Source organism: Equus quagga, chromosome 5, assembly GCF_021613505.1.
Source record: "Equus quagga isolate Etosha38 chromosome 5, UCLA_HA_Equagga_1.0, whole genome shotgun sequence".
NCBI classification, from domain to species: Eukaryota; Metazoa; Chordata; class Mammalia; order Perissodactyla; family Equidae; genus Equus; species Equus quagga.
The window spans coordinates 99,741,145-99,885,323 of NC_060271.1; the positions used below are offsets into that span (position 1 = coordinate 99,741,145).

General features: G+C 40.6%; 2 protein-coding genes and 1 non-coding gene across 3 annotated transcripts; 1 reads left to right on the plus strand and 2 right to left on the minus strand.

Annotated features, from left to right (window-relative positions):
* Window positions 1-19,428: 19,428 nt before the first annotated feature.
* Window positions 19,429-94,824, minus strand: MSH2 (mutS homolog 2). Its single transcript, XM_046663248.1, has 16 exons — window positions 94,554-94,824; window positions 86,336-86,490; window positions 82,470-82,748; window positions 81,476-81,622; window positions 78,786-78,935; window positions 77,894-78,027; window positions 68,333-68,532; window positions 56,317-56,426; window positions 35,708-35,831; window positions 33,382-33,532; window positions 31,114-31,211; window positions 26,796-27,041; window positions 25,515-25,719; window positions 24,048-24,295; window positions 21,557-21,732; window positions 19,429-19,738 (listed from the first exon to the last, which is right to left on the minus strand). Exons 1-16 carry the CDS (start codon window positions 94,762-94,764, stop codon window positions 19,568-19,570), a joined length of 2,805 nt encoding a protein of 934 aa, XP_046519204.1. The 5' UTR covers window positions 94,765-94,824; the 3' UTR covers window positions 19,429-19,567.
* Window positions 78,411-78,515, plus strand: LOC124240515 (U6 spliceosomal RNA). Its single transcript, XR_006888905.1, has one exon. It is a non-coding gene; the product is annotated as a U6 spliceosomal RNA (small nuclear RNA).
* Window positions 94,825-104,487: 9,663 nt separating the features above from the next.
* Window positions 104,488-116,632, minus strand: EPCAM (epithelial cell adhesion molecule). Its single transcript, XM_046663195.1, has 9 exons — window positions 116,303-116,632; window positions 113,967-114,074; window positions 113,442-113,682; window positions 112,532-112,597; window positions 111,360-111,423; window positions 109,919-110,020; window positions 108,438-108,638; window positions 106,061-106,105; window positions 104,488-104,955 (listed from the first exon to the last, which is right to left on the minus strand). Exons 1-9 carry the CDS (start codon window positions 116,367-116,369, stop codon window positions 104,914-104,916), a joined length of 936 nt encoding a protein of 311 aa, XP_046519151.1. The 5' UTR covers window positions 116,370-116,632; the 3' UTR covers window positions 104,488-104,913.
* Between the last annotated feature and the right edge of the window lie 27,547 nt (window positions 116,633-144,179).

Consider the following 144,179-nt stretch of genomic DNA (forward strand, 5'->3'; position numbering starts at 1 on the left):
CAGCCCCTAATTGTATCCCCAAGAGCGGACCCGGTTGTCCCTTTTCCCTATATCCCTCTTGCTCAAGGAGCCAGGGACAATCTGGATCAAAAGACACTCATGTGGCACTACCCAGTGTCACGCCAAAAGTGCCTCTCCCCTCAGAAGTGCCTTGAGTCTTTACAACCTCACGGCGAGTTTCTTCTCCACTTTATCCTCTCCCTGGTAGATGGGAGTGGGTGCTCTCTGTCTTCCATCTTGGAGATGTGTTCCAGAAACGAGGCTCAAATAGATGCCAGTACTGCCAGGCCCTGCCAGAGCTGTCAGGTAAGCAAATGAGCCTCCCACAGGGATGCAAGTAAAATGGGGTTATAATAATCCACGCTCAAAAGATGACATATCTGAAGAAACAATGCCTACTATTGAAGGCCATATGAATAGAAATGAGGAGGATTACTATTCTTTCTCCAACAAAAACTTTTTCCTTCACAACATGACTCAAAGTGTACATAACCAAGGAGAAAGGAGATATTGTGATTTCCATGTAAAGTACCATGCAAATAAATGACTGATGACAGAACCCTTGCAGTTTACGGCAAGGCTAAAGGCAGAAATAGTAGCCTTGCTGGTACCTTGAGGAGGTGAGAGGGGGCTATTTGTGAGGGCGTGGGGAGGGCACAAAGGTCTCTGAGGAGCTCAGAAGCCCAGCCTCAAAGAGGACAGAGCGAGCAGTCATGGCAGCTTGTTCCACCAGGGCTGGGCCTGCCAACAGGAGCCTCACCTCACAAGGTGCCTAGACAAGGCTTCTGTGAGGGACAGGCCCACGGCCTGGGTGGTAGGGGGTGAGGCTTTGGAACCAGGATGCTCCAGCAGGACAGACCACAATCATGCTGGAGCAGCCACACCAAGAATTCAGTCTCCAGAACTGAACCCACAGTCTGGGCTCCCAAACCCCTATGCCCACTGGCTCCCGGGCCCTGTCTCCTCTGATAGTGACATCAGCTTGAGGTCAGGCCTGGCAAACATCACTCTTGGGCAGCCCCCAGCTCCCACAATGAGGCCTCATCTCATCTCCTTGTCCTCTGAGGCCTGTCCATTCAGGTGACACCTGCTCTCAGCTCTTACGCTCTGGAATAAGCATTGAGTAGGGTGTAGTCTGCTGTCTGTGGGGAGGCAAGGCTGGGGGACATGGGAGAGGAGAAGGGCTGAGATGGGTAGGGCCAGCTGGCCTTGGCCTGGGCCCCACCTGTCCCAGCACACAGTGTTCTAGGGCAGCTCTGATGAGGGCTTGGCCACACCTGTCCTCTGACTCCTTTCGAAGCAAGGAGGGGAATGGGCTTATGGAGCCGATACTTGAGTCGCACAAGCCTTGGGGAGGCCAGCTCTTGCCCTAGCCCCAGCTGCTGACCCTCAGTCATGCCTGAGCCTTTTCCGCTTTAATCTACTTGAATCCAGCATCCACAAGCTTTCTGAGTCAATGCTTCTGAGTAAACAATATCACAAAAATCAACTTTTTGGTGTCTACTTGGTGCTGGGTTGACTTTTAGAGTGTGGGGGGGTTTTGATTCAGACTGACCTGAATGAGGGTCCCATTAAGCAAATTCCTTAATGTCACTGAGCATCAGTTTCAGCGTCTTGGAATGGGAAAATAATCTACCTTACTGCATTGGAGGATTAACTGAAATGACGGCTATGAAGTGCCAGACACAGGGTCTAACAGAGACAGTGAATGAATATCAGTTCCCCTCCTTCTCTCCCCTCATCAATCCACAAGTTCTACTTTTCCTGTGCCAACCTATCAGGGGCCATCCTTCTATCCATCCAACCATTGATCCATTCATTGATCGATCCACCCACTCATCCATCCATCCAAGTATTTATGTTACATCATTCATTGAGCACCTTCTATGCACAAGCCGCTGCAAGTTTTCCACAGAAGTAGATATAGGAACATACAATCTAGAAGCACAAATTAAATACTAAGATCACTTGGGCCGACCTGGTGGCGCAGCCACTAAGTTCGCATGTTCTGCTTCTCAGCTGTCCGGGGGTCGCTGGTTCAGATCTCAGTTGCGGACATGGCACTGCTTGGCCAAAGCCATGCTGTGGTAGGCATCCCACGTATAAAGTATAGGAAGATGGGCATGGATGCTAGCTCAGGGCCAGTCTTCCTCAGCAAAAAGAGGAGGATTGGCAGTAGTTAGCTCAAGGCTAATCTTCCTAAAAAAAAACTAAGATCTGGATATAAATAACTTGGCAGAAGGTGAAAAGTGTCATAAGGGAGATACAGAGAAAGTGATGGGAGATTAAACACTCCCAGTGGCCTCTCTTCAAGCTGCAACAGAAGGCAATTGCCTGGATTACATTTTATTTAGTAAAACATTTCTCTTTCTCTAGTGGAGATCAGCAGGACATTTTTCCCTTTTACACAAAGAAGCAGCCTCAAATTCTAATTATCCTAACCTGGGCGATGGCTTTGTCTTGCCTCTCATTTTGCTGTCTTCAGCTCTTAGTTGCTCCACTGAGGACAATGTATAGAGCCCAGATCCCTTCCAAGATTTTAATTGGACCGTCCCTGAGGAATTCTGAAACCCACAAAATGAGCCAAATGAGGAGATGATGGATACGTTAAAGACAGCTTGCTCGGGCCGGACACTCCCTACACAGCCGCATGGAGGTGAGTCAGTAAGCAAGGGCTTTGCAGCATCAGCAGCCAACCTCCAACCCCTCAAAGACCTCTCCCCACCACTCCCTAGGAAAACGCCCAGTAAACAGCGTGGAGCTGCATTTCTCAGCCGACGAAAAAGGAAAATCTCACAAATTTTGTTGCCACAGTGAGAAAAAAGGACCCATCAACATGATGAATGAAACATCCCATAATCTCCACAGGCCACTACTCACCCCTGCAGGAGGAATTTGACTGCAAGACTCCTATAAAGATGTTGCCGAGAAAATGCTGCTGATGGCTGCCAGCTGAGTTGTTGAGTGTTGTGGCTTTAAAGACGGAAGACCCAGCCGGGCCCTGTACCAGCCGTGTGAGTTTGAGCAAGGCCCTTCAACTCTCTGACTCTGCATTCACTAGACGGTAAGCGAGGGAATCACCGCCTCGCCTGCCTCAGCCGGCTTGTGTGATGGTAGGCGGCAGGGTGGCCAACCAGTCCTTCCGTCACTCATTAGTGTGGGTGACTCAGTGACCTTGGGCAGGTAACCTCCCTTTCCTGGTCCTGCACTTCTGCGTCTGTATAGAGGACAGGTGTGCGTGTGGATTAAATGAGATTACGTGTGCAGAGCATGGCACAGACGAGGTGCTCAGTAGATTTTAGTTGCATCCCCTAGACCTTTGCTGTCAACACTCTGCAGAGTTGCCCTCAGCCTAGGACGGGAGGCCCAGGGTCTCCTGGATCCCCAAGCTAAGGCCAACCATGCAGGGCCCACCTCCTAGACTAACACCTCTGATGCCTTAGACTGCTTTCCACTTGGAAACCAATCCAGGCTCAGCAGCTTCTGGCTCCTGAAAAACGATCCTCCAGATTCTCATTTCACCACATGGCCAGCCACAGATTCACGCTCCAATTCAGCATGACTTTACAAGACTCTAGAATCATTTCCCAGCTCTGGCCTTTGCGACTCAGGGATTTTAGCTCCTTATGCCTCAGCACAAAGAGGCATCCTGGCACATACAGGGCCTGGTGGGAATTAGAGTGAGGCGCCCTTCTGAGCAGACAAGGCCTGGGCCAGGGCACACGGTAGAGTGAAGGCTGGCTGCCGGCATGCAAGGCACAGCGTGCCCCCTAGCCCTGCTTCTGTTCCTTCCACCTCCCCTTCCCACTTCTCCGCTTCCTCTTTGCCACCACCATCATAGCAGCAGCTGACACTTAGTGAGGGCTTGCTAGGACCCAGACAAGCTCAGCTTTTCACATGTCGTATCTCTTCTAATCCTCACGAGTCTCCTATGAAGAAGTGTGTGGACATGTGCTGTTTTCCTCAGCCCAGCATCCCTTCTTCACTTCTTTGGACTACAGTATTCCCCATTGCCTCCGGGGAGCCTCTCCTCCGCCATCCCACACGGTTCTGGCAAGGCTGCTCTAGTGGCCTTTGCCTCAGGTCAAGGCAACTGGATTCTCTCCTGGGACGTTATACATGGACCCTGAAGAGAGAGGCCCTCTTCCTTCTGGATGGATAGCTGTAAGGATTTGACCCTGTTGCTGTCTGTCAGTAGCCGTGTCCCCTGTCACAGGAAGGAACTCAAGGACGAGGCCAACACTCAAACAGACCAGGATGAGAGAGGGAGGGCAAGGCCATGCCACTTTGCTACCGCTCCAGTTTCTGGACCCAGCTGGGCCTGAGATCAGCAGTCCCTACCCCAGAAAGCTCTTTTTGTCTAAGTTAGTGTGGGTTAGCTTTCTCTTACCTGAAAGCAAAAGTGTTCTGATTATTAGTAGACAGGTAAATTAGATAGATTCTATTATTATCCTCATTGTACAGAGGGGGAAAATAAAGTTAAATGGTTGATGTCTAGAGGCAGAGCAGGGACTGTTGCACTAAAAGAGTTTATTCTGCTAGAATGCTCAGTGTGGCCATACGCCGGATGCTGTACAAGAGAACTCTGTAGAAGGGGTGATGCTTCTCTTACAAGCAACACTCTAGGAAAGAGGCGCAGTCACATGTTACTGATACAACCCACTTTAATCAAATCCGTCTATACTAAGCCATATTTATGGTCTGACGATGCTGCAAAACAACTCTCATCAGAGTTGCCTTAAATAGTGGATGTTCTTGGTGCATTTGCAACCTGAATAACTCACAGAAGCATGAGTCTCCTATGTCTCTTTTGAGGCCCATTAGGAGTCGGTTGTCATGAGTTTTCATTCTGGCTCAGTCAGTGCATGAATCATCCGGGGACCCTTTGGTCACAAGCAACAGAAACTGCACTCAAACTAGCTTAGCCAAAAGGGAATTGGTTGGCTTGGTGACTCAGAATCCCATGGGTGGAGCTGGCCACAGAGGGCCCCGGCACTCCAGTAACGTGGTAAGCTCACTTTTGCACCATCTCCCACCAACATGCAATAGCTCTCCTCTCTCTGTAGGTTGACTCAATTTTTTCCTTCTGCTGCGGCTCCCTATGATGGCTGGGAGGGGTGGGGGAAGATGAGGGGAGATGAAAGGCATGCCCACAGACAGTTCCAGGCAAGCAACATCCCAATTTAACAATCTTGGAGGAAGGAGAGCTTGCCTGCTTCCCAAAATCTGTGTATAAACTCTGGTGGTACAGCTTGGCTCCTTGGCCCACCTCAGTGGCCAGGACAGTGAGCCCTTTGACTGGCAGCCCCTTCAGAACTGCACAGAGGGGCTTCACCAAGAAAGGTAGGGAGGGGATGTGAGCAGACACAACATCAGCTATCACTTCACTGTCACAGCGGATTCGAGTTGGCAGAAGGCTTAGTGGTGGTCATCCAGTCCAACCTCCCCCAGACACTAGGGATGGGGGCACACAGGTGTTTACCAGCGACACTCCTGGCAATTCTACTTCATGCCACCTCTGTGGCCGTGGGTCTTTGGGTCACATTTAAATCAAGCGTTTGAACTTGATGGGGTGGTCTGAAGACTCTCCCACCTCTGATCATCCAAGGACTGTCACAGGTACATGAAGTGAAGCTCTCCTGGGAAAGGGACCCCTGCCATAGCTTGAGCCCCAACTGTGCAGGAGCTGGTGCTAAAGTAGCTAAAGTGGGGGCTGGCCAAAAGCAGGCAGGCAAAAGGGCTGAAGCCAGGACAGGCAGAGGCCAGTCTGAGCGGAGCAAAGATCAGGAAGCAGCTGGGCCTGGGCATAATTGGAAGGTCAGATGCTCATGGGTGAGAAAGGACTGGCATCAGACTATTCAAAGTGGTGAGAGTCTTCCAGGAACTCAGGCCTTAGGCTGCCTGGACTATTGGGGAGAATATGAGGCCAGGATGGCAGAGATCTGGAAGCTCCAGGAGAGGAACCAGAGAGTGTGAAAGCTACAAGTGGAGTGAAAGCAGCTCAGCTTCAGGCCAAGGAGGTTGGGCCTTTTCTTACTTGGCTGTTGGGCTGCCAGGGTCCAGGTGGGGTGTGAGAGGGAACGTCTTAAAGCTAATAAGAGGCTGACACCCCAGGGCTCCCAGGAGATGGGGCCCTCTCTGAGCTGTCACCTGGGACCTCTGGAGACCACAGCATCTGGGCAGGAGCCACCATGGACCTCGCTCCAGGGAAGATTGTGATGCCACCTCAAGCTCAGCCAGTGTCCCTGGCCATGCAGATGGAATTGCTCCCTAACCCCCGAGAGGCTCAGAGGAAGGGCTGCCTTTGGAACACATGAGGCCAGTTGAACAAACAGGAGCCTACTTCACATAGGGAGGAACCAAGAGACAGACGCGGATTGATTCCAAGCGGTCTGAGAGAGAATGTCATTCAGAGAGCCACAAATATCTACTGGGAAAAGTCAAGAAAGTAGAATTGGCCTCAAAAAACCCTATGAGGTGACCCTGGGCCTCTGTCAGCAAGATTCTGGGAAGGAAGGAATCTGACCAATGGCCGTGTGAGGCCTGCACCGGCCATTCCTCCCCCGGAGTCAGCTCTCTGGTGAGGTGTCCTTGAAGCATGATTTCTGCCCCAAAGGGAGTACAGTCCTTACAGCATTGCCCTTTAGAAATATGCCACGACTCCTAGGAAAAAGAAATCATCTTTTCTTCCATCTCATATATTTTCTGGCTTGTCAGTTCTCACTCCAAGGGAAAAACTGGTGGGAGACGGGGAGAGGAAAGGATCATCTTCATAAGCATTAGGGTCTTCTAAAAGTCTGCAAACAAGGTACAAGCACAGTAATTACCACTTAGATCTGGTGCTTAAAAAATCAGTTCAGGTTCATTATTTCCAGCTAAGTTATCAACCCCAAGAGGAGTGGAGGAGAGAAACAATTTCCGAATACATAAAAATTTATTATCCATTTCTCTTTCTCTTAATGACCCTGTGTGATGAGGCTCTGCCTGGAAATCAGGTTTGATTGAGACGCTCTGTGGTCAGAGGAGGTGCCCGAGGGTCAGGAGGCCCACCCTCCAGGCCAGGTCTGCCACCAACCAGCCATGAGACCTGGGGCACGTCACCCCCTCTGCATTCTGGCTTCAACTCTCTACCAGCCTGTTCTGTGGAGAACCATTTTGTTCCAGCCATGCCAATGTTCAAGGGTTCCACTACCCTTCACGAGAGTCCAGAGGGAGAAGCATATAGGTTGGGGCACATTGAGGGTACCTGCTCAAAGGTGTGGGTAGTCCAGGTGCCCAGGGCTCACTCTGTGCACAAGGGTTTCCTGAGAACCTGGTCCACGCCTATTGTGCTCAGAACTGTGGGCAAGACAGGCACAGTCCCGAGTTTTTAGCTTAGTTGGATTTGGTGGAAGCAGTGATTACAGAACAGAGTGCAGTCCAAAGAAGCTATTGTGTGGGAAAGAGAAGGAAAGAACAGAAGCCAAACGGTGCTTTGAGAAGAAATAAATAGTAAAGACAGGTGGGGCTTCAAAGATGCTGAGCAAGAGAGGAAACATTGTCATCTCAAAGCATTTACTAAGCTCCAAGTTAAAAATCTCTTGCCATTCCAAAAACACACTTTTCAAAATGGATTTTGCTCAACTGCCCCTATGAGGTAGAGAGGACAGCTAAACACTCCATTTCCCGGGCTCCCTCAGTGTGGACACTCAACTCAATTCTGGCCAAGAAGATGCAAGCGGAAGCAATGTGTACAACATCCATGTATCCTCAAAGCCAAGAGGAGCATCCTTGCATGGCCCTCCTTCCTGCTCCCTGAAATGCCAGTGCATTGCCTGGAGCCCCAGCAGTCATCTTGGGCAGTCACAAGGGGACCTTGGAAAGAGAAGCCGTGGACAGTGGAGAAACAAGCTCAAAGAATCCAGGGTCCCTGATGCTCATGGAGCCGGCTTACCTAGACTTCCTACCTCCAGATTTCTTTTACATGGAAGAAAAATAACTTCTATCCTAATCTACTCATATAAGATGATCTTATCGAGTGTCCACACACTGAGGACACATCATCTCTACACCCCAGTTTCCTCATTTATAAAATGGGATATAGTAGTATTTACTTAATAGGTTCTTGAGAATAAACAGTGCCAGACACATAGCACTATAAAAGTGTTGGTTATTATTATGTCTTATTTAAGCTACTATTTTCTTAACAACTTTATATGAAATGTAATTTACATACCATACAGCTTGCCCACTTAAAGTGTACATTTCAGTGGTTTCTAGCATATTTTCAGAGTTTTGCAATTATCACCTTGCTCTAATTATAGAACATTTTTACCACCCCTCAAAGAAACCTTGTATCCGTTAACAGTCACTCCTCATTTCCCCTCCTCCTCCCTAAGCCTCGGTATGTTTTATTTTTAATAGTAAATTCTTTTTAATCACAACTTTGAGGTGCTTGAAGACATTTTGTGATATTAGATACTCCTTGATTTAAGATAGACAGATTTTTCCTTTAGATTTATACTGAGAATTTAGATTGTCCCCAAGAGAAGGACCTTATATTATAATGCAATTTATTTGGGGTGAGAGTATGACATTGTGTTTGTTGGATTTTTCTTAAGGTGTCAACATGCAAAGTAAATAATATCACGATTTTTCTTTTTCCTGTTACCTTGCAAATATTTTTCGTTTCTTTCTTTTTTTCTAAATTACTTTATTGAGGGCTGGCCCTGTGGCAGAGTGGTGAATTTCATGCACTCTGCTTCGGCGGCCTGGGGTTTCGCTGGTCCAGATCCCTGGCGCAGACGTGGCACCGCTCATCAGGCCATGCTGAGGCAGCGTCCTATATAGCACAGCCAGAAGGGCCTACAACTAGAATATACAACTATGTACTGGGGGGCATTGGGGAGAAGAAGAAGGGGGAAAAAAAAAAAAGATCGGCAACAAGTGTTTTTTAATTATTTTATGATTTTTTAAAATTATTTTATGGAGGTAATATGGCTTACAACATTGTGTAAATTTCAGGTGTACGTTACTATATTTCAGTTTCTATATAGACTGCGTCGTGTTCACCAGCAGTCCAGTTTTCATCCATCACCATACATATGTGCCCCTTTACCCCTTTTGCTCTCCCCTCAGCTTCCCCTCTGGTAACCACTAAAGTGTTCCACATGTGAGTAAAATCATACGGTGTTTGTCTTTCTCTGACTTATTTCACTTAGCATAATATCCTCAAAGTCCATCCATGTTGTCACAAATGGCATGATTCTGTCTTTTTTATGGCTGAATAGTATTCCATTGTACATATATACCACATCTTTATTCAACCATCAGTCGATGGGCACTGGGTTGCTTCCACTTCTTGGCTATTGTGAATAATGCTGCAATGAGCATAGGGGTGCATATATCTTTTTGAATTATTGATTTCATGTTTTTTGGATAAATACCCAGTAGTGGAATAGCTGGATCATTTGGTATTTCTCTTTTTAATTTTTTGAGAAATCTTCATGCTGTTTTCCATAGTGGCTGCACCGGTTTGCATTCCCACCAGCAGTGATGAGGGTTTCCTTTTCTCCACATCCTCTCCAACACTTGTTATTTCTTGTCTTGTTAATTACAGCCATTCGGACAGGTGTGAGGTGATATCTCATTGTAGTTTTGATTTGCATTTCCCTAATAATTAGTGATGTTGCACATCTTTTCATGTGCCTGTTGACCATATGTACATCTTCATTGGAAAAATGAATATCAGACATTGAAAAAATGGCTCTTCATGTCCTCTACCCATTTTTTGATTAAGTTGTTCGTTTTTGTTGTTGTTGAGTTCTTTATATATTTTGGAAATTAACCCCTCATTGGATATACAATTTGAAAATATGTTCTCCCAGTTGGTGTGTTGTCTTTTTGTTTTGTGGATGGTTTCCTTTGCCATGCAGAAGCTTTTTAGTCTGATGTAGTCCAATTTTTTTTCTTTCTTTCTTTTTTTTTTTGTGAGGAAGATTGGCTCTGAGCTAACATCTCTTGCCAATCTTCCTCTTTTTTCTTGAGGAAGATTGTCACTGAGCTAACATCTATTCCAATCTTCCTCTATTTTGTATGTGGCACACTGTCTTAGCATGGCTTGATGAGTGGTAGGTCCATGATCAGTATCCGAACCTAAGAACTCTGGGATGCAGAAGCAGAGCATGCAAACTTAACCACTGTGCCACCAGGCTGACCCCAATTGTTATTTTTTCTTTTGTTTCCCTTGCCTGAGTATACATGGTATTCAAAAAGATACTGCTAAGGCCAATGTCAAAGAGTGTACTGCCTATATTTTCTTCTAAGAGTTTTATGGTTTCAGATCTTACGTTCAAGTCTTTAATCCATTTTGAGTTAATTTTTGTGCTTGGTGTAAGATAATGGTCTACTTTCATTCTTTTGCATGTGTCTGTCCATTTTTCCCAACACCGTTTATTGAAGAGATTTTCCTTTCTCCATTGTGTGTTCTTGGCTCCTTTGTCAAGGACTAGCTGTCCTTAGATATGTGCTTTTATTTCTGGGCTCTCAATTCTGTTCCATTGATCTGTGTGTCTGTTTTTCTGCCAGTACCACGATGTTTTGATTATAGCTTTGTAGTATATTTTGAATTCAGGGAGTGTGATACCTCCAACTTTGTTCTTTTTTCTCGGGATTGTTTTGGCTATTCAGGGTCTTTTGTTGTTCTACATAGATTTTAGGATTCTTTGTTGTATTTCCATGAGAAATGTCATTGGAATTCTGATTGGGGTTGCACTGAACCTGTAGATGGCTTTAGGTAATATGGACATTTTAAATATGTTTATTCTTCTGACCCAAGAGCATGGAATATCTTTCCATTTCTTTACATTTTCTTCAATTTCTTTCAGTAATGTCTTATAGTTTTCAGTGTATAAGTGTTTTACCTCCGTGGTTAAATCTATTCCTAGGTATTTTATTCTTTTTGTTGCAATTGTAAATGAGATTTTGTTTTTGGTTTCTCTTTCTGCTAGTTCATTGTTAGTGTATAGAAATGCAACTGATTTTTGTATGTTAATTTTGTACCCTGCGCCTTTACTGTATTCATTGATTCTTTCTTTTTTTTTTTTTAAGATTTCATTATTCCTTTTTCCACCCAAGTCCCCCCAGTACATAGTTGTATATATTTTAGTTGTGGGTCCTTCTTGTTGTGGCACGTGGGACACCGTCTCATCGTGGCTTGATGAGCAGTGCCATGTCCACACCCAGGATTCAAACCGGTGAAACCCTGGGCCGCCAAAGCAAAGTGCATGAACTTAACCACTTGGCCACGGGGCCGGCCCTCATTGATTATTTCTAATAGTTTTTTGGTGGATTCTTTAGGGTTTCTATAGAGAGAATCATGTCATCCTCAAATAGTGACAGTTTTACTTCTTCCTTTCCAATTTGGGTCCCTTTTATTATATGACTATTTAAATAAACTTTTAGACAGTTTTCTTATTCTGTATTCATTTTCAATTTAATTGATTTTTATCAAAGCAATAAATATAGTTTAAAAAAATCAAATTGTAGCATCACAAAATTTATAATAAAAAATAGCAGCCCCCTTCTCAGTGCTGCCCTGTCCACCGTTCCAGAGGTAACCACTGTCAGGTCTCTTAGAATCCTCTAGCATTTATCTCCATATTTTTAAATAAAATGCTTATACTGTGATTTCTTTATTTTCCAATTTTAGACATTATCTTACAGATAGAGTAGCAGATTTACTCTTATACCCTTCCCCCATCCCAAATACAGTTGGTTTTTTAACTATTTTTCTTAAATCACTTGTTGATGTTTGAATTGTTATGACTAAATAAGTAAAATTCACCATTGTGGGGGGCAATATACTTTTTTTACTTTTTTAAATATCATGATATTTACTTTTTTTTTAAATAAAGCTTCGGCATTCCTGGAGTTAATGATTCCACACCCCCTTTCTTCCCAATCACTTTTTCTTTGTAGCTATTATTAATTCAACCTCAGGCTCCTCCCACTGCACTCAAACACAGCAGGTCCATTCCTTCTATTTTCACCCTGTGTCCATCCTCCCTGGGAGCCCCGTCCTCCACCTGGCTGCTCTTTTCAATCCTGAAAGCTGCTTTTACTTAAGTTTCCTCGAGTCCACTCTCCCCCAAACCTAGACTTAAGCTCGTGGAGCTGAAAGAGGCCGGGAAGTGCTGCTTTGGTCTAACCACCTTGCCTTTCCTTTCTCAGGTAAGCATGGGTCCTCCCCCATTCTATCTGCTTGGGACACATTGGGTCTTTTTTCTCCGTGTCTGATTTTAGTGAGGGGGCCACCAAAAAGGTTTGAGGGAAAGTATCATCAATGAGTATTTCTAAGCCTATACTTGGAAGCTAAGATCACAGCTAACAATAAAAAATAAAGCAGCAGGGGCCAGCCCGGTGGCATAGTGGTTAAGTTCTCACTCTCAGCTTCAGTGGTCCACGGTTCACTGGTTCGGATTGCGGGTGTGGACCTATGCACCACTTCTCAAGCCATGCTGTGGCAGGCGTCCCACATAAAATAGAGGAGGATGGGCACAGATGTTAGCTCAGGGCCAGTCTTCCTCAGCAAAAAGAGGAGGATTGGCAGCAGATGTTAGCTCAAGGCTAATCTTCCTCAAAAAAATAAAAATAAAAAAATAAAGCAGCAAAGTGCTCTACTGCTGATTAGAGAATTATGAGCTAGATTATTAACATGAACTTAAATGGGACCACCTCATGGGGGCCCATTTGGAAGCTAGCATAGGCTAACTCAACCAAGGCTGGAGCTCGTTTTCAGTATGTATGGGAAAATCATTTCATATACTCATGAAATATTAGAGACCACCCCAGAGGACACAAACTGGTGGCCCTTGGACAAAATCAGACCTGCAGATATATTTTCTCGGCCAGCAGTGTTTTTAAACTTTTGAATGCTTTTAGGTTGGGGTATTCACCTTAACCCCACTATTCTCTGCATCCGAACCTGCCTGGCCCTGAAGGAGTGGCACTTGAGAACTCTGATAATCCAACCCCCTTAAATTACAGAAGAGGGGAAAAACCCAAGGAGGGGCAGTTTCAAGTCACACAGCTGAGTGGCAAAGCGAGGACTGACCTGACTCCACAGCCTTCCAGATACAGCACATCGCCACTCACTTCAACTCCACCTCATGTCCTGCCCTGCACGGCCTCAGTGATCAGTTTACTCACTAAGCACATATTCAGAGCTGAGTGATGGAGAGAACCTCAGCGTTATTCCCCATAGGCTGGATAAAACATTCTTGGCTTAAGATCGAACAAACATAACCTCCAAGTCAAGCAGTCAGAACGTTTGAGCGCACCAGCTTCGGTATCTTGCTCCAAACACTGCTGACATTTTTATTTGGTCTCCCCATCATACAAGCTTCTGGCTGGTCAACTCTCTTCTCATCTAAACATGATTCTTTGTCCACACAGGGTACAACGCAATCACTTATTTAGACATCAGCATTTGGTGGCTGGTGAACTTCTGAAAGAAAGCAGCTTCCTAGCTACTCAGGTTCCTTTGGGTTAACAAGCCTGGACAGCAGCTTCACACTAGCCATGAACCAGCATGGCCTCAGGTGGATGCCTCTTGCTGTGTCCATGGCAACCAAGAGAGAAGCCGTCCACAGGCGTGCCAGCTTCCACACCAGAATTAGAAATACTTAACACCTGTACCACACCTTGCTCCGTTTTCCTTAACTCCTGTTGCATTGCCTACACCAATTTTGACACTAAATAATATTTAGAAAGATTAAATTTGTTACACGTGTACATCTCAGATTCCTAACTATATTTTAAGCCTCTAAATTTGGAAAGAAAAAAAAGTACAGATTTTGGAGACACATTGCTGGGTTTCAAATCCCAGCTCTGCCACTTACTGGCTGTGTGATAGGCAAGGTACGGATCCTCTGGGTCCAGGTGTTCTCATCTGTGAAGCGCAGGTAATGGAAGTGCCTAACTTTTAGGACTAAGAGGAAGCCTTTTGAGGAGCCCAGCAGAGTACTTTGCCCTTTTCAGATACTCACAAAGTATGTGATGTTGCCAAATTGTTCATCCATATTGTAATCTTAAGGATTCAGGGCGGAAAGTCATTTCCATGATTGATTTGGCTGAGCCAGACAACGTTGAGCAATAAACATCACATTAGAATTGATAATATATATGAAGTCCTGATCGTTACATGAAGAAAAAAATGGATAAAATACATCTTGCTGGATAGACAACGCATATTAAAACTTCAGATCAGTGGCCGAACTGAAAATAGTTGCATTATCTTAATTAGATTTAACTGTACTTAATTTGGTTTTAAGCTATCTCCATTCAAGATTATTCATAAAATTAAAGTGAGTGCTAATTATAACTGATAAGTGTCAACAAAATTCTAGGAAATAAACCCAGTAGTAATAGTGGGATAATACAGTTAATTGCTATGGCTGTGTTTACTCATTGATTCTGAACACCAAGGAATTCATTGCCATTGTTCTTTTGTTAGAATAAGAAATTGTCCACTGACAGAACTTTCCTTCCCTCTAAATTTAACCGCTTAAGGGAGTTTATAATTTCTCTTTCCCTCTTCGAGGTGAACCAAAGGCAGCAGCAGTGTGCTCTTCTAGTCGCCAAGTCTAGAAATAAGATCAGGGCAGTCCAGCGAAGGCTGCCCAACATCCCGCCATCAACATATCGTTCATGCCACTGCTGAATTTCCTACATAGCTATATGAAAGATGTGTGTGGGCACTTCTGTTTGGACAAACCACAAGCCAAACTGAAAATATGCTAATATACATTGAATTTGGACCATGTTCTGGATGTTGTCTGACACCATGAAACACTGTGCTTCCAGAGAGGTGGGGAAGTGGCTGTGTCGAAGGTAAGGTGAGGGCTCCCCATTTCCCTCCTCAGAGAACAGGAGGCATTGCTGCCAGCAACGAGACCTTGTCTACAAGGGGCTACTTAATCTGCGATACCCTAGCACTACACCAGAATGTTCACAGACATCTGAAAACTAGCCAAATAGGTAAATTCTGAAGCAGAACAGTAAGAGAGAACATCAGCTCTATCTATCAAGGAAAGTGGAGGGGGGAGAACATTAGGCAGAAAACTTATTTTAATTTGGATCCTCTTCCAGATTTAGTTTAAAAATGTATGTATTACTCTGGGCATTTTCATCATCGTCCCCAGCCACACCCTATCTCCTTACCTCAAATACACTGAACCTAGGAAAGCAATAATAGAGATTTCCTTTGTGTATGAAAATTCTTTACTCATTTGTTCTTCCCCATAAGCTGATTAACATTGTTTAATATATTTCAGACCAGGGACTGGTTTTTCTTCTGACTGTTCTGCACACCATTTTAATCAACAGAATGTAGCTAACAAGCTTAAAGAGCCGCTCAATACTGCATCAGCAGCTCATACCATATGCTGTGGGTGAAAACATACTTCCCAAAAAAGCTAAATGCAGAAAGACCAAGGATAGAAGATGCATTTAATACTCAAGAAGTCTAACAGGATGTGCTTAGTATGTGGAACATTGAGATTTTAAGGGGAAAAAGTTTTTCTTTAAATATATCTATCCTAAAACATCTTTCTTCTGTTCAGCTACAGTTTTTACCCTGAAAACACTATTTTAAGGAAGAAAATCAAATTAATTACAAAAACAATTGCATCTTGGATGGATTCTTACTGCTTTTAAAAAATGCAAAAAATCCTGTCTTTTCTCAGAAACGTGGTTTTGTGGCCAACAGATTTCATCATAACAATATAGTTGAGTACTAAATTTGGGGTAATATTTATATATTTGGCTTTATTCTGGTATTACCCAAGTTCGAGTGCAGAAAGAAAGCCAAACCACATTACGATTAAAATTTTAGAATGCAACTGTCTTTTGATAGATGAGAAATTAGTTGATCGTTTGCTTTACATCCACCATTCCAAAAGGAAGCAGACTCTAATTGAAGCCCTGGTTGCTTTATTAGCATATTCATGTAATAAGCAAAGCTTAAGTCTGAAACATCTTAAACAGGTCTATTATGTGTTTTTTCATTGTTGAAAACATCTTAGAACTAAACACTGTCTCTTTTAGAGAAATGAAAGCAGCCTGATTTATCACAGCTTGATAGACTGCGTTTTCTTGCAATTGACATCCCCTCCTCCCACGTCTTGTAGCCCTAACAACTAAAACCATGGACTGATTTCCATTTTGGATGTGCTTTTGTGCAGCCTTCTAAAAACATTCTTTCATAGCTAACCAGGGGATGAAGTATTTCACTGGAATTTTAAAATTGCTTTTTTTCTTCTTTTTCTCCCAAAGCCCCCCAGTACATAGTTGTGTATTCTAGTTGTAGGTCCTTCTAATTCTGCTATGTGGGATGCCACCTCAGCATGGCTTGATGTGTGGTGCCATGTTCACGCCCAGGATCTGAACCGGTGAAGCCTGGGGACGCTGAAGCGGAGCGCAGGAACTTAACCACTTGGCCGGTCCCTAAAATTGCTTTTCGAATGATATAAAAAAGTCTTCCACTTATAAGTGACTAAATTATTTTGTTAACCAATAAAATTGCCACATTCATAAATTTTTCCTTTTTAAGTTTGCCTTCTTCCCAAGCTTTTGGCATCCAGAAAAGGAAAACTGATGTAACTCACTCTAAATTATCAATGATGATGAAAAAAGAGCATGGTAAATTAAGATGAGCACTTTAAGGGGCTCACTGGACTTAACTTTTCATTTGTTCTCGTATCAAACTTTAAATGCTTAAAACATAATTGCATAGTTCAACAATAATTATAAAGCAAGTACCTGCATAACCACCACTCAGGTCAAAACACAGAATGCTCCAGAAGCCCCCTCCCCATCAGCATGCCCATGCCCCTAGTCAACCACTCTCCTGACTTGCACGTTCACCTTGTTATTTTCCTTTATGGTCTCACCTCCTATGAATGCACCATGAAACAGTATTTCACTTGTTCTTCAACTTCAGGCGAATAGGAAAAAACTATCATTCTTTATCTGTCATTCCTTTTGCTTATTAAGAGTCCATCTGTTAGTTTGTGTAGCTGTAGTTCCATTTTCATACCTGGGCTGTTTCCACTTTCCAATTTGGGTCTATCACAAACATTCCTATATGCACATTGTGTACAAGCATCTCAAGAGTACACACCTAAGAATCGCTGGGTCACGTGCATGTTTTCAACTTTACTAGATTATTCCCACCAGCAGTGTTGTCCCACATCCTCACCAACAGTTGGCATTGTCACACTTTAAACGATTTTTAATCTGGTAAGGGTGGAGTGGGGGGTGGGGTGGGTGGGAGGAATAACCCAGCATGGTTTTCATTTTCATTTTTCTGACTGGTGATTAAAGACCTTTACAAGTGTATGGACCATTTAGATTTCCGACTGGGTAAAGTGCCTGAACTTTTTTTAAAACAAGTTTTATCGAGATATAATTCACATACCAGACGATGAACCCATTCAAAGTGTATGAGTCGTTTTCAGTATATTCAGATATGGGCAACCATTGCCAATTTTAGGACATTTACATCTCAGAAAAAAACCCAGTACCCTTTAGCTCTCACCTCCCTAGCCACCAACCCCTATGCAACTGCTAACCTACTGTTTCTACAGCTTTCCTTATACTGGACTGTCTTATGAATGGAATCACAAAATACATAGGGTCTCATGACTGGCTTCACTACTGTTTCCAAGGTTCATCAAAGTTGTAGCATCTGTCAGTCTTTCATTCCTTTTACGGCTGAATAATATTCTACTGTATGGATATCCCTCATTTTGTATATCCATTCATTCATCCATTGATGGACATTTGGGTTGTTTCCACTTTTTGGCTATTATGAGTGATCCTGCTATAAACACTTGTGTACAAGTTTTTGTGCGAACATCTTTCTCTTGGATATATACCTAGGAACGGAAATGCTGGGATATATGGTAACTGTTTGAGGAAATGCCAGCCTGTGTTCCAAAACCAACTGCATCATTTTACATTTCCACAAGTAGCGTATGAGAGTTCCAATTTCTTCACATCCTCATCAATACTTCTGTTTTAAAATTGAAGTAACATTGGTTTATGACATCATATAAACTTCAGGAGTGCATCATTCTGTTTCGCCTTCTGTATAGACGACATCATGTTCATGAAGTCTAGTTGTCATCACCACGTAAATCTCCCACCCTACCCGTTTCACTCTCCCCTCCGGTAACCAACAATCTATTCTCTGTATCTGTGTTTACCTTCCACATGAATGAAATCATAGAATATGTGACTTTCTCCACCTGAGTTATTTCGCTTAGCATAATTTTAGCTATCCTAACAGGTGTGAAGTGGTAGCTCACTAGGGTTTTAATATGCATTTTCCTGAGGACATCCTGCGTCTTTTCTTGTGCTTATTGGCCATTTCCATATCTTCCTTGGAAAACTATCTATTCATATCCTTTGTCTTTTAACTGGGTTGTCTTTTTAGTGATTTTATAGTTCTTTATATATTGTGGATATAATATCCTTCCATGTTTTATGTGGTAGCGATATCTTCTCCCATTATGAATCTAATCTTTCCACTTTGTGATGTCTTTTGATGAAAAGAAGTTCTTAATTTCAGTAAAGCTAAGTGTGTCAAACTTTATGTTGTTTGTGACTTAAGAAATTTTTTCCAACACTATTTTGTATTTCCCAAATATTCATAAAAATATTTTCTTACACTATTTTCTATGGAACTATACGCAACTAAACAATAAAAGCTTGGTAGTTTTGCCGTGTGCATTTAGGCCAAAAATCCACTGAAGTTAATTTTTATATATGACATGGAGTAGGGATCCAATTTCATTTTGTTCCTGTATGGATACTCCATCATCCCGTCACCATTTATTGAAAACACTGTGTTTCCCCGCCCCCATTTTCAGTAGGACCAGCCACTAACTCTTAACATCTCCATCTCTTTCCTTTAATAAAAGAAGGAGACCAGTCAGGGTTCCCTATCTGAAAAGATTTTGTTAAAATCCAGATCTCAAGCCTCACCACGGCCTGGGGGTGGGAGAATGGCAGACGGGGTGGAGAGTCACATGAGGGCCCTAGATTTATAACAAGTTTCTTGGCTAATGAGCATGCAGCCAAGCTGGCTCCTGCCACCAGATGGACACTCTGGACAATCACTGGTAACAATTTCCACGGTTCCTTCCAGCTTTAAGATCCTCTACTTTTACAAAGCCTCTGGACTACTTGTCTCTTCCCTACCATTTGGGAATAAACATGTGTAGAAGACCTATTACAAAAAGAATACAATGCATATCAAATTCCATAAACTACATAATTTTATTTATAAAATTCAACGTATTGCCTACTATTGCCCATGTCCATTTAAGTATTCCTCATTTTTCAAAATAAAGATCTTTGAAAATGTACTCAAGTAGAACAAAGTATTACTAAATATTTTATTAAGTTGATATCCATGGGCATCAATTGCCAACACTATGAAAAAAGGTTAATATAAAACAATACAAAAGTATTACAGACAATAGCTTATCAAGATTATCTTCACTCCATTGATGTGATTTTCTCATGCCGTAACCTTTATTCGTGAGATGATTTCATTTACAAAACTATTATTCTTTGCTATCACCTCAGCTTTCAGCTGTTTTAACTTTATTGTGATGTTTTCTTCTGACATTTCAGTAAAGGGCACTTGCTTCACCTTGGATAGAAACTCTTGAATAATTTTTTCACCTTGCTGAAAGACAAGTGAACATTCATTAGTCTTTAAAATGTCTTTTCTAAAAGTCACGTTACATAGTAATGAATTGTTTCACTAAATTTCTATCCAAACATACCACCCACTATATATAGAATATATAGCAAAGCACTCGGTTGACCGTATTTCCTCATAGCAAATCATTACAAGGATATTTAGTGTATTTTCAGCTGCTAATGACAAAGGGGCCGAATACTTTAGTAGTTCCCAAATCCCTCAGCTTTTATTCTTCTGGGAAAAAAAGAACTCAAAGTTTACAAACACTGTAAAGCATAAACAGTCTCTGAAAATTTAATACTCATACATATGCACAGGATGTTTCTTTTTATTTTACTGCCCAGTTATTGCCATTCTAGAGAATATGGTTCTGACTTGCCAAGTGTGACCTGTGGCTAAAGTCCACAACCCACATTCCTCATCCATAAAATGGGGATAATATTACCAACCTCACAGGGCTGTTGTAAAAACTGCAGAGAATTCATATGTGTAAAGTGCTTGGAGCAGTGCCTGGCAAAGGGTAGGCACTATGTAAATATTTATTATTGCAAATGAAGCAGAACTAGAAAGTCTGCTTTTCACACAGGGAGCTAGTTGGTAGTAAGTACCTTAAAGGTGAAAGGTAGATAGCCAAATGATAAGATACAGAAGAAATACTTCTCTATTAAATAACAAGTGTACTTTTTTTCAAATAAAGATAAAATCTAGACTGAGTAACACTGATAGTTATGATTGTCTCCCTTAGCTTAAAATTTTAGCAAAATACAATGTAATTAACATTATCAGAAGTACATGGCTTCTGTTCTAACTGGAAACCAGAGATTCCATAAAAGAGCCTATCCACTCCCAGACTAGTGACTGCTGCGGTGCTCATACCAAGACCACTCATATTCAGGAGGGCAATTTCCACACTTAAAAGCTATTAACAAGTTAGAATACATTTCTCCTGCTTGTACAGGTACCACAGATAAAAGAATACCTTTTAAGCTCAAAAACCAAACATATCATCTATTATTGGTTTAATAATCATCTCTCCTTTGAGTAAGAACAACAACAAAAACTCACTGGGTAATAGCTAAAAATGTGATAAGAAGTTATTGCAATGTATACCACAGTAAATGCTGCCAGGACCCCACAGTGAATTATGATTCTTTTATTTTCATTATTATAGAGAACTAATACTCTTTTAAGTTTTAAAAAACACATTGGGCATATGCTTATATCTTTCTGTGTGAACATCTAAACCTCACCCTCACCCAGAGAAGGCCCAACTCAGGATCCACTTCTCCCATGAGAATTGAAACATCCTGCTCACAAGGAGCTTTCCTGAGTAAACATTTGTCATATGCCATTTTATTCTCTATGACATATTCATTATTCTTGTTTCCCCAAATAGATTCTAAACAACTGGAGAAGAGAAACTATATTCCTTTGGTAACATCTTAACGATGCACCAAGTAAATACACAATTTAACAACTTGATCTATTCGTTTATGAATTAAAGATGTGCTTGGACATCTCTAACTCTTTTGAATTACTTATTTTAAACCTAGACTAATATTCTTATCCTCCTCCTTTTTACTGGTACTTGAACTGCTATCTTTCATCATGCAAATGTACGTAGTGCAGAAATCAAAATGATACAGATGGAGTTCTTGCCATGCAAAGAAATGTAAGTGAAAGCCATAATGAATAATCAATCAACAAACATTAGATCACATAGGGAAGAAACTCACCTTGGTGACCTGCTATATGTAACATCACAGAGATTAAATAAACTACAAAAACAATCTGACACACCTCTCTTTCCAGATAGCACCTCTTTGCTGCTGGTTCCATTTCATCATATTCTTGTGACTCTCCAATATTCTGAAACTCCTCTAGTTCCAGGGCTTTTTGTTTAGCACACTCTATTACATGCCTAGGGAAATTAGCAAGCTCTGCAACGTGAATCCCAAAACTTTGATCACAGATACCTACAAGAAATTTGGAGGGTGTGAGAGGCAGCATAGGAAGAGACGGCAGTTATGTAAATGGGACTTTATACTTCTCACCTTGTCATTAGGAAACTTAATTTTGTATTATTTCAAATACATTAGCCAAATGTTTCAGAGCAACTTAAAGGAATTTTAATTAAGCCTCCAGTGAGAAGTGATTATGACTTGGCACACAGTGCTGCATTTTATCTTTGACAAATGTAGTAGAAATCATAAAAATAGCAGAGGAAAAGCTTGACAGATAATCCTCAAAGGCCTGGACAAATATCTGAATCTGCAGAAAAATTAATCAACTCAGTATCTCTCTCAGGTTTTCTCATTTCATAAGGGAAGAACTAAAGTACTAAGAAAAAAAGAGATCAACGTAAAAGTGTCACTAATTAGGAGGAACATTTAATTCAAAATATACTGACATTATTAGTGAATGAATGGTCTATCGTCCTATCCTCCGGATCTGCCTACATCATTTTCTAGAGATGGCGACTCTGGAAAATTGGCCAAATATATTTAAATATTTACAATACTTTTCTTAGAAAAGTTACTTACCATTCTTACATAATCTCATTCTGATTCTAAATTACTGAAAACAAATGATAATGGAATTTGACTCAAATCACTAGTAAATTTAGAGACTAGGTAGCTTATCTTCATCCCCATTTGCAGAAAATAAACTGATTTAAGATATTTCTTCCCGAAGTTTAATACAAATGATGCTCGCAGTTATTATGGAACTTTCATTTTGCCTCACTTATTTATCAACTATATATGGCCTAGTTATATATCTCATGCATTCTGGAGCTGGATACTTGCACAACTAAGAGAAACAAGTAAAAACAAAATAGAAAAAATATTCAATAAACATCCACAGTGAAGGATGAATTTATTCCTATCTTCTCCATACTTCATCTGGTCTTTTTTATATTCTGAACCCATTTCTATATCACACAAAATACAAATAATGATTTAAAGGCAAAACCTTAACTTTGTGCTAAATGCCAGGTCCAACTAAAAGTATCTATATTCTGTATCAGTAACAACAATAATGTAAACATAGCAAAGCAAAAGGATTCCCACTGAAGCACAAGTAACAAAGGATAAAAAGAAACAAAAAAGGGGCCGGCCCTAGGGCCGAGTGGTAGACTTCACAGGCTCCCCTTTGGCAGCCCAGGGTTTCGCTGGTTTGGATCCTGGGTACGGACCTAGCACAGCTCATCAAGCCATGCTGAGGCGGCGTCCCACATAACACAACCAGAAGCACATACAACTAGAATATACAACTATGTACTGGGGGGCTTTGGGGAGAAGAAGGAAAAAAAAACCTCATTTATGTGCAACCAACTGATGAAGAAAAATGTGTTCATGGAAAATCAGAAAGCCATCTAAAAAAATTTCTTCTGATAATTAGTGAAATGTTTAAGTAATAAACACTTTATAGTACATTAATTTCATCAAGTCAGTAATCTGATTAGCTGCAAGAACCACAAATGACAAACTTTCCTGAAAGAATAAAATGCTAACAAGTCAGTCATTTCTCATGTGTTAACTACTAACAATTTCAAGATTTCTGGAAACACCAACTTAAATGAACCTGTTTATATAACACACCCTTAAAAATAATACAGTCAAGATAATTACAATATGTAATTTGTTATTTATTTTATTTTTTAAATTTTTATTTATTTATTTATTTTTTTGAGGAAGATTAGCCCTGAGCTAACTACTGCCAATCCTCCCTTTTTGCTGAGGAAGACTGGCCCTGAGCTAACATCCATGCCCATCTTCCTCTACTTTATATGTGGGACGTCTGCCACAGCATGGCTTTTGCCAAGCAGTGCCATGTCCGCACCCGGGATCTGAACCAGTGAAGCCCGGGCTGGCGAGAAGCGGAACGTGCGAACTTAATCGCTGCGCCACCAGGCCGGCCCCAAGTAATTTTTAAACTAACAGCTAGAGCCTTGAAACTTCAAAAACTTATTGTTACTATTGAGTAGCTAATTTGACGGGAAAACACACTGCCATGGGAGGCAGTACAAAATCCCTCTGTAATGATGGTCAAAAGTACAGATTATTCTTTCTGCAACAGTTTCAGAATGAGTGGTCCTACTACAAGACACAGAAATACAGATAACATTTCATGTCCCTGCCCTTAAACTGAATTAAGAGGTAAATGTGTTCTGTAAAAACACCAATAATACATACTAACTTAGAGTAAGGCGATCACTGCCGATTTCAATAGTAGTGAGTTTCCCACTGTCACACTCTGAACGTATAGGGCACCAGTGGTACACACGTACCTTTCTTCACCTGATACAGCATGGTTAAGGTCTCTTCAGTAGTTAATGCTGTGACATGTAGATTATTAACAGTTGGTATTTGATTGGCCAAGGCAGTAAGTTCATGAAAATGGGTTGCAAACATGCAAAAAGCACCGATCTTGGTTGCAATGTACTCTGATATAGCCCATGCCAACCCAAATCCATCGTAGGTGGAGGTTCCTCTTCCCAGTTCATCTATGATTATTAAAGAATCTTTGGTAGCAGACCTGAAACACATAATTACATGAAAATTTCCCATAATATGTGGTAACGCAAAAAACACAATTAAGACAATACAACGGGCAAGATGTGCTGCAACGTAACAGATTGTCTTAATATACAAAAAAATTCAGCAAAGTCAATAAAAAGCACTGAAACTTCAGTAGAAAAATGGGCATGGACATGAACAACTGATGGAAGAGGAAACAAATGGTAAATATTTTTTAGATTACCAATCTTACTAAAAGTAACCAAAGAATTTCCAAAGAAAGTGGCTATCATTCATTTCTCGCCAATCAAATCAGCTAGGAATTTTAAAAAATAGTACCACATGAAGATGGGACAAAGGTGTGATGCTACAGACACTCGTATACACGGCTGGTGGTCATATAAACTTGTGAGCCTGCCACACCCCTACCAATACAAGATATTAGGATTCTTTCTTTTCTCATCTTTAACCAAATACAAAGAGGAATTTTTTTTTTTAATTAGAGAATTTGACAGTTCTTCATGAGCCTATTGGTCATTTACTTCTTTTTCTGTGACTTGCCATTGACACCTTTGCTTATTTCTTTAATTTTTTAAGTTATGAATATTAACTTGTTGACTAATTACTACACGGAACATTTGTATTGCTTTTATAATTCCCCACAAACAATAATCAACACATAATTTACTAAGGATCTACTATATGCATAATACTTTAGAAGACACCAAGAAACAGAAGGCATAGCCTCCATGCCTTCAAAGAAGCTCCTAAAAAGTGGAATAAAAACAAGACATTTCAGTAACCTCTAAAATAAAAACCTAATAAATTAAAGACACGTCAAAGAGTTCAGAGAAGCACTCATGACCTTAGGCTTAAATGAAACGGAAACCATCAGAAAGGTAGAATTTCCATCATTAGAGCCTCTAAAGATTAGAAAGGATTGGGGTAAAGGGCAAGGAAGGACCATTCCAGGTAGTGTGAACTGTGTAAGCAAAAGCCAGGTAGCCGGGGAGATTTATAAGGTGAACAACTAGCAGAAACCGTCAGGTAACTTTAAAAATCAAAGAAGCTTTCCATAACTATCACCAGTCACCCTTTCAAGATAATATAAAATATATAAAGTCCACAGGAAAACTATTAAACTAGATAAAAGTTCTCCTATGTTCTATTGATGAATCTGCAAATGTACCTCTCACAGGACAGGGACATTCAGTGCCATTAACAGGAAATGCACTCACCTGAGAATAGAAGCAGTTTCTAACATTTCAGCCATGAATGTGGAGACTCCTTTCAACTGACTGTCACCAGCACCCACCCGGGCCAAGATGCAGTCCACAATGGTCACTTCTGCCGACTCACATGGCACAAAGCACCCAATTTGGGCCATGAGAACTATCACCCCCGTTTGGCGAATATATGTTGATTTACCTCCCATATTGGGGCCTATCAAATAAAGTATATCAAAAAGCAAGATTATTCATTTATTTCTGCTACTAATACATCAACTGCTAGTCCTAAATTGGACATTGGCGACTAATCACCTCAGTCATACGACACGGTATACAAGAAGCAGAATCATAGGCTGCCCAAAGATGCGGACAGTTACTGCCCCCTCTACTATAATGCTGTTTTCTCTCCAGACAAACCTACAGTGCCCCCTTCACCAAAAGGACCCATGAAAAATATACCTCACCTATAATTTGACTGTGCTCTAGAAAGACCATACATTTTCCCACAGTTCACAGAGCTGCCTGCAGGCTAATTTTATGATATCCAAAAAAGTAGTACAGGCCTAATTGATAACTAAACTGATTAAAACAATGGCACTATTAGTGAAAGGATCAGTATGGTCAAATCCTTTAAATCACTTCAACTCCACACTAAAGCCCTAAGACACGATCTTACTCTTGGAAAATGTACAATTTACTTTAGCTTATATAAACAACTTGAAAATGCCTTTGGGGAAACAGAATACAGTCATCATTTCCCAAAAACATTTGCCCAAAGATTCCTACACCACCCCTATTTTTGTTTTGTAGAATCTGGTTAAGATCTCTCAAAACACGTTAGTTTGAGATACTGTATATCAGTCTAGAAGCAAGTCTACTTTTGTCGAGTTTCAAATATAGTGCCATGTCTTTCAAAGAAGTGCTACCCTAAGCTGAGGTCATTCCAGAAGCCAATTCTGTTTGACCTTCAATGACCCCACTATTGAAAGGTCTGGCTCAAAGGTAAACTTTGAGGATGTAGGGATGTTCATTTTTAAATGCACTGAAACCCTGGAACAAGTTTCATATAAATACAATATTCTCTCACAAGCTTCCTCCCCCCTCCCAAATCTTCCCCCTAATCTAAATGTGAATATATTACTAACTAGTACAAATAACATGTTCTTTTTCTAAGGTCAAGGACTAGGATTTTCTTCATCAATTTTAAATATATCTCCACTCTGACATTAAAAGAAGGGAAACATTACCCCCAAAAGCCTATAAACTAGGTTTTGTGGGGGTTTTTTTTACCAGTAATGATGTGGAACATCTGTTTATCTTTTTCAAAGTGAACGTCATTAGGAATGAATGCAACTTCATCTTGAACTTCAACACAAGCATGTCTGGATGCTCTCAGTGTAATTCTTCCTTGTCCTTTCTCCAAAATGACTGGTCGCACATACGGAACAGGTGCTCCATTTGACACATGAGCAAAGCTGACAACAGCATCTAGCTGAGCCAGCACATCGTTGAGCGTCTGCATTGGTTCTACATAGCCTAGATAAAAACAGAAGATGGACACAGGAGTGAACCACAAAAAAATACACAGCAACAGCTAGAAGAATGAATGTAAACCCCCCCATGTGGGGATTCAAAATCTATTTCCTAACTTATATACTTCAAAAAAAAATTAGGGGCTGGCCTGGTGGTGCAGTGGTTAAGTGTGCACGCTCTGCTTCAGCAGCCCAGGGTTCACCAGTTCGGATCCCGGGTGTGGACATGGCAACGCTTGGCACGCTGTGCTGTGGTAGGAAGTTAGCTCAGGGCCAGTCTTCCTCAGCAAAAAGAGGAGGATTGGCAGCAGATGTTAGCTCAGGGCTAATCTCCCTCAAAAAAAATCTAACAGAAGTTTGCCATAACTAAACTTGAAAGGAACACCTAAAACTCAACATGAGGCTAAAATGTGTTGCTACATCTTCCCCTACTATGAACAGATTTCAAAAATAGAAAAAGTGTGATGCCTTCCCTTACCAAAACCCATTAAAATATAAAAGCACACAGCTGCTTATAAAGAAATGAGGTAGAGGTTTAAAAGAACCCAAAACCTAAAAAGGAAAAGCTTTCATAATATATTGATACGGTAAGAAAAGAAGGGTGCAGTAATATTTGAGGCACACCTGCACTTTTAACACACACCTTCTTCTAAATTTTAAGAGGCTGAAACCAGGATGGCATTTAACAATTATCATAAGAAACATGCAAACACCAGGTAGCAAGATATACTGTGACTGTCAAGGCCCGTGCTTGTACCACCTGACCATGAGACTGTTAGTTGAGCTCTTCTTTTTTTTCCAACACTACCACATGCAGTTGAATTTTAGCATAAATTTAGATCCATAATTGTCACTTAAAATACTTTGAACAAGATTCTACTCTGCTAGAGTATTAAAACTAGAAGCTATTATGTACATTAAAAAGTCCCTGACACATGCTGGGCAAAGCACGTTTCAGCAATAAAAATGGTGAAAATTTTCAGAATAGATTATAAAATGTTAATAAGTTGGAGGGGTTGGTGTAACAGACCCACATGTCATGTAGCACTATCACGCGGACATCAATGTGTCAAAAGCTTCAACTTAAGGGACATTCAAGAGAATGGTGTTTAATTTTAGGGAAAAAAATTATGAGTTTAATCAAATGGCAGCAAATTTGACTTATCTTTGATTCCCTTGTTCCCCATAAAAGTGATAGTTTTGAGGGGTTGGCCCCGTGGCCGAGTGGTTAAGTTCGCGCGCTCCGCTACAGGCAGCCCAGCGTTTCGTTGGTTCGAATCCTGGGCGCAGAGATGGCACTGCTTATCAAACCACGCTGAGGCAGCGTCCCACATGCCACAACTAGAAGGACCCACAATGAAGAATATATACAACTATGTACTGGGGGGCTTTGGGGAGAAAAAGGAAAAAATAAAATCTTTTTAAAAAAAAAAAGTGATAGTTTTGAAAATAAAAATTAACTTATGAATGGCTGAATACAAATAATTCTCTTACTGTTTTACCACTTTTAAATTTATTCCTGTTTTACGTTATATCTATTTTTTAAAAAAAGGGAAAAAATGAGCTCACACTACCTTATCATGTAGCAACACAAGTCTGTTGCTGTATCAAGGAATCTGTATTAAGAACACATGGAATTAGGGGCTGGCACGGTGGCACAATGGTTATGTGCGCACGTTCGGTGGCCCGGGGTTTGCCGGTTCGGATCCCGGGTGCAGACATGGCACCACTTGGCACGCCATGCTGTGGCAGGCATCCCACATATAAAGTAGAGGAAGATGGGAACGGGTGTTAGCTCAGGGCCAGTCTTCCTCAGCGAAAAGAGGAGTGGCAGCAGTTACCTCAGTGCTAATCTTCCTCCAAACAAACAAACAAACAAAAGAACACATGGATTGACACATTTCTTACCAGCTACTTCAAAGCTGCCTTCAGGACAGTCTCAGTTCAGTTCATCTAAGTAAAGCCCACACTGTAATGCATGTAGTCAAGTATTTAAAGATACTTCTAACAAAAGGAGTTTCTAAACAAGCTACTGCCATGAATTGTCTGGTGGTCCTATCTTAAACATTAGTGGAGTACTTACTAAAATTTCTTTAAAACTCATAAAATTTCTAACCTAAGAATAGGTTTATAATAAAAAAGAAACCCAAAGCCTCTTAATTAAAAGTCTATACTTGGTATCTCACATCATCTGATTCTCAACAGCGTCACCTTCTCTAATTTAACACCAAGAAAGAAAACTACAAAGACGATCCATTACATTTTTAAACATTAAAATCCAGCAGCTTTAACCTAGTAGGTGCTTAATGAATATTAGTTAACAGTATTTTTTGAGGAAAACTCACAGTTTGAATATATAGTGTTTATGGGTTCTTAAAAATGTAATCTAGGTTCAGGAACATAATTCAAGTAGAAAATTATCATGCTACAGTTATGATACCACCAAGCAAAAATGTAATCTTCACAAATTTCATTCATCAACACCAATACATAATGCGTATTAAAACCCTTTAACTTTTGTTTCTTTCTGATTTACTATGAAAATTCATAATAGTAAAACAATTTACAGAATTATACATGCATAAGTTTTAAATGATTGTTTTACCCCTAAATAATTCAGCATGTATATCCTGAGAACAAGGACATCCTCCTACTTAATCACAATACACACCCAAGAAATGTGACACAGATATCATATTATCTCATATTAACTTTGCCAATTCCAATAGTGTCCTTTATAGCTATTCCCTAACTCCAACCCTTAGTCCTGGATCCAGTCAAGGACTGTCTACTGCATTTGACTGTCCTGTCTCTTTAAGTATCCTTTAATCTAGAACAGATTCCTTTTTTGCTTCTATGACGCTGACATTTTCAAAGAGTTTAGCCATAAAAAGAATGTCCCACAATCTAAATTTATCTATATACACAAGACACTGGGGCCCGCCCCATGGCCGAGTGGTTAAGTTTGCGCGCTCTGGTTCAGTGGCCCAGGGTTTCACTGGTTTGGATCCTGGGAGTGGACACGGCACCACTCATCAAGCCATGCTGAGGTGGCGTCCCACATGCCACAACTAGAAGGACCCACAACTAAAAATATACAACTATGTACCAGGGGGCTTTGGAGAGAAGAAGAAAAATAAAATAAAATCTTTAATATACACAAGACAACAGGCAAAGCCTTCCAGCTTCACACATCACCCACACTAAACATACATTCACTCATGCTAAGGGCGATACTACAGTGCCAAGTCACCTGTCCCTTCAATAACAGGATAATCATCCCAAACAGTGCCTCGAGAATGGACTCTGAAAATGTATAAAATGGCACAGAGAACTCAAAAAGGCCTGCCTCATGTGTAATTTCTATTTTCTTTTCAGTGCTGTTTATTTCCATAACCAAGAGTATGATGGGGCCGGCCCGGTGGCCAAGTGGTTAAGTTTGCAAACTCCACTTCGGCTGCCCAGGGTTCGCATCCTGGGCGCGGACATGGCACCGTTCATTAGGCCATGTCGAAGTGGCATCCCACATGCCACAACTAGAAGGATCCACAACTAAAAAAATATACAACTACGTACTAGGGGGATTTGGGGAGAAAAAAGCAGGGAAAAAAAAGAAGATTGGCAACAGTTGTTAGCTCAGGTGTCAATCTTTAAAAAAAAAAAAGAGTATGAGTCCATAGATCATCTAAGGTATTATCCTTGGACAATCCTACCATATTATCCTACAATTGGATAATCCTATAAAATTATCCTACAATTGCCTTGTAGCCTTTGGTGTCTCTTTGCCTTGTTATAACTACAGTAAGTTTAGCGCTTTTCTGTACATCTTTATTTTTTAGGGTATTCCCATTCCTCAGCCTGCACTAGCATATCTTTCTATGTACAAGAGCAATTTCCAGTTACTTTTCCTACCACAATACAGCATGCATTCTTTTATAAGTAGCCTAACACAATAAATAGTCACTGTATCTAACAGTTTTTTGAAAAACCACTCTTCAAACATCCTGATGTTTTTTCTGTTACCAAAAACCAGGTCATATTCAGAATATTTAATGTATTGGTTCTATTAAATTTACCTGAAGAAATATTGACAATTTCTTTAACAATGGCATCCTGGGCTTCCTCATATTCAGTTTTATTTTTGGTATACTCTTCATTGAGAGAAGTCAATTTACTGCAAATCAAGATAATGGTATTATTAAAAATATTAAAACATCTACTGGAGGTAATATGCACTACATAACTATACATCCAGAGTATGTAGGCTATAAAACATCAAAACAATAAATAAAGTGGAAACATCAGAAAACTGGCAACTCGTTAGGGGCAGATGTGGCTGGAATTCAGCATACTAACATTTATGCTGTTTGGAAGAGCCTGCTGGCACAATTCTTGCTATAACAATTATTCCCTTGAGTAAAATTCTGATCTGTGACCTTTTCTAAAATATTTAAGTGGAATAAGTTTTCATCCTTACTTAAGATAGAGGCCATTACCCCTTTTAACACAAACACACATACAAAACACATCAAACATGGTTTCTTACTATAGTATAACTGTTTTGATAGTGAAAGTTATCAAAGTAAGGAAAACGTCTGAAAACTAAATCTTACTGAGTAATTTAAAGGGAAAATGAAAATTATAGGTTGAAACAAGAAAGATGAGAATAAAGAAAAAAATATTCACTGGTATCAAAGGAAAAGAAGGAAATTTTAAAAAAGGACAAGATGAGGGATCATAGAGGAAAGGGGGAAGTACTTACCAGAAGGAAAAGGGCATCAGTCAACCAAGGCAATAACTGTGCACTTGACGGATTAGCCAATGGCATAATACACATGCGCAGCTCAAGAATGGTATATGGGCAAGCAGCACAAAAAGACTAGTATGAAACAGGCAAATGGAAAGAATGAAAGGAATAAAAGCAAGAGGCAAAGCCAGTATGAAAGTGAGACTGCTACGTGAAGGGAAGAGACGCGGGAGACAAAAGCAGATGGGCAGAGACCAAATTGTGCAGGTCATGATAAAGACTTTACACCTTTCTAGATAACAGATAGACATCAGAGGTTTTTACGAAGCAGAATTATACGATTACAGGGTCAGAAACATAGCAAGCATTCAATTTACTGACAAAAATGAATGAATGAATGAATTTTTCACAACTTATGGAATCACTGTGGTCATTCAGTTCAATCTCTTTTATATATGTTACAACTAATCAATCGGTGATTTGAAGATGATTACAATACCCCCCAAATTCGGTCTTATCTAGGCCAACAAATGTATTTATTTCTAGAATCAGGGATGTAGTGTGGTGGGAACAACTGCTACTAAATGTGGCAACAGAGGATCTGGGTTTGACTACCTAGTGTAGGTTTGAGTACCTAGTGTTACTAGCTGTTTGATCCTGGGCAACTGGAGTTTCAGCTTCTTCATCTAAAAGATGAGAGAAATATACTTGTCCTATTTATTTCAGAGAGTTGTCATGAAGAATAAACTAAACAGACTGAATGTTTTCATCACTGGGGTGTCTGAACACCTAGAATAATGTCCGCACATAACAGATACTCAAAATACTTGATAAGTAAATGGATAAAGGGGATCGTAAAAAGCCACCTGTAAGGTACTGGGAATATTTGGGAGGGGTGGGAGTAAGGCCAGCCACAATTCTAGTACAGTACAGGAGCAAGGACAAATTCCCCCTCCCCTGCACCACCATATCACAGAAAATTTATTTTAAAATAATTCTATTTTCACCTATGAATAATTTGTCTGAGGAACTTCCTAACATCAGCAAGGGAAAAGGCAGAAAAAATTGGTTAAGATCTTTTTCAGCATGAAATATGATTAAAAAAAAAGTTGTAGGGGGCCGGCCCCATGGCCGAGTGGTTAAGTTTGCACATTCCACTTCGGTGGCCCAGGGTTTTGCTGGTTCAGATCCTGGGCGTGGACATGGCACCGCTCATCAGGCCACGCTGAGGCAGCATCCCACATGCCACAACTAGAAGGACCCACAACTAAAATATAAAAATATACAGCTAAATTACACAACTATGTACCAGGGGGCTTTGGGAGAAAAAAGAAAAAAAAAACTGGTGAGAGTGATACATGAAAGAATCATCTCAAAAACAGACCCAAAGTGCGACTTCAGCCAAAGAGGAAGAGACGGATTATTTAACAAGCGGTGTTGGGATACCTGAATAGCCTCTTGTAAAAAAAATAAAGCTTCAACCTTACCTTATGTCTTATCAATTAACAATAAATAAGGCAAAACTTCTTTATCATAGAACATTCACATTTCATCACAGAATAATTTACTTCCATGGAACTACTGCAGGCTTACAAACCTGTTGGTAAATTTAACACCATTCTTCTGGATATCTACTGTACTGAAGTTTTTATTGTTACGAAGGACTTTTTCTTCCTTACATGTTACACGAAAGTAATATCCAAATTGTGTGCTGGAATCCAGTTTAATCTGTTTCCCAGGATCTAAGCCTTCATGATTAAGAAAAAAGAAAATGTATGTCATGGATATCTGCAGCCATTTTTCAAGGTAAATGTTCAAAATAATTAAATCTAAAAAGTGAAAAACATACTTTTATTACATGACAGCATGCTGGAAATTATCATCATCGTCTAACTAGAAAAGATTCAAATCCTACTTCACTTCACTCAAAAACTGCATGAATTAAGGATTATCTATAAAATCCTTAAACTTCCTTATTAATAGTTTCTGGTATGGAAGCGTGATCTGGGTAAACCCATCCACCCAAGGCTGCAGAGCACCAGCAGCAGGCAACACACTCTGTTCTGATGCTGGATGAATAAGATATGGCCCCTGCCTTCAAGGAGTTCTGCATGAGAGTTCTTTAGTTAATGAAAGGATTTCTGTGGAACTAATACAGAGTATAATTAAAGTAGACAAAATACTTTCCAAACAAAAACTTGAGACTGACAGTGAAACTAGAAAAAACTAGGACATATATTTTCTGTTAAGTGTAGGAAACTTCACAAAACAGGCAATGATTGATCAGCTAGATTTTATGCACCTAAGATTTTTGAGTTTTTAAAAGTCTGTCGGGGCTGGCCCCATGGCCTAGTGGTTAAGTTCGCGCGCTTCGCTGCAGGTGGCCCAGTGTTTCGTTGGTTCGAATCCTGGGTGCAGACACGGCACTGCTCATCAAACCACGCTGAGGCAGCGTCCCACATGCCACAACTAGATGGATCCACAATGGAGAATATACAACTATGTACTGGGGGGCTTTGGGGAGAAAAAGGAAAAAATAAAATCTTTAAAAGTCTGTCTGCTCCTCATGATCTCATCCATCAGTATGATCTTTAGACAGCAAACTAGAAGACAGTGATAGTACCTACAAATTTATTTGCTAAAGCATGGCTACTGAATGTCAGTAACAGCAAACAACTAAAGACAGACCTCACTTGTCTGGTGAGGAAAGGGACTGTGTAGAGAGAAGGTAGAGAGTATGAAATGAGGAGGGTAAATTTTAATCTCCTTTAAGGCAAAGATTCTTAAATCTACGATCCAGTCCACATATGGACTCTCCATGGACACGATTTGCAAATTTTTTTGTATATGTAGGTATGGGCATATTTCTGGGAAGAGGATCCATAAATTTCATCAGATTCTCCAAAAGTTTAAGTAATACTGCTCTGAGGCATCTTCTGATATGCTAAGATTTATTCATTCAACACACATGTGAGACAGTCAGAACGAAAAGGTTTACTAATTCAGAACAAAACAGTATGAACACTGTGAGACTAATGAGACAATTAATAATCTAGTATGGAATGTAGACGTTAAAAAAAAAAAAAAAAGATGGGGCTGCCCTGGTGGTGTAGTGGTTAAGTTTGTGCACTCCACTTCGGGGGCCCGGGGTGCACAGGTTCAGATCCCAGGCACAGACCTACACACAGCTCATCAAGCCATGTTGTGGCAGTGTCCCATATACAAAACAGAGGAAGACTGGCAACAGAGGTTAGCTCAGGACCAATCAAAAAAAAAACAAAGTTGACATTAATGAAGTGCATGGGAACCCCAAAGCCAAATCAATTCATTATTCCTAGTAGAATTAGAATTACAGAGGAAGCGACATTTAAAATAGGTCTTATAGGGGCCAGCCCGGAGGCATAGTGGTTAAGTTTGTGCGCTCCACGTCTGCAGCCTGGGGTTCACCAGTTCAGATCCTGGGCACAGACCTACACACCACTCATCAAGCCATGCTGTGGTGGCATCCCACATAGAAGAACTAGAAGGACTTACAACTAGGATACACAACTATGTACTGGGGCTTTGGGGAGGAAGAAAAAAAAAGAGGAAGACTGGCAACACACCCAAAAAAACCCACCAAGTCTTATAAAGACATGATGCAAGGGTCTACTGGGTGATTTGTCTGGCAGGAACGTGGGGTCATCCTAGGGTTGGGGGAGTTAGTAAGAGATGATGCATCTAGAAAGGGAGGCAAAGTTCCAAATGTAAAGCATCCTGTATGTCAACTTTAAGTGCCCGTAATTTTATGCTGTAGAAAGGGGGCTGACACTTGAAACAAGGAGCTGGCATGATCAACTGTGTCTTCTAGGAAAAGCACGTCTGGCACCAGTGTGAGTACTATGTAGACATAATTAGTCAAACTTCCAGAAGCCCATTCTTACCGAGATCTCTAGCTGCACTTATTAATGTTGACTGCATCTTCTTTTCTAAATCATCCATTATTTCTCTTAATTCACTCAGATTAGGATCAAATGAAGGTTTTACAAGGAATTCATGGTTTTCCACCTATAGACAGAGGAAAGAGTAGCTAAGGTTTATAAACAATGGGTAAAGATGGAAATCATGAACCAAGTATTTTCTTTTACTTATTTAATTCAAATTTCACTAATGTTTTGAGTTAAATGATTCACTACCCATAAGTTACTCAGTCACAACTACAAGGAGTTTATTTTATTATTTATTTAGTATTTATTAAAAGACGTAAAGTTCTGTTTAATAGGAGCTTAGAGCTCTAGACGTACAAAAACTGTTCATGAGGGGCTGGCCCTGTGGCCTAGTGGTTAAGTTCAGCATGCAGACCTACACCACTTGGCAGCAGCCATGCTGTGGTGGCAACCCACATACAAAATAGAGGAAGACTGACACAGATGTTTGCTCAGGGTGAATCTTTCTCAGCTAAAAAAAATAATAATAATTGTTCATATGAAATAGACATAGTGCTCTGCATATGTCACTAACAGTATTCATTATTTTTATTTACCTTTTTTCCTAAATAATGTTCAAAACATTTTTTTTTAAACATTATTAAAGAATATTCAGTCTTCAAAGCCTGTAACGGAATGTGTAGTTTTCACCCAAACCAAGAACCCATCTTAGGAATCTCAAAAAGTTAGCTCTAAAAAAAAAAAACTATAGTATTTTATTTCTTCAAAGTGAAAGTTCATCAAAATTTCATCATTTAAAAACATACTATTAAGTACTTTGTTCCCCTAAATTCTTACCTGTTATAACCAGCAAGAAATCATAATAAAAAATAGATCTCACTTATAAAGGTAAAAATATACACAAAATATTTAAAAACAAGTCTTAATTATATAGGGCTTTTATAAAGATAATTGCTTATTGGAAGATTTAAAAGAATTGATAAGTGAAGAGGCAAACAATGAAAAGAGAAAACTAAATCAAATATTAAGATCTACTCATTCCCAGTGACTATCCAAGAGGACTCTTTTTCAAACAAGTAAAATTTAAACAAATTATGAAAGAATATTTTTAAAAAAGAATGAAGCCTATCCTCATAGACATTAAGAACTATTTAAAAAATTATATACAGAAGTGTAATATGAGAGTCAGTTTTCTAAAACAAGGAGAATTTTAAAAATTCAGTAAGTGGGATTGATATAAATTCCTCCCAATTACTATCCACTTAATCAGAGTGAACCTTCTTCACATAACAAAAGTGAACACCACAAGAATAAGGAATTAAAGTCAAATTACAGAAAGATAGCAAAAAAAAAAAAATTTATCAAATAACTTTCTCAACTTAAAACAACAAAATAAAAGATAGATTTAATTATATATTAAAATTTAAAATTTTGAATAAACCTAATTTTTAAGAAGACAAAAAATTTGTAAAACTAGCTTTGCAAACTGTAAAAATATAAAGGTTAATATTTTCTTTTATAAAGGCACTTGTTTGCATGTATGAGAAAACCATCAAAGTCATTAAATGGATAAATATAAAAACATAAAACTCACAAATGAGAAAATAAGTAGTAAATGAACCCATAGGAAAATGCTAAAGCTCCATAATAATAAAAGATATGAATATTTAAGCAACCTTAAGATATTATTCTACAGGTATTTTTTTTCCTTAAGGAAAAAAACCCCACCAACAAATATTAATGAGACTACAGTGAAATTAGTACACTCATTCATTTCTGGTGAGAATCTAAGTTATTACAACCTTTAAAAAAGTAAAAAGCAATCTGCCCTAAGACTCAGATATCTGTTATACTCTTTGACACAACAATTCTACTCCAAGGAATTCAATCTAAGGAAAGAATGCAACAGAAGCAGAACACCACAGGATGAATAAAATCTCTGCAGATTTATCTGTTACAGCAAAACCACAATGGTACATCAACAGAATATTACACAGTTATTTAAACAGACAATGAAGACGATCTAGAAACAAGGACCAAGACTGACGACACTTACAGGGAAAAGAGAATGCTACAATGCTGGTTGACACTGCTCTAGAACATGCCTCTCCCAACGAACTTAGGAGAAGCGAGGCAGAGCCAGGCCAAGTTCCTATCCTCACCCACCTTGCAGAAACCCACTGGTGAGCCAACAAACCCTGAGAATTCTCACTAATAATCCCAAAATCTGGAGAGAAGAAAGATGAATGAGTATCATTACATTTTCCTTCCATGGATGGGGGAATACAGTTTTGAAAGAGGTGCTGGGCAAAGGCCGGCCCCGTGGCCGAGTGGTTAAGTTCGCGCGCTCCGCTGCAGGCGGCCTAGTGTTTCGTCAGTTCGAATCCTGGGCGCGGACACGGCACTGCGCATTAGACCATGCTGAGGCGGCATCCCACGTGCCACAACTAGAAGGACCCACAACTAAGAATATACAACTGTGTACTGGGGGGCTTTGGGGAGAAAAAGGAAAAAAAAAATCTTAAAAAAAAAAATTAAAATCTTTAAAAAAAAACACAAAACCCTGATGGGCTGGCTAAGTAACATATTAGAGCTGAAGAGATACTCAGTGAATTAGAACATGTGAAGCAATCACAAACAGAGCAGCAGAGACACATGGCAGAAAAAGAATGTGAAAGTCTAACACATGTCCAATCATAGTTGGAGAAAAAGAATGAAGGAACAAACTCATTGATAATTTTCCAGAACCGAGAAAAGATATAAATTATGCAATTAAGAAAACACAGCAAATCTAAATAGGAAAAATAAAAAGAAATCCGCTTTTGGACACAGTAAGAGAAGGAATCAGTATCTGGAACCAAGACTTCTAAGTATCAATAACAATGCAAGTAAGTCAAAGGACAGCCCAATACAATCTCATAGAAATGAACGAAACTAACAGTCAACCTGGGATTGTACACCCAGATAAAAATATCCTTGAAGATCAAGGGTGAAATATAGACATTTCAAACAAACAAAACCTGAATAACACTTTAATTGGTGAACATGATGTAATCTATAGATAAATTGAAATATAGTGATGTACACTCAAAATTTCTATGTTATAAATCAATGATACCACAACAAAACAAACAAAACACCTAACAGACCCCCAAAATAAAGAATAGCCAGAAAGAAGGAACGAATAGCAAAGGAACTGGTAAGCACTGACTGTACAGAACGGAAACCTGAGAGGTAAAAACCTAAAACACCAGCCAATAAGGAGGAAATGTAATCTGATCTTAGTTATCCTAAGATCCTAATATTTTGGGATAAGTGAGAAGATGCTGATAGGCTTTTGACTTTGATGAGTTAAGTATACACATTTTTTTTTTAATTTGTTAAAAATTTCCAAACTAGCACACGTTTGATAGGATGGGGCAGAGGCAAAGAGACAGGCAAAAATCAATACAAAAGACAGACAGACAGAATGGGTAAGAGCAACCAGAAAGAACAGGAATCACAAAACAATCTGGAAGAAATAAAGCCAAACTGCCACTTAAAAAAAGAGATCAAATTAAATTTAAAAATAAATAAAATCCAGCTATAAGATTTTTGACCTAAACCATAAAGACTCACAAAGGATAGAAAAAGATATACCATGTAAAAAACTAAAAAGGACTCTGGCACAACTCTCTTACTATCAGATAAATAAATCTAAGGAAAAAAGCATTACTAAGACAGTATCCCTAAAGAATGACAAAGCTTCAATTCCGCCACAAAGAAACAACAGCACTGTGCCTTAAAAACATATGAAGCAAAAATGGATCGAACCACATGGAGAAATCCACATTTCTCTCACTCAGGAGATCAAAAATCAGCAAGCATACAGACAGTGAGAACAAAACAACTAAAGCTTTATCTAATGGACATAAGAGAGCACACATGACCCTCAGTATATGGAGAACTTTTATTAGACTGACACAAACCATGCTTGGAAATTTAAAAAATTATTTCTAAACAAATGACAAACCGAAAAACAAATGATAATGGGAATAAAATACTTAAGTAAGAAATTGTACATCTCAAAACTTATGGGATGCATTCAGCTAAGGCAACATATAGAAGGAAAAGTGCAATCTTAAATGCTTACTGAAAAAGACAAGGCCGGAAAAATAGTGAACATTCAAGAGGTTGAAGAAAGACCAAAAACAGATTAAACACAGACACACACACACACATATATGTATGTGTGTGTATATATATATATATAGAAGAACTGAAATTATTGAAATAGAAAGTAAAGATACAAAAGAAGATTTAAAAAGTAAGGAGTTGATCTCTAAGAAACAGACAAACTATGGACAGGAAGAAGTGTCAGGGGATACACAAACAAATTGCATTAAAAATAAACAGGTGCTATATCTGCAAATGCCACAGTGCTTTTAAAAAGAATAAGTAACCAGTAGGAACAACTTTTGGCAACTGAAAAACTTAGAAAGAAATATATATTTCCTAGAAATGGTATAGCATCCAGAATATATATACAACTCGACAACAAAAAGCAACCCAATTTAAAAATGAGCAAAGGATCTGGGGCCAGCCCCGTGGCCAAGTGGTTAAGTTCGCATGCTCCAATTCTGTGGCCCAGGGTTTCACTAGTTCAGATCCTGGGCACAGACATGTCACCACTCATCAAGCCATGCTGAGGTGGCATCCCACATGCCATAACTAGAAGGACCCACAACTAAAAATATACAGCTGTGTACTGGGGGGCTTTGAGGAGAAAAAGGAAAAATAAAATCTTAAAAAAAAAAAATGATCAAAGGATCTGAAATAGACATTTCTCCAAAGAAGACACATAAATGGTCAACAAACATATGAAAGGATGCTCAATGTCATTAGCCACCAGGGAAATACAAATCAAAAACACAATGAAATACTACTCGACATCCACTAGGATGGCTATTAAAAAACAAAAAAGCCCACAAAAAAAACAAGTATTAGCAACAATGCAGAGAAATCAGAATCCTCATATACTGCTGGTGGGAATATTAAATGGTGTAGACACTTCGAAGAAGTTTAGCGATTCCTCAAGAAGTTAAACGTAAAACTACCATACGACCCAGTAATTCCACTCCTATGCATATACCTAAAAGAACTGAAAACAGGGGCTGGCCCCATGGCCGATTGGTTAAGTTTCCATGCTCTGCTTCGGTGGCCCAGGGTTCCACCAGTTCTGATCCTGGGTGCAAACCTAGCACCGCTCATCAAGCCATGCTGAGGTGGCGTCCCACATGCAACTAGACGGACCTGCTACTAGAATATACAACTGCGTCCTGGGGAAGCTTTGGGTAGAAGAAGAAGAAGAAAAAAGAAAAAGAAAAAAAAGATTGGCAACAGACGTTAGTTCAGATATCAATCTTTAAAAAAAGAGAATTGAAAACAGGTACTTAAACAAACACTTGTACATGACTGTGCACAGGAGCACTATTCTGACAGCCAAAAGACAGAAACAACCTATTAAGCACATCAAGTGAAAGGATAAACAAATTGTGGTATATCCTTACAATGGAATATCATTGAGCCATAAAAGGGAACGAAGCACTGATACATATTGCAATGTGGATGAATTTTGAACACACTATGCTAAGTGAAAGAAGCTAGTCACAAAAGGCCACGTATTATGTGATTCCATTTATGAGAAATGTCCAGAATTAGCAATTCCATAGAGACAAAAAGTAGATTAGTGGTTGCCAGCATCTGGGAAAACAGGGCAAAGGGAGTGACTGCTAATGGATATGGGTTTTCTTTTGCTGGTAACGAAAATATTTTGGAATTAGATAGCAGTGGTGGTTGCACAACACAGTGAATGTTCTAAACACCAGTGAATAGTACACTTTAAAATGGTGAATTTTATGTAAATTCACTTCAATAAAAACTGATAACCATTGGAAAGGAAAAAAAAGGGAAAGATACATATAATGTTCATAAATAGAAAGACTCAATGTTGTAATGTTGATTCTCCCCTAAGTTAATCCTTAAATTAAATGCAATTTCAATCAAATACTGATAAGACAATATTATTTATAAAGCTTAGAAATAAAAATAGTACATATTATAGTAATGAAACATTAAAATGATAATAAGCACCAATTTCAGGACAGCATGTATTTCTGTGGAGTGATGTGTGCAAAGAGGACTTTATAGTGAGTATACAAGTATTGATTATATTGGTAATTGTATGACAATCATTTTATAATCAAACTATTAAATACATCACAAAGAAGAAAAGGAAGTGGAAAAACTCATGGGGAAAAGTATGTAGAAAGAAAGAAGGGAGAAAGAAGGATAAAGCGTGGAAAGAGGGAAGGAAAGAAGAAGGGCTAATGGCTTGGGGGCCAGACAGAGGAAAGGGGAAGATGAAAGTAGGAAGCATAAGAGGGGAGGGCAAAGGAGTGAAGGAAACGAATGAGAATGAAGAATTCTTCAGGCATCCAGGCAGAAAGAGGAAATCACCTGGAATGTAGGGAGGGGAGGAAGAGAGGGTAGTGGTAAATCCAAGTGGTAACAGACATTTCATGAACATTCAATGTCAGAAGACAGCTGCATCAGCCTCAAAAATCAGGAAGGGTGTAAATATAATAATCAAGATTTGTTTGAGAATAAAGCTAAAAGACAGAAACTCTTATCAAGCATGAAATAATTCAAGGACTATAATATCTATCAACCTTTGTTTAAAAAAATACCCAAAACACCTGATGAACAAATCCAGCCAAATAAAGGTGGAATCAAAAATTTTAAACCCAGCAATGAAGAAGCCATGGTAAAAAGACTGATGGCAGGCACTGAATTCATTTACATTTGAGCATGAACATTACACAATCCTGGACACTGGAATCAAGGCTACAGACGTATTGTGCATATTTTAGACCTGGACAGTATAAAAATACAACCATTAAAAATGAAGAGGTATGACAGGTAGAAGCACACGAAAGACTGGTAAGTGCTCAACTTTCACAGCAAGGAACTAATATTGTCCAAAATTGAAACATGTCACTCAAAGATATCTCCAATAGCTCCATATTTTTCTAATTTTGTTTCTTCAACCTATCTTTTAGATTATTTTCCTCTCCTGTGGTGAAAAATCATTCATTTGCAGTTCAACAGCTCCTTCCATGATTTTTTTTCTGTTAGAATGAAAAACATTATGTTGAATCCTTTTAAAAGTAAGGTCTATAGTATGAGCTCCTTTCTCTAATTTCTCTATGCATCTGTCTGCATATTACCAGAAAAAGATCATTAGCTGTCTCTCAATGGGGGCACTACTGGCATTCTGAGTGGGACAATACTTTGTTGTAAGGGACTAAAACACAAAGTTCAACACCTCTCTTCAAAACCCTCAATACTGCCCATAGTAGAGAGCAGACTGAAACCAGTGGACAGTCAGCCATTAATGATCAGGTAGCTGGTAACTAAAGTTTTTAGGCAGTTATCAATTGTAGCTTTTAATTGCTCACCCACCCATCGTTAGCTGTGCTGCTTAGGCAATATATTATCTGATTCCCACTAGGTTCCTCATAGGTAGCTTCCCTGACATTTGGGTCACCATGGTTACAATGCTTGAGTTGTTTGTCAGGAACTAAGAGTCTACCCCTGTCCAGTTCAGGCAGGTTGAGAGCACCAACCCACCAACTGGGCCCGCGGAGGTGTCTGACAGATGAACTCCTGACATCAGGGAGCCAAAAACTCCACCTTTAGATCATGGTAACACCACCACTTTGTCAACAGGAGTCCTGTGAAGAGCCATGAATCTTGATTACACTTGTGCAGATGATCACTTACCTCGCTTCTCTCCTCCAATCATCTATTCCCACACTTCAGACTACCTCGCCCCTTGATCCCATAAATATCCCTAGTCCCCATTTGTTGGGGAGGCAGATTTGAGATTTGTTCTCCCATCTCCTTGTTTGCCTGCCTTGTGAACAAACCCTTTCTCTGCTGCAAACTCGTCATCTTGATGACTGGCTTTCCGTGCAACACAAAATGAACCTGGTTCGGTAGCAAGACTAAATGTTAAAACAGTTATTTCTGGGCAGTAGATGTGGGGGATGTTTTAAATTTTCATCTCTCTACCTCTCCGCGTTGTTTGAATGCTTTATATAGGTTATCAGTTTTACGACAGTGTTTTGTTTTTTAAAGGATAACTATAAGCAAAAGTGTTGATGTGTTTTGAGACTTAATAATTCCAGCTGGGAGAATATGAATGCTTCCTTTTTTTGTGTTTCTTTTTCGTTTCCAAGAAGAAAAACTTTAAAGCATTCATATACACTATCTTTACCACTTACATATACTCATACAATAATGACATACTTGTGTCAGTGATGCGGGCTCGGTGAGTTGAGGAGTCAAAAGAAAGATTTCTTGGACTCTCAAGGTCTGGCAACATTGCTCTTTTATTCAGAGAATAGCGCGGAGTAGCATGGGGACGGGACCCATGGGCAGTAAGAGCTGCAATGTGTTGAGGGTTAGAGCTAAATTTATAAGGCATAGATATGTGAGTTATTTCCTTACAAGACAAAGGAAAGATCATGAAAAAAGTCGTTAAAATAGTATCAGTGCAGGTGGAGTCTGGTTATTGGGTGGTCCTATAACTTTAGACAGAAATCAGATCAGATTAAGTCAGGACATCCCATGCTTCCCGAGGATGATATAGATCAGTCTGTAGGGCAGGACGCCCTGGGCTTCTCCCTGGGGCAGGGGCAACCTTGATCCTCATCATCAGGATTGTGCAACTATGGCTTTATAAAAATTATTTTAATTTTTTCTCAGTATTTCCAGTACAATCTATCTAGAGTTACTTTTCCAATAACAGATGAAATATCAATAATAATTATCTGTGAAAACTAATATTCAAGGATAAAGTGGTTCAAATACTGTATAGAAAGGTTTAAAAATTTAATACATCAAATGGAATCACCCAATCTAACTGAAATTGCTTACTTTTTTGTGAAAAACCATTGCCTTTTTTGAACCTTGTTTTGGGATGGTTTTGATCTACACTTTCTTGAAAAATACAAAATCTTTCTGTAATACTTGTGGAAAGCAGCCACAAAAACATCTGAAGCATTAAGTACAAGCTACGCTTAGGGAAAAAAAGAAAATTAACACAACCACTCATGTCAATGACTGCTCCCTTTCATCACACAGTGCACAGCTGGAAAACACAAGCGAAGCTTTCAGAAATCATACATGAAACGACTGATGTCCTCTTGAGATTTTCTTAAAGTGGTTCTGAGTCATCTAATTTAAATGCCTAAAGTCATTACAAACATCGACAATGAAAATGAAGGGTTGAATTCTCCTTATAACCTGAGACCAGTTTAAAGGTTTATGACCGAGAATAAAGAAGATATTATACTCGGTCAACTCCCTAGGGAACCTAGAACAGGTTTTAACTAGGAACTGGATTTATCTGGAAGACAGTATCATGCTATAAAGCACAAACGCCTATAGTTAAGGACAGCATCTGCTGATCTAAACAACAGTTACTCCCCTCCCTCCTCCTTCTCCCTTCCCAGGAGTGCTCTTCATGTATTTCCAACTAGAGGAATAACCCACCCTTGGGTGCCTTAGGCCAATTATCACATTCTACTTCCCTGGCCATGATCACTGCTTAAATGGTCCCATCAAGGCAAACTGCAGGACTCTTACTTACAATGTTACAGGAATTGCTACTGGTACCTAGGGCCAAAAGAGGAACCAGCTTTAGGCTGAAATTAAAATCACAAAAGATAGACGAAATCAAGCAATTAGATATTTTAGAACCTACAACTAGGATATACAACTAGGATATACAACTACGTAGTGGGGGGCTTTGGGGGGGGAAGGAAGATGGGCAAAAGATGTTAGCTCAGGGCCAATCTTCCTCACCAAAAAAAAAAAAAAAGAGGAAAGAAACAAAGAAAGAAAAGGAAAGAAGAAAAAAGAAAGAAAGAAATTAGGTCCTTTGGATGGCATCAATGAGCAGCTGGATCAAGGAACTCTAAATAAAGCCTGGTGTATCTCTCAACTTTTATTTCATGAGCCATAAGTGTACTGTTTTAGGTTAACTGCAAAACAGAGTCCTAACTGATACTAAGTTTAACCTCAAATAGTCTATAAAGAAGGGAAAAAAAAAAAGGAAACCCACAACTCACTGGCATAGTACTAACATTGAAGGGGTCCAGAATACGCCACTGTGGAATAAAAATTATTTCGAGATGAAAGCATTTGATAATAGACTTTGTTTCTGAACTCTTATCTGCCTAAAAGCAGAGCCTCTCAAAAGAACTCAATTATCATACACCCCTCCCAGGGAGTTTGGAAACCAGGAAAGACAAAACTATCCCATCTCTCCCATCTAGTCTCCAAAGGGCTCATTTACCTACTTTCCCTAAGTGCCCTTTCTCTCCCTCCCCTTCCTCTACTAAAATGGTATAGAAGCCTTAAACTCCAACAGCCTCTTTGAGTCACATTTTTCTGTGACCTCAAAAATCCTTTTTTTTTTTTTTTAAAAACCCACAGGCCAGGGTTTTGTTAATGATCAGGTTGCCAATCTTTTTTATTTCTTCTTCTTCTCCCCACAGCCCCCCAGTACAGAGTTTTATATTCTAGTTGTAGATCCTTCTGGTTGTGCTATGTGCGTTGCCGCCTCAGCATGGCCTGATGAATGGAGGAGGTCCACGCACAGGACCTGAACCCAAGAACCCAGGCCACTGAAGCGGAGCCCGTGCAACTCTAACCATTCAGCCACGGGACCAGACCCGTTTGTTCTCTTACCAATCTTTTTTGAAACAAGGTAATTTTTTTTTTTTTTTTTTTTTTGCAGGGGAAGATTCGCCCTAAGCTAACATCTGCTGCCAATCTTCCTCCTTTTTCCCCCACAAAGCCCCAGTACATAGCTGTGTATAGTTGTAAGTTCTTCAGTCTCTCCTATGTGAGCTGCCACCACAGCATGGCTACTGATAGACGAGCGGTGTGGTTCTGCACCTAGGAACTGAACCTGGGTCTCCTAAGCAGAGTGCATTTAACTTCAACCACTAGGCCTTCAGGGCTGGTTCTAACCTGTTTTTTGTCAGTCTAAATTGCAGGCCTCCAAACACTAGCCTAACAGAGTAGGAAAAAAATTCTACTTTCACGCATGTGCTCTGATTCAGTGGTCTGGGTTTGCAGGTTTGGATGCCTGGAATGAACCTACTCCACTCACCAGCCAGCATCCCACATACAAAGTGGAGGAGGATTGGCACGGATGTTAGCTCAGGGACAATCATCCTCAAGCAAAAAAAAAAGGGGGGGGGGAAAGGGAGGGGAGACTGGCAAATATGCTAGTTCAGGGCCAATCTTCCTCACCAAAAAAGAGAAGTGGGGGCCAGCCCCATGGCTGAATGGTTAAGTTCATGCACTCCACTTCTGTAGCCCAGGGTTTCAGCAGTTCAGATCCAGGGCATGGACCTAGTGCCACTCATCAAGCCATGATTGAGGTGGCGTCCCACATAGCATAACCAGAAGGACCTACAACTAGAATATACAACTATGTACTACACGTCTTTGGGGAGAGAAAAAAAGAAAAAAAAAAGATTGGCAACAGGGGCCTGGCCCAGCGGCGCAGTGGTTAAGTGTGCACGCTCTGCTTTGGCAGCCCAGGGTTCGCCAGTTTGGATCTCGGGTGCAGACATGGCACTGCTTGGCACACCATGCTGTGGTAGGCCTCCCACATATAAAGTAGAGGAAGATGGGCACAGATGTTAGCTCAGGGCCAGTCTGCCTCAGCAAAAAGAGGAGGATTGGCGGCAGATGTAAGCTCAGGGCTCACCTTCCTCAAAAAAAAAAACCCCAAAGATTGGCAACAGATGTTAGCTCGGGGTGAATCTCTTCCTTAGCAAAAAAAAAAAAAAAAATGAGAGAGAGAGAGAGAAGTTCTACTTTCAGATTAAGAAATTGGGGCTTGTCTTATCTAAAGTGATAGCAATGAAATTAAGACAAATGACCTCTTCTTTTCTAGTCTATATCCATATAATTGCACTGTTTATCTTCCTCAAATCCACACCTTTCATAGACACTTATAAAATCTTACATCACACTAATCCCAAAGCATCATTCAACACTTAACACTTACTACTATTTTACAGTCACAGTAAACATTCCTTAACCCACAATAGGGTAAATTAGCGTAATGGAATTGGAGGAAGCACACTAGGCTGTTAACACCACTCATCCGAAAAGAGGGATGAACTACCAAGGATGATCACCTTTGCCTCCATGCTTTTTTGAAACACTTTGTTTCACTTGTTCTAATATTATGTGTTACATAAGCAGAAAAGCATCAAATAAAGAAAAACTTAAAAACTTATATTCTGGTATTTTAAATATTTTGAAAAACTACTCATAAGCACATTAGTTGAAAACTACAAACAAGAGCCCATTAAATCACTAATGGTACATCATTTGTGAGGATATGTTTTTGGCTTGTTTGCTGTCAAACAGATAAAACATCCCAAGGGTTGGATCTATACAGTCAAAATACTGCACGACAGGGAGAGAGGGAGGGAGGGAGGGAGGGAAAGGAAGGAAGGAAATAAAAACGCATAATATAAAATAGAAGTATACAAGATTTCATCCTGCTGTATTTTGTAATTATCATAGAAGTGGCTAATATCCTATACATCATGAAAATAAACTGTTTATTATAGGAAGACAGTCCAAAAGTAGGAGAGGAGAAGAGGGTGGTTCTAAAAGGCAGGACTTGGGCACCTTTCGGGCAGGTGTGAATGTATGATTGTGACAGCCCAGAGCGCTGCAGGGGGATCTTTGATACAGCATCTGTACACCGATACAGGAGATACCAATTTTAAGAACCTCTTAAACATTCTCAACTATACAAACGAATTTTTGTCCAAATAATGTCCAATGATTGCCCAAAGGTACAGCATTTCAGGTAGGCTACAAATTACTGGAAAGAAATCACACAGTCACTCTCCCTTTGAGAGAGTACTGCACTCCTAATTTACTAAACAAGCCGTTCTCAAAGTGGGGTCCCCAGACAAGCAGCATCATTTGGGTACATGTTAGGAATTAAAATTCGCCATCCCCACCCCATACCTGAAGAATATGATTTCAGGGATGGAGCCTACCAAGCGATTCTGACACATACTTAGTTTGAGACCCACAATATTAAAGCAAAGAGATAGTAAGTCAGAAGAATAAAGATGGCCACAACTACAACATTTCAGCCGAGCTTTGCCTGGCCTGTGGCTTCCTTCAGGTGTGTACTGCCGTGGTGACAATTCTTGCCATCGCACCTCCCTATTACGTTAGTCAGAGCTTTTGTTAACCATCAAGAAGTACACCTTTATGCTTTCATTTAAAGCAATGTTTACAAATATCCAACTCTGCCCAATCACAGGTAAGACCACAGCCTCAGCTGCACGGGGTGGCGATGGTTTCAGTGTCCAGATGTCTCAATAGCATTTCTGCCTTCCATTAACCTAAAAGTTATGCATCTAAAATCATTCCATTAATAGCAACATTACAGAGGGAACAAGAGCTAAAATGTAAATTTTCCTAAGCAAGGGGTGAACAATGCAAGGTTTTTGGTTACTTAACTTAGAAGTAAATGGAAAAGATCGCCCCATCACTGACAAAATATTACCAGAAAAGTGAAGCATTTAAACCTACACACACACACACACACACTCATGTTCTTCTAAAATCCAAAGAGCAGAATACATGGGATTTAACTTCCTTTAGCCGCAGTTAATGATCCGGTAAAAACAAAATAAATCAACATCACCTAGGGCAAATGTTAACTCAAACAAATCCAGTCACGAGGAATGCAAAGGATCCAATAATCAGCAAACAAAACTATTACCTTAACGTGAATAATGTGAGCACATATTCCCTGCAAGATCATTTTTAACAGTAAATTTAGTGTAGAAAAGGAAGAAGGGGGTGGAGCAAAATGGCGGGGTGAGCTGACCCGGGATTCTCTCCCCTCCAAAATACAACAAAGGATTGGAAAAACTGAATTTCAGAGAATAAAAATAATGCCAACACGTTAGAGACCTACAATACCAAGAAGGCGGAGATCATACACCCTACTTACAGCCTCAGAGGCGCTGGAACGTGTAGGAGAGAACATCGCTCCCTCCCCTAGAGTCTGTGATCGCTGCGGGTCGGGAAGGAGCGGAGGAGGGGCCGCGCGACGGGGGATCATCCAGGACTCCTGCCGCTGGTTCAGTGGAGACCCGCTGACGGGGGGAAAGCTTGCGTCCACGGGGACCCTACAAATCAAGGGCCTTGGGAGACCAGAGAACAGAACTGATCTGAACGCAGACCGGCGCGTGGGAGTAACAGCCCCTCCCCCCTAACAAAGCCAGTGGGCGCAGCCATCTTGCCCCAAGGCGGAGAGCTAACACGCCGCTCTCGACCCCCATCTAGTGGCGAGAGGCTGTAACTGCAACCGAATTCTACCAAAAAAACCGCTCCTCTACCATCCAGCAATTTATAAAAGCCCCAGACCAGAAGGAAAACAATAAAAACACAGAATTAAGTCCTGAGGACTTGGAATTAGGTAAACGAAGTGATAATGAGTTCAGAGCAGCTATAATCAAAAAACTCAATGAGGTAGAGAGAAAGATAGAGAAACAAGCCAATGAGTTCTGGAGTTACTTCACAAAAGAAATTGAAATCATAAAGAAGAATCAAACAGAATTACTAGAGATGAAAAACACAATGGACCAGATAAAACAGAATACGGATTCCCTGAATGCCCGTGTAGACACCATAGAAGAGGAAATTAACATAACTGAAGATAGACAGGCTGAATGGCTCCAGACAGAGGAAGAAAGGGAACTAAGAATTTAAAAAAATGAGGAAAACCTCCGAGAGATAATGGATTCAATGAGGATTAAGATCATAAGGATCATAGGAATTCCCGAGAACGTGGAAAAGGAAAATGGAGCAGAAAATGTGCTTAACGAAATTATTGAAGAGAACTTCCCAAATCTAGGGATTGATGGAGAAATGTGTGTAGAGGAGGGTTTTAGATCTAGATTTGTCAATGTAAAAAGACCTACTGCAAGGCACGTAGTAGTAAAATTGGCAAAAAGGAAAGACAAGGAAAGAATACTGAGGGAAGTAAGAAAAAAAAAGAGAAAAACCTATAAAGGAGCCCCTATCAGACTGTCAGCGGATTTCTCTACAGAAACAAGCTAGGAGAGAATGGAGTGACATATTCAAAGCTTTACAAGATAAAAATCTTCAGCCAAGAATACTCTATCCAGCAAGAATTTCCTTCAGATATGAGGGAGAAATTAAATCTTTTCCAGACAAACAAAAGTTAAGGGAATTTGTCACTAAAAGCCCTCCATTACAAGAAATCCTCAAGAAGGCTCTCATACCTGAAAAAAGAAAAAAGGGAGAAAGGGGACACAATCCACAGACTAGGGAGACCGATGGATAGAACCAGAACAGGATAGCAAATATTCAACTATAGCATTAGGGTAAAGGTAAGGAAACTACCAAAGCAAGGACGATCTTAGCACTCTAACTACAAATTCATAAGACGAGTTGGAATGAGAAATGAAAATAATTATTTAGGAGGGGAAGAGCAAAGGGTCTAAATCAGTATTGGTCAAGTAAGTAAGAGACCACCAGAGAATAGACTATATTATACACGAGATACTAAATACAAACTTCAAGGTAGACACTAAAATAAAGTACAGAACAGAGTCACAAATCATAAATAAGGAAAAATCTAACAAACCCAGCATAACAAATTGCAGTATTAAATGGGCAGTCTAAAGCAAAGAGGAAAAGAAACACAGGAAAACAAGATAATGAGCGACAGATTGACAGCATTAAGTCCACATGCATCAATAATCACTCTCAATGTAAACAGATTGAACTCTCCAATAAAAAGACAGAGTGGCAAAATGGATTAAAGAACAAGATCCAACAATTTGTTGCCTCCAGGAAACACACCTCAGCCCCAAGGACAAACACAGACTCAGGGTGAAGGGGTGGAGGACAATACTTCAAGCTAATAGCAAGGAAAGAAGGGCAGGTGTTGCAATTCTTATATCAGACCAAGTGGATTTCAAAATAAGACAGGTAAAGAGAGACACAGAAGGACAATATATAATGATCAAAGGGATACTTCATCAAGAAGAAATAACACTTATAAATATCTATGCACCCAACACAGGAGCACCAAGAGTCATAAAGCAACTATTAACAGACCTAAAGGAAGATGTTAAAAACAACTCAATAATAGTAGGGGACCTCAACACACCACTCACATCAATGGACAGATCATCCAGACAGAAAATCAACAAAGAAATAGTGGAGCTAAATGAAAAACTTAAACAATTGGACTTAATAGACATATATGGATCACTTCACCCTGAAAGAGCTGAATACACTTTCTTCTCAAGTGCACATGGAACATTCTCTAGGATAGACCATATGTTGGGAAACAAGGCAAGCCTCTACAAATTTAAAAAAATTGAAATAATAACAAGCATCTTCTCTGATCATAGTGCTATAAGGCTAGAAATTAATTACAAGAAAAAAGCTGAGAAAGGCACAAAGATGTGGAGACTAAACAACACACTACTGAACAAGCAATGGATCATTGAAGAAATTAAAGAAGAAATAAAAAAATACCTGGAAACAAATGAAAATGATAGCATGCCATACCAACTCATATGGGATACAGCAAAAGCTGTATTAAGAGGAAAATTCATCGCAATACAGGCACATCTTAACAACAAGAAAAATCCCAAATAAGCAACCTTAAAGTACACCTAACTGAACTAGAGAAAAAAGAACAAATGAAGCCCAAAGTCAGCAGGAGAGAAATAATAAAAATCAGAGCAGAAATAAATACTATTGAAACGAAAAAGGCAGTAGAAAGGATCTTTGAGAAGATAAATAAAATTGACAAACCACTAGCCGGACTTACAAAGAAAAAAAGGGAGAAAGCTCAAATAAACAAAATCAGAAATTAGCGAGGAGAAATAAGACTCTGCAGAAATACAACAGATTATAAGAGAATACTACAAAAAACTATATGCCAACAGAATGGATAACCTAGAGGAAATGGATAAATTCTTGGACTCCTACAATCTCCCAAAGCTCACTCAAGAAGAGGCAGACAATTTGAACAGACCAATCACAAGGAAAGAGATTGAAACAGCAATCAAAAGCATCCCAAAGAATAAAACCCCATGACCAGATGGCTTTCCTGGGGAATTCTACCAAACTTTCAGAGAGGATTTAATACCTATCCTTTTCAAGCTATTCCAAAAAATTAGGGAAGATGGAACACTTCCTAACACATTCTATGAGGCCAACATCACGCTGATACCAAAACCTGACAAGGACACCACGGAAAAAGAGAACTACAGGCCAATATCACTGATGAACATAGGTGCAAAAATTCTAAACAAAATTTTGGCAACCAGAATTCAGCAATTCATCAAAAGGATCATACATCAGGATCAGGTGGGATTCATACCAGGGACACAGGGATGGTTCAACATCCACAAATCAATCAACGTGATACACCACATCAACAAACTGAGGAATAAAAACCACATGATCATCTCAATAGATGCAGAGAAGGCATTTGACAAGATCCAACAGCCATTTATGATAAAAACTCTGAACAAAATGGGCATAGAAGGAAACTACCTAAACATAATAAAGGCCATATACAACAAACCCATAGCCAACATCATACTCAATGGGCAAAAACTGAACCCCATCCCCCGGAAAACAGGAACGAGATGAGGATGCCCTCTATCACCACTCTTATTTAACATAGTACTGGAGGTCCTGGCCAGAGCAATCAGGCAAGAAAAAGGAATAAAAGGAATCCAAATAGGGAGGGAAGAAGTGAAACTCTCGCTGTTTGCAGACGACATGATCTTATATGTAGAAAACCCCAAAGAATCTATTGGAAAACTGTTAGAAGTAATCAACAACTACAGCAAAGTTGCAGGGTATAAAATTAACGTGCATAAATCAGTGGCATTTCTATACTCCAGTAATAAACCAACAGAAAAAGAACTCAAGAACACAATACCATTCACAATCACAACAAAAAGAATAAAATACCTTGGGGTAAATTTAACTAAGGAAGTGAAGGACCTATATAATGAAAATTACAAGGCCTTTCTGAGAGAATTGGATGACGACATAAGGAGATGGAAAGACATTCCATGTACATGGATTGGAAGAATAAACATAGTTAAAATGTCCGTTCTACCTAAAGCAATCTACAGATTCAACGTCATCCCAATCAGAATCCCAATGACATTCTTTACAGAATTAGAACAAAGAATCCTAAAATGCATATGGGGCAACAAAAGACCCCGAATTGCTAAAGCAATCCTGAGAAAAAAGAACACAACAGAGGCATCACAATCCCTGACTTCAAAACATACTACAAAGCTACAGTAATCAAAACAGCATGGTACTGGTACAAAAACAGGTGCACAGATCAATGGAACAGAATTGAAAGCCCAGAAATAAAACCACACATCTATGGACAGCTTATCTTTGACAAAGGAGCTGAGGGCATACAATGGAGAAAAGAAAGTCTTTTCAACAAATGGTGCTGGGAAAACTGGAGAGCCACATGCAAAAGATTGAAAATTGACCATTCTTTTTCACCATTCACCAAAACAAACTCAAAATGGATCAAAGACCTAAAGGTGAGACCTGAAACCATAAGGCTTCTAGAAGAAAACGTAGGCAGTACACTCTTTGACATCAGTATTAAAAGGATGTTTTCGGACACCATGTCTTCTCAGAGAAGGGAAACAATAGAAAGAATAAACAAATGGGACTTCATCAGACTAAAGAGCTTCTTCAAGGCAAATGAAAACAGGATTGAAACAAAAAAACAACCCACTAACTGGGAAAAAATATTTGCAAGTCATATATCTGACAAAGGCTTAATATCCATAATATATAAAGAACTCTCACAACTCAACAACAAAAAATCAAACAACCCAATCAAAAAATGGGCTGGAGACATGAACAGACATTTCTCCAAAGAAGATATACTGATGGCCAATAGGCACATGAAAAGATGCTCATCATCGCTGATCATCAGGGAAATGCAAATCAAAACTACACTAAGATATCACCTTACACCCATTAGAATGACAAAAATATCTAAAACTCATAGCAACAAATGTTGGGGAGAGGTTGCGGAGAAAAAGGAACCCTCATACACTGCTGGTGGGAATGCAAACTGGTGCAGCCACTATGGAAAACAGTATGGAGATTCCTCAAAAAATTAAAAATAGAACTACCATACGATCCAGCCATCCCACTACTGGGTATTTATGCAAAGAGCTTGAAGTCAGCAATCCCAAAAGTCCTATGCACCCCAATGTTCACTGCAGCACTGTTTACAATAGCTAAGACGTGGAAGCAACCTAAGTGCCCAGCAGCAGACGAATGGATAAAGAAGATGTGGTACATATATACAATGGAATACTACTCAGCTGTAAAACAGAACAAAATCATTCCATTTGCAATAACATGGATGGACCTTGAGGGAATTATGTTAAGTGAAATAAGCCAGTGAGAGAAGGATAATCTGTGTATGACTCCACTCATATGAGGAATTTAAAATTATGGACTAAGAACAGTTTAGTGGATACCAGGGGAAAGGTGGGGTGGGGGGTGGGCACAAAGGGTGAAGTGGTGCACCTACAACATGCCTGACAAACATTAATATACAACTGAAATTTCACAAGATTGTAACCTATCATTAACTCAATAAAAAAAAAAAATTTAGTGTAGAAAAATTCCAAATCATTTTTAAAGTAACACAACTTAAAAACACTACATTCAATGGCCCCATATTAAATTTGTTCTATAAACAAACTTTTAACAATCACAAAAGAAAAATTTTACCGTTTTTAAAGTTGTGTTTTCAAATCCATGTTCATTATAAGGCTATTTTCAACTATTCCAGAAACTATTCCCACTTCATATTTATATGTAAATTACCGCTTAAAATTGTTAAAAGACCTGAGGATATAGATCACTTAAACCCTAAGTGTTCTCAACTAACAAGAGAGTTGGAACAAAACAGTATTACAGTCATGGTTAACTTTTTGTTGTATCAACAACTATTTAGGAGACACCCACATACTCTAACCTCCCTCTCAAAGACCCTCCCTACGTGGGAAATAAACAAGAGGAGTCTTCTCTTGTGCTCAATGTCTACTTCTTTTTTCATTTCTAGTGACTATAATTTTCCTTCTCTCTTAAAATTACACAAAACTCAGCTTGCATATGTGCAATCTTTTATTTATGAGATTTCCTTTAACCAGGTCAGTATGCCCGTTCATTTCCTGTTAATCTTTCTTAATTTTCATCCACTGAAATTGTTATTAAAAAAAAAAAAAGGGCTTCCCCATCTATCACTTAATCTTACATCTGCTGTCTCAAAGGTGCCTCACAAAAGTGCCAAAATTAAATACTAAAAAGAGAAATCTGAGTTTTCTGATGTGCCTTTGCTTTTCAAAAATATTCTCCTGCTTAAAGAGTATATTGCATACCTGATCCATATCTAAAGTTGTTTCTATCATTTCCTGAAACTTGGAGAAATCAGAACGAAGATCAATAAGAGGCGTCACAAAAACTGCCAACAACAATGTCTGGTGTTTCCCTAAAAGAAAGCAAAAAGAAAAATAAATGAAAAAGTCCTATTTTTAAAAATACAAGACTAGAGATCATAAAAATTCTGCTGTGATAACAAGCATCATTTGATCCAATAAGCACAAATGGTGTGGCAGGTTTCCCAAGTTACTATTTACTCAGGTATTTTAATTCAAAATGTGGTTAGCACTTAATTTATTTTATAGAAAGGGAGATGATCTGGCATCCAAAGCTTCCTCACAAACCACGCCGCTCCTGCCTGTCATAAGGAGTACTAGAGATACAGAAATGTGATATTAATTATGACTAAACGAACTGCCTTTCTCTGTAGATTTAATAACCCAAAGTCAAAGTCATTAAAATAAAATAGGTACCTCTAACTTACCTCATAGCCCTACTTTCCATGAATCATAGTGTTCCAGAGGTACCGAATCAAGCCGAGGATTTACAGTGGAATTTTGCTTGATGCTATTTAAGAGTACATGCTGGGGAATTACATGAGGAGGAGTAAGTGAGGCTATAGAGCGCCTAGTGTGAAAAGCACGAATGGAGACCTGGGTGCCAATCCCAGCTCTGCTACCTACTGGCTTTGTGATCTGGAGCACGCTACTCTCAGCCCCCTTTTCCTTGTCTATTACAATGGGAGTGATAACAATAGCTACCCAGAAGATGAATAAATGAGATAACGATACACAACACTTAGTATAGAGCATGACACTTAACATAAGCTAGCAACAGTTAACCATGTATTACTATTGGTTCTAACATAAGGATTTTTTTTCTGATCTCCAATAAATTCCCTTGGAAAAATTCTGCAAGTGATCTCTAGCACTCTGCATTTCACTCCAAAGCAACAGTTCCCAACCTTTTCCAGAAACGTCAGTAGCTCTCGGTTGAAAAAATGATGAAAGATTCCAACTATGAAGTCAGCAAAACTGTTATAAGAATTCATGTTTTATTAATCACAACAGCATCTACATATATTTAGAAAATAGTACACACGCGAAACATTATTCAGACAGTCTATAAACAACGCTTTGCTCACATGATGTCTGTTGTGCTACAACGCCTGGTTCTTTATTCCACATCAGCTCACATGCTATTGGTAAATCCAGAGACGGCAGGAAAACGCAGAGGTGGCGTTGGTTCACCATTATTTTTCCCCCCAACCCATTAATGTTTTTTTTTTTTTATTAATGTTATGATAGATTACAACCTTGTGAGATTTCAGTCGTACATTTTTGTTAGTCATGTTGTGGGTACACCACTTCCCCCTTTGTGCCCTCCCCGCACCCCCCCTTTTCCCTGGTAACCACTGATCAGATCTCCTTATCAATATACTAACTTCCACCTATGAGTAGAGTCATATAGAGTTCGTCTTTCTCTGACTGGCTTATTTCGCTTAACATAATACCCTCGAGGTCCATCCACGTTGCTGTGAATGGGCCAATTTTGTCTTTTTTTATGGCTGAGTAGTATTCCATTGTGTATATATACTACATCTTCTTTATCCAATCATCAGTTTCTGGGCATGTAGGTTGGTTCCACGTCTTGGCTATTGTAAATAATGCTGCGATGAACATAGGGGTGCAACAGACTCTTGAGATTTCTAATTTCAGGTTCTTAGGATAGATACCCAGTAATGGGATGGCTGGGTCATAGGGTACTTCTATTTTTAACTTTTTGAGAAATCTCCATACTGTTTTCCATAGTGGCTGTACCAGTTTGCATTCCCACCAACAGTGTATGAGGGTTCCTTTTTCTCCACAACCTCTCCAACATTTGTCGCTCTTGGTTTTGGATGTTTTTGCCAATCTAACGGGTGTAAGGTGATATCTTAGTGTAGCTTTAATTTGCATTTCCCTGATGATTAGCGATGATGAACATCTTTTCATGTGTCTATTGGCCATATTCATATCTTCTTTTGAGAAATGTCTGTTCATGTCCTCTGCCCATTTGTTGATCGGGTTGTTTGTTTTTTTGTTGTTAAGCAGTGTGAGTTCTTTGTATATTATGGAGATTAACCCTTTGTCGGATAAGTGGCTTGTAAATATTTTTTCCCAATTAGTGAGCTGTTTTTTTGTTTCAACCCTGTTTTCCCTTGCCTTGAAGAAGCTCTTTAGTCTGAAGAAGTCCCATTTGTTTATTATTTCTATTGTTTCCCTCAACTGAGGAGTTATAGTGTCCAAAAAGATTCTTTTGAAACTGATGTCAAAGAGCGTACTGCCTATATTCTCTTCCAAAAGACTTACTGTCTCAGGCCTAATCTTTAGGTCTTTGATCCATTTTGAGTTTATTTTGGTGTGTGCTGAAAAAGAATGGTCAATTTTCAATCTTTTGCATGTGGCTCTCCAGTTTTCCCAGCACCATTTGTTGAAGAGACTTTCTTTTCTCCATTGTAGGCCCTCTGCGCCTTTGTCGAAGATTAGCTGTCCATAGATGTGTGGTTTTATCTCTGGGCTTTCAATTCTGTTCCATTGATCTGTGGACCTGTTTTTGTACCAGTACCATGCTGCTTTGATCACTGTAGCTTTGTAGTATGTTTTGAAATCGGGGATTGTGATTCCGCCGGCTTTGTTTTTCTTGCTCAGGATTGCTTTAGCAATTCGCGGTCTTTTGTTGCCCCATATGAATTTTAGGGTTGTTTGTTCAATTTCTGTGAAGAATGTTCTTGGGATTCTGATTGGGATAGCATTGAATCTGTAGATTGCTTTAGGTAGTATGGACATTTTAACTATGTTTATTCTTCCAATCCATGTGCATGGAATGTCTTTCCATCTCTTTATGTCATCGTCAATTTCTTTCAAGAAAGTCTTGTAGTTTTCATTGTATAGATCCTTCACTTCCTTGGTTAAGTTTATCCCAAGGTATTTTATTCTTTTTGTTGCGATTGTGAATGGGATTGAGTTCTTGAGTTCTTTTTCTGTTAGTTCATTGTTAGTGTATAGAAATGTTACTGATTTATGCACGTTAATTTTATACCCTGCTACTTTGCTGTAGTTGTTGATTATTTCTAATAGTTTTTCTATGGATTCTTTGGGGTTTTCTATATATAAGATCATGTCGTCTGCAAACAGCGAGAGTTTTACTTCTTCGTTACCTATTTGGATTCCTTTTATTTCTTTTTCCTGCCGAATTGCTCTGGCCAGCACCTCCAGTATTATGTTGAATAGGAGTGGTGAAAGTGGGCACCCTTGTCTTGTTCCTGACCTCAGAGGGATGGCTTTCAGTTTTTGTCCATTGAGTATGATGTTGGCTGTGGGTCTGTTATATATGGCCTTTATTATGTTGAGGTACTTTCCTTCTATACCCATTTTATCCAGCCCATTAATGTTTTGAAGTGATCACGGGCAAGCTCTCACATAATTAAAGAGTAAGCTTAGCAATATATGAAGACCTCAGAGTAGTTGGCTTAATGACCATTGTACTTTCCACTACGTTAAGATGTGTAGAAAAGCTGAGTATAGACAAGGGTGCAAAAATATTTGCCCATATTAAAACAAGTTTTTTTTGACTGAACTCTATACCCTGGTTCAGAATTTTAACTTTGATGAAACTGACCATTTATTAGAAGGAAATGCCCTCAAAGAGCATCTCAAAGGAGAAAACAAGAGCCCCAGACTTTAAGGCTGCAAAGAATCACCTGATGTTTGGTGCTACACGCAAATGCAATGGAGATTTATGTAGGCTACTATTTCTTTTTCAAAGATTTTATTTTTTTTTCGTTTTTCTCCCCAAAGTCCCCCGGTACAAAGTTGTGTATTTTTAGTTGTGGGTCTTTCTAGTTGTGGCATGTGGGAGGCCACCTCAGCATGGCTTGATGAGCGGTGCCATGTCCGTGCCCAGGATCCGAACCAGCAAAACCCTGGGCCGCCACAGCGGAGTGCGTGAACTTAACCACTCAGCCACGGGGCCAGCCCCCTAGGCTACTATTATTATTAAAGTTTGTTAATGCTTTTGTTAGTAATTGTTTAAAAAGTTTCATATACTTTGACGTCTACTTTAACCTTATTTTCTCTATATGCTCTGTTATGTTTCTAGCACATGACTCTGAAGAAGGTAAGGTTTTCCAAGAATACTCACATGGTATTATTACAGAAATAGCTAAATAAATTTGAGAAGCTATCATCCTTAACATGTCCTCTAGCCTCTCAAACACACAGGCCCAGCTTTCTGCAGCTCTTCTCAAATTCAATAAAGCCCCTTCTGCACTCACCTGCTCCCTATCCTGTAAGCTTTCACTAGCATCTTAACTTCCTTCCCCTATTTGTAATTTGTACTGAGTCCCAGTTGCCAATTTCCAACTGGGCTTTTTTTTTTTCCCCCCAATTGATTATGGCTTTTAATTAAAAATAATTATTTAAAGTCATTAAATAATTTTTGTAAATACTCCAGATTCATTGTCAGCCCCTAAAGATTCATTTATAACTCCTTGAAGATTTTATTTTCAAAAGTGCTGTGTGTGCTTCATAAACTGCTGCAAGGTTTAGGTCAATAAGCTTAAGTACCTACATTTCTATAACAACTTAAAGCATAATTTAATCACCATTAAATGTTTCATCATCACTTACTACGATAAAAATTACAACCAATTTCAGGATAAACTGAAAGCCCATTAAGCCCATCAAGCGTTACGTGGTTCATTAAAATATACTCCTGGAATGCTGCCCAGGCCAGCTTCTAAATGCAAACCTTAACCGGTGTATCAACACTAATTCTGAGACTTATTTTCTCCATCTTACCTATGTTCATGCCACTTACTCACAGACTGAGAGAAATACTAAGGTCTTTAGTGAATTTAGACAGGTTAATTTGCAAATGGCAAAAACTGCTTTGGTGTGTCCATTAGCAAAAAATAAAAATGTTGCACTTTCTTGATATGTCACTGCAGAATTTTTTTTATAAAATTCTATTTTTGGAGGATGCAATGTACCAAATGGTGACAAGTTAATAATACTGTATTGTATATTTGAAAGTTGCTAAGAGAGTAAATCTTAAAAGTTCTCATTACAAGAAAAAAAATTCCTATCTGTATAGGTGATGGATGTTAACTAGACTTACTGCAGTGATCATTTCACAAAATATACAATTATTGAATCATTATGTTGTACACTTGAAACTAATATGTTATATGTCAACTATACCTCAGGTTTTAAAAGTTATATTCTGGGGCCTGCCCAGTGGCACAGTGGTTGAGTTTGCACATTCCGCTTTGGTGGCCCCGGGTTCGCTGGTTCAGATGCCGGGTGCAGACCTACGCTTGCTGTGGCAGGCGTCCCACATATAAAGTAGAGGAAGATGGGCACAGATGTTAGTTCAGGGCCAGTCTTCCTCAACAAAAAGAGGAGGATTGGTGGCAGATGTTAGCTCAGGGCTCATCTTCCTCAAATCAATTAATTAATTAAATTAAATAAATGCAGACCAGAAGGGTAAAGTCTAGAAGGATACAAAAAAAACTAAGTGGTTACTCTGCTAGAGTTAAACTGGGTGTTGACATTTACATTATTACTTTTGTTATTATATGGAAAAAATGCATAGCGTGGCCCAGAAATTCTAGTTTTAGGAATCTAATAACAGGAAAAAAACAAAATCAAAACACCAGAGAGGTAGATAGACTTTGAAAGTTTCAATTTCCTGGAACCTTAAAATAATAATAGATGTTAGCTAAATATAAATTGTAGGGGACGGACCAGTGGCACAGCGGTTAAGTGCACACATTCCGCTTTGGTGGCCCAGGGTTCACCAGTTCAGATCCCAGGTGCGGACATGGCACCGCTTGGCACACCATGCTGTGGCAGGCATCCCACACATAAAGTAGAGGAAGATGAGCATGGATGTTAGCTCAGGGCCAGTCTTCCTCAGCGAAAAGAGGAGGATTAGCAGCAGTTAGCTCAGGGCTGATCTTCCTCAAAATAAATAAATAAATAGTAAAGAATGATTAATAGTATTTAACATTTAAAATGTCAAACAATGGAGGTTATGGCAACTGACAATTAGTACTACATACATGTTTACCTCACCAATATATTCTATTACACTTTTGCATACAGCCAGTTCTGTTAAAATACAAGATAAGCATCCCTAAAAATGACAGCACTATGTAAAATTGTGCAAGAAAAACCATAGTTTATGAGAAAAATGGGGTTAGGGCTCAATACTCAGAAACTTCATCACATTAAAAAAAAAAGATAGGAACCTAATAAAAGCAGTTGCACAGTTTTACATATGTGAAACTAAACAGTCAAGAAATATGTAAATACTATAAACAATGTACTTTACTTTGAAAAAGACCTAAGGTTTGCTTGTGGAGGTGGACTTCTGAAGGGCTAGGACTTGTGAATTATTACGAAATGATGAGAAGTGTCTAAAATGGGATGCAAAATTCTAACACGAGATGTGAATGACGGTGGTGCATAACGTACACTGTGAACTGAGGTCACTGGCAGACATCTGAGGTGCACGTGTGTGCCTGTGTCTATAGACATTTTGTGTACTTCTACAGTGCTCAGTTCAGCTGGATGGAGTTTTCTGCTTTCACCTACTGTTTCCTTCGGACAAAATGGTACATAAGCAATGCAAAATTCACATTCTGTTCAAACTGTTCCATAATATATCAACCACAGTGGAACAAATCTACGTTTTTTTGTTTCTTTGGTTTTTTATTAAAGATTTTATTTTTTCCCTTTTCTCCCCAAAGCCCCCCAGTACATAGGTGTATATTCTTAGTTGTGGGTCCTTCTAGTTGTAGCATGTGGGATGCCGCCTCAGCATGGCTTGATGAGCAGTGCCATGTCCACACCCAAGATTTGAACTGGTGAAACCCTGGGTCACCACAGTGGAGTGTACAAACTTAAGCACTCAGCCATGGGGCCAGCCCAAATCTATGCTTTTAAAACAAGTGTTATAGCAGAATCGACCATATAATTTTGCTTAAAGACTGAAACAACATGTATCAATATATTAATAATGATTCTCCCTGGACACTATGATAATTACCTATAATTTATGTTGCTTTTATAAACTGTGACATGAAATTTAAAGAAAATATTTCCAGGGCCGGCCTGGTGGTACACATTCCGCTTCTCAGCAGCCCAGGGTTCATCGGTTCAGATCCTGGGTGTGGACATGGCACTGCTTGGCACGCCATGCTGTGGTAGGCGTCCCACATGTAAAGTAGAGGAAGATGGGCATGGATGTTAGCTCAGGGCCAGGCTTCCTCAGCAAAAAAGAGGAGGACTGGCAGTAGTTAGCTCAGGGCTAATCTTCTTCAAAAAAATAAAAAGAAAAAAAGAAAAAAGAAAGAAAATGTTTCCAAAATACAAAATTCAACCAAATCTTATTTAGTAGTTTCAAAGGCTAAGTTTAAAAAGTGCTAAATTAGTAAAGCAGATTCCTTTCCAGAAATACCAAATCAATTGCTTCTTTTTTTTTTTGAGGAAGATTAGCCCTGAGCTAACATCCGTGCCCATCTTCCTCTGCTTTATATGTGGGATGCCTGCCACAGCATGGCTTGCCAAGCGGTGCCATGTCTGCACCCGGGATCCGAACCGGAGAACCCCAGGCCACCAACGGAACAAGTGAACTTAACCGCTGTGCCACCAGGCCAGTCCAAATTAATTGCTTTTATGTTCTTATCTTCCATTTAGAAGGAAACTAAGCAATCAAGTAAAAAATGTGATTATTTATTAGACTAACTTACTATGTTATTTAGGGTTAAAAAAGCAATGGAGATAAGTGCAGGTACTATAGAAATCAGAGAAAGAAACCACTAGTCTGTGTGAGAAGGTCAGAGAAGGCTTTGCAGAAAGAGTGACATCTGAGCTCAATCCTGGAAATATCAGTAGGGGTTCATCACATGAACAAGGTAGGAAAGGACATTTAAGAGGGGAAAAACAAGCACAAAAGCATAGAAGGGCACAGCATGTCTGGAGATGAACTCCTGCACAGGTGAGGGAGTGTAGAGGAAGCTGAACAGGGAAGCAGCGGCCAGATCATTCAAAGGAAGAGGGCTTTTTCCTGTAGGTTATGGGAAGCAATTACTGTGTTCTGAACTGAAGGGGAACAAATGACATGATCAGATGTGCTATGAAAGATGACTTGGGGTTTACTGAGGAGTATGCACAGACCAGGGGAGGGAAATTAGCAAATGTGAGATATTTAAGAAGTATATTGAACAGAAACAAATGATTAATTGGATATGGGGAGAGCGAAGGGTTAACCTTCTCAGTATGATAGCTGTTACAACAAAATTAATCAATAAAACAACCTCGATACTTAGTGGAGTTGTTTTAAGCACTATCAGAAATTTGTCCTAAATGCAGAATACTATTATTTTAGGTTGTATCTCAACTTTTTCATTTTAAGAGAAATGAGGAATAAGGGAGGCCAGGTGTATTTTTCAAATAGTTATATCTGACAGGAGAAAGATAATTTAGAGCAGAGCATTTATCACTTGATGCAAATCTACTTTCTATACTGTTGCTGCCCTCTGCTGTCTCTGAATTTACTTTATCTTCTTTTTTGTTTCAGGAATAACACTAAGATATCATTTAATCTAAAGTTACCAAAAACCAAAAATATCCCAAGATGTCAGGAGAACACACTCAATTTCTAGCAGTACACTAATATACTAAAAAAAACTTTTAAGTCATGATTTTGCTTTCAAAGATAGGGCATTTTGGTTTATTTCCCTCATAAATTAGCCCCACTCTTGGCTTTCTCCATGAAATCTGTAGGTTAAGGAGCTGTGCTGAACTCCACAAAATGCCATTCTGCTGTTTCTTTAAAAACTTGAGACGTTAGTTAGGTTCACAATAACCAGGGCATACCTAGTCTCCAATGTTCCATGTTACAGAAAGAAAAGAACACAGCTCTTAGCACAAGACCTGGAACAGTCTTTCTCCTCCAACATTTTCTAGGCCAAGTGACATCAAATACCTAACCAGACATCAGTTACCAAGTAGACAATGTGCAGCACTTGATTTAGACTCTCTCTCACAGGTCTATATAACTTAAGTGTTACACCAAAAAAATAAAGAATTACTGACTTGTTGCAAAAGTCTCATCAAATACATTATTAGGCTACACATTTGCAGGGGGGTTGAGGAAGAGAGTCAAGCTACTCTCAACCAGAGTTCCTACCTTCCATGCTCATCCCAGGGAATGAGAAAGACTACCCAAAAAATGTACAGAGCAGTATTACTTATCTTTTTTTTCAGGGGTAGGGTGGGGGGTGGAGTGGGTTTACATATGCTTTTGATATCCAATGAAAATTACAGATTCTTTCCCCAGAAAAAAATATACATATATATAAAATTTTGCATAAAATTTCAGGACACTTCCAAGACTTTATTCAAGAATCCCAGTTTTAAAGTTCCTGGTATTTAGTGAAAAGATGGACAAAAATAGAACTCTGGGGGGTGGGGTCGCGGGCACTTAAGAGAAAGGTAAAAAATAGAAGGATACAATCCAGCAATTCTACTTCTGGGTATATATTCCAAGGAAATGAAATCACTATCTTGAAGAGATTATCTGCACTCCCACGTTCACTGCAGCATTATTTATAACAGCCAAGAAATGGAAACAACCCAAGTGTCCACCAATGGATGTATGGATAAAGAAGATGTGAGAGAGAGATATATATGTACATATATATAATAGAGCATTATTCAGCCATAAAAAAGAAGGAAATTCTAACATTTGTGACAACATGGATGAACCTTGAGGCCTTTATGCTAAGTGAAGTAAGTCAGAGAAGACAGATACACAAAGAAGTGAGTATGATCTCACTTAGATATGGAATCTAATAAGACCAAACTTATAGAAACAGAACAGACTGGTGACTGCCAAGGATGGGGGTTTGGGGGTGAGAGAAATGCACGAAGGTGGTCAAAAGGTACAAAGCTTCAGTTACAAGATAAATAAGCTCTGGGAATATAATGTGCAGTATAACGACTATAGTTAAAAATACTGTATGTATATTTGAAAGCTGCTAAGAGAGGAGATCTAAAAGTTCTCACAAGAAAAAAAATTTGTGCCTATGTATGGTGATAGATGTTAACTAGACTTACCGTGGTGATCATTTCAAGATATATACAAATATTAAGTCACTACGCTATACTCCTTAAATGAATACAATGTTTACATCAATTACATCTCAATAAAATGGGAAGGAAAAAAAAAACCTGTCAAACTCAGCAGTGAAACCTGGGAAGATAAGGACTGGACCATGTTCCCTGGATTTAGCAACAAGTCAGTCACTTAGTAAATGCCCTGTGAGTACTGTGGTCAGGGCTGGAAGCCAGCCAAGTGAATGAAAGATAGAAATGGAGGCTTTCAGAAACTTGCCTGGGAATGGAAAGAGGCAGAGAGATATGGGTGACACAAGAAGATGACACAGGGACAAGGATATCTTTTTTAAAAAAACAGGATAGATATGAATTATTTTTAAAATACTTTGTGGTAAAGAGCCATTAGAGAGATTAAAGGGAAGTGAGAGATAAGAAGTAAAGAGGTGGGGCCAGCCCGCGTGGCTTAGTGGTTAAGTGCAGTGCACTCCACTTTGGCACCCTGGGTTCCGTTCCCAGGCACAGACCTACACCACACATCAGCAGCCAAGATGTGGTGGCAACTCACGTACAAAATAGAGGAAGACTGGCACAGATGTTAGCTCAGGGCAAATCTTCCCCAGCAAAAAACAACTATGCTTATCAGGGGCTGGCGGCTGGCCCAGTGGCATAGTGGTTAAGTTCACATGCTCCGCTTCAGTGGCCCAGGGTTCACAGGTTTGGATCCTGGGCGCAGACCTAGCACCGCTTGTCAAGCCATGCTATAGCGGCATCCCACACAAAATAGAGGAAGATTGGCACGTCTAACTCAGTGACAATCTTCCTCAAGTAAAAAGAGGAAGATTGGCAACAGATGATACTCAGAGCCAAGCTTCCTCAAAAATACAAAACAAAACAAAACAAACACCTATACTTGTCAGGGCAAGTTGATTTTATCCACCAATACTATATTAATTAACTTCATTGCTAATTAGCTTATATGTGACTTCACTCACTTTATTCTGGTAACTTCAACTGTTAGAGAGGACCAAGATGCTTTGTCTTAACTTTCTTTCACAGGTGTGCCATAGAGGTTAACCACTAGGCCTGGAATTTGCCTATGCTGTGTCCTTTAAGTTCCTGCAAGGTAATGACCCCTGGTCAAGGCAGGAAACATACTAATTGTGCTGTTTGTAATCAAGGGTCTGAGGATATTCAGGAAGGTCTGTTCAGCCTGTCAGCATTGTTTACTGGGATTGAGGATTTGTACCTGGTCTCAGGGAGGCTTCCCAGAGGGCACTGCTATAGAAGCTAGTAACAGAACAGGAATGTGCCCAGGAGGCCAGCAAAACATAAAAAAGCCCAGCCAAGACTCCATTTTAGGCTCCTTGGTTCCAAGGTGCTCTGCACACATTGGTGGTCCCTGATCCAAGAGAGAAAGAACACCTCACTACAGACCTTTCAAAAGGAAGGACAATAGGAACCTGCACCTGACCTCTCTGCCCCTGTGCCGTGACAGCCTTTCCCTGTGATGCATATCCTGACTTTAGTGCTGCTGCTAGACTGTGTCCTTTTTCTGTAATAAACTGTACATTTGTAGGCACTGTCATTCTGGGTCCTGTGAGTCTTCTTTAGCAACTGAACCCTGTTCAACTGCTGCTGTTAGTGCAACAGGCCTATTAATAAACCCAGAAACCCTAACATTCATTTCTAAAAAGCAAAACTTCTAAGTTGTCTCATGATTCCTGGCTTCTGTTTTTTAGTAACAAAGCTGTTATTAGGAAAACTTACAGAGTATGTCACCAAAACCAACTGTTAGCACATTTGCTAACTATGTTCAGAGTGAAGGAAAACAAAATCATTCTGTTACCTTCATATTTTTCCAGAGCCTGTATAACATTAGGGAGCTGATTTATACCCTGATAGAGTCGATAGCAATCTTGTAAGTTTGCTGCTTGTCTTTGAAATTTCTTGGCAAGTCGGTTAAGATCTGGGAATCGACGAAGTAAATCTTCTTGTAAACTTTGTCTCAATTCTGCATCTTCTACAAAAGCTTCCACTAAATTTAATCTGAAACAAATTATACTATAATTAATCTTAAATATTTCTGCATAAAATTAAAACTTGTCAAACAGGTACATGAGTCTCAACTAAATGAACTAAAAAGTTCCATGTAAGAAGCTTGAATCTATCCTGAAATGTTAGCTTTTTATAGAGGATAAAAAGCTCTATAGCATTGTGATGTAAGCAGTTTCTGATTAGTTAATAACCAAATTAATGTTAAGTGGTATTATAAGATACTGATATATATCCAATTTTGTTTGACTTTCACCAAATTGAATAGAAGAATTTCATTACTGGGACATTGTTGTTAACAAAGACATTATTGCACACGTAAATAATGATCTTTAATGAAACAGAATTACAATTCAAGAATGTTGCCAAATCCAATACTTATTCTATCAGAAGGTCTTATAAATTTTCAAAATGCATCCTAAAACTAGCTCATGACAGCACAAAGCCAAAAATTTGTAACTGAAATAAGTTTATTGCTTCCCAAAGTTACTAAGTACAATCTTAGCTTGTGTCAAGAACTATAAAATATGCAGTGCATATTGCTTTTACCATTTATTGGAATGAGTGGCTTTCCATTTTTTTCACTGTAACCCACAGCAAGAAATAACTTTTTACATCAAGAGCCAGCACACGCACACATAGACATTGTAGTAAGCATATTATGCCACCTCAAAACACGCCACTTTGGCAGAAGGAATATTTTGAGAAGACAACTGAGGAGCAGCAGAAAAAACTAAAGCTCTCTGCCTTCTCCCTATTTGCATTAAAGCAGGACCTTAACTTACAAAGGTGTCCGGCATCCTTCTTTACTAGGAAGAACAAAAGTTAACCACTCCAGACAACTTTAGACCTTTATCAGCTTGGAGATGGTACCAGAGGAATCTACATAACAAACTTTACTAGCTAGCCTTTATCTACCATTAGTTTCCCAAATATCTGCCTTCCCACAATTTGCAGCCCTAGGAACTCAAAGTCTTTTTCCTTTGTCTTGTCATTCTCTAAAATTATTGCTCCTTTGCTAAGATGCTAAGTAAGCCCAAATTCTAACCAACCCTGGAATTACTCATCTCTGAGTGTTCCCAGGTGTAAGCATGAGCTTCTTTTGTTAGCTCTTGTTAATGTCTTTTGTCAGTTCAGTTTACAGGGTCCCAGCCAGATAATTTAAAAGGGTAATAGGCAAAAGAAATTTTCCTCCCCTATAAAATATAATTAAAATAGATGTCAGAAAACAACACTTACTCTTACTATATGTGATGCACTCTTATTTTTCTATTGTATTTAACTTTTCAAAAATGCTGGTTTATTACTCATTACACTAATTTCACAACCCACTACGGGGGTCACAACTTGCAGTCTGAAAACCAATGTTGTAGATGTTATTGAAATAATAGCTGGAAGGTAAATTTTAAGAATCAAAGGTAGGGAAAATTACCATGGGCACAGCAAATGGTCCAAGATTCAGAAGGCTATCAGATGAGCAATCCTTCTTATATTTGTAAACTATATGAGCAGTAATTAACCATCAAATTACACAGGAAAAGAGAACAGAAATAAATTTGCTTCCTAAATCTCTTAACTATTCACCAGTCTCTCCATCAGCATTTATGATTCCTACATCATCAAAATGTTCATCCGTCATGTTACATGACGGAAAAAACATGCTGCCCCCAGAGTAATCACATAACCACCATTTATTATTTAAGGTAGGATTTCCCAACCTTGGCAACACACATTTAGGGTACATAATTCTTTGTTGTAAGGGGCTGTTCTGTGATGGTTAACAGCATCCCTGCCTTCTATCCACTACTCTCTCTCCAGTGTGATGACCAAAAATGTTTCTAGACACTGCCAAATGTCCTTTGGAGGGAAACAGTGCCCCAGGTTGAGAACCACTGGTTTAAAGGCAGTTGAATAAAAATTCACTTTTAAAAGATGAAAATAAAGAGAAAAATAATTAAAACTTTATAGAATGTCAAGAGAATATCTAGGCAGCTGGCAGTAGATGTACTTGTTATGGCAAATGCCAAATCAGTGGGAAAAATAATCTGCTACCAAACTTGTATTATGAACCAGCCACCGGGGCTATAAACAAACATCGAGCATAATTTAGGCACTTACTGACCCAGAAAAGACTTCTATGGCATGTACCAGATGTAAAAAGCAAAACAAAAATGAGCAATGGATGCAGCCAAGTCACACAGTCCATTAAAGCAAACTGGGGCCTTCCTAGCTAAGCCTCCGGTTCTACTTGGGCTTCTCCAAGTTTGGTCCAAGATGACCAGCATCAAATTACTTGGAGGTGGATAATGATACAGAATTCCCGGGGGGTGGGGTCCAGCTGTGAAATTTCAAGGAGCTTCTCCAGAGATTCTTATGCACACAACAATGTGAGAAAAAGTCTGAATCCAAACAATCATAAGAAATCCCTGAATTCTCATGATAATGAGGGGAGAGAGGCATAAGGGTTGAAGAGAGGATGAAAGAAACCTGATGCTGGCTGATGCCGATGGTTACCCCCTCATCTTTCTTTTTCTCTTCTTTCCCTAAAAACCTAAATTCTTACGTCACTCTCAGGTAAATAGCAGGAATCCATAGAGAAGTTATTTCTGATCAAGAATCTTCCTATGCTTCTTCCCTGTTCCAAGCATCTTATCAGTTTCCTCTCAAACTGAGCAGAGAATGAATCACAGGTATCAACACTGTTCAAGGGTATAAAGTTCCAATAAGAGAATTAAGAAGTGAAACAGCAAGGGAAGGAAAAAGCTTTTACAACACACAGCACGAGGTAATATACACACAGCCCCCTCAGTCTTTGGTCCAGTTAACATTAAAAGCTTAATAAACTGCTAGTTTCACAAGCCTATTCAGTATGCCATTTCAGAAATAATTACAGTGTCAATTTATGTTCTGGCTAACAGAAAATTTTTTTAAAAGGCTGCTCTGCTGTTTCCATGACAATGCCACTTTTACATCACAATTTTAGAAGTACCGAAGTTCCTGTTGGCATAACATACTATACCTGCCAATCCTACTCAATAAAATTACTCGGCTATATGCAATTGATATATTAATTTGCGCAATGACTAGAATACAAGATAATTTGGGGAAGTTAGTGTCTAAAATTCCAACAGAATCAATCATGGAATTACTCACAAAATTTTTGGTATTCTTAAAAATCAACATTCTGTCCTTTCTTTAAAACTAGCGTTTTGGGGCTGGCCCCGTGGCCTAGTGGTTAAGTTTGGCGCACTCTGCTTCAGTGGCCCAGGTTCGCAGGTTCGGATCCCAGGTGCAGACCTACACTACTCGTCAGCCATGCTGTGGCAGCAACCCACATATAAAATACAGGAAGACTGGCACAGATGCTAGCTCAGGGCTAATCTTCCTCAAGCAAAAAAAGAGGAAGATTGGCAACAGATGTTAGTTCAGGGCTAATCTTCCTCAGGGGGAAAAAAACCTAGCATTTCTGATCTCTCAATGTAGGAACTGTTGATTGAAATTTTATGACAGCATATTTATACAGCTGAGAATAAATCTGTTACCTAAAGAATAGCAATTACAAGTTTTTGAGTCTCTTCTTTGTATGTTCTTCACATGGTTTAACGCAGTCAGAAGCATTCATTTGATATAATAAGTAGCAGATATTCTGCTAGGCCTGAGAAGATAAAAAAAGAGTATGGCAAGATATAAAAGAGAGAAACATACTGGGGAGGGGAGAGGAGGCAACGGCAGAGACTGGAAGGGAGAACAGTAGAGGGTGCACTGGAAGAAAACTCAAGCAGAGAAGGGACAGGAAAAACTTTAACCAGTAAGACGGAAGGTTGGTTTTGGAAAGGAAAAAGCATTTCTTCTTCTCAGAAAGAGCCAGGAAGTAAAACACTGAAAATACAGATACATTTTGAGATTGTAAGGATTAAAGAGGAGATCATCTGCATAGAAGCAGAGGGAGCTGAAGGCTTTCAGGGAAAGTAAAAAATCTGGGGGCCAGCCGGGTTGGCCTAGTGGTTAAGTTTGGCACACTCTGCTTCAGCAGCCCAGGTTTGGTTCCCAGGCACCGACCTACACCACTCTTCTGTCAGTGGCCATTCTGTAGCAGCAGCTCACATACAAAAAGGAGATTGGCAGGAGCCGGTCCCGTGGCCGAGTGGTTAAGTTCACGCGCTCCGCTGCAGGCGGCCCAGTGTTTTGTTGGTTCGAATCCTGGGCGAGGACGTGGCACTGCTCATCGAGCCACGCTGAGGCGGCATCCCACATGCCACAACTAGAAGGACTCACAACTAAGAATATACAGCTATGTACTGGGGGGCTTTGGGGAGAAAAAGGAAAAAAAAAAAAAAAGGAGATTGGCAACAGATGTTAGCTAAGGGTGAATCTTCCTCAGCTAAAAACAGACAAAAACGTAGCCGCCTTTCCAGAGCAGGCTAGATGGGAAGGCAAATGAAATTCAAAGGGGCTAGTAGATCAGCCCAGAGACCACAATAAAGGGATCTCCAGGGACCAGCCCTGTGGCTGAGTGGTTAAGTTCATGCACTCCGCTGTGGCAGCCCAGGGTTTCACCAGTTCGAGTCCTGGGCACGGACATGGCACTGCTCATCAGGCCATGCTGAGGCGGTATCCCATATGCCACAACTAGAAGGACCCACAACTAAGAATATACAGCTATGAACCGGGGGGCTTTGGGGAGAAAAAGGAAAAAAATAAAATCTTAAAAAAAAAAAAAGGATCTCTACTAAACATTTTAGAAGTAGAGAAGACAGTGGTGGGAAAGCAGTGGAATGGAAGCCCTCCTGTTCTTCCTCAGAGGCTACAGCAATGCTTCACTGTCTTAAAGAAAGTACACTCACTATATGATCTCCAGACCTGTTCCCACAGAATATGGACTACTAACTAAAGATATCCTTGTACAAAAGAATAAGATAACCTGGAAATTGGTCTAGGAGTACATTGCCTCAAAAAGCATGATATACTGTCACATAAGCACTACCGTCTCTAAATTTATAGGAGCCATGCTTATATTGGAGATTTGTTTCTAATAAGACTGCTACATTAATCATGTTACATTTTACATAAAAATATTCAATTTTACACTAGAAAGCAGTAAGAATACCAAACTCAACATATGCAAATTATTTTACCAGACATTTAAGAGTGAACTGTTTCATATGCTAATATATATTCAATGATCTTTAGAGAATTCTAACTTTAAAGAAATGTGGGAAAATTACCAAGGCTTCAGATGAATCTATGGAAAGACAAAAAACCCAAAAAACCCTAAAAGATTAAAAGCAACAGTACTAACATAAGTACAAACATGAGGACTCTTGGGATCTACCAGAAAATAAGTGAAAAAATAGTAATATGGACAGAGTTCTCAGAATTTCTAATTTGATTGTTAGATAAAGCACAAAAAGGAAGAAATACCTAGAAAATCACCCCTAAATGGTAATAACATATCATTCTCATTGGAGATAAAGTATTTAAGCCATTAGCTAAAAAGTACTGGGGCCAGCCCAGTGGCGTAGTAGTTAAGTTCGCACACTCTACTTCAGCAGCCCGGGGTTTCGGGTTCAGATCCTGAGCACAAACCTACACGCCACACATCAAGCCATGCTGTGGCCGTATTTCACATACAAAGTGGAGGAGGATTGGCATGTATGTTTGCTCAGGGCGAATCTTCCTCATCAAAAAAGAAAAGTATTTGTAGTCTCAACGCAAATAGGTTTTAGTGAAGGGAAAGATGAGCAGTGTAATAAAGCGATTCCACGGATATAACTTTAATAAAAGCCAAAATAATGTTTCATTTCTGACGATAAAATCTAATTTGGATCAAATTCAATACAAGCGACAGAAGGAATAAATACAGTACAGTGATTAAGGGCACAGGTTCTGGAGTCAGGCTAGCCTGGCTTTAAATCAGGTACCCATCACATTACAGCTGATCAATGTGAGATGCTCAGCAAAGTGCCAGGCACCAGTCTTACTACCCTCCTCCTCCTAATCACTCGACAATAATTTTAAAATATTCCCATTTTCATCATTATTCCTAAATTTATCACTGGGCTATAGTCCTTGACAAGATATATGCACCAAACTCAAAGATCTAGTCACACCTGTTCTTATGTCTGCTCTAATAAAAAAGAAAACGAAAAATCTTTGCTTTCCTTAACATAATTCACCCTAATAGCTACATACTTTAAAACTAACTCCCTACAGTTTCAAGAGGGTGGAGTAAAGAGATTTCCACTATTTTCTCTTCTGGAAAATTACCACAAAACAATGACGACATTAAAAAACAAAAAAACTTGATTTAATGTGTAACCCTGAAGAAAGATCAATCCTAAATACTTAGAGAGAGATCACAGATTTGCCCCGAGAACCCCAGGAAGGTGTAACTAGGAAGGAAGCTCGAGCTAGCACAGCAGGTGGAGTTGAGAAAGGGTGATCAAAACAAGGAGACAGTCTAAACAAAAGCCTCCATAAGGAAGTGTAACTTTTTCTTTCCACTCTGGAATTTCAGCATTTGGCCTTGAAAATCACAGGCCTTCCCACTTGCTGCTATAAAAAAAAAATTCTCACCAACATAAAAAGGAGAAAATATTTTCCTCTTATCCCAGAGGTGCAGAAAAGCAGATATCCTAACTCGTAAGGCCAACCTCGCAAATGTTATTTCTAATAAATAAGTCTCATAAGACCACCAGACTTTGGAAATTATTGCACTATTCTGTGAAAGTAACCTTTACTTACCCTCTAAAACAAAGTCTAATTTTGATATCCTGCCTTCTAAATAATTTGTTACTCTGGTAATAATATATAAATGACATGTCAGGTTTCTGAAGGCGTAAATACACCCATGCTCTAGTTGTTAAGCCAGAAGGGGACCACTGACACTTGCTCTGTTCCCACAAGCCCAAAGTTAAAAAAAATAACCAATGACCTACAGCTTGAGTTATTTAAATTACCTAGTATTTCTTAAAAAAGAAAAATTAAACGACAAGAGAACACAAATTTTTGCTTGTTTACGCACAGACATCCCATGGAAGGATACTCAAGAAACTGCTAAGATTGGCTGCTCCCCAGCAGTGGTGGCAATTCAGAGAGTACAATAAGAAATGTGTCCCTGAGCTATACAACAGAGGGGCCTGAGGAAGGGATCCTGGGCACTGGCGGGACAAGGGTAGGAGACTTATCACCATATATCCTTCTGTTCTGTCTGAATCTTGACACATATAAATGTAGTTACTTATTCACAAATAATTAAAATTATAAACTGCCTTAATTACTTGCAAATATCCAATCCTATTTTTTTTTTAAGATTTTCTTTTTCCTTTTTCTCTCCAAAGCCCCCCAGTACACAGTTGTATATTTTTAGTTGTGGGTCCTTCTAGTTGCATGTGGGGTGCCGCCTCAGCATGGCTTGATGAGCGCCGCCATGTCCACACCCAGGATCCGAACCAGCAAAACCCTGGGCCGCCTAAGTGGAGCACGTGAACTTAACCACTCGGCTACATGGCTAGGCCCAATTTTAGCATTTCAACTTCTGCATTTTCAATAAAATATTGGCATACCCACAATTCACTAACCTCATGAGTTATTTTTAGTGTAAGGCTCTTTAAGAATCTACGGGATCAACACTTAGCTTGGTAATTATTTGCAGGGTATCTTAACAATACTGATCATTATTTTATGTTTGCTTGGCATCTTCCCACAGAGTCAAAAGATCATTATGCTTTTGTATACCATCAGTATTCAGCAGTTATTCACAAATTCTGGAATGATTTGACAACATCAACGCCATAAAAATAATGAATCTCTTTTACCCATTCTGGTAATGTGTAATGTGCCAAATGGAAAACATCAGGTACACAACAAGGTCTTTAGAAATGACCTAATTATTGAGAAAGGTAAATTAAAGTATATCCATTCAATTAAACGTGATATACTTATGAAAAATGCTGAATACAAAGACAAAACAGCAACACTAAAAAATGCTTATGATAATATGAGCCTAAGTGGGGAAATAACTAAGGCACACAACTATATTAGGATTACAACTACGTTTAAGACAAAGTAACATACTGCACTACACAAAATGATTCCATTTATATAAAGTTCAAAAACAGGCAAAACTAATCTGTGACGTTAGGACAGTGATACTTGTAGAGTGAGGAGGGGTAATAACTAGCAGGAAATCAAAGGGAGTTTCTGGGATGCTGGTTATGTTGTTTCTCAACTTGTGTTTTTTTACGCCAATGTGTTCACTTTGTGAAAATCCATCAAGCTGCACACTTAGGATTTGTGCTCTTATGCATATTATACTTCATTTGGAAGTTTTAAAATGTATCTAAAACAAAAGATAAAAATAAAATACACCCAAATGCTAACCATATTAAGGTAGCAAGATTAAATAACTTTTTCTTTTATTTCCTCAACTTTAAAAGTTTTCTGAAATATATGTTTAGGCTGCCTTAAACCCTTTACAGAACAAGGAAGAATAAGTGCTTCCTATGTGCCAGACCTTGTTCACAGTACTTTACACATATTAAATCACCTAATCCTCATAACACTATGAAGTAGGTGTGTCATTACTGTCATCTTAAAAGTGAAGAAACTGCAACACAGAGGTTGAGTAACTGGCCCCAAGATAACACAGCTAATGAGTGCTAGAGTCATAATTTGAACCAAGGTATGCTGGCTCCCAAGTTGATGCTCCAAAACAATATCCATACCATCTAATAAAATTTTACTTTATGGGCCAGCCCCAGTGGCCTAGTGGTTAAGTTTGGCACATTCTGCTTTGGCAGCCTGGGTTTGGCTCCTGGGCGCAGACCTACACTGTTCTGTCAGCAGCCATGCTGTGCTGGTGGCCCACATACTAAAAAATAGAGGAAGACTGGCACTGATGTTAGCTCAGGGCTAGTCTTCCTCAGCAAAATAAATAAATAAATAAATAACTTTCTATAGTGAAAAAAACATTATTAAGAAAATAAATCACTTAATCTAAATCATTACTACTCTCTTACTATGTACCTCTCTGTGCACTTAGATGCTTAAAATACAGGTGCAAAACTGCATATTAAAGTGGTATAGCAGCCAGCCCTGTGGCCTAGTGGTTAAGTTTGGCACGCTCCGCTTCAGGGGCCCATGTTTGGTTCCCAGGTGCAGACCTACACCACTCGTCTGTCAGTGGCCATGCTGTGGCGGCAACCCACCTACAAAACAGAGGAAGACTGGCACAGATGTTAGCTTAGGGTGAATCTTCCTCAGGAAAAACAAACAAACAAACATTAAGTGGTATAATCATATGGAATAACTGCAAGTCACCCACAGCTTATAGAAGTGTAGGCTAGTAATATACCTCTCTTCTATTCTGTTCTTGTCCATGAGCGGCTGCTTAATCCACTGGTTAACCAGTCTTTGTCCTTGAGGGGTTTTGCACTTATTCAGCAATGCAGCCAGAGACTGGGAGCCAGTGGTATCTTCAACAGAACCCTAGTAAACAAAACATAAAATAGAAAGAATGGCACGCTCATTAGTGAAAACCTTACTATGCCATGAAAGATAATTAAATAATTTTGGGAACAAGAACACTTAATACTCTTCAAATATTAAATGAGAAATTTGCACAAAAGTTCCTCTTCCTATTGGCACAGATGTTAGCTCAGCAACCATCTTCTTCAAACAAACAGAAGAAGACTGACAACAGATGTTAGCTCAGGGCCAATCTTCCTCACACACAAAAAAGTTCCTCTTCCTAAAATCAAACTTTCAACCTGTTAATCTGTGTTTTCTGCTGTATTTTTTCCCCAAACCAAAATCACTTCATAATTACTACAGTTTTAGAGATAAAACTTAAAATGTAATTTTAAAAAACCGCTGTAACACTCACTTTGGCAGCACATATAATTGAAATGATACAGAGATTAGCATGGCCTCTGTGCAAGGATAACACACAAATTCGTGAAGTGTTCCATATTTTTGTTTTTGAAAATAACTTAGTATTAAAAATTACCAGTTAGAAAAGAAACGCTGCTGTTAAGATACAAAATTATTCATAGGCCAAGACAAATACTATTTATACAGCTTGCAACTAGAAAAACTTAGTAATTCAAAACTATTTATCTATTCTAAGCATAACAATATTTCAAAATACTTAAGCTCTTTAATGAGATTCTTCAGTACATATCAAAGGAAACATTTTTTAACCATTCACTATTATTAATCCATGTATTTTTTTTTTTTTTTTTTACCTGGAAAAGGTTAAGGGCTCTGACTGCTGCAATATCCAATTTCATGTACTGGCTGAAGTCAAAAGTAGTCAGTTCAAACTGACCGAAGTTTGAGTCATCTGATAAGAGTTCTAAAAACTTGATTACTGCAGACAACGATGAAACAGCAACCTAAGATTAAGAAGTTACAACAGAAGATTGTTATCACTACAATTCTAACAAACAAATGGCAAAATGAAAATAAAGTCTGAACAGTATCCTTTTTCTTGGTGTTCCTTCCCAATCCAAACGAAGAAATCAGACAAAGTTTAAAGAAATCTCTTCAGGGCCGGCCCCGCGGCTGAGTGGTTAAATTTGCACACTCCGCTTTGGTGGCCCAGGGTTGTGCAGATTCAGATCCTGGGCGCAGACCTAGCACTGCTCATCAAGCCATGCTGAGGTGGCATCCCACAAGCCACAACTAAAAGGACTCACAACTAAAAATATACAACTATGTACTGGGGGCTTTGGGGAGAAGAAAGAAAAATAAAATCTTAAAATAAATAAACCAATCTCTTCAGATTAGAAAATGACTTTCAGAAAGTGAAAATTTACTCTACAAGCAGCACTATTTACAATAGCCAAAAGTGGAAATTACTAAAATGCCCACCAAAAGAAAAATGGAGAAAATCTGGCACGCTCATGCTATGGAATACTACACAACAATAGATATAAGCATAGATAATCCACAATGACATGCAACAATATGGATAAATCTCACAAACATAACACTAAACAAAACAGACAGAAAAGAGCATAAACTATATAATTCTATGTACCTAAACTACAAAAATAAGCCAAACTAATCAACACCATCAGAGGTAAGAACCAGGGTTAACGTTGGTGGAGTAATGACTGGAAGGAAGCATAAATAGTATCTTTAAGGTCCTAGCACTATTCTGTTTCAGGGATGCTGGTATTTACAATTTATGAAAATTCAGTTATACACTTATGATATATGCACTTTTCTATATGTATATTTAAATAATAATAAGTTTAAACAACTGCCTATATTTTCACTGTAACATAAAACAAGAAGTTCAGGACATTAAACTGATAAGCCAATGACAAATTCCACTTATTAAAATATACTTGATACTAGATTCATTGTGAATGTACATATTTTTCCTAATTGATAACACAGCCATCTATCTGCGCTTGCAAACTCTAACAAATGAGTAAGGCTGTCACAAGAATTTCCTGCTATGTCACCATGAGGCACAAAAAAACACACTTTTGGAGCTGGCCCCATGGCCAAGTGGTTAAGTTCACACACTCTGCTTTGGTGGCCCAGGGTTTCACTGGTTCGGATCCTGGGTGTGGACCTAGCACCGCTCGTCGGGCCACGCTGAGGCGGCGTCTCACATGCCACAACTAGAAGGACCCACAACTAAAATATACAACTATGTACTCGCGGGCTTTGGGGAGAAGAAGGAAAAACAAAAAACAAAATCTTTAAAAAAAAAAAAATCCACACTTTTTCAGTAGTCCTAAAGGCAGCTTCTATTTTCAACAGAGAGAAATCTCTCTAATACAGGGATTATTGCTCATACATATTGGCTTTTGATTATGTCACACACAAAAAAGTAAAACATAAACTTAGTTTATAAGGACCAAATTATTACATGATAAGCAATCAATGCAAAATCATGACAGTCACAATAGTTTCAGCTCATTCTAGCTTAAAATCTACTTTGAAAATTATAAGTTAAAAAGTTTGTTCTGGGCCGGCCCCATGGTTGAGTTCACATACTCCGCTTCGCAGCCTGGGGTTTTGTAGATTTGAATTCTGGGCATGGACATGGCACCGCCTATCAGGCCACGCTGAGAGGAAGTCCCACATGCCACAACTGGAAGGACCCACAACTAAAATATACAACTATGTACTAGGGGGATTTGGGGAGAAAAAGCAGAAAAAAAAAAAGAAAGAAAAAAAGAAATTAAAAAAAAGTTTGCTCTGTCTTAAATACGCAATAGAATTTTTCAATTCACTTAGCAGTGATCCACAAATATCCTATAGTTTCCAATCTTTTACCATAAAAATACATCTCTCAAGTATATCCACCTTGAAGATAAACTTCAACCACTGAAAATCCCATAAAAAGTTATACTGTTCGCTTATTCATTTCTACCACTGGCCATACCAAACCAGTGTCAATTTTTGAGCCAAACTGTTTAAACGTAACATTTATTATGCAATTATTATGTGCTATATACACTTTCATCCCTTTACTTCCCAAGCTCAACAATCCCTTAAGACCGGTATTTTTAACCTTATTTAACATACAACGAAAGTGCCTCAGAAAGGTGAATAATTTATTAAAGACCCCACATCCTACACAGCCTGTACATTATAAAGCTTTGGTAGGCCTTTTTTTCCGCTACAACCACTAAGCTGTCTCACCTATTTAAGTGACAGTAATCAGGCTCTTTCATGTGAAACCAATAAAACTCTCCTCCACCCCAGGAATATATGCTGTGAAATTATATCTAAGGTTATGTTTAAATTTTTCTAGTCATTCCTTGAGTTTTTCCACAAGCTTCAGCATAGATAAAACAAGCTTAATTTCAGTGGCCCACAATTTAGGCTTTGATATACATATAACAGAAGTAGCCTTCTAGAAAGTCACTACTATAATCTAAGAATAAATTCACATTTGTAATCCACATACCTGATTCTCCATTTCTGGCAAAACAGCGCTATTCATCTGTTCTCCCTTTTTGCCTTTCAACAACCGGTTGAGGTCCTGATAAATATCTTTTGTGTTAAAGTCAGTTCTTTTTCTTTCTGTGATCAGAATTCCTCCTCTCTGAATAACCTATTTTACAAGAAATACTTTAAATTACTATGAGAAAAGGAAAACTATCATTGATAAATATAAAATGACAACTTAAATTATTAACCCACATTAAATTTTTACACAATGTGCAAGACATTGGTAACATATATGTATTAACAGGTATTTTTAAAATCTATAAACTAAATTCTCATGGAAATTTAAAATTATGTTCACATAAAGCTTTCAAAAAATAGTCCCAATAGTAAAAACTCTGAACAGAATAATTCTTGTGGAATGCCCATCATAGATTTCGTATCTCTCAAGCAGTTCTTATGGTATTTGAGGCCCACAGAAAGAAAAGAATCCTCGGGGATACACCATCCCTTAAACATCTAAATCATAAACCATATACTTACACAAACGGCATAATCAGAATTTTGTTAAATCAATCAGTAAAATAAGAGGTTAAAGTTCCACTCAAACTATCACCAACTAATCCTGAAGAATTATATCTTATTTATTTGATAAATCCATGCTAAGCAGGTTTTTGATGGCTCTAAAGCACCCCTCCCCCCAACTGTGAAAGCCTTCCTTTTATCCACTGTGATCCCTTTAAGATGGCACACACTGTCACTCTTTTGGGGGCGGGGGGAGAGGATCTGAGGGAGAACAAGTCTTAAATGAGAAACAGCTTGTTCTGAAGTCCTATTAAAGATACAAAGTTTCTGTCAAAGATAAACATCAAGAGATTCCTCAAAACAAAACATTATAATTAGATACAAAAAATTCTGACTTCTATTTTTTTCCTTAAATAAAACAGTATCCTGTTAATTGGAGCCTCTGCTAGGCTTGGACTCTCCTCTATCACTAGACTTGCTTCCCTTACCTGCCTCAGTTTTCCCATGTCTCCAGCAGTCTCTCCTCCGGGTAAAACACATTCCTTTGGTCCAATCTGAATCAGTAGAGCCTCCAGATTGGAGAACTGATCATTATCCGGGAACTCACACAGTCCCAGCTTCCTCTGTATGGAGTCAACATACCCAACTCCAACCTGTCTTTGGCCATCAACTGTAGACATTTTAATACCCACAACACCAATGGAAGCTGACATATCATTGTTACCAAAAAGAATGTCTTCAAACTGAGAAAGATTACCTGGAGAAGCCTACGCAAAAGTAAAAAAAAATTTTAAGAAACTGTTGAACACACTTTAACATTTTACTAGCAAACAAAAATTACCCAAACTTGTTGATTCTTATTAACAAAATATTTTTCTTACAAAAAAAAATTGCTTATAACCATGTACTCCAATTATTATTACCACATTTTCTATAAAGTATCCTCCCTACTTTTCCAATTATTTTCAAAACACTTGGACATGTCTAAAAATAATTGTATCAAAAGTGATTTTCAGTTTGAAATTTGGTTGCTGGGTTTATACACACACAAACATTAAGGTACCCAAAGTGATAATCCTGTCAATGGCATGTTTTAATTTCTACCTTCTGACAAACTACCTATTGGTTGCACCTATCAGTATTATCACTGAGTAGCTATACCACGTAAGAGAGCAGTATTATTAGCTTAAAAATTGACCTTGGGGGCCAGCCTGGTGGTGCAGCGGTTAAGTTCCCATGTTCCATTTTGAGTTCGCTGGTTCAGATCCCGGGTGAAGACCTATGTACCGCTTGTCAAGCCATGCTGTGGCAAGCGTCCCATATATAAAGTAGAGGAAGATGGGCACGGATGTTAGCTCAGGGCCAGTCTTCCTCAGCAAAAAAAAAAGAGGATTGGCAGCAGTTGTTAGCTCAGGGCTAATCTTCCTACCCCCGCCCCCCCAAAAAAGTGGACCTTGGAAAGTCACCTCTCTATATCAATATATTTAACTGTAAAATGCAGAGATTGTTCTAGATGAGTGATTTCCAAATAAAGGGTCCTTGACCTATTTTCACTACTTCAAAAAGATTAGAAATCTCTCTTTAAGACTGTACAAGCTAACTAAAGGGTCAACTTTCTTTGCTTTTGTCTGAACCTGTGTTAAGTCGTGGCTGACACTAGATACTTCAATCTCCTCAGTAGGTGATAGGATGCTGTTAACATGAGGCATTTCTGGGGCAACTGATGGACCATGGCATGAAATATGAGATAGTCACAAACAGTCCAAATAAACACAGTAACAGCCAAATTTAAGCAACCAGTAGTCATCAATAGTTCTTGAATGTTTTTAGCATCATACATGATAACCATTTATCTTTTCATAATATCGTTCTGAAAATCCTACAATCATGGATTTCTGAGTGAAATCTGGATCACAAATGAAATGGAGGGGCCAGCCCGGTGGCATAGTGGTTGAGTTTGTGTGCTCCACTTCTGCGGCCCAGGGTTCACAGGTTCGGATCCTGGATGTGGACCTAGCACCACTCGTCAAGCTACGCTGTGGTGGCAACCCACATAAAACAGAGGAAGATTGGCACAGATGTTAGCTCAGCAACAACCTTCCTCAAGCAAAAAGAGAAAGATTGGCACAGATGTTAGCTCAGGGCTAATCTTCCTCTCACACACACACACAAGAAATGGAAAAACAGTGTTATCTCATTTTCAAATTAAAAAACCACTGATTCAATCACAAACGTAAACCATATTTTCACACACACACTTTGGATTTACAGTAAGTACAGGTTTATGAAGCATATCTTTAAAAAACTCTCAAAATTGAAACAGTAGCTAATAAAATTGGGATCTTGAGGGTCCTTGAAAATGATAAGACTGGTAATCTCTAAACTAGATGGTACCTAAGGTCCTTTCCTGCTCTGAACATACCACTGAGAACATGGGAAAGAAATCAATCATAGAGATCAACTGCTTCAAATATCACTAATACTTTACAACAGAAACCATAAGCTAAAAAATGAAACATTAAATCCATTTTAGCAGTTTTAGATCTGAACTTTTTAAAAGGTCAGGATGAAGATACCACCTTTTTAAAAATTTATTTTATCTCTTTGCTAAAGAGGATCCACCCTGCGCTAACGTCTGCTGCCAATCTTCCTCTTTTTGTACGTGAGCCACTGACAGACAAGTGGTCTAGGTCCGTGCCTGGGAACCGAACCTGGGCTACTGGAGTGGAGCACACTGATATTAACCACTGGGACTGGCCCAAGATACCACCTTTTTAACCAGACAAAAATACACATTTGAAGATTTCTGCCCCCTGACGTAAAAGGTAGGAGTTAAAAAGAATTCATCTTGAAGGATTCTGATGTGACATAAAGGAGTGAGGTGTGATGGGCTGATAATCATGGTAATTGCTTGAACTTATGACTCCACATTTTGGTGTTGTTACTAATTGAGTTCTGTGAAGGATGAGATAAAAAAACATCACTTTGTGGTACCCTCAATTTTCTATTAAAATCTTTCAAGACATAGGCTAGAAATTCTAAGCGTAAGTCTCACTTTTCTCAGTAAAGTTAGCAATGAAAATTCCCAGGAAACTCCATAATGGAGAATGTTAGATCCTCACAGATACAATCTTCAGTAAATGTCCATATTTACAAAGGGGGTGGGGACAATATAGAATGAAAACTGAAGAATATATTTAGGGTAGCACCAACGTCAAATGTTTAAATATTGTATTAAACCTCACAGAAAAAAGTCACAGGACTTTCAAGGCAGAAAGCATCTTAAAAACCTTCTAATTTTATTGTTCATGGACAAACAGATACAGGAGGTTAGGAAATTTGCCAAGGTCACCCAGAGGGACAGAGGAGAAAAGAAATGCAATTTGCTGACTACAAGCCCAGAGCACTGTCCCCCTTACCACACATTTATTCCCTTTCAAGAATAAATCTCACCTCCCCAACAACGTTTTAGCCATTAGTTTATTCCAGTATCTACTGAGAACACACTCTGTGCGTGTATTGTGTAAGAACAAACAAAAACATGACCTTACAGATGAACAATGAAGGCAGTCACTGAATAAAACAAAATGGCACTACTATCTCCAGGAAGGCATTAGAAGCATGCACGTCAATAAGCCTTTCTAGTCACACCAAGGAATATGATCACCACTAACTCAAGTTCCAGACTTACAAAAAATTAGTCTAATGGAAAAGAAAAGCACGTACAAAGATACAAACACATTACAAATGTGTATAAACGAGATATTTGGGATACTGTAAATTTGTGTGATATTACTTCAAAAACAGTAAAATCAAATCCTTGTTTAATGCTTGTATTCAACTTCATGTAAAGGTTATTTATCATTTTGGTTCAGGGATAGTGACAAACCTCAGAGTATTCATACTCATAATACAGATTTACTGCATTTCTGAATTGCTATTAAACTGTGATTTTAAAAACTACATGCTAGGGGGCCAGCACAGTGGTGCAGCGGTTAAGTTTGTGCACTCCGCCTCAGTGGCCTGGGATTTGCTGGTTTGAATCCCAGGCACAGACCTATGCATGCTGTGGCAGGCATCCCACAATAGAAGAAGATGGGCATAGATGTTAGCTCAGGGCCTATCTTCCTCAGCAAAGAGGACTGGTAGCAGATGTTAGCTCAAAGCTAATCTTCCTCAAAAATAAATAAGTAAATAAAAATAAAAACTACATGCTAAAAGAATATTAAAGTTTCTCAAAGCATTTTACTATCACAACCTGGTTAAAACATTAAAGCATACAGCAGAATTCGCTCCCATTTTTATTTTTTCTACTCTTAAAAAAAATAACTAAATTAAAAAGGAAGATAATTACCTTAAATGCCAAATACCAATCATTCTCCTTGGAGGCCTTATTTCCAGCTCTATTCTTATAAACTTCAACTCTGTATTGACGAACTAGAAGAAGATCTTTTACAAAAGACTCAAAATTCATTTTACTAAGCACAACACTCTCCAGAGTCTTTGCTCCTAAAGAAAAATATTAAAAATACATGTTACAGATTTGAGGATTTGAAAGATTTGAGGATTTGAAGTAGTAAGTGTTCAAGTACCTAACACAACACTGTCCTGCAAGCTAGTTGTTCTTTCAGTAATGCATTCATTCAACACACTGTTCATCAGGCACCTATTACATGTCCTAGGGACTCTGGTAGGTGAAGGGTATGAAACAATGAAGAGATGGCCTGGGGCTTCCGTGGAGCTCACGCATCAAAATAAAAACAGAAGAGGGGCCCCCGGTGACAGTGGCTAAGTTCGCATGTTCCGCTTCTCGGTGGCCCAGTGTTCGCTGGTTCAGATCCCGGGTGGGGACATTGCACTGCTTGTCAAGCCATGCTGTGGCAGGCGTCCCACATATAAAGTAGAGGAAGATGGGCTCAGATGTGAGCTTACGGCCAGCCTTCCTCAGCAAAAAGAGGAGGACTGGAGGATGTTAGCTCAGGGCTAATCTTCCTCAAAAAAAAAAAAAAAAAAACTGAGACGATACAAAGATAAAAGAATGAGTAGATACATATATAGCTAGCCTTACTTGTCCTTTCCTATAATTTGTTTTTCACAAGTTTGAATGAACATCATATAACTACATAGTATTTTATAGCATTAAGTTTTTTCAAAAGGTCCATAAAAATGAATTAGTCATTATTCAGTGCAAAATGTTCTAAATAACATAGCCGAAAATTCAAAGGTTCAAAAAGTTACAGCAAAAAGGAGCCTTCACGTTCACCAGTGACCCCTACACATCCAGTTCACACACCCAAGTGTTAGCAGTTTATAGAATATATTCCCAAAGAGTCTATGCACAAACAAGCAAATATAAAGCATTTTTCTCCTCTTTTACATAAATAGTTGCACACTACATACACTGTTCTGTACCTTATTTTTTTAACTTTATTATATTTTGGAGATTGTTCCATCAGTACATAATCAGCTTCTTTCTGTTTACAGTAGCAAAGAATCTCATGACCATAGACATTCTATAATTTAGGCTCTTACTGATGGACACACAGGTCGTCTCCAGTCTCTGCTATTACAAGGTAGCATGAACAACCTTCGTGCTTCATTTCTAAACATGTGAGTGTATCTGTAAGATAAAGCGCTAAAACTGGATTTTATCAAAGGATATACGTGATTTTGATAAACAGTGCCAGACTATTCCCTTTAGTTCACAGTGCCAATTAACACCACCATCAGAGTATGAGCGCCTCTATCTCCCCAGCCAGTCAACACAGCTTTCAAGCTCTTGGTCTTCATCTTAGATTACTGGTTCTCAACTGGCGGCAATCTTGCTCCCCTAGAGGACATCTGTCAACTTCTGGGGACATCTGGGTTGTCACAACTGCGGGGGCAGGACAGGGGGAGTACTAATGGAATCAGTGGGTAGAGGCAGGGATGCTGTTAAACATGCACAGGATAGCCTCTCAAAACAACGAATTAGTTATTCAGTCTAAGATGTCAATAGCGCCAAGGCTGACAATCTGTCTTAGGTGGAAAATGGTATCGCAGCTTAATTGTGATTTGCAAATACCAATTTCTTTACAAAATAAATAAAATCACCCACACCATCAAATGGAACCAAAACTCAATTTTCATGTAATATAGGTAACACCAATTATTCACTTAAAGGTAATTCAGAATATACTTGTAAACGATTCTGACAACTGTGGATCTTATGAAAGATTCAACCTAAATTTAACAGGTCATGCAAAGTACAAATATCAAATACAAATAAGCATAAAGATTAATTAAATGACATAATACAGTTGTTTTGTACAGCAAAATACAGCTGATACTTTCATTATCAGTACATCAGTTATAAGTACTAGACAAGAATCCCCGCTGCCAGACACCCTAAAAACTGGCTCAGATCTTGCCTCTCTAAGGTTATTTCCTAGAACATTCCTTACTATCTAATCCAGGACTGATAAACAATACCTACAGGGACCAGGCAGGTATCAAATGAGCAAAGGAAGCCAAGGGAGCTGACAGACAACAAATGGCTTCAAAAGAGACCATACAGAATGGTGGGAAGTGCGACAAAACGAGGGAAGTACATCAGGGTAAAGAAGGAATCTGCACTCACTACCTCACAGGGAGCAGCTACTCAGCTCCAACTCACGACTGTATTGCAGGGATATTTCTGCCCAGTTTCCAACCATGTAGATTTTTCAAAACTCAAAATCTGAATTACTTCAATGAGAGCTCCCAATCTTTAAAACATAGGCAATTAATTCAAACTTTTAGCAAAACACTATTTAGGCCATCAGTTTTCAACTCAGTAAGTTCAACACTGCCACATTTTCTTACAGACTTGAATAGATTGCTGTTTCTTTAGCTTGCAGTTAGAAAGCAAGTTGCATGAGAATTATGTTTACTGCAGAATCCCATTCAGCAAGGCCTGTACTCACATTCCCAGAGGCATATGAGGGAACCAAGGACTATCCAGGCTGCAGCAGACTCATCTCCCAAGAAACACTCAACTCGGGATCAGAACCTTCGAGTGGAATGGCAGGCCCCATTTAAATTATTTCCTGTTTTTGTCTAACACATGGGGTGACCAACTCATCCCATTTTGCCCAAGACTCTCCCAGTTTTAGTAATGAAAGTCCAGCATCCCAGGATCCCTCTCGGTTCCAAGCAAACCAGAAGTAGTCACCCTATCAGCCCATCTAGCTGATTTAACATAAGCAAAATTATTCATATGCTGAAACATCATCATCAAAAGAAAGACTTGCTCAAACAAAGCAATGAACCAGAGTTTATACAAAATCAGAGAGAAATTTCTCCCAGAGACACTTATAAATGCCATAGTGACTATCATCAGCAACTTCCAATAAATACAGCGATGAGTTTCAAAAACACTGTTTCATATCATCCTTTAATTTAGAAGGCAAAAGGGTAAGTCCAACTCAGCAAAAACAATTCTAGGGAGAGGAAAAACACTGGTCTGGCATAATTCTGAAACAGCTCTTAAAACATCAATCCAGTAGGATGTGCTTGCAAAATTGCTTGGCCAGTACAGGGTTTTTAAAGCACTTGAATTTGAATGCTTATCAGAGGATGAACAAGCACTGACTGACAGATCCACAAGCCCCACCACTCCCTATTACTTAGGCCTTACTACTTTGCACATCAATGTTATCTGCCTAGCCTTGGGGAGAGCAATCCAGAGCAACTGGTAAATCTTTTTATTGACACATTCAACAGGAACACAGGTTCACAAGTGGTGACTTCTCAACAGTGGTTGGGGTGAAGAAGCAAATAAGGTGATTCCCCTCCCCACCATGGTCTCCCCTACCTCCATTACTAATCTAAAGCTAAGCTGCCCAACCACCAAGGTTATACTCTAAAGATACTATTTCTCTCAAAGGCGTTTTTGTGACACACTGGGTGGCAGTGTATTTTAAGTCTTATTTACTGACAAGCATCTGGAGTGCAGCTACTATGTTCCTGGTGAAGAGCTTGGTAATATGCTTTAAGTCTGATTAGCTGGGAAGGAAGATTGACCTGCTGGTGCAAAATACAGGGATCTGAATACAAAGTGTGGGGACCTGGAATTGGCCACCCCAAGATATGTCTCTTTGGCATCAGGATTATTTGAGGCTCATTGCTTTTGATAAACTGGGACAGGGAAGGAGGCTCTGAGGAATGGAACTTGCCCTTTGTTAGGACACGTTTACATTTGTAAGGTAAATCTCTATCTGTAAAAGGTGCCTCCCTCTCTGTACCAGGAAGAAGAAAGGAGATGACCTTCACTCTAGAAATTCTTAATCAATACCAAAGGCAAGGACTTAAATCTGCATTTTATTGTGCTTCTCTGGTAACCTCCTGGAACTGACTTCCCTCCCCCTCCCATCGTTGGTATTTCTTTAAGGATTAAGCATCTTTCCTTAGGCTAGGAACTGATTGCTCAGATGACAGACTTGCCTCCTGCTACGCCCACTGAGATAGCAGACCACTACCTTGCTGTGTCCATCAAGCCCTGTGCTGACAGGGCAATCTTGTGACTCTTGTGGGAGGGACATTTCAACCACATGTGAAACACCCCGTTTGGGGGTATATAACCACTCTGTGCACCCCACTTCTTCGGTACCCTTTCTTCCTTCGGGAAGAAAGGCCCCGGGCCCTGGTTCCTCATAAAGCTTTGTTTAATTTTCTCTTGCTATTCTGTCTCATGTGAATTTAATTCGTTCTCTGGCCAGACGAACCCCCATTTGGGAAGAGGAAATGTCTTCCTCCCCTACAAAAGCCACCCAGCCTCCACCTGGGGTATAGCAGAAGGAATAACCTCAGGCTGGTACAAGACTCTTCACTTCAAGAAGAATCTGGAGCCCCCATCCTCACTAAGCTGACAATTATCACGTGTATGCTACATGTGGGCATTGTGCCAGGTGCTGGGGTTTACAGGCTAGAGTAGAATAAATGTCATAGCCAGGTTAGGCAGAAGGTCCCAGGGCAGGGAAGACCTAAGAGGGGCAGCTAACTAGGTAGCCTTAACATGCGAGTTAAGACAGGCTTCTAGGAGGAAAGGCCCTCTAAGCTGAGTTCTGACAGCAAAAGGTAACTTTCTTTTTCGGTGACGCAGATTGCTTATTTATTAACTGGAGCTAGGTACTAACCCACCTCATAGGGCTTTATTAACAATAATGTATCACCAGATGTTGGAGATAGAAAAAAGTAAGCCAAAAGGATGTAAATAAGTCTAAAAGCCAACAGAATGAAGCAGACAGAGGAGAGGAAACGATCAACAACAGAAAGCAGTCTCTGAGAAGATAGCATGGGATCCAGGCCACAGTGAAAGGTTCACCTCTTCACTGGCACAACAGGAAAGGAAAAGAACGAGTAGACAAAATTAAAAGTATAGGTTCAAGAAATAGCGGCCGGCCCAGTGGCGCAGCGGTTAAGTGCACATGTTCCGCTTCGGGGTCCCAGGGTTCGCCAGTACGGATCCCAGGTGCGGACATGGCACTGCTTGGCAAGCCATGCTGTGGCAGGTGTCCCACATAAAAAGTAGAGGAAGATGGGCATGGATGTTAGCTCAGGGCCAGTCTTCCTCAGCAAAAAAAGGAGGATTGGCAGCAGTTAGCTCAGGGCTAATCTTCCTCAAAAAAAGAAGAAAGAAAGAACCCAATGTCCATCAACTGACAAATGGATGAACAAAATGTTATATCCCTACAATGGAATATTATTTGGCAATAAAAAGAAATGAGGTACTGACAACACAGGTGAACCCTGAAAATACTGTTAAGTGAAACAAGCCAGTCACAAAAGACCACATATTGTACGATTCCATTTATATGAAATGTCCAAAATAGGTAAAGCTAGAGATAGAAAGCAGATTAGTGGTTGCCAAGGGTTCGGAGGATTGGGAGGAAAGAGGAAATGACTGCTAATGGGTACACGGTTTCTTTTGGGGATGATGAAAATGTTTTAAAATTTACTTTGGTGACGGTTGCTTAATTCTGTGACTATTTTAAAAAACCACTGAATTGTATACCTTAATTGTGTCATATGTGAACAATATCTCAATAAACCTGTTATATTAAAAAAAGAATTACAGGTTTGAGGGCAGGAAATTGAGCGAGTTCTCTTCCAGTGATTTCTATTTTATATAGTCAGAGGCAAGATTGACTACTGAAGAATGTGGGGGAAGGTGACAGGGTCCAAGATTCGTCAAAAGCGGGAGTACAAGGCACCCTCATGAGGTATTCATAGTTCCTCCAGTCCGGATGTGACTTACCAGTCTGGGGTCATTTCTGCAATAAGCAATGCTGCCTAGAAAAACGGCTGGCCTCCTTAACCTTACCAGGTTTCCAGGGGGAACTGAGCGGCAAAGAAAAAGGTTGTGATAACCCTTTACCCACAGGGCATAATATTAAAATGAGGGAAAATTCATCCCAAGAAACAAGTATTGGCAGCCTTACATCAACACACATTAAAAAAAAAAAAAAATCCTTAGTTACATTTCACCTTGGAAAGTGAAAACTGCAAGACATCAGCTTTTGGGATCAAGGTACATTTCTGGTTTTGAGTCTCTCCCCTTTTCAGTTATTTCAGCTAATTTTTAGTAACAAATTACCCACCTTTTTTATAACTCTTATTATCCTACCCAAATACATATTCGGACCATTTTTTATCTGAAATGCGCGTTTGGCATAAATCTTTAACGTAAGAAATAGATCCTTAGGAATAACTCACATTTACTTGCTAATCTCTCTGAATTTTAACCACATTCTCAAGATGATTAAGATGAGGTTAACTGTCTAGGTTACTCTAATTCTCAAAAATGTCCCCATAAATACCCACATTTTAACCTTCTCGGGCAAGAAAACAAAAAATTTTGTTTTTTTAAAAGTCTACTCTCCAATATAAAAGACTCCTGGATGTTCACACTAAATTTCCCTTCTAATGAACGGATGTAATGCTTAGCATCCATTATTCCTTTAACAATCTAAATTAAACAGAAAAATTAAAGTATCAGAATTATTAACAGGTGCTTAGAAAAATTAGTGATCCAATTTACATAAACATACAAGTTACGTTTAGAACTTTTTACTTCATTTTAAATGCTTAAACTATTGTAACGTGCATAATACAAAGATAAGAGAGCTAAGTGTGCTACCCTTAAATAACCAGTCATATAATCTGGAAAGCAACTCGGATCATCATTAACTATGAAGCCACTCATAACTATCCATGGCTGGTCTTAACTGGTCCCCAATACCTCCACTCTTGGCCCCTGGTAACCCATCCTCCACACTACAGCCAAAATGATCCAACATACCACTCCACCTTTACTTGAAGCCTTTGGACCTCTCACTGCCTACAGCATAAAATTCCAACATCTCAGCACAACACAAAAAGCCTTTCATCCTCTGACCCCACCCACCCGGGCCACTCTCCTCACTCACCATTTTCTGCTCGAGCAATATCAATCTACCTCTTTTCAGGCCTTCTCCCCAGTAAACTCCTAATCCTTCAAAACTCAAGTGGAATTCAGCCTCTCATGTAATGCCTCTTGGGTCTTCGGTAATTCTGCTTCTGCCTCTTCAACAACCTGTTATGGGGCACATGCCATAGATTTCCACCTATAATTGTAATTATTACTGCCTTGCTCTCCAGAGTGAGCTCTGAAAAGGCAGGAGTACTGCCTTTTCATCTATGTTCTCCCAGTGTCTATAACCCTGCCTGACACGGCTGTACTCAAATGTCCACCTAAAGAAGGAAACATCTCGTCAGTACCATCCCATCTGCGTGTGGCAGAGGCAGAACCAGAACCCACAACTCCTCACTCCCCGTAGAATGCTCCTTCCGTTATCACAACAGAGCCAGGGACGAAAGAGAGCAACATAAAACATCTCGAATATCTAGCTCACATACAGTGAGCAGTTTATAGCTTCCCAGGAGATGATGCTGGAGAGATGGAGCCGGGTTATGGAGGGCACTGAATGCCGAGCTGAGACACAGACAGACCCGACTAGCCCAAGGTCACACAGCTATTAAGTGGAGGAACCGCAACGTGAAGCCAGGCAATCTGGCTCCAGAGTCCGAGGTCCTGACCACTTGGCAACACTGCCTATAAATAGTGGTCCATTACAGGTCTCTGCGCTGAAACAGTGCTATCAATGGAGCGGGGCAAAATCAGAATGGTGACATAAAATGGTCTCCCCAACCCCCTTCTATGATAAATCGCACTCCTGGGCTGGCGTCTGCGATGCGAGGCACGGGGCCACGGCGGGGCCGAGGAGCACAGCCTCACGCGACTGCTGGCAAATTAAACAGAACAGGCTATTAAAACGCCTGGCACGTAGTGAGCGCTCCCGACATGTTCGTGATGAGTTCCGATCTGGGGCAGCTGCAGAAGCACAGACTCGGGGCGGGAGGGGGGGACGGCGGCGCCCCCCCCGGCCAGCCCGGGGCCGGAGAGAGCCCGACGCCCACGAGACTTCAGCAACGTCCCCGCCCCCGTGCCTCCTCGCCCGAGAGCCCGCTGACCGCCCCCTCCCGAGAGGAGCCCGCGCCGTGCCCGCCCTCACCTGCCGGCCCCATGTACTTGACCACCCCCTGGGTCTTGAACACCTCCCGGGCAGCCAGCAGCGCGTCCTCGCCGTGCGCCGTGTAGAAGTCCCCCCGGTCGAAGAGGCGCACCGTGGTGGTCGGCTTCTCCGGCATGCCCTGGAAGAAGCGCACGAAGCCGGCCTCGGCCGCGCTCTCCAGCTGCAGCGTCTCCTTGGGCTGCACCGCCATTTCGCAGCCTCTCCACCGCCTGCCTGAGGAAACTGCGCGACCCCGCACCCACTAAGCCGTTTCCCGCCTCCCCTCCCTCGCGCTCCGTGCGGCGTCCGGCCTCTGCGCAGACGCCCAATCAGCATCCAGCGCTGCGTTTCGGTGGGTGGGAGTCTGCCGCGGCAGCCAATCATACACGGACGCGGCCCAGCTTCCCGCGCACGCTGGTGACTCTGTCTACTGCGCATGCTTGAGCCTGGGTCGCGCGCCGACTCTGCCGGGCGCCCATCCGTAACGGAGTTAAGTTCTCCGGGTTTTCTCGGCTGCACGGGCGTGGGACCCAGGTGGAAGAACAGCGAGGGGAGGCGAGCAGGTGGGACGTTCTGGCGAGTTTTGAGTTTATTACGTACCCGGAAGCGTGGGAGTGAAGTCAGCAAGAGATTTGAAAACAAAGGAAACTAGCCATCTTCCCTATCCCAGTATTTTTTAAAACCTGCGCCCCTCTGTCCCCAACTCCTCCCTTTTCCTTTGTGAGCAAACTGCCGACATCAAGCTTACAGGTTTCTTCTCCACACCCTCTTTACTGCTCCCTGCTAGCCAAATTCTCTCTCGTTTTGTCCACTATTTGATTCGTTCTTTCAAAAACATTCTTAGGTGGTCTGCTGTGTGCCAGATTCTTATAGGATCTCAGGATCCCTAATAAAGAAAGAAAAACCACTGCTTTTGTTCAGCTTATTCTAATGTATGGATTCAGATAATATAGTAAGTAAACAGTACGTTTATAGTAAGTAAACTGTTAGAAGATAAGTGTTTAGGTGAAAAATAAAGACGAGGGTGGTTGAATTTTTTTTAAATGTTGAGCAAGGGCCTGAAGGAGGTCAGGATCCGTTCTGCACAGTTACTTGCCTTAGCAAAGGTATTGCGCTCTCCTGTCGGGCTCACCCTTCCCCCCTGGAAACGGCTCCAAACCCTGATTCAGCTGCAGAATTACCCCGGGGGCTTTCCGAACGCATTCCCGGGCCCCGCCCACCGACGATGGGTTAGAATTTCTGAAGGTGGGGTCTTGGGATCATTTTAGAAAGCTTCCTGGGTATTCCTGACAATCAGCTCAGTTTAGGAACCACTGGCCTACATGTTAGAATTCGAATCTTTTCTGGAGCAGAGAATGTTTGGGCCATCTGCCTGCTGGCTGGGTCTCCCACAGCCTGCACTGCTCCCCTCTCCCCGCCGAGGCTGTGATCCGGGGCAACAAACTTCCCCTTTCGTTCCAACAGGGTGGCTCCAACATGAACTTGTCCCTCTAGTCTGGAATGGCCCTTCCCTGTCCTTTGTGTAGCGAACTCCCAGTCATCCTTCAGTCCTTGGGCACAAATGTCTCTTCAGCAAAGCCTGCCTAGTCTCCCCAGGTGTAATTAGCTGCGTTATCTTTTGAAGAACCACCTTATTCATATCTCTGTTACAATATTTGCTGCACTGTTTCACAAATATCTGTTCACCTGTCTCTCTTACTAAACACCTGAAAGGGACATGGATGGGCATTTATATTTTTTATAGTTAAGAATGTTAACTAATGTTCATCAGCATTTATTGACTGTCAAGTGTTTATTTTTACATGTGTTTATTGTTTTAATCTTTACAACTTTAGTTGTTAAACACTATTGTTATTTTTACACTGAGGAAACTGAAACTTGGAGATATGAAGTAAATTGCCCAAGGTCACAGAGCTAGCAGTAAGCGATAGAGCTGGCATTGAGTCTTGCTGCAGGCACTACATATCTGTGTGCCATAGGGCTTGGCACATGTTAGGTGTGCAGGAAATGTGTGTAAATGAATGAGCTGTGCATCACAATAACCACTTCTAGATGATAACCTGGCCTTGAGTGTCATCCCATCTCTCCCCTTTCCCATGTTAGATACTAAATAGTGAGTTCAGAGGGAGGCAGCATGTTGATAATAATATCTACCCCCAAGGTTGATGTGAGGAGCAAATAGGGTAATAGCTTTGAAAATGTTTTGTATTCTTTTGTAAACAGCCTCTATGCTTTTTATCATCACGTTTCTCCCACTCAGACCATGTGTATCTCTTACTCGTTGAGTTATTTATTTGTGTATCAATTGAGTCTATTAATTCTAAAAATAAAGAGAATTCCCAAACTGGCCCTGATCTGTCTGGAGAGTTAGGGCCTAGACAAATCGAGATACTGTGAAGGGCTATAGAGCATGTCAAAATATAAGCTTCTCAAGGCAATTTGAAAAAGACCGAGTTTACAGGGAGGGAGGCAGAGGGCCTGATGGGAGGGGGTTTGGTTTAATCTAGGTGAGGGCAGTGGATATTTCTCTCTTCTAAAGATAAACAAGATTGGAAAAAAGGTCTGCTCTGGACTGTGAGCTAGATGCTCCTCCTTCAGAATATTTGTCCAGTTTGGGTGCATAGCACACTGCTGCTAGAGGTGGATCTCCAGGGTGTGAGCTGTCAAAAGAATCTAGTGACTGTAATTGCTCCTGGGCAGGGGAACTTGGGGCCGGCTGCCAGAATGGGAGCTTTTTTTGTGTATCCCTTTGTTCTGAGAAAGAAAATGTATTTCAAACCTGATCTTTTAGTCTGATGTCATTAGCTGCTCCTCTGGGAAGTTATTTCCATTTCTGATAGACTTTAATGGGCATAAAGTCTGGAAAATTCATCTGGAGCACCATCAGCCTTGGCAGAGGACAGCGACCTTTTTTTTTTTTTTTTTGAGGAAGATTAGCCCTGAGCTAGCATCTGTGCCCATCTTCCCCTACTTTATATGTGGGACGCCTGCCAAACATGGCTTGACTAGCGGTGCCATGTCTGCACCTGGGATCTGAACCAGCAAACCCCAGGTCACTGAAGCAGACCATGCGAACTTAACCACTGCGCCACCAGGCTGGCCTCAGACAGTGACCTTTAACCAAACTTAGAAGATAGTTAGTGATTCCAGAGTCTTTACTTTGTATCCAGACTAATAACAATGATCCTAACATGCTTTTTTCCTACAAAATGTCTTTGAGAAGAGGGACCTTTAAATTAGCCTGCTTAGAGACAAGCTTGAAACAAAATTGTGACGTGCTTGTAATCAATTGGTCTAAGAAGGTTTTTTAACAGTATCTTTTTTTTTGGAAGCTGTGTGCATGGATTAAACGTTTATGCTAAATTTCTAAAGTTACGTCAAATAGTTGTGTCTTATAGAAATTTCATATGTGGGGGCCAGCCCCGTGGCTGAGTGGTTAAGCTCGAGTGCTCTGCTTCTGCAGCCCAGGGTTTTACCGGTTCAAATCCTGGGCGCGGACATGGCACCGCTCATCAAGCCATGTTGAGGCAGCGTCCCACGTGCCACAACTGGAAGGACCCAAAACTAAAAATACACAACTATGTACCAGGGGGCTTTGAGAGAAAAAGGAAAAATTATCTTTAAAAAAAAAAAGAGAAGAAATTTCATATGCTTTCCAGTCCTACATAGGAAACTGTGATTTTCTAAAATTAACTGGCAAGAGGAAGTTTGCAAAATTATACCTGGAAGACATAGTATGATTGATAAGATGCCATAAAATCATTACCCCAACATGGTTGTTTTTAATTTTCTCATATATTTTCCAAATTCACTATTATGACTATTACTTTTTTATAATCAGAATAAATATTGGGCAAAAAAGCACATGTACCTAACAAAGAGGCTTTTCAAAGAAGTAATAATTAAGATTTTGTAGGGGACAGCCCCATGGCTGAGTGGTTAAGTTCTCGCACTCTGCTTTAGTGGCCCAGGGGTTCCCTGGTTGGGATCCTGGGTGTGGACATGGCACCACTCATCAGGCCATGCTGAGGCGGCGTCCCACGTAGCACAACGAGAGGGACCTACAACTAGAATATACAACTATGTACTGGGGAGCTTTGGGGAGAAGAAGGAAAAATAAAAATAAATTTAAAAAAATTTTAAAATATCCAAGTATAGAAAAGTGTTTAGTAAATTTTAAAATGCTTTAATTTAATCTTAAAAGTAAATTATGATTGTTAATTCAGTTTTCTATGATAATATATCCATGAGAAATTCATATGCAACACTAATTTTGCCACCACTTCAGTTTCCAAATTTTTTGTAATGTGGTGGTATTATTCTATTATTTAAAGATGACAATAGGCCCGGCTCCTCTTTTTGCTGAGGAAGGCTGGCCCTGAGCTCACATCCGTGCCCATCTTCCTCTACTTCATATGTGGGACGCCTACCACAGCATGTGTGCCAAGCAGTGCCATGTCTGCACCTGGGATCCAAAACAGGGAACCCCACGCTGCTGAAGCAGAACGAGCACACTTAACTGCAGCGCCACTGGGCCAACCCCTCCCTCCTTTTTACTACCAAATAATATTTCATTGTATGGCTCTAGCACATTTTATTTATCCGTTCATCAGTTGGTGGACATTTGGTTTGTTTCCACTTTTTGGCCATCATCAATAATGCTGCTATGAACATTCATTTACAAGTTCTTATGTGGACGTGTGTTTTTATTTCTCTAGGATATATACCTAGAAATGGGATTGTTGAGTCATACTTTTAATATATGTTTAACTGTAATCCTTATGTTAAACTATAACACATATGTTTAACACACTATGTTTAACATTTTGAGCAACTGCCAAACTGCTTTCGAAAATGGCTGGAACATTTTACATTCTCACCAGTAATGTATGAGGGTTCTGCATCCTCGCCAACACTTTTTACTGTCTGTCTTTTTGATTCTAGCCATCCTCGTGGCTGTGAATGTTATCTTATTGTGGTTTTGATTTTCATTTCCCTAATGACTAATGATATTGAGTATGTTTTCATGTGCTCTGTATGTTTGTCTGAGAAAATATTTGTAAATCATATATCTGACAAGAGACCTGTATCCAGAGTATATAAAGGACTCTTACGTCTCAATAATAGAAAGATAAATAACCCAATTTAAAAGTGGGCAAAGGATCTGGAAAAGTCATTGGTTTTTGTTTTTGTCTTTTTTAAGGAAGATTAGCCCTGAGCTAACATCTGCTGCCAATCCTCCTCTTTTTGCTGAGGAAGACTGGCCCTGAGCTAGCATCCGTGCCCATCTTCCTCTACTTTATATGTGGGACGCCTACCACAGCATAGCTTGCCAAGTGGTGCCATGTCCGCACCCGGGATCTGAACTGGCAAACCCCGGGGCTGCCGAAGCTGAATGTGGGAACTTAACCGCTGAGCCACCGGGCAGGCCCTCATTGGTTTTTGAGAAAGCTCTTTGGTTGGTTGATGTGGGGAACAGAGGCTCTATGGATTGAAGATTTCATTCTGAAAATAAGATGTGCTCGTTCTCTTTGAAAAGTTTGATAAGAAAGGAAAAGAGGTGGGAATGGTAGCTTGTTAGGGAGATAAGGTCAGTGGGAATTTTCAGAGGGGTAGGGGGACACGTTTTAGGATGATGGGAAAGAATTGTGAGATTATGTAGTGTCTACTGAAAGTGTTGTGAGTTTTTTTGAGGAGGAAAAACTTTTCCTCGACCTTCTTAGTTTCAGGAATTGGGAACTTGTGAATTAAACTGAGAAAAAACATTAACAGGAGAAAAGGCACACAATTTTTATGAATATTTATGTGCATAGGGGTTCACAAAAAAAGAAATAAATCTCAAAGAAGCCGTCAGGCTTGCAGTCTTATATGCTCTAACAAAGGAAAGAGGGTTTTGGCTTCAAGAGATGATAAACTGTGGGGAAGTGGCTAGGAAATATATGGGAGAACTAATGGAAGATAAGGGCTGTTTTAGTGAAGTCTGTTAATGCAAACTCGTCTCGGTGTCAGCTCTCCATCTGGCCATGAGTCGCTCTTCCCCTGCTGGTGGGGGCGGGGCGGGGGGAACAGCTTCACAAATGGAAATTTGTGCCCTGCTTTTAGGTGGATAAGGGGAGAGCAGAGAACTCTTCCTGAATCTATTGATTCTCAATTACCTTTAACTCAAAATAATCCTTATGCCAAAGTGGCATATTTTGGGGTGGCATATCCTGATCCCCTTCATATTGAAAGCAGAACGAGGCTAAAGTGTTAAGAAAGGCTTCATGAAAAAGGAGCTCTTAAGCTGGGCCTAAACTAAGTCGTGGGTATTCCAGGCATAAGAAAGAACATAAGCAAAGGCAGGATTGAACCCAAGCAAAGTACAAAGGACAGGGGAACAGGAACCTTTGAGGAGTGGGAAGGAAAATCTTGAATGCAGCAAAATTTGGTGTATTGGAGTATAGTAGGAAATTAGGGAGATTGTGACTAGACTATTTTCGTGGTTCTGGGGCTAATATACGGAAAGGATCGAGAGTGAGGAGGGCTTGATACTAGGGAGGCCACGATTACACTAATGCCGGCAAGTGGTGAAGTTCTGGAGCCGGGTGTTGGCAGTGCAGAGGAACGAGGAACCAAGGGAGGCCAGGCAGGACCTTGATGACACCACAGAAGCCAAGGGCTGGGATGCCACTCCTGGAACCCTCCGGAGGCTGCCAGTGGTCTCACCCCACTGCTGCTTGTGAGTGTTTTCTCAGCTGTTCATCCTTCTTTTTATCACAAGATTCCAAGTCCTAGGTAGGGGTGCCTGTGCCCTGGATGCTCAGCAGAGGGAGGATCTCTGCCCTTCCACTTCTGCAGAGGGAGGTGGAGATCCAGCTTCCGCCGATACCACACACAGGAGAATCCTCCACGGATTGAAGAGGGTTAGGATGCTGGACGGCCGTAAGGGGAAAGAGTGCCCATTACGGGGCCAGACTGAAAGGTTCTGTATGCCCCTCTAGCAGGAGGAAAAGGTAAATTTTATGTTATGTACAAGTGCTATGATCTACTTTAGGAAAGTCATTCTGGGAGAAATGTGGGATTTGAGATAGAGAGGGAATAGATTGGTGGCAAAGAGATCAGTGAAAATGTGTAAGTGAAGGCAGATGAGAGGAGCGTTTATTCCTAAGGGAGAATCACAGGGCCTGATGACTAAGGGAACGGAACGGAGAAGGTAACAGAAGTTGGGCATGGTGACAATGCCAGTAACTGATTCTAAGAATATAAGAGATGAACTAGGTTTGTGAAGCAAGATGAAGAGATTGTTAAAGTCTAGTTAAGAGAAACATAGTTTAGTGTCAAGCTCAGGATGAAGTACAGAAATGGAGATGGTGGGCCCAGCCCGGTGGTGCAGTGATTAAGTTCACAGGTTCCGCTTCGGCTGCCTGGGGTTCACCAGCCAGGATCCCGGGTGCGGACATGGCACTGCTTGGCAAGCCAGGCTGTGGTAGGTGTCCCACATATAAAGTAGAGGAAGATGGGCATGGATGTTAGCTCAGGGCCAGTCTTCCTCAACAAAAAGAGGAGGATTGGCAGCAGATGTTAGCTCAGGGCTGATCTTCCTCAAAAATGAAAAGAAACGGAGACGGTATTTCTGTTATCTAGGCTTAGATGGTAACTAAGGCAAGAGAATGATGAAATCCTCCAGGAGGAAAAGAGGAAAAATAGAAGTAAGGATAAATCCTGGGAACATCAGTATTTCAGAGTCAGTAGAAGAGGAAAACAACCAGGTGAGACTAATGCCAGTGAAGTCAAAGAAGAAAATTTGTAAGCAACAGGGGGCAGTCATCATGGTGATAAGCTGTGGAGAGATCAAACGATTAAACACTGGGGAAAAAAAGCCATTGGCCATTAGTAGGTCAGTGTTGACTCAAGCAAGAGTAGCTTCAGCAGGGATGGGACAGAAACTAGAGGGCATTGAGTTGAAGAAAGTGCAAGTTATTGGTTTATTGCTTCAGCTCCAAACTCACCCTCTTTGCTTGCTCTGTAAACGTGGATCTGAAGCTTTGTCAGTAGAGGGCGCTGGAGAGACACTGCAGGAGGAAGACATATTGTTTCCCTTGCAGCACAGGGGGCTTCCCCAGGGCCCAGCTCCTGCAGCATCCAGGGCTTCTCCATCATCTGGCTCTTGCAGCATGGCCGGCTTCTCCAGCACACTGCTGCTCCTGCCGTGGACGGCAGCCAGCAGCTTTCTGAGCACCTTCCCCCACCCCCCAACCGTGAAAGGCAGCTTTGGAGTGTCTTGGGAGTCTGGGAGGGACACATCCCTATAAATAGCTTTCCTTCAGCACCCTAGAGCAGGGGTCCTTTTTCTGTAAAGGACCAGGGTAAATATTGTAGGCTTTGCAGCTGTTGTGTCTGTCACATTTAATCTACTCTGCCTTGTAGTGCAAAACAGCCACACACAATACTTAAGTGAGTGTAGCTGTGCTCCAATAAAACTTTATTTATGGACAATGAAATTTTTATTTCATGTTGTTTTCACATATCATGAAATATTTTTTTTTACTATTTAAGAATGCAAAAACCACTGTTAGCTCCCAGACTGCATAAAAACAGGTGCTGGGCCAGGCTCCAGCTGTGGTTTGATGACTTCTGCCCTGGAGTCTGCAGACTTCCAGCAAGTTCCACATGGCAGATTTTCAACAAGTTCTTCAGTGCAGCAGCACAGCAACTTCTCTGCTCTTCAGTGAGGGACAATGCCCCGCCCAGGTCTGGATCTCAGCCCAGCCTGAGGGGCTTGGGGTAAGTAGACAGTGTCTCTTCTCTGGGTGCTGTCTCAGCCCTGGGGATAGTGGCTGCTCCTTTTATGTGCTATTGCTATTGTCTTTAACGTTCTCCTTACTTTCCACTAGCTGTATAAATTTCTATTGCTGCATAACAAGTCACCACAAATTTAGCATCTTAGGACAATCAACATTTACCGTCTCAGTGTCTATGGGTCAAAAGTCCAAGGTTAGCATTAACTGGGTCCTTTTCTCAGGATCTCAAGAAGGCAGTGAAGATATCAACCGAGGCTGTGATCTCATCTGGAGCTGGGGTCCTCTTCCAAGCTGACTGTTGGCAGAATTCAGTTCCTGTGGTTGTGGGACTGAAGCTCTCAGTAACCAGAGTGGGCCTGCTGTTCCCTCACAGGAAACTCCACAACATGGCAGTTTGCTTCAAGGATAACAGGAAAGCATTCTGCTGTTTCTTCTTCTTGTCTCTTATCTTTAGGCCCTCTTTTGTAGTCTTTTAATTCAGTCAAATAATTAGGGATCTTAATTACAGCTGCAAAATCGCTTTATCTTTGCCATATAATGTAACCTAATCTTGGGAGTGACAGCCCATCTCATTCACAGGTCCTACCCACAATCAAGGGAAGGGGAGTATACAGGGCTAAACATCAGGGCTAAGAAATCTCAGGGGCCATTCTAGAATTCTGCCTTCTACAGAAGGGACAAAAACCATAAGGAAATGTTTAAATCATTTTCATATTTTCTTTCACGTTGTTCTTTTCATAGAGTTTTTAAACATTTCCTATCAAAAGCAAAATATTTCAGGACACTTTTAACTTCATATAAAATGTGTTTGTATCATAATTGTTCATTATGTGAGATGCTGAAAAACTGGTGCTTCTAATTCAACCTACCATAGAATTCATGGTTCACAACATTCTCCATCAATTCTGCCTCAAGGTGTGTTTGCCAAAATGCCAATGTGTCTAAAACAAGAAGCTTCGATTCATTCGGAATAAAATTAAATGTTTGATTTTTGTGTAGAAGTTACATATTACAGGTTACACATTTTACATTGAATATACATGACTTTAAGTATGCATGTAACACTAACCTGTAGTTAGCATTCAAAGCATTTCTTAACCTAGTGTCTCACAAGTATGCTATGAAATTTGATTCAATGATTCACACTAAGGAAATTCAGTTTTTAAATGTTTTATTTAATAGTTCATAAAAAACAGTTTATATGTACAAGACTCAAAGTAAATAGAAAGGCAGCTTTCAATCACAAATGGATGAGATAGTAGTCATTCAAACTCTACTGTGAAAGCATATTTAATGCACACTCTTCAATGTTATGCATAAATAATTTTAACTATGCAGTCTGAGGTCTGGGTTTTATATCAGATCTGCATATATATGACACTTATGGTCAAATTTTAAGATTGATAGTCAATTTCAAGCTGCTTATATTTTGAGTACAGATTTCACTATTACAAATATATGATGTTAACTAACAAAACAGTAGTCCTCAAAGATCTTCTCTTTGTCCCATGTGCATACATTTGTAATCTGAGTCTGTTTGCTAATTCCCCTTCTTGTAGTTACTCTTCAAATTACAGTCATCACGCATTGAGTTCCCTATGCATCTCACCCATCTCCTTTACCTAAACAGAGGGAAGGAGAAAAGAATTCTAAATTATTTTCCAATCTTCTGTCATTCTCCAAAGTTATACATAAATATACAAAAATTGGTGGGTATACTGAAAATGTGATTGGTAGGGTTCAGGGACAAGGGTGTTCATATCCAATTCCAAGTGACTGAAACAGACTAATGATCTCACACTGTTTCCACACTAGTGTGTGTGACTAGTTAAGTAGGCAACAGATTTACTAGGATATAAATTCTTTTGTTTTTTTTTAAAGATTGGCAGCTGCGCTAACATCTGTTGCCAATCTTTTTTCTTCGTCTTCTCCCCAAAGCCCCCCTGTACATAGTTGTGTATTCTAGTTGTGAGTGCCTCTGGTTGTGCTATGTGGCACGCCACCTCAACATGACCTGATGAGCGGTGCCATGTCCGCGCCCAGGATCCAAACTGGTGAAACCCTGGGCCACTGAAGCAGAGCACGTGAACTTAACCACTCGGCTGGCCCCTAAGTTCATTTTTTTTTTTCTTTTTTTTCTTTCTGCTTTTTCTCCCCAAACCCCACCCCCGGTACAAAGTTGTATATTTTAGTTGTGGGTCCTTCTAGTTGTGGCACGTGGGACGCTGCCTCAATGTGGCCTGATGAGTGGTGCCATGTCTGCGCCCAGGATCCAAACCAGTGAAACCCTGGACCACCATAGTGGAGTGCGCGAACGTAACCACTCAGCCACAGGGCAGGCCCCGATAAGTTCATTTTTAATGATTATCATTTCATTGACACAGAGACAATAAATCAGGTCATTAGTCATACGGAGTTTCTCTAATGTGAATCCACTAGAATATGTCTCTAAAAGATTCCACTAAATGTTGACACTTTGTAAGAAAAAAATCATAGGATTCCTACCCCATTATTCTCTGAGGCAGAATTCAATATAAGCTGGTGTGCCATGGAACATGTGCAAGAGAAGTTAGCTAAGGGCACATGGTAAGACCGTCCTTAAGACCCTATGGACGACACTCTAACGGGACTCCAGTGTCACTGAGACCTGTCAGTGTCTAGGAAGGTACAGTGATTATTAGGAGTAAGAGATTAAACAAGGGCCTTTTTATTAAGTAATCCATTTACCTCAGCCTTCTCGTACTTCGCCATTCTGTTCTTTCTGGAAATAACCTGAATAGAAGAAAAATGATCACTATTTTATGACTGCTACCCAAACAAAAAGCTGGTCTACATTGATATACATGCTTTTAATGGACATAATTCCTAACTGAACAACTTTTTAAAAAAATTGAAGTAGAGTTGACATAATATTGTACCAATTTCAGGTGTACAACATAGTGATTCGACATTTATATACATCACGAAATGCTCACCGATAGGACTAGTAACCATCCGTCTACATACAAAGTTATTACACCTATCTGAGCAAATTTAATTTTAAAACATACCCATAGACATTGTTTCTTAAATTAAAATTTCTCTACTAAACTTAAAAAGGAAAGAAAAAGAAGTCTGCCACAACCAGTGAAACAAACCAAAAAAAATGCATCAAGAAAACAATGAAACAATCTTTAAAGAAATTCAATAGCCTGGTGTGCATTCTTCCACATCTTGTTCTATCCTAAAACAAATATATATAAAAATACATGCATACTAAGTTTTGGGGGGGGGGTGTGTCTAAAAAATGAGATCATGCAATATCATTTCCTTCTTTGCACAGCCGGTATCAATATTATAGGAGCCCTTCCAGATGAAAAGCTATAAATTGAATTCATTCTTTTTAATAGTCACTTTATTCCATAACATGGATATACCACGGGTTACTCATCCATGCTCCTGCAGATGTACACTCTAGGTTTTTCTAGATTCACCCTTACTAGCAATGCTGCAGTACATAACCCAGGCCATGCTTCCTTATGGACTTGTGCTTTCATTTCTGTAGAACAATTAGCTCTCCATGCTTAACCTCTCATGTGTGCATTTGTCATCTGGAATTCTTCTGTTAATTGTCTATCCATACCTGTTGCCATTCTTTCTTTAGTTTCCTCATCAATTTGTAAGAACTCTTTATATATTATGCATAATAACATTTTTTGTTTTATGCATCATGAATATTTCCCCCCCAGCCTATCACTGATTTTTTTTACTTTAAGTATCTTTGCAATACAAAATGTTTAATTTCAATGAAGTCAAGTATATACCTTCTCCTTCATGGATTCCAGATTTCTTGCCTGACTTGGTTTCCTTTACCACAAGGTTGTACAAATATTTCCTAAATTAATTTTGAGGCTTGTTTTATTTTTTAACATTTCTAAATATGATTGGTCTGGAATTTGTGTTTGAACATAGGTGCACTGCCCAACTTTTTTTTTTGGTGAAGAAGACTGTCCCTAACATCTGTGCCAATCTTCCTCTATTTTGTATGAGGGATACTGCCAGAGCATGGCTTGAGGAGCAGTATGTAGGTCAGTGCCCGGCTCCAAAGCTGGGAACCCTGGGCCTCTGAAGCAAAGCATGTGAACTTAACCACACCACCACCAGGCTGGTCCCCTGACTCTCTTCACATTGCTGTGCTCCAGTATGGGCCATTCACACAATGTTGGGAATATGGCCGGCCCTGATGGGGTGAAATAAGACTTCAACTTTTGTTTTCTCCCAGATGCATAGAAAAGTGTGATAATTCCAATGAAGTAAACATCTAAGTTCCCATATATCCTCAGATCTATTTCTGAATTCTGTTTGTTAGTATCATGCTGAAGCATCCTTCTATCTGTAGAATAAGCCCTGCTTGTTCAAGCGATACATTCTTCTGAAGCAGAGCTAAATTTTTTTTAAAGATTTTATTTTTCCTTTTTGTCCCCAAAGCCCCCCGCTACGTAGCTGTATATTTTCAGTTGTGGGTCCTTCTACTTGTGGCATGTGGGATGCTGCCTCAGTGTGGCCTGATGAGTGGTGCCATGTCTGCGCCCAGGATTTGAACCGGTGAAACCCTGGGCCACCGCAACAGAGCGCGTGAACTTAACCACTCGGCCACGGGGCTGGCCCCTGAAGCAGAGTTAAATTTAATTTGATAATCTTTTATTTAGAATTGCTGCTTCATATTGATCACTTTTAACTCTTTTTCTATGCAAACCTCAATTTGTGGTGTTTCATTTCACTGAACGGTTTGGGAGTTCAGGTATTTTGCACGAATCCTGGCAGGAGTGTTGCATGGTTTGGAGTGAGGAGAACTGAATGACATTTGCTGCTTGATGGCAGCATAACTGACCTATGAGGTGCTCAGTACAAGCTTTCCCCAGATTAGTATCCTTCCTTGCTTCATAAAGTGACTGTTTTATAAAAAGGGACCAGAAATGCAACAGACTCATTCACTACAGAGAATTATTAAAAAATAAAGATTTTGTTTCATTCAAGTTCTGGAACATGGATGTAGCTTTTCATATTGTCACCTTTTCTTCAAAGAATATACCTTTAAGTGAAATTTTACTTGTTCTATACTCACCAGTACAACAATTCCAGCAATAATTGCTATTATCACAACCACAATGACGGCAATAATACCAGCTTGTAGACCCTGCATTGAAAATTCAGGTGGTTTTTCATCAACATAGTAAATTGAAGTTCGACCAGGGTCCAGAACCAGTTGTTCCCCATTTACTCTCAGATCCATTCTGTTGGAATGGAACAAGGATTCATCTTTAACCTATATTGAGAAGGAAAAAAGCAATTTAAAATATTAAAGAAAACCTACCGTGGCCACATTAAATTACATGACCATTATATACTGAAAAAACTGCTGCCAAGAATCTTTATGGTTTCAGTGGTAACAATCTCACACATCGAAACTTTAAAAAACTGTTTGTTACAGGAAATTTTAAATATACACAACAGTACGGGCTGGCCTGGTGGCACAGCAGTTAAGTGTGCACGTTCTGCTTTGGCGAGTGGCCCGGCGTTCACCGGTTCAGATCCCGGGTGCGGACATGGCACCACTTCGCAAGCCATGCTGTGGTAGGCGTCCCACATATAAAGTAGAGGAAGATGGGCACAGATGTTAGCTCAGGGCCAGTCTTCCTCAGCAAAAAGAGGAGGATTGGCAGCAGACGTTAGCTCAGTGCTAATCTTCCTCAAAAAAAAAAAAAAAAAAAATACACACATACAAAAGTAGAAAGAATAGTATAATGAAGTCCCATGTACCTATCATCCATGTTCAACAATATAAACACATAGCCAATCTTATTTTTTTTAATCTACTCTTCCTTCTATCCTTCCTCCCTCCAGCCTCACCCGGCACCAGACTATTTTGAAGCAAACCTCAGATTTCATCAGAAAATAGCTCACTATAATATATTAAAGTTTAAACAAACTATTTTAAGATTTTCTTTTTTTCCTTTTTCTCCCCAAAGCCCCCTGGTACACAGTTGTGTAATTTTAGTTGTGGGTCCTTCTAGTTGTGGCATGTGGGACGCTGCCTCAGCATGGCCTGACAAGCGGTGCCATGTCCATGTCCAGGATTCGAATGGGTGAAACTCTGGGCCGCCGAAGCTGAGCGTGCAAACTTAACCACTCGGCCACGGGGCTGGCCCCTAAACAAACTATTTTCACCACACCAGTTACACAGCATTTCTTACACAGACTCTTATTCACGGAAATTATAACAATAGGGGAAGGCTATACACACAAACTAAGTAACTACCAAGGAAGTAAAAGATAAGAATCATAAGAGAACATATTCTAGGCAGAACAATTTGATAAAAAGGCACAACTATACAAACAAGTAAGAAAAGTGTCTAAGAATGGTGCATGCGAGCGATAGGGAGGACAAAATCAACTACAGCACAAGAACCACTTGGAGAACAGTTAGAGATGTGGTTGATTTGTTAAGTAGGGAAATAGATGATGAAAGATGTTGAATTCACTGAGGCTTGATACACAATATTCTGTTTCTAAACACAGGAATAAAATGAGGAAGATAATACTCACATCTTTTTCAAAATAATAAGCCACATCAGCTATGTCCACATCATTCTGAGTCTTCTGAGAAGAATTTTGCATCAGATCAATAGTGATAATATCATTCTCATACTGGGGGAAAATTGAAAAATACAAATTAATATTAACATAATCAAAATCATATGAAAATATCATTGTTCAACAATCAGAATATTCAGTGTCTGATTTTCTGCAACCTATGTGTGACAGTATTCTCTTCTATTAGTAGATAATTGAGTTTATCACTAATAATTTAAGAATCTTTGGGAGGTTTTTAAATCTATTGAAGGGAGATCAGATAGTAATGCCATCAAAGCTAATTACAATGCTTATTTTCTTTTCAAAAGATAATTTCCTTCTTCTTTTTTTTTTAAGATTATTTTTATTTTTCCTTCTTCTCCCCAAAGCCCACTCGGTACATGGTTGTATACATTTTTAGTTGTGGGTCCTTCTAGTTGTGGCATGTGGGACACCAGCTCAACATGGCTTGATGAGCGGTGCTGGTCTGTGCCCAGGATCTGAACCTGCGAAACCCTGGGCCACCAAAGCGGAGCACACGAACTTAACCACCTGGCCATGGGGCCAGCCCCAATTTCCCTCTTCTGAAAAGATTTTTTTTAAAAGATATTAAAGTACTTGATTTTGGTTAGAACTACTTTAAAACTAAAATGCTAAGGAAATGCAATCCAGAATGCAGTACGCATTTGCCATGTTCTACTTTTAGGAAAGAAAAAAGTGTGTTCCTTCCAAAAAGTCTTTTAAAATTTTCTGCCTTATGGGGCCAGCCCAGGGGCACAGCAGTTAAGTTAGCACGTTCCATTCAGTGGCCGGGGGTTCACCGGTTTGGATCCCTGGGGTGGACATGGCACTGCTTGGCAAGCCACGCTGTGGTAGGCGTCCCACATATAAAGTAGAGGAAGATGGGCACGGATGTGAGCTCAGGGCCAGTCTTCCTCAGCAAAAAGAGGAGGATTGGCAGCAGATGTTAGCTCAGGGCTAATCTTCCTCAAAAAAAATAAACAAATAAAAATAAAATTTTCTGCCTTAAAAGAGTTCCATCAGACTCTTCAAGCCTGTTTCCACCAGTTGAAAGTTAATAAAGAGGTAATTGGTTAAGGACTAGCTCCTTAAACCTGGGATGCGAGCAGGAGCACCCTAAGGTAAACAGGTCCTGAAAGTAATCAGAGAGAGGTTCTCCAGGATAAGAAGACTGGTGTGTGTTAGGGATACTAAGAGATACCACATTTTCTTTAAGGGTAAACTGAGGTTTTCAAAGGTTGTGGAAGGAAAACACCAACAGGGAATTTGCATTATTAAGTGCGCACAGCTTAAACCATTACTCAAATGCAGTTTAACCACTACCAAAAATCATAGCCAAACCATACTGTCCCACTAACTCTCTGCTAAAGCTCATTTACTAAAAAAATCTTACCAGAATATCTGCGATATATTTTGGATCCAGTTGATAACGATTTGTGATTGTCTCCTTGAGTGCACTGCAAATAATTAAAAACAGGTTTTAAAAAAAAGTGTTTGTACCATACAGCATTAAGAAGCACTACTTTTTAACTAAGCAGATAGCTCAAAGTCTAGAATTGCCATTCACCAAACTTGTCAAAAAGTTTATGCCATTTTACAACTATCATAATAATAATTGATTCTAGCTAGACTCATCCATTGATGCTAAAAACTGTTGAGTTCCAGTGTGATCAGAAACAGGATATTTACATAATATCCAAGTATCTGTCCACAGTTTATATTTATTAACTACAAAGAGGAAAATGGTAACCCTCAGTAGAGAAAGCTGGTGGACACCGCCTTAAGTACAGTTACCATCACTAGTAAAGGGAGGAGCTGACATCACGTGCACCCTGACGTGAAGTACTGAGGACACAGATCACTTAAGTAAAGTTTCTGGCAAAAATGCATAACCTGGATTTAATTATGAGGAATCATCAGACAAATCCAAATTTGAGGGACATTCTACAAAACTTGCCCACACTCTTCAAAAATATCGATGTCATGACAGACAATGAAAGGCCAAGACAGTGTTCCACATTAAAAGAGACTAAACAGTCATGACAATAAATGCAATGCGTCATCTTAGATGAGGTCCTGGGTCAGAAGGGTAAAAATTGACACAAAGGACAACACTGGGAAAACTGGCACAATATGGTATAACGTGAAATTTCTTGAATTTGATAACTATATGGTGGTTACGTAAGAGAATGTCTTTTGTTCCTAGGAAAAGACACACTAAAGTATTCAGGGGTAAAGAAGCAAACCTCTACAACTTGCTTTCAAATGGTTCTGGGAAAAAATACTTATACATGCTCAGATAAATACAGAAAAGCACATACACATATGCATACACATATAAAAAGAAAATGTGGCCAAGTATTTAATGGTGAATCTGAGTGAAGGGTACTACAGGAATCTATACTATTCTTGAAACTGTATTTCAAAGTAAGGTTAAAAATATTATTTATAGTATCTCATTTTTCAGAAATATTAAAAAGCACTGAGACTTTAGTTTTTCTAATGGTGTAGGATGGAAGGTTTGAGTACCAACTGCACAAATATAACGCATTTAAGAGCACTTACTTCTGCAAACTTTGAACATCATAAGGTTTTTCTCTTGTTTTGTGTTTTAGTTCAATGATGATCCAGCTGTTAAGTAAAAAGACAGTGTTGAATGACTATAACCCAGTCCTTTATTTTCCTAACAAGATAATACTAAAATTCCCAAGTGGAAATACATAGAATTAACAGAAAAAGGATTTATGCAATAGATGTGCCCTTAATTTCTTCCTTGGCTCTCACACATCGTTCATAAACAAGTCATACAGGGCAGAACACCCTTTCCAACACTGATCCTCTGAACACAACACTCAAGGTCACGTAAAGTCAAGGCCTAACTGCTCATGTTGGGTCACATTCAAGTGAAGAGACAAAAAGGCACTCAGAGAAACAGAAAAGTGAGCATGAGCCTCCAGAAGACAGAAGTGGAGAGAAGGCCTGCCTTGGTCTTGATAACTTTCCAGTTTCTAGTGCCTTCCAATAAAATCGTTTCTGCTTAAGCTAGCTTGAGTGTGCTTCCATTCCTTTCCATTACATAATCCCTAGGACAACCATATCTCGCTTTAAAACACAATAAATAAGCAAACACACAAATAGCTTAAATTATTCACATACATTTAACACTAATCCAACTTTAAAATACTGAACAGCGCTAAGTAAAAATATAAAAGGACAATTATGTTTAGTACGATACTATAAGAAAAAAATTTTAAAATAAGAAAAAATATATTGCTAGTAACTTCATAAAATATCTCTGGAAGGTTATGTAATAAACTGGTGACATCAGTTCCATAGAGGTAAACTGTGGTTTCTCACGGTACACCCTTTTCTGTCTTTTGAATTCTAAACCATAAAATCATGTTACATATTCAAAACCCAATTTAATTAAACAAATCTGAAAAGCATAAAAACAAGTAATATATGGGCAACTTACTAGGTCCTCACTCGTTCCAAGCAGGATATTTCAGAGTCCTTATCAGTTCTTCTGACGCCGGCAGTGTTCACACACCAGCACATGGCGGTCCCATTGCACTGCTTGGCCTTAAAGAGCCCCTTCTCATCACAGTCGGGATCATAGAGCCCGTCGTTATTCTGGATGGCCCCCTCAGGCTTCACTCTTCTCCCAGACTTTGAGTTAGTCATTTCTGCCTTCATCACCAAACATTTGCTAGCCACTGAAAAGAAAGCTTGATGTCAAACTGAAAAATAACTGTGGTTTTACACTTATGGAAAAAAACTTTAATGTAACTCCAAACTCCCAGGGCCAGAGATTATCACAGATTTACATGTTCCCACGTTCACTTTCTAAATTGTAAGAAGCTTCAGAGATGAGATAATTTTGACAAAATCACATAATTCATATTTGAGCCAATAAAACACTTCTCAACTCAAGACACATCAATTAAAGAAGTGTTAAGTCAAAATAAAAGTTCAAAGGCAATGAGGACATTCTACTCACGTTTTGAGCAAATGACGGAATTTTGTGTACCAAGTGAAGTACACTGGCATTGATCATACATGTTCACAGAGCAGTTTGTGGTCAGTTTGTAGTTTTCACAGATACAGTCTAGAAAATTAAAAACAAAAACAAAAACAAAAACCTAGACTATAAAGACATATAGTCTAAGTTGCATGCATTCCCATTTTGATCTTTTAGACCACGAACACATCCCTCCGAACATCATATTCAGCTTCGCCTTTATGGTACTGCCAGTGTCAGCTCCCTCCTCTAAGATAAGGGACAAGGCTAACACAAACCCTTGCCAGTCAGTGATCAACTCTCTTCCCCAAAATCAACAATTCCAACTGTAGGATTTGTGAATAGCTCACATTCCCTCCCTCCCCTCGCCCCATTTTCTTAATAAGAGATGCTTGCTTTTGGATTTAATGGGAACATATTTAATCCTTGGACTATGTTAAATCTTAGAAAAATTATACTTTCAACTGAATCTGGGGGCACCTCAGCCTGTGGGTTTCCTAACTAAATTATATCCTAGTACCCACTTTTGAAAATGATACTAAGCAGCTCATCCTGGGTATTGATTTCAGTTTGTTACATAACTCTCAAAAGTTCATTTTAACTTCAAATTGGCAAGCCCATCTAATTCCTTTTATTTGTCTAGCTAAGAGAGTGCAATCATTAAAAATAAAAACTACTATGGGGGCCGGCCTGGTGGCACAGCAGTTAAGTGCGCACGTTCCACTTCTCGGCAGCCGGGGTTCGCCAGTTCTGATCCGGGTGTGGACACGGCACCGCTTAGCAAGCCACGCTGTGGTAGGCATCCCACATATAAAGTAGAGGAAGATGGGCACAGATGTTGGCTCAGGGCCAGTCTTCCTCAGCAAAAAGAGGAGGATTGGCAGCAGTTAGCTCAGGGCTAATCTTCCTCAAAAAAAAAACAAACAAAAAACTAGTATGGCAAACCAAAGAATTTTTATACTGACCCTTCCTATTCCAAGTAGGCTTTAATTTTTCCCTGTTTAAATTATAACATGAAACACCTACATAATCTGTCCAGCACCAAACTCAATATTAGGGTCCCAAAAGGAGGAAGTGAAGGGGCTGTCCTGAAGGAGTTAAATCTTACGCAGCACTATACTATACCTGCTCAAAGCAGTTTTCATGCCCGAGGGATGTGAAATTTAAAACAGACTTATCAGGTACAGACTTTCTGAACATCCGTGGTAGCAGCTATCATCACTTCAAAGCAATTTAAGTATTTAACTCCAGACTGAAGCTAGAAAACCACGAGTTCATTAAACTGCATTACTTTGTAAGCATAATGAGTTAGGCCTGCCCGGTCGGTGAGGGTATAAAAGCCTTTCCAGAAAGCTTTGGCCAACTGCCACTTCACTACTAGCCACCATCTTACAGATAAATCAAGAGATAGCAGCCAAGATCTTTATTCCAGGGGAAGATAACTGAAATCAAACTACACGTCCGACATGTGGATAATGGTGCAACCTTCCACGCTATAGACTGTTCTTTCACTATTTGAATCGTGTTTTTCAAGATCAAAGGAAAGAGAAAACTCTGGATGTGATGTGGGGGTAAAACTCAAGATATAAAACTATGTGCTTAGGTTTAGGGCAATGTTTAGCGTAAGGTCTAAAAGGAAAACGTACCCAATTATTATTTACGGGATTCTCTTGAAGTAGTGGGATTATGGGATTTTTTTTTACCCTTTATCGATATTTCTGGGTTCCCTACAATAAACCTGGTGTTACTTATATGATCCCCAAAAGAGGGAAAACACCCACACGCCTCGTGATCAAGACTCAGGACTTTCTCCCGAACGCAGGTGCGCAGCGGCCCTGGCGGTCTCTCCGCAGCCACCTGTTCCCGCCCGAGACCGACATGGGGGCCGCCGACAGGTCGCCGTCGCAGACTCCCCTCCCAGCGGAGCCGGTTTCGGCCACTCCAGAACCCCAAGTGTGCCCCGGCCCGGGGAGTGGGCGCGCCCAGGCGTGGTCGTGCGGCCGGGCACCGCCCTGGGCCCTCCTTGCCCACGCAGAGGCCGAAGGATCCCCGGACATGGCCACACCTGTCCCTGCCTGCCCCGGGCCATGTCCCTAAGAGGAAGGCAGAGCGCCCCAGCGAGGCCGCTCCCTCCGGCCCGCGCGAGTGGGCGCCTCGCCGCCGCCTCCCTCGCGCTGCGGGCCTGGCCCGGGCAGCCCGCGCCCGCCCCTTCCCCACAATGCCGGTCCGGGGTGCCGAGGGCCAGCACGCCCCAAGCCCCGAGGGCAAGACCCCGCCAGGCCCCGCCCAACCGCACCCCACACTCCGCTCCTCACCTTTCTGAGCCGCGGCCGTCGCCGCCAGGAGCAGGAGCGCGAACGCGAGGACCCGGAGAGGCGCCATGCTGCGCGCGCCGAGGTGAGGGGAGCGAGGCGGGCCGGGGTTGGCGGGGGGCGCGCCGAGGGACGGGGCGTCGGAAGCCCGCTGGCCGAGCGGACGGCGCGAGGCGTGGGGCGCGTGCGTCCGCGTCGAGGAGCCCGCGGCCAGACGCTCCCGGGGCCGGGCCGCCGATGCGAGCTCGTCGAGGGACTGCGCACTCTGAGCGAGTGGCGGGGCGGAGCAGACCTGTCCGACCTGGCGGCCCCGCCTCCCGGCCCCGGCCCCGGGCTGCTCACCTCTGCCCGCCGGTGTGCGAGATGAGTCACCGCCTGGGGGCGGGGGCAGGCTCCCATCCCCCAGCCCGGCGCGGCCGTTGGGCGCCACCCCCTCCCCAGGTGTGCGCCCCGCCCCGCCCCGCCTGCAGGTGCTTCCTCCTGCGGCGGCCGGTGGGGGCGGGGGCCAGGACAGGGACAGGCGGCAGGGAGCCTTGAAAGTTTGAACATTCAGAGAATTCTTTTTTCCAGACGGAGCACGAGTGTGAAACCTTAAAGGAATGGGGCCTGGAGGCAAGAGAGAGGCGATAGGAAGAGGAAGACTGAAGCTAAAACGGAATACAGAGAAGCAGGAGAACCGTCCGAACCGTAATCAAAAAGACGACCTTTGAGCTTTACTTGGCAGTTGAATTGTACTACTTTGAAACTAGAAAAAGATCTCCGTGACACTCGGGGGATGACAAATTCGTTTGTTCTAATTGTTCTGAGTTCTTTCTCCCCCCCTTTTTAATAAGCATTTTTATCGCTTGAAGATGTTAGAAAAGTTGTTCCCATAGAGCCAAATGCTGGAAACTGAGATTATTCCGGTTTTGATTAATATTAGAGAACAATGTTGATGAGTCCTTCGAAAATATAGGGAAGTGGAAACGAAGGGCAATAATTTATTTCAGTGCAAATGGATTCAAATTACATCACGCTATTATTAGTCTTAAAATCATTGTAATGACTGGAAGCTTTTAAAAAACATTAAAGTACTGTTTTTGATGTTAGTTTTGTTAGCTGTAATATGATTATAAACTGTTTTTAAAAGCTTCTTTTCTGCTTAAGAAATCATCGAAGAGTTCAAAAGAGGAAAGGTGAAAAGTAATTTTAAGATTCAACTAAATTTGATTAATTTTTACATGTGTATGTCAAGTCAAAAATTATGCTTTTATTAAGTAATAATTTAAGTGTGCGGTACTCTCCTGTTGTCGGTTGGTTAATGTAAATAGACACATTGTTACGGTAAATATCTGTATAATTTGAATTTTACTTGGACATTACATAAGCTATTTAACTATTTCGTTATTGACTTCTTAAGGAAATCTTATCAGTGTATTAAATCTAAATCTGAGTTGCTAGACCTACTTTTGGAATTTTGTGATCTGTTCAACAATTTATTTAAGTGAAAAGAGTAGTACTATTAAATCAGGAACAAGTTATCAAGCAGATTTTTGTTCTTTTCTGCATTTTGGATGTTTTCAGGAAGTAGCACGCTGTCTGCCCTCAAACTACACATACTTTTCCCAAGAATAATCTGATTGGTTATTGTGGCTTTCTTTGCAAAACGATCCATTTCCAGGTCTAAATCTGTTACGTAAATCAAGAAGAATTTCATCTTCTTATAACTTGACAGCTGTTTATTAAGTTGTTCATTGCAATAAAGTGAATTGAATAAACATGATTATTAGATAAATGACAAGATACCACACTAATCCCTGACTCATAGTATCTGAGTATACTTCCAGGATACTGTTTATTTTTATGGCTCTTTTAAGCCTTCTCAATTTGTTAATCACCGCTCAGAATTACTCTCATTTTATGCTTTGTGACTCTTTTGTAGTCGGAGTGCCATATTTAAAAACATTACTTAATGTTTTTGTAAGATTTTACACCCAAGTATATTCCTAAAATTATTCTCAAATTTTAAAGATGTTGTTTTTTAATTTTGACAGTAGTCAGTTTGATATATAATATTTGACTAAGAAAGAAATATGACAAGATTAAAAACTGTATTTAAACTTTTCTGACCGAACTCCTGCAATACGTCAATTAAGAACCCAATTAAAAAACCAACATCAAAGCCAAAGAATGGATGGAAAAGGAGAGAAATTGTGTAAGGAAAGATGTATTGGGTAGTGCAAAGTATTGTAACTGATAAAATAGTGATTTTGGTTATGACTTTCTCTTGAATGTTAAGGGATACTTCTAAATCAAAAAGAACACATTAAATATAAACAGCTTTGGAGAAAAGTTAGTATCATGTTCCTTAGAAAGAAACAATTAGGGGGGCTATTCAAGAAAATTACTTAATCAATATCCTATACTACAGTTTCTTCACATAGATTTTAGAGTGTAGTGTGTGTGTGTGTGTGTGTAATATGCAACATGTAATGAAACCTTAATTGGGGTGAATGTTATTCTTGCAGATGGCTAAAGAAAAGTAAACATTTAAATATGTAAACATGTAAACATTTACTATAATCGGCTACTAGTTCTTAAAATTTTTATTTCATGAGTAATACGTTAGTAGAAAACGAAAGTACATCATATAGAATGAAAATTCTTCTCCACCACTACCCAGCAAACCCCTCTCTTAGATAATCATTGTTAGCAGTTTGGTATTCATTCTACTTGTTCATTAATTCTTCTTTTTTTAAAAAGAAAAAAGATTTTATTTTTCCTTTTTCTCCCCAAAGCCCCCTGGTACATAGTTGCACATCCTTAGTTGTGGGTCCCTCTAGCTGTGGCATGCAGGACACCACCCCACTATGGCTTGATGTGCAGTGCCATGTCTGCACCCAGGATCCGAACCGGTGAAATCCCAGGCCGCTGAAGTGGAGCGCTCGAACCCAACCACTCGGCCGGCCCCATTACATTTATTTTTGAATGTTAGACTAACCTGGCATTCCTGGGAAAAACTTCACTTGGTCATAATGTACTATTTTGTTGTAAATTGGGATTCTGTTTGCTAATATTTTGTTAAAGAGTTTTGCACGAATGTTCATGGGGATCTTTATCTGCAGTTTTCTTAATTGCTATCAATTTGTCTGGGTAATGCTGGCCTCTTAAAATGAGTTGGGAAGTGTTCTGTCCTCTAATTTCTGAGTTTTTGTAGATTTCATATTATTTATTTCTTGCATGCTTGTTACCATTCACCAATGGAGCCATCTGGGCCTGGAGGTTCTTTGTAGGAAGATTTTTAGTTACAAATTCAATGTTTTGATAGACAGCAGGTGATTTAGACTTTCTATTTCTTTTTGTGTCTGTTTTAGTGTTTGTGTCTTTCAAGAAATTTTTTCCAATCCTAGATTGTCCGATTTATTGGATAAAGTTATTTATAATGTTCCCTTATATCTTTTTAATATCTGTAGAATATGTAAAGATGTCTTTTCTTTTATCCCTATTGTGGGTAATTTGTATCTTTTCCCTTTTTTTTTTGAATTACTAATCTAGCTAGAGATTTATGAATTATATTGCTTTTTTAAAAAAAACTAGTTTCTGTTTTTATTGATTTTCCTCTATTGCTTGTCTGTTTTCTATTTCCTTTCTTTTCTCTCATTTATTTATTTTTGAGGAAGATTAGCCCTGAGCTAACTGCTGCCAATCCTCCTCTTTTTTCTGAGGAAGACTGGCCCTGAGCTAACATCCATGCCCATCTTCCTCTACTTTATATGTAGGACACCTACCGCATGGTGTGCCAAGCGGTGCCATGTCCGCACCCGGGATCTGAACCTGCGAACCCTGGGCCGCCGAATCGGAATGTGGGAACTTAACCGCTGTGCCACTGGGCTGGCCCCTTCTCTCTTATTTTTATTATTTCCCTTCTTCTACTTATTTTGGACTTAATTTGCTCTCCTTTTTCTAGCTTCCTAAGGTAGAAGCTTGGATAATAATTTTAGACCTTTCTTCTCTTATAAGCATTTAAACTTATAATATCCCTTTTAAGCACGTCTTTAGCTACATTCCACACATCTTTATATGTTGTGGTATATTTATCATCCAATTAAAAATATTTTCTAGTTTCTCTTATGATTTTTCACTGACTCATAGGTTATTTAGCAGTGTGTTATATTCCAAATATTTAGAGATTTTCCAGATATCTTTTGTTACTTATCTCTAATTTAATTTCAGTGAAGCCAGAGAACAAATTCTGGGTGATTTCAATCCTAAATTTATTAAGACTCATTTTATAACCCAGTATATGGCCTATCTTGGTGAAGTTTCCATGTGCACTTGAAAAGAATAAATATTTGTCAGGTGGAGTGTTCACGTTGGTTGATGGGGTTGTTTAGGTCTTGTGTATTCCTCCTGATTTTGCGTCTACCTCTTCTACCAATTATTGCACAAAGAGTGTTGAAATATCCAAGGTTTTACTGCACCTGCTTCATCGCATACCTATCCATCCATCTGCCTTCTATCTTATTTTGTTGCGTTTCCAAGTCAGTTGCAGACTTCAGTATATATATTTCTCTAACTACTTCAGTATGTACATCATTAACTAGAGATCAGCGTTTGTTTAGAGTTGTTTTTCTTTTGTAGTAAAACAATAATAAAAAAATTTAGGTGTAATATTAAATGTTTGTCAAATGCATAGACCTGTGATACGCACTCTTATCAAGATAAATATAACCATCATTTCCAGAAAGTTCTGTTTCCCTTCCCAGTCAATCCCTGCTCCTTCCAGATGCAATACCAATTCTGATTTCTTTTTTATCTTAAATTAGTTTGCATATTCTAGCACCCAAGGCCAGCTTCATGAGCGTGCAACCTGTGCAGTCACATAGGACTCCATGCTTAGAAGAACCCTACACTTAGTATAATGGTCTACAGTAGCAATTTTGAAATTTTTAATATTTTAACAAGGGGCTTACATTTTCATTTTGTCCTAGGCCTCAGAACTTGTGTAGCTACCCCACTAGAACTTTCATATAAATAGAATCAAACCATATGTAATTTTTTGTATATAGCTTCTTTCACACAGCATAATTTTTTGGGAGTCATCATGTTGCATGTGTTGAAAATTTGTTCTCTTTTATTGCTGAGCAGTATTCAGTTGTATGAGTATGCCTGTTTGTTTATCCGGTCTCCTGTTGATGGACACCTGGGATGTTTTCAATTTGGGGCTGTTATGAATAAAGTTGCTATTAACATTTTTGTTAAATTCTTTTTGTGGACACAAGAATGGCTTAGACTAGGTGTCTCAACATGGCACATTATTGGAATTTTGGATAGAATATTCTTCAAAATATTTCATGGAGACTAGCCTCCCCCTACTCAATCCACTCAGTCATTTGGACAACCCCAAAAGGCCTTCATACACTTGGAGCCCTCTGGGGAAGGCAGTACCACTTCTGGTTAAAAGCTACTGCTTTACATAATAACATACCTTGGCTTCAGCAACATATTTGACCTAATTTCAATATTGTTATAGATGAGATAGAAAAATGTGGACTGTCCACAATGTATTCTGGAAGAGCAGAAACAAAGTCTGTGGGACTAGAATTTGGTGATTGAAAGGGGAAGGGCTTAAGGGCAGGCAGGAGTCAGCTCATGCAAAGCAATGGTAAGAAGTTTGAATTTTATTCTAATGTAGGGAGAGAAGCAGGGAAGAGACATGACTTACTTGTAAAAAGATTACTTCTGGGTGCTTTGTAGAGAATGCATTGTAAGGGTGCAGAGTGCAAGAAGGGAGATGAATTAAGAGGCTATTTCAGTAGTCCAGGCAAGAGATTATGTTAATTTGGACAACAGTAGTGCCAGTGAAGATGGAGAGAAGTATCAACACATAAGAGATATAATTTTGTAGTTAGAGCAGATAGGACTTACTAATGCTGTTGTGGGATATGAGGGTAAGTGCAAAATCAAAGATGACTCCTAAGTTCTTAGCTTAAGCAGCAATGGGGGATGATGGTGCCATTTGCCAACAGGGGAAGATCAGAGGAGGAAGGGACTTGGGGAGATAAATCCAAGTGGTCTATTAATCATCCCAACAGAGATGTCAAGTAGGGTGTAGCGTATCTAAGTCCGGATTCATATGGGAGTGATCTGCATAAAGGTGGTATTTTAAAGCTAAGGGAGTATGTGAAGTAACTAGGGAGAGAGTGTAGGAAGAGACAAAGAAGGGTGCAGAATGGAGCCCTAGGTACCCCATCATTTAGGGGTTGAGTTGAAGAAGAGGAGCCAGGAAAGAACATTGAGGAGCAGTGGCCAATGAAGTAGGAATAAGCTAGGAGAAAGAGTGTCACAGAAGTCAAGAGAAAGGGTTTTCGAAATACAGTTAATGGTCAACTCTGCTGAATGCTGCTGAGAAATCAAGTAAGATGATATAGAACAGTCCATGGATTTCTTAATTTCAGTGGAATTATGGCCAGTGTGGAGAAAAATTGACAGGAAATAGCAATCAAGAAGAGAGAACAGGGGGCCAGCCCCGCGGATGAGTGGTTAAATTCGTGCACTCAGCTTCAGTGGGCCAGGGTTCACAGGTTCGGATCCTGGGCACAGACCTAGACTGCTCATCAAGCCACACTAAGGCGGCGTCCCACATAGCACAACTCGAAGGACCTACAACTAGAATATACAACTATGTACTGGGGGCTTTGAGGAGAAGAAGAAGAAGAAAAAAAGATGGGCAACAGATGTTAGATCAGGGCCAATCTTTAAAAAAAAAGAAAAGGAGGCAGCCCGGTGGCTCAGCAGTTAAGTTCACATGTTCTGCTTCGGTGGCCCGGGGTTCGCCAATTTTGATCCCGGGTGCAGACATGGCACCGCTTGGCGCACCATGCTGTGGTAGGCGTCCCCCATATAAAGTAGAGGAAGACGGGCATGGATGTTAGCTCAGGGCCAGGCTTCCTCAGCAAAAAAGAGGAGGACTGGCAGTAGTTAGCTCAGGGCTAATCTTCCTCAAAAAAATAAGTAAATACAATACAATAAAATAAAATAAAATTTATTAAAAAAAAAGAAAAGATAACAAATGCAGATAACGCTTGCAAAATGTTTTCCAAGAGGATGAGAGAAATGGGGTAGTAAGATGAGAGACATGAGGACTGAAGGAAGGGTCTTATTAATCTGAGAAATAATATAACCTGTTTACATGGTGACGGAAATGTTCCAGGAGAGAGAGGAAATTGATGAAGAAGGAGAGAAGAGTAACTGAAGGAGGGGCATCCTTGAGAAAGAGACAGGAGAGAGAATGGGACCCAGAGTGGAGGGGCTGGCCCTTGAGAAGAGGAGGGACGTTCCTATTTTAGCAGAAGAATGGAGGCAGACGCAGATGTACTAGCTAATGTGGTGGTGGGAGAATGAAAGAGTTCTCTGTCGCTTTTACTTTGTCAAGGATGTATGAGGTGAGGTCACCAGCTGAAAGAAGGGCATGAGGATGAGGAGATATGAGAGTTATTATTTTTTAAAGATTTTATTTTTCCTTTTTCTCCTCAAAGCCCCCCAGTACATAGTTGTATATTCTAGTTGTGGGTCCTTCTAGTTGTGGCATGTGGGTCACCGCCTCAGCATGGCCTGACTAGCGGTGCCATGTCCACACCCAGGATCCGAACTAGCAAAACGCCGGGCCACCGAAGTGGAGCATGCGAACTTAACCACTCGGCCACGGGGCCAGTCCCGAGTTGTTCTTTTTGATTTTTATTTTGAAATAATTTTAGACTTATAGAAGAGTTGAAAATTTAGTACAGAGTCCCCATATGCCCTTTACCCAGTTTCCCCTGGTGTTAACATCTTACATAATTGCAAGAACTTAATGTTGATACAATGTTATTAACTAATCTATAGACTTTATTTGGAATTTCCCACTTTTTCCAGTAATGGTCTTTTACTGTTGCAGGACCCAATCCAAGATCCCATAGTGCGTGAATCATCCATATCTCCTTAGTCTCCTTCAATCTGTGACAATTTCTCAGTCATTCCTTTGCTCTCATGATCTTGACACTTTTGAAGAGTACTGATCAGTAGTCTTTTGTACACTACAGTTTTGTGGGATGTCCCACAATTGGGGTTTGTCTGATGTTTTCTCATGAGTAGACTGAGGTTATGGGTTTGTAGGAAGAATGTCACAGAGCTGTTACACCGTTCTCATTAAATCATATCGGGGGTACATGATATCAACATAGTTTATGTTGGATATTGTCTCACTGGAATACTTGGATCTGTGTAAGGTGGTGCCTGCCAACTTTTCCCACTGTAAAGTCATTACCTTTTCCTTTCCATGCTCTGTTTATTTGAAATCAGTCTCTATATCTAGCCCACACTCAAGGGGAGGAAAGTTAAGCACCACCTCCTCAAGGGAGGAATGTAAAAGAACTTGTGGACATGTGCTAAAACCATCAGAGTTATAAGAAATATTCTGAGGGAGATACATTGAGGCTAGGTAAACATTCTATTTTTCCTTAAAGCTTTGCAATATGGGAGATTTTTTTTTTTTTTTTGAGGAAGATTAGCCCTGAGCTAACTGCTGCCGCCAATCCTCCTCTTTTTGCTGAGGAAGACTGGCCATGAGCTCACATCCGTGCCCATCTTCCTCTACTTTCTATGTGGGATGCCTACCACAGCATGACTTGCCAAGCAGTGCCATGTCCCCACCTGGGATCCGAACCAGCGAACCCCGGGCTGCCGAAGTGGAATGTGTGCTCTTAACTGCTGTGCCACCAGCCGAACCCTGAGAAAGTCTTTTAAGAGTGGGAAAGTGAACTTTCCTGGAAAACTTGTTAGTGTTTGCCAGGCAGTGTGAAGGGTTCATTTGAGGTTTAGGGTCACCATTTCAAAGTGAAATCCATCAGCTACATTGTGTGATTTTCTCCAGCAACGACCAGCTGCTTGGGTGCAGGCGCTGAGAGGGTAGGGAGTTGGGTTCAAGGGTTCAACCAGAATGGGACATTCCAGGCCAATATGACAGAAGTGAGAGGGTAAGATTGTGGAAGGTGTTTGCCAAAGTGGCATGAAAATGCTAGGCCACGGAAACTAAGCAGGGTTTGGAAGTGAAGACAAGGAGAGGGAAGAAGTGGCTGTCAGACAAGGTTGAAGAACGGTAACACTGGAGCTCTTGAGTAAGTGAGCTGAACGGATAGGAGATGAGAACAGGGGCTGCAAAGCAGCTTGATGTTTAGAAGGAAGAAAGTAAAAAAACAGTTTGGAAAAGGCAAGTGGAACACCTCCTATAGCTCCTGGCCCTGAGCTGCCTGGGATATGAGGGGAAAAGTAAAAACAGCTTCTACCTGAGAGGGCTGCTCAGGAGACAGAGCAATCAGGGGCAACCAGGTTCACTGACTGCCAGGAGGTGGAAGGAATGGTTAGAGAAGAGGAAGCTACCAGGACAGTTGATGGTGACCCACCTGGAGCTGCAAAGGGCACAGCGGAAGAGTTTGGGGAGAGTTGAATCAGATTAGACAATGAATTCAAGGGTACTGGGATGATCATTCAGTGTCGACCTTTGATAACCTAGAAGGCTTGTTCATTTGGCAGTGACTGAGGCAAATGGGAATATGAGGTACAATGGGATTATCTCAGAGGGAGATGGGAAATCAACCCAAACTGTGTGAATTTTGAATGATTAGTAAGAAGGTCAAGGGGCTTCAGGATGACTGCCCTCCCCTGCAGAGTGTAGTGGTGGTGGCAGTCTTTGTGGGGAGAGGTGGAAGTGCTCTCTCTGGGAGGATATGGTAAAGTTGGGGTATGCAGGGACCAATCTTAGTTTAATAACTACCTGAACGATTGAGTCATGATCATTAATAAGTATTGGGCATTTATGTTGTGTATGATTTAACCATTCAACACTGTAAAAAGCATACAGTGTTCTTAGAGCCAGCAGAGAGAGGAACTGGTTGGTTCCAGAGGCTGTATTCCGGCCTAGACAGAAGGAAATAGAATGTGGCAAACAGAGATGGACCTCAATCTTTTCCTTATCAGGATCGGAGAGGGGTGGATGTTTATGACAGGTCATTTACAGTATATGCAACAGCCCAGATGAAGCCTGAGAGCTTTATTCAGACAGTATTCACGTTCAATGACATCTCTGAAGCAACCGAGTATACATACACTACTGTGAGGAAGTTCCCTCTCCTGGTAACTGGACAGTCAAACAGGACTGTCACTGTGCCTTCTCATGTTGCTGGTTGGGAATTATTGCATCAGTGGTTTGCAAGGTGTGATAAGGAAATAACAAAGGAAAAATACACACTTAGGTTGCTTCCCTTTTGGAAGTATCTATATAGCCCAACAAGGACTCCTGAGATATCCTTAGAAAATCAAAGTGTGTGAGAAGAATGAAGTAAATGTCACAAACAATTTCGCTGGTGCTCCTATTCAGGATGAGTGAGTTATCAAGTGTCATAGTCCAGCTGAACCCTACACAACACACATCACTGAATACACTACTGACTCATTATGTACTCAGCTTGATAACGTTCCTGGGAGTCTGGGCTGTCCCCTGTCCTAGTGCTAAGGATCAGCAGTCATTGAGGACTGAGTAAGAGGGAGAATGACTGCCATGAATTGGTAGAAGGAAGTGAAAGAAGAAGGAAATAAGAATGTGGCTAGAGGAGGGGGGAAGGAGGCTATGTCACGCCTTTGTTGGTTCTCTGTACAAATGAAAACAACGGGAACTTCCAGCAGTCTGTAGGGAAGTCTTGTGAGTTGACTAAAACTGACCACATTTCCGATTCCATGGAGCATTTGTTAGGTGAACCAGCAGCAGGTTATAATAGCGGTGGTGGTGATGGTGATAATGATATAAAGTCCCTCCTCTCTCCCCTTTGGTTGAAAAGACAGCCCAGAAAAAATAGCATGTGGGTCTAAATGCTACAAATAGCTCAGATAATATCTCAGACTGGTGAAGGGTTAGTCAGCCGTCTTGACATGGAGGACATCACACCTTCCTTCTAACCTTAGGTACAAAAGCCTTTGCAGGAGAAAGCAGAGGGTCCAGTTGAATGGAAATTGACAAGCAGTGGAATTATACAGGTATAGATAAGGACACAGGCATAGCTTGACCTGTACGTCACCCAAGCTGGCTTACCCCTGTAGAAATAGCTTGTCCGAAAGCACAGGTAAATTTATTTGATGTTAATGTTATAAACTAATGTGACCTCAATTAAAAAAAATGTACTTGTTACAGGTTGATGGGTGTAAAATGGGGGCAAAAATGTGAAAGCTGGCCTATGAGGAAGTCTTAAGGGGATCCAAAATCATATATGGAGAATGATATTTCAGGACCAATTGGTGGGGAGGGGAGATAAAATGATTCAGTTTTAATCAACAATCTAACTATGAGGCTCCACACTAGTTCTGTGGAGATTCAGGTTCAACAAGACAGGCTTCTCAGGGTTCTTGGTCCTCATACGTTCCCTCGAGGAGTTTCAGCTTCAGTGGGAAGACAGATACCCACACGGATAATTCCAGTACATAGAATAAACAGAATCAGGATTGGTCTGGCTACTATTCAGTTCTAGATCATTATAAATGTTAATGAAACTGACTGCTTTCTTTTTTGCGCTTATTTTTTAGATTCTTCGTACCCTTGAGGGTTTTCAGAGCCTTGGCTAGTAGTCAGAAATCTTCCTTAGGAGTTAGTTAGTGTAACTGATAGTTTAGAAAGGAAGAGAAGAGAGAATGAACATTTGGCAGGCACTCAGAATGTGCTTTCTTCACATTATCTTATTTAATCTGCACAGAGACTGTGAACAAGGTATCACTTATTTCCATCTTACAAATGAGGGAACTGGTTAACCAAAGTTAGGCAACGCCCCAAGTCAAGCTAAGGCTTGACCCCAGGTCTGTGCCGCTCCCAAACCTGTCTTTCCCCACACCATGTAGCTGCAGGGCCATCAGCCCTAAAGTTTAGGTCTTTGTAGTCAAAACTTAGAGAAATGTTTATTTGTGTATCAGATAAGCTCTGGCACTCAACAATTTCCAATTGATTCCTGAAGGAGCTTGTAGTTAAGGTGGTCATCTCTACAGAGGGCCTTCATTCTTTGAAATAGGGTGTCACACTTTCTATTCAAAAGGCTATAAAATAGTTTGTACTTTGCTTACTTCTTGTAAAAACGCCCATAAGAATGAACGTAATAAAGCAGCCAAGCCCTTGTAACCATAGGAACCTTCCCTGCCTACTTCCTACTGGGGGATGGTAGAGAAAAGAGCACTCTGCCTGGTGGCCATGACCTCCCCACTCACTTTGGCATGCTACTGACTTTTGATGCCTACCCATCACCCTAGCAAGCCATTTACAGAAAAAAGTCCTGGAATTATATACATAGAGCATTTAGGCATAGGTACACATACAGGCATAGGCATGTTTATCTGCAGATCACTCAGAATTGAGAAGCTGTATTGGTTGTGGGTCAAGAGTCAAACCACATCAACCCATCCCTCGATGATTCTTGAGGGCAATTCCAGATGAGAACAGGAATTAATAAAGCCCTCTGGTTTCCCTAGAAATTGTTTCTCTCTGTTCTCCCACTTTGGTTCTCATTTCAGTTGCAAAGAGATCAGCAGTTATTTCTAAAAGTAGAACAGCCTGCAAACAGCCCTGGCCCAGCTCCTAGTGCCCACTCAGACAGCGCTCTCACTGTAACCTTAGATCAGTCATTTGTCCGCCTAGGTCAGATAGGAATTCACACTAATACTTGGTTCATACCCCACAGCCCTGGGTTGATTTGTGAAGGCTCTATGCTACACATCAATTCTGACTGTGTCCAGATGCACTCCAGTCCAGTTAGGCATTCCTCCACTCCAGCCACAGGTGCCCAGCCCAGTGGACTTGTGCTCTAGGCTCCACCCCTCATCTGTCACAGCTGTCATTGGGGTGCCCCACCTAATGCACACCCCAAAGTGGGACCCTAGGTTCTCTGGGTCTTTCTCTGGACACAACCCTAGGCCCAAGCTCCCTGCTAGGAACTTATTAAAGACCGTGTGCTAGCAAGTGACACCTGTTTACAGTTTAATACAGGCCTCCTGGAGATGATATTTTATCCAAAAGCGGGAAGAGATAGTGGGAATCTTAGGCACAGAAGCATGTCCCTGAGGGAGGTGTTTGAGGCAGCAGGGTCGTTCAGCATCTGTGTAATCACCAAACTGAAGCACAGGCTGGCATGGGGTTAATCTGTAACTTGTTTACTTCATAATTATTTACTAAGTGCTTAAATTATGCAGCTCTAAAATTAAGTGTTAATGGCATCCAAGAAGTAAAAGACACAGGCTCTGTTCTCAAGACCTCCAGCCTGGTTGGCAGAAATTAGACACACACGTGAAGTTAAAAGGTAAAGAGCTACAGGGGCCAGCCCGGTGGCGCAACTTCGGTGGCCCAGGGTTCGCCAGCCCAGATCCCAGGTGTGAACTTACACACCGCTTGTCAAGGCATGCTGTGGCAGGCATCCCACATATAAAGTTGAGGAAGACGGGCACTAACGTTAGCTCATGGCCAGTCTTCCTCAGCAAAAAGAGGAGGATTGATGGCAGATGTTCACTCAGGGCTAATCTTCCTCCAAAAATAAATAAGTAAATAAATAAAATAAAGAGCTACATATTAACATCAGACAATAATACTAGGGTACAACACTGAGCTTCTCAGAAGAAAGGTACGTTATGATGCCCAAATCCACCATGAGACTGGGGTCTGGGGAATCCATAAACTAACCTCCAGAAGAATCTTTCAGGGGAGGTTAGTTGGTTTTCTTTCAGGGTTCCAAAGTTCAGTCTGGATACTGATATTCTTCTGAACACCAAAGAGAATGATTATTATTTGAACACATTCATGGCAGACCAATGAGTAAGCATTTCAGCTGAGAGAGCATTTGGCTAATAATTAAGCATTTTATTATTATATTTTAATTTCTCATGCAAGTCCATTTTTAACAAATTGTAATAACTTGGACCTTAAGCTACCACATTTCAATAATTTGTGAAATCATAGCTAGCATATATGCATCAACTTGTTAAATGCTGTTGTCAACCTTAAAATTTATGTCTGAGTCATGAGAACTGAGAGAAATATTTATTTGTGCATCAGGTAAATTCTGGCACTTAATAACTTTTGATTGATTCCAAAAGGACCTTGTAATTGGGCGCTCATCTTTAGAGGGGACCTTCATTCTTTGAAATGGGTGTCAGGTGTTACCATTACTGACTCTATTTTATAAATACACGCGGGGCAGTGAGGTAGCTGCCCAAGAGGAGAGAGAGTGGTGGAGAAGCAGAGCCAGGCTGGAAGCCAGGGTACCACACCGCTTCCCCACGAGCTGGCTCTGCCCAAGATACATGCCTGGTTGGTAGAAGCACAGTTTTCTAACTGATGCTGGTGAGTTATGAATCTCCAGCAGATGGGAAGACTAGAGGAGAACATGGTATCACCTGCAAATCCCCGCAGGGCAGTCAGTTTTTCTTGATGGACCTTATCTCCACATGGATTTCAGTGTCCCTTCAAACCTACACATGTCACAAAAAACCCAAACTGATTTGTAATTATATAAATAACACATGCTCAGAGGAATATCTAGAAGCCTAAAAAGAAAACCATAAAAAAAAGAAAACCGTAATCACTCATAATTCCACGTTTATTTTTCTAGAATGTTTATATTCATATTTAGAATGTCATAGAACATTTATTTTTAAGAAAATTTGAATCACATGTTATATAGTTTTATACGCTGATTATTTAATTAACATTATATCACAAATATTTTTCATGCCATTAATTATTCTTCAAAGACATGACTTTTAAAAATTATTGCATACTATTCCATTGTATGACAAAGTTATAATTAAGTAATAATTTCCTTATTCTTGGACACTTAGGTTGCTTCTAATTTTTCACTATTATATGAGATGTCAAGATAAATTTATTTGCATTTGTATAAACTTTGACCTATGTCTCTCTTTTCTTCATAGGATGGGATTCTTGAAATGGAATTAATGAGTAAAAGGCTGTGAGCATTTTTAGCCTCTTGATACTTATTGGCAAAGCGCCTTCCTGAGAGTTATTCTGTTTAAGCTTTCCCCATGAGTGCGTGGCCCAGTGGACCCTCCTTTTCATTGACTGTTATCATCTCTTAAACCTTTGTCAATTTGATAGGCAAAAAAAATAGTGTCTAACCATTGTTTTAGTTTGTATTTATTTGATAACTAATGATGTTAATTTGTTTATTAACCATTATACTTTCTTTTCTCTCTCTTTTTTTTTGAGCAAGATTAGCCCTGAACTAACTACTGGCAATCCTCCTCTCTTTGCTGAGGAAGCCTGGCCCTGAGCTAACATCCATGCCCCTCTTCCTCTACTTTATATGTGGGACGCCTACCACAGCATGGCTTGCCAAGCAGTGCCATGTCCGCACCCAGGATCCGAACCGGCAAACCCCAGGCCACCGAGAAGCGGGACGTGTGAACTTAACCGCTTCGCCACCGGGCCGGCCCTATACTTTCTTTTCTTTAAATTATGTGTGTGTCCTTTGTTTATTTTCTAGTGACACCTTAGTGATTTTAAAAATCAACTTTTATAAGCTCTTGCATAAAAATCCTTTGCCATACTTATAGACAGGTGTTTCTCCCAGTTTGTTGTTTGATGTATAATTTTACATTTTTGATTCACAGAAGATTTACATTTTCGTATAGTCATATCTATCAGCCTTTTTTAGTTTTTTCTTCCATTATCATTGTGCTTAGAAAGAGATTTCTCATCCAGAAAGCAAATAACTATTTGATAAATTTTTCTAGTTTTTTAAAATGATTTTATTATTTGCAGTAATTCTTTAATTCATATGGACTTAATCTTGGTGCGTGGCATGAGGTCAGGACTTTAAATTAAGATATTTAAAAAGTAACCCACTTTCGGGGCTGGCCCCGTGGCCGAGTGGTTAAGTTCGCGTGCTCCGCTGCAAGCGGCCCAGTGTTTCGTTGGTTCGAATCCTGGGCGCGGACATGGCACTGCTCGTCAGACCACGCTGAGGCAGCGTCCCACATGCCACAACTAGAAGGACCCACAACGAAGAATATACAACTATGTACTGGGGGGCTTTGGGGAGAAAAAGGAAAAAATAAAATCTTTAAAAAAAAAAAAAAGTGACCCATTTTCCCAATATCATTCAGTGAATTATCCATCTCTATCCAATAGACTCAAGGTGCTTGTCTTATCAGTAATGGGAATTTATTGATTTCCATTCACTTGTATATAGCTCTACATTCCTTTTCCATTTTTATTTATGCATTAGCTTTATTTGCCCAATAGTAAATTTCTTGACTAAAGAGACTTTATTTTCATTTAATAATCTATCTTTCCAATTAAGGTTTACTGGATTAGCCACAAGGGGCTGGCAATTTTAAGATGGATAAGATGGGGTTAATCTGCTGAAGGAATTCACAGTCTAGGACACAGGCAGGTCAAGATGACTACAGTAGAAGATAATCGGTATGTTGGTATGGTATAGAAATGTCAAGGTGCTATGAGGGCACAGAGAAGGCGATACAGAGGAGGGGATGCTCTGATTGTCCTGAAGATGAACAGGAATTTGCTAGGCCAACCAGTGGGGAAAGGGCATTCGAACCAGAGGGAACAGTTTATACAAAGGTCTAAAGATGGGGAAACTGTGTGACAAGTTTGGGAAGCTAAAAGTAGTTGAATATGGCTAGATTATAGGGTGCATATGGGGAGATGGCAGGGGACGAAGCTGAAGGTGAGGCTAGATGATAAGGGAGTTTGGATTTCATCTAGTGATGGGATCGGATGCATGGAAAAATTTCTTTGATAGTGATACAGACGATTGATTGGAGGGGCAGAAGATTGAGGCAGGGAGACAGTATAAAAGGAGAGAGCGAAGAAGGGCCTGAAGTGACATTGGCAGGGAGGAGGTCCTGGAGAAGAGGGTGCTTGGGAGGTAGAGTCAAATAGATGTAGGTGATAAGGAAAAGGGAGCAATTTAGGATGACTCTAGTCTTCTGGACTTGGTGACAGGGTAAACGCTTGTACCATTTACATAGACAAGGAGTAAAGGGGAGGAGCAGGTTTGGCAATGGATTCTAAGGAGAGAATGACTTCAAATTTGAATCTGAAGTGCTTGCTGTACATCTAGGCACAGATATTTAGTACACTGTGGGAAACATATGTCTGGAGCTAAGAAGAAAGTTTTTGAATGGATACATGGAGAGATACTAGAATTATCAGTATCATAATTGAAATTGTAAGTGTGTGTGAATTAGTCACCCAGGAAGAGAAGAAAAGAAAGCTGGGACTGGATCTCTGAGAATACCAATATCTGCAGGACAGACAGAGGAACAAGAGTCCTTAAAGAACATTGAGAAGAAACAACCAGAGAGTTAACGTACCAGAAGAGAGTAGAGTTATGGAAACTAGGGCTGAGAAGTTTTCAAAAAGGAGGGGACAATTCAAAGAAATCAATGGGCAGAATTCAAGCTAAGGCAAGAACTAAAACTGTCCACTGCGCTTGGCCACCAGGAAGTTGTGGGGATCTTAGCAAGAGAAGTTTCAGTGGAACGATGGGGGGCAGAATATAGAGCAGGTGGCAATGAATGGGAGATGAAGAGGTGGAGGGATGAGTACAGACTTTCCCAGACCTTGGAGTGAAAACTGGAGGAAGAGACCCTTCAGATCTACAGACATTTATTTGGAAACCCCCATGCATCAGTCATCAGGCTAAAAACACTCGGGGGTGAGGAAGGGAGAGAGATGAAGGAGACACAGTCATCGCCAATGAGATGTGTTCATGTTAATGAAAGAGACAACAATAATACACTAAAAAAAATGCTGGGGTAGAGGTAGAAACAGGGTATTTTGAGACCTCTAGGGAGGAACAGAGAAAAAGATGAAGGTGTGTGAGAATGAATGGTGTGAGATGGAGATGTACAGCACCCAGGAATACCTGAATCTGGGTCTCAACTAGCCACCACTTCCTACACCCACTTACAGTACCCATAACTTCCCGCTCATTCTCTATACAACAACCAGAGGAATCTTCCAAAACACAAATCTGGTTACCTCATGTTCATTCCAGTGGCTTTCCATTGTTCTAAGATTGAAATCCTAATTCCTAACCCTCCAGGGCCCTCACGGTGTGGTCCCAGCCAACCAGCCTCACTGAGCCCTTGTCACTCTATCTTCTTTCTGCTCCTCTTGGCATGGTGTGCTCTCCTTCGCCCCTCCCCACTCCAGCAGGGCTTTGCGCATGCTCTGCCCCCTGTCTGAAATGTTCGGCCTCCTCAGTTTTGTCTAATTAATACCTACTCATCCTTCAGACTTCAGCATGATCATTGTTTCCCAAAGAAACCTTTACTGACCCTAGCAGGCAGGTCAGATCCTCCTGGAGTCCCAGATAGCTCATCTCTGTTGTACTTTTTACAGATATAATTTTGTATTTGGAGATTATTTGATTATTTGTGTAAGACTCAGAGTCTTACACAAGACTATGAGTTCTGTGCAGCAAGGACCAGGTCTTTGTTGTCCGTTATATCTTCAGCAATTATCACAATTCATTGTTTATGTAGATAATAAGTACATGATGCATGAATAAATGATGGAGTGAATGAAGGTCCTCGTATGAAATACATGCACAAAAGTGTATGGCTAGCAAAGGAATACAATGTTGTAAGTGAGGTTTTGGCTTCAAAACTCAGGTTCTAGGAGGATCCAGTAAGCAAAGCTAGAAAATATGAGAAACTACTTTTGCTTGGGGTAGGGGTGACCTAAAGTCAAGAACCAAAACATGGGCCGGCCCGGTGGTACAGTGGTTAAGTGCACACGTTTCACTTTGGCGGCCGGGTCCACTGGTTCAAATCCCGGGTGCGGACATGGCACCACTTGGCAAGCCATGCTGTGGAAGATGTCCCACATATAAAGCAGAAGAAGACGGGCACGGATGTTAGCTCAGGGCCAGTCTTCCTCAGCAAAAAGAGGAGGATTGGCAGCAGTTAGCTCAGGGCTAATCTTCCTCAAAAAAAAAAAAAAAAAGAAAGAACCAAAACAGACGTGCCTTACCTCCTTTCCCTTAATTTCTTACTTGAATCTTGGCTCTTCCCATTCCAACAGAGAGGAAAGGCCAGTGATTCAAGAGTGTGATAATCCAGGCAATAACCACAGTGTTTGCCCCCGTGCTTGGATGTTCTTGGGTCAAGAGTGATATTTTTTTCAAGATGGGCAAAATTTGAGCATATTTGGTGGTTGAGGGGAAGAAGTCAAGAAAGAAGGTGGAGATATATGAAAGAGCGGTAGTTGATGAAGCCACTGCAGAGCGACCATATTTGCTTTATCCATATCTGGTCTTGAAGGACACTGTTGGAGGAAAACCACATCACAGAACAGTTTGGTGCAAATGGCTGGATGCGTACAGGTTTGATGTTTTATAGAGCTGATGTTCAAAATGGACAAGGAGTGAAGGTATTGTCAACGTATAATTTTCAAAAATTTAAAAATGTGATTCTGATACAAATATGAAATGAACATATGTCAAAGATTCATCAGTTAGTGACTGAACCAGTAAGATGGTAAAGCTTGTTCCAAGAGCAAGGTATTTATAGGCAAAAAACCCCTAGGTATTTACAGGCGAAAAAAGGGAATGTTACGATACGTTTGCTAAGTTAGATACAAAACTGGTTGGTGTCCTACAGGGCAACAAAACCATAGTTTATCTTTTCCACTGGACAGAAGTCATTTACATCTCTATTAGACAAAAATCTGTAAGGTACCATGTAACTTCGCAGTGTCTGGGCTGCAATGAATAGTAAATAGCAAAGTCAAACTTGGATTCTTTCTTCTAGATAACTAAATAATCTTGGGTGAGCCTGTTAAACTGTGCTAAACATTGAAAGGACATGCAGTCACCTTCTTGCCTTGTTTCCAAGTTTGGATAATTTTTTTTTTGCTGAGGAAAATTCGCCCTAAGCTAATATCCATACCAATCTTCCTCTGTTTTTTAGTATGTGGGCCACCAGCATAGAATGGCTGCTAACAGAGCAGTCTGGGTCTATGCCTGAGAATCGAATCCAGGTCACTTGAAGCGGAGTGTGCTGAACTTAACCACCCGGGCTGGCCCTGGATAATTTTTCTTAACAGCACTGAAGCTGCTGGCAAGAAAGTGGTTCAGGTGGTTCTATGAGGTGTAGACAGGAGAAGAGACAAACGGAAGCCAGAAGGAGGCTGACAGACTTAGATGAAGGGGAATGCCAAGGGCAGGCAGTCTAGATGAGGTCCGGGAGCAGGTGTAGTGAGGGAACCAGAATTTATACTGGAAGTCTAGAGGTGGAGCAACCCCAGGTGTTCTCAGAGTCCAGGGTGTAGCCACAGCAGAACTGCTGCAGTGGATGCTGGGCTCCAAACCTAAGGAGCGAGGAGGCTAGGTTTCACGTTGGATGCGTTGCCCATGTGGACATTGACTTTTAGTCCTTCCTGAATCAGTCAGGATTTAACCAGAGAAGCAGAAATATTATGAATGATATAGAATAAAGGATTTACTATAGGGATTAAATTCAATTACACAATTGTGGAAACTGGTAGAAGACAGCAAGGCTGTTGCCTCTGCATCTAGTGTTCAGCCTTTGGTCACTATAGGTCACCATACAGGCAGTCAGAAAAGAAAGCTGGACTTGAACGAGAGCAAGGACAAATGGGAACTCATGAGGACAAACTAAAACCCACTACTTCCAACCCTGATGCGATGGGTGCCCTGCAGGAGATGCTGTCACCTTCACCTGGAGCCACACGCACTTGACCTAGACCGTGGAGAAGCTAAGGGAGTTGTGGTGGGAGCTAGGAGAGCTGCGGGCCTGGATGTTACCCCACGCCTGTGGACCAGCAGAGCACGTGAGCTGCCCCGGTGCCTGGTGCCCTGCACTTACCTTCAGAGCATTAAAAACATGGCTGCTGCTCCACTTACATCTTCCAAATACCACACAAATTTCTCTTGTAGCCAACACTCACTTGGAATATCCAGGGGAGGGAACTCTGGAAAATAGTTCCAGCTTAGCTAAGTTGACACAGAACAAAGCCACCACACTCTCAACACCAAGCACAGTGCCTAAGATCAGACTCTATCTAGAGGGTGCCTAATACACTGTGGGGTTTTGTTGTCAGAAGTACCTTTAAAACAAACTACGGAGACCTGCAACAACGTGAAGGAATCTCAAGAACATTATGCTAAGCACTAAAAGCCAGATAAAAAGACTACATACTGTATGATTCCATTTGTATGGAATTCTAGAACAGGCAAAGTGAATCTCAAGTGATAGAATTCAAAACAAGGTTGCCCAGGAGGGGGGTGAGGTTCAGAGGAGAGTGACCAGGAAAGGGCACAAGGAAATTTGGGGGGAAGGGATAATGGAAGTGTTCTTTATTTTGATGGAGGTGTGAGTTACACAAGTATGTGCATTTGTCAAAACTCCCTGGACCGTACCCCTAAGATCTGTGCATTTTCTTGTATGTAAATTATATTTCAATTTCAAAAAAATGAAAAGTAAAGAAAAATCGTGCCCTTAGAGCTAATGACAGACTAAAAAGCAAGAAAGGAAAACATACTACTTGTTGTTTCTTTATATCTGCCTACCGGGCCTCATCACTATGCATCCTTACTCCAAGATCGGAAAGGGACCAGATGAGCCTGCAACTCCAGGATCTCTCTCCATCAGTCAAAAGGGAAATCAGAGGGGAGGAGAAGTTGGTAGGAGCCCAAGACAAAACAAATGATAAAAAGCCTCGGCAGATAAACTCAACATTGAATGTCAGAAGTGGGATTTTTATTCCTTTTCTCCGAAGTTTAAATTCATAGTCTGTTCAACAGAGATTTGATTTCTAAACTGCATCTTGCTCTCAGTGTGTGTGTGTGGGGGGGGGGGGTGCGTGACAGAGAGAGAGAAACTCATAAACATTCCAAATAATGGAAATCATCATAAAGGTGAAGCTAGAGGAAACAGTTTCACTGTACCCAGGGAAAATGGATTCCACAGCCCTCCAGGACCTGAAATCTGTCCTGCTTTGGCCGCATCTTCTAGACTGGCCTCATTATCACGATGTTTGCATTTTTCTAAACAACATCAAATAACAAAAAAATGATCTCCTTTCCCACCATTTGGCCATTTGGTGACACTCGTTAGCCAGTTTTCTCTTCCATAATGGGTTTAGGCCAGGCATAGGCCACTGAAGGGGTAAATGCTAAGGTGGAGGCAGGGAGAGGAGGTTTGCTCACAGATTCGAGCGGGCGTAGGAAGGGAGACCCTGAAAGGAGGAGCTGGGTGCTCGAGCTTGTCGGGAAAGCCTTTCCCTCTGCTCGCCGGTCTCAGCATGGCGAACAGACTGCATAAGCAGCTACCCTCAGAGGTCCCCACAGGTGCTTTTTCTTACTTACTTATGAGTCTTTTTACAAGCTCGGGTTAATTTTTAACTCGCTTCATGAGATAAAAAACAAAGGCAGAAACTCAGACCGGTAACGGTGGCATCCTCACCCCAGAGCTGGTTTCTACAGCTCTTGCTCTTTGTCCTCCAGTCTCCTCCCCTCGCCTTTGTCTCCCGGCCCCAGGGGAAGGCTGAGAGAACGGTCACGTGGCGTGAACAGCCTGTGTGCCTGGCAGTCCCCCTGGCTCCCTGCTGGGACCAGGATTCCTAGTCTTTCAGGCGGCTGCCCCATTTTTTCTTTTCCCTTTTGTCTTTGTTGTTGATGTCGCTGTGCGTCCACAACCCTGGGATTCCCTCAACGTCAAACTCCAAAATCCAGTTTCTTAGATTTCAATGCTTTTAAGGTCAGTGGAAACTTTTAAAAAAAGCAACATTAAGCTAATATATTCTTAGCGCAGAAAAGAAGCTTTGTTCTATTTCTCTCTAAAACTGATGCTCACTAGTACTTCTCAGATCTTGAAAGATATGTGTACCATTTATTTATAGGAAAAGCATCAGATTGAGGTGCTTTTAAAAAACAACCAGTCACTCAGAATCCTTCCCTTCCCTTTCTCCGACGATACCACCTTTTTATAGTTCCTTTTTTTTAAAAGATTTTTTATTTTTCCTTTTTCTCCCTAAAGCGCCCCCCAGTACATAGTTGTGTATTTTTAGTTGTGGGTCCTTCTAGTTGTGGCATGTGGGATGCTGCCTCAGCATGGCTTGATGAGTGGTGCCATGTCCGTGCCCAGGATTCGATCCAGCAAAACCCTGGGCCGCAGAAGCGCAGTGCGTGAACTTAACCACTCCGCCATGGGGCCGGCCCCCACCTTTTTAAAGGCTCCTTCAGATATTGCCCCAAATAGCTGAAGTATGAAGAATTATTTCCCAGGACGTTGTTACTCTGCTGCCATTGCAAGGCAAATATTTCATTAACACTTTTCTCCCTTTCCTGACTGAGGTGTTGAATCTCGGAGTCAGCCTGGTAATAATATAAGAGAAGATGGCTCTTTACCCCTAGACACCCCGGGCTGCGCTAAGGGGCCTGGTATCCAGTAGATGCCAGATAAATATTTATGAAGGAATGAATGAAGAACAGTCTGGGAGAAAGAAGCAGCTGGAAATTTCTAAAATGGGAGAAGTCCTCCTGGAATAACCAAGAATTGACTGTGTCCATAAAAGTACACCTTTTCCTTTTTGCTTAGCTAATTATTAGGGATATTTTCAGAGAAAAACATTATTGTAAATAGAGGAAGCTTTAGGAGCCCGAAAAGCCTTTAGACCCGAGAACTGCTGGGGCCCCAGGCCTTGTGATGCAGACGAGGAGGTAGTCTTGGACTTGGTTTTGCTTGCTCACAGGCTCAGAGTGGACACAGCTACTGGTTATTTTGTGTCTAGAAGAATTAAGTAATTGCTGTATACTCAGCTTAAGAAGTTGTCATGAGGGGCTGGCCCATGGTCTAGTGCTTAAGTTTGCCACAGTCTGCTTCAGTGGCCTGGTTTCGCTTCCCAGGCGTGGACTTACACCACTCCTTGTTGGTCATGTTGAGGTGGCAGCTCACATACAAAATAGGGGAAGATTGGCAATAGATGTTAGCTCAGTGTGACTCTTCCTCAGCAAAAAAAAAAAAAGAAGAAGAAGAAGAAGAAATTGTCATGATCCTGGGGAAGGGGTAGAGGGGCTGGTGTTTAGAATGTCCTGAACACCACTTACTGCTCTGGGCTAGAGGGAGGCCAGAAACATTTGGTAAAATGTTGCCCCAAGCATTCCTCCCAGACCCCTGGCTGCTCTGGGGAGATGGTACTGGTTGCTCAGTTGACCACACAGACCTAAGTCCAAATTCTGTGTCCTGAGTTGAGTAGACTGATAAAAGAAAAGTAGATACTGTGAGGCAAGGTTTAAGCTACAAAGAAAACTCAGACAATTAGTTTAAGCATTGAAGATTTAGTTGAATGGAGAGCTGCCCCGAAAAAGACCAAAGATGCAGGGATGGCAGGCATGGGGAGGTGGTGGGGTGGGGAGGGTGAAGTTGCGCAAGGGAAAGGTGCTGACAGTTCAGGACTGGTTGGTCTTAGGGGAGCTTGACATGGCTGACTGCTGGGCTCCAGGTCCATTTGTTGAGGCTGATAGTACAGTCCCGAGTTCACCAACAAGTTGTATCTCTGCAGATACTGACCCATTTTTCTGGAAGCAATCACTCTGGGTCCTTCTTCAGGGGCCTTGCTTGTGATCTCATACTTTCTAGGCTCAGTACCCTGTAGCAGGCAAATTCAAATGCACATAAAATGATAACAATTCATTTACCAAACCTCGGCACTATTGATATTTGGGATTGGGGGCTGTCCTATAGAACACCGTGGTAGGATATTTTGCAACGTCCCTGGCCTCTACGCTCTAGATACCAATAGCATCCCTCAGTTGTGACAATCAAAAATGTCTCTAGACATTGTGAAATGGCCCTGGATGGCAAAATTGCCCCAGTTGAGAACCACCGCCTCAGACAGTTTACCCTCTGTGAAATTCTCCACACAGGCTGCCGTGATGATTAGCACCAGTTCATCCATCCACCGGAACAAAACCAAGAAACTCAGTATCAGCTCATGTTGAGTTTAAGAGTGCTCCTGCCCAAGGCTACCTTAGACTCGGATAAATCTAAGGGTCAGGCAGCTTGGGGTCCCAGGGTTTCGAGGGTCCTGCTCTAGGCCTGTTCCAACCATGTGATTCCCATGGGGTAAGGGTCAACAGGGCCAAGAGAACATGCCCACTAGAGGCTGCGCTCTGCTTCTAGACCACATTCTTGGTATTTAGGACACCAACATTTCTTGCTCAAAAGGGTCAAGTCTGCTTTAAAGGCTGACATTTTCTCTTCTCTGGGTCTGTTTTCCAGACAGTGTGATATGCCACTGGGGAGGCCCAAATGGGGCCAGTGGGTGTCAGGTTTTGGCCATGTGGGTGGAGCTTGGATATGCAGGCTGTACTCACCCTGGATCCTGCAGATGTTAGACAAGGGCCCGCCCCCTCCTTATACCACCAGCTTTCTAACAAGATGTAGTTAAGAGATCATTGGCAGTTCCACATCTTCTCTGAAGCTTCTCCATCTTCACCACCTTCCTCAGTCTCTGCAGAACATGGTGATGAACACTGGCCCCACGTGGAGAACCAGAAGGGAAAAGATGAGATTTTGAGAACCCAGAGAATTGCCCCCTGCTCAAGCAGGGTCTAGGCGGCTTTGTCCCTCTCCTCTGAGCAGAGCACTACCTAAGTATGCTCTGTTGGTGAAATGCTCCCCAGAAAAACACCGCCACTTCTGGTAGATTTGTTTTCCTCTTCTCGTCTCTAACCGACACATGAGACCAGCTTCTCCACGGTCAGGCACTATTTGGTGAATGTCTGCTCCTCCTCCTCCCCCCCTTCCCCCTGCCTCTCCTCCTCCTCTGTGAAGCGGTCTGGTTGACCCCCCTCTGTGGGAGTGAATGACTCTCTTGATTTTGAGCCCCTACAGCCTGTTCCTCGTACCTTGACCAATCACTTACTTTTTCCATTACACCTTGCACTGAGGCGAGTTCTATTAGAGATTGCTCCTCAAAGACAGAGGGCCTCTGACTTATCTGGCTTTCCCCAGTGCACCTAGCACAGGCCTCACACACACCATGCAGCTGCTCAGGCGTTTCTTACTGAATCAATTAACATTAAAATTCCACCTAGTTGGGATTAAAGTCACTGAGTTTTATGAGAAAACCAGTCCAACCAGTTCCCTCCTTTGTGGCTCTTAGATCCTGAGGCTGGATTATTTTGTCAATTTAGAGCCTTACTATCAACATTTGCTTCACACTTTGGCCCCTAGATGTTTTTTGCCTTGTAAAGACTGCAAACATCAGGGAAAAGTAAGTTTTAGGGATTGTGCTGCTGTAACAAAGTACCACAAACTTTGTGACTTACAGCAATAGGAATTTATTCTCTCACAGTTCTGGAGGCCTGACATGGAAAACCAAGGTGTTGGCAGGGCCGCGCTCCTCCTGAGGGCCCCAGGGGAGGATCCTTCCTTGCCTCCTCCAGCCTCTGGTGTTGTGGCAATCCTGGGTATTCCCAGGCTTATCGATGCATCGCTCCAATCTCTGCCTCCATTGTCACATGGCATTTTCCCTGTGTATCTTCTCTCTTTGTGTCCAAATTTCCCTTTTTTTATAAGGACACCAGTCATTGGGATAGAGACCACCTTAATCCAGTATGACCTCATCTTAACTTGATAACATCTGCAAAGACTCTATTTCCAAATAAGGTCACATTCACAGTGACAGGGGGTTGGGACTTGAACATGTCTTTTTAGAGGACACAATTCAGGTGTGAAAGAGCTTAATTCCCACAGCCATCGGTAAAGCTGTGTTAGAGTGTGTCTGACCCTAAGGCTGTGTGGGCTTGTTCTCCCATCTTCTCTCTCCACGTAAGGCTCTGCAATCTGGAATACTTGATTTGAATCACAGCTCCACCATACGTGCAACCTTGGATAAAGTACACACCCCAGAATACCTTCAAATGTGATTATACTCCTTCATACAAAATTTAAGAACCTTACAACAATATATTCCCAATTCTTCCCTCCCCTCCTTTGGGCTATTGTGATCATGCATTTTACTTATACATGTGTTATAAATTCCATAATATATTGTTACTATTTTTTACTTTAAACAGTATCACATTTGGAAAATTTTTGGCTGTTATTTCTTCAAATTTTTTTGCCCTCTCTGCATTTTAGAGGGCTTCAATTATGTTAGATCACTTAACATTGTCCCACAGATCACTGAGGCTCTGCTCATTTTTTAGTCTTTTTTTCTCCTCCTCATTTTGGCTGGTTTCTGTTGCTATGTCTCAAGTTCAGCAATCTTTTCTTCTGCAGTATCTAGTCAGTTAATTTCGTCTCTAGAAATTCCATTTGTTTTTTTATATTTTCCATTTCTCTCTCATTGTGTTGATGTTTTCATTGATTTCACTCCATTCATGTACACCTCACTACTCAGCAAAGGGTCAAGGGGACCCCCAAGCTCTTTCTCTTTTGTAACCCCATCCTGTCTGGAATTCTGCCCTAGAAATTCCAGCTATTCTCCACCCCCTACCACCATCCCTTTCTCCCCAGCTCACCAAGTCCCCTGGGCTCTCCCTGTGCCATGGTCTAGAATGTGCCTCCAGGCAGAAAACCAGGGCAATCATTGGTCTCTCTTCAATTGTTTCCCTTCTTCCAGGGATCACAGACTTGTGCTGCTTGTTGTCCAATGTCTAATAACATTTATATATTTTTGTCTAGGTTTCTGGTTGGTCATGGTGAGAGGGTAAATCTGACTCCGGCTACTCCATCATGACCCGAAGTGAAAATTCTAGGTAAATTACTTCCCTTCTCTGAACCTCACTTTCTTTATCTGTGAAACAGAGCCAATAAT

Coding starts and splice junctions, on each gene's coding strand:
- MSH2 (XM_046663248.1), bottom strand. CDS start 94,764: ATGGCGGTGCAGCCCAAGGAGACGCTGCAGCTGGAGAGCGCGGCCGAG. Junction 56,427..68,332: donor GGCTCTGGAAAAATATGAAG/GTAACAGAATGA, acceptor GCTTTCTTTTAG/GGAAACACCAGACATTGTTG. Junction 19,739..21,556: donor GGTGCTATCTGGAAAGAGAG/GTGTGTCAGATT, acceptor CTTGTCTTTCAG/CAAGGTGAAAAAATTATTCA.
- EPCAM (XM_046663195.1), bottom strand. CDS start 116,369: ATGGCGCCTCTCCGGGTCCTCGCGTTCGCGCTCCTGCTCCTGGCGGCG. Junction 114,075..116,302: donor GACGGCCGCGGCTCAGAAAG/GTGAGGAGCGGA, acceptor TTAATTTTCTAG/ACTGTATCTGTGAAAACTAC. Junction 112,598..113,441: donor TTGGAACGAGTGAGGACCTA/GTAAGTTGCCCA, acceptor TTTACTTAACAG/CTGGATCATCATTGAACTAA.